This window comes from Macrobrachium nipponense, chromosome 16 (genome assembly GCF_015104395.2).
Source record: "Macrobrachium nipponense isolate FS-2020 chromosome 16, ASM1510439v2, whole genome shotgun sequence".
NCBI lineage: Eukaryota > Metazoa > Arthropoda > Malacostraca > Decapoda > Palaemonidae > Macrobrachium > Macrobrachium nipponense.
Window position 1 is genome coordinate 79,658,843 of NC_087209.1, and position 107,522 is coordinate 79,766,364.

The window sequence follows — 107,522 nt, forward strand, 5'->3', positions numbered from 1 at the left end:
AATAGATAAACTTCCTTTCAATGGAAATATGCACAAAATAACATGAAAATGGAATCCAAACCAGAACGGAAGGACCAGAATCAATTCAAGGGAATGGTCCCCCGCCGCACAACGATATAATAATGGTCAATATTGAATATAACTAATCATTCAAATCCAGTGAATAATTCAAGCTCAAAGGGAGCTTAAGACCAAAAAACATGTGAAAACTCTGCGGTATACCAATCATTCCACTAACGGACTGCCAGAAAGCCTAGGAATCTGTACAGTTTACAAAAAGGAGGTCAGGACACTTAACTAAAATCATGGACAATTAACCCCTTTACAGAGAAAGGAAAGTAAAATCCCTTTCGGGGTAATGAAGGTTCATCGCAATTTCCTGTCTACAGCAAAGTAGTAGTATTTTTCCAATGAAACAGAAGAAGAAATGGAGCAGTAAGGATCTGCCTATTGTAAAGGTGCCAAGAAATGGACAGACATGTACTCATTGATTCAGGTAGTACTGTAAATATAACTGATAAAATAACTTTAGGCATTGCAGAGTAATAAAGGGAATATGTAGTGGGGAAACAGATTATAGGTCTGGGGAATGTGAAACTAGAAATAGATATTTTGTTACACAAATTTATTGAAAGTTTTCTAGTTTTAGAAGACAAATTTTTTCCCACACAAGTATTGTTCTCATTTAATTTAATGTGGAGATGTGAATAATATTAGGAAGTAGTGAAGGAAAGACTCGCCTGAAACAGGATAATCAGAAGAAACGTATGTTTACGATTGATGAAGAAAAGTCTCGCACAAATCTGATCAAGTTGGCTGAGACAGTTTCGACAAATGAGACAGACGTATGGGAAGAGCAGATGAGTAACAAGAAAAAGCAAGATAAAATGGAAACAGATAAAAGAGGGGAATTCCCACAGTTAGAGAATAACGGATTGAGATGTGCACATACAGATGATACTCAGATATAAATAATTGTGACAATCAAAATACTGAATCTAATGAAAATCAAGGTGCCTATACCTATAGTAATGCAGTAATGAGTAGTGAAGTAAAGGGAAAGCATTAAATGAAGTATTGCTCTTAAATAAAATAAATAAATCAGATATAAACAGTATAACAGAAGTAACAGAAGAAACCACTGGAGATACAGAACTTTGCTATTTTCAGACATAAAAGAAGAAGAAGAAATATGTTGTGTTAGCACAGCTGATAATAAAGTACAATTTATACTTAATCGAGGAGTAACTTGTATCCAAAATGTTTAACAAAAATTGATTTGCAATCAAAGGAGGATGTAAAAAATAGATATTCTATTATTGAATGAAGAATTGCCAGACTTTGTCAGAATGGATAATTCACTAGTCCACATGAATGGTGATAACTGTGAAGTCTATGTCCAAAACTATTCAGATAACAGGACTAGCCAATAGTATATGTGAGCATTGACTTTTGCATAGAATTCCCTATCAACAATCATTTGCTAACAATAGAAGAAAAAGCATTTTCTCTATGAATGGCCAAAACTCTTAAATAAACCAGGAAGTGAATAAAACAGATTTTCCAGAAAATAGAAACAAGTTAATTCAGGTGCTAGAGAAATACAGAAAGGTAATAGCTTTAGAAAGAGATAAACTAGGAAGAACAAATGTTCTATAACAAAATTTCATTAGATGATGAAGCTAAGCCATTTTTTGTTATTCCTAATTACAGATTACCAATAAGCCAGAGGACCCTAGTTGACAATTTGATAGAGGAAATGAAAAGAGATGGAGTACTAATTCTTCTAAATCTCCATATAATTTCCATTGTTACTTGTTCCAAAGAAAGATGGCAGTTGGAGACTTGTAACAGATTATAGAAAGTTAAACTCGAACACAGTTCCAGATCGAATGCTGATGCTGGTAATTCAAGATATGTTAGCTCAATTAGGAGGGGCCAAACTATTTTCATGGAATAATAAAGTTTTAAATTTTCTTTGTACTGAAATCACATGCATTTTGAGCAGTCTTCCTAAATGATGTCAACAAAAATACAGTGGTACCTCGAGATACGAAATTAATCCGTTCCGAGGCGGCCTTCGAATAATGAGATTTTCGTATCTTGGAACACATTTTACATGTAAAATGGCTAATCCATTCAAGCCCTCCAAAAACACCCAATTAAATTTCATAATAAAGCTAAATTGACCTATAAACAATGAAATACTACAACAATTTGGACCATTCAATACCTAAATTAAGAATAAAAATCCAAAACCTGTAAATAAAGTGTATATTAGTGTAGTACAAGAAATATTATTACTGTAACGTAAAATGTGGAAGCTTACCTTCGAGTGAGGCTATCTCCGATAGTGGCGGCAGAGGAGGAGGAGGACAAACGGCAGATAACGTACGTACGTAAGTACACTTAACTTTACGAAAACATAAAAAATTTAAGGAAAACCATAAAACTAAAATTTACAAAACACCTTAACAAAACTGTAACACTTAACTTACAAAAATCTAGAAATTACGTAAAAAAAAAATTTTTCTTTTTTTTATTTTTTTAATTTTAACTTTTTTTTTTACTTTTACGTAGGGTTTTTTTTTTTTTTTTTTTTTTTTACAGAATTTCAACTTCATCACCGCTTTCAACGTTCTGTTTTCATCACTTGGTTCTTCCTTTTTGCTTTCAACTTTCTGTTTTTTATCACTTGTTCTTCCTTTTGCTTACTCCTGCTAATGCCGAAGGCCTCTTTAAAAAATAACGATCCAAGGAAGATTGCTTCTGCCTACTTTTCACAATGTTCCTGAAACGACTCAAGCAAACGTCATCGAACTGCGCAAGCATAACGACCTGTGTGAGCCTTTTCGGGGTGTCTTTTTTCGATAAACAATTGCACTTATGAAAGCCGCCTAGAATATCCTTCATTTCTGACCGTTGTCATAGGCTCCTCCTCCTCTTCCTCGCCGCTGCTAGAGAACTCCTCTTGAACGATGTTAAGTTGCATGGCCTCCAACTCCTTTAGGTCATCCGTCGTAAGCTCCTCTTGGTGCTCCTCGAGAAGGTCGTTGATGTCGTCCTCGTCGACGACCAGCCCCATGGACTTGCCGAGTGCAACGATCTCGTCAAGATCTGGTTCCAAAACAGTTTCGGGATCATCAACTGTTTCTGACTCTGCAGCACCAGCTTCACCAACGTCGAATCCCTCGAAGTCTCTGGCGGATACGGCATCAGGCCAGAGTTTCCTCCACGAGGAATTCAAGTTCGCCTCGAAACCCTCCTGCCAAGCTAGGTCAATGAGTCGGATGCAAATGACGATGTCGAAATGCTCCTTCCAAAATTGACGCAGGTGATTTGTGGTATCGGTGATGTCAAAACATCTCTTAAAAAGATGTTTCGTGTACAGCTTCTTAAAGTTCGCTATCACTTGCTGGTCCATGGGCTGGAGGAGAGGGGTGGTGTTGGGCGGAAGAAAAAGAATCTTAATGAAGGAATACTCCGCTAGGATATCTTCCTCGAGGCCAGGAGGGTGGGAGGGGCATTGTCCAACACCAGCAGACATTTCAGGGGAGGCGCTTCTCTTGCAAAAAACTCTTCACAGTCGGGCCGAAACACAGATTTACCCACTCGGTGAACAAAAGCCTTGTTACCCCAGGCTTTTGCATTAGCCCTCCACATCACTGGGAGCTTCTCCTTCAACACTTTGTGGGCCTTGAAGGCTCGAGGAGTCTCGGAGTGATACACCAGTAGGGGCTTCACCTTGCAATCCCCACTGGCGTTCGAACAAAGTGCGAGCGTAAGCCTGTCTTTCATAGGCTTATGCCCGGGTAGCTTCTTCTCTCCTCCGTGATGTATGTCCGACGAGGCAATTATTTTCAAAAAAAGGCCAGTCTCATCACAGTTGAAGACTTGCTGAGAACTGTAGCCTTCCTTGGTCATCATCCTGTCGAACGTCTTTTTAAAGGCTTCGGCCGCTTTCGTGTCCGAGCTGGCAGCCTCCCCATGACGCACCACCGAATGGATGCCCAGTCCGTTTACGAAATTTCTCGAACCAGCCATGCGAAGCCTTGAACTCTGGGGTTGGCGTTGAAGTCCCTTCCCCTCCAGTCGTCTTCCGCCTGTGCAATCAAATCGCCGAAAATAGCACTGGCCTTGTGAGCGATTGCTGTCTCCGTTACTGTATCGCCAGCGATTTCTTAGTCTTTTATCGAGATGAGGAGCAGCCGTTCCATCTCGTCGTGCACATGGCTCCTCTGTTGGACAAAATAGTGATGCCTTCGACGTGTAGTTGCTTTGATGGCATCCTTCTGTTTAAGGATGGTGCCTATTGTCGACGGATTACGGCCATATTCCTTTGCGATCACACTCAATCGCATACCAGCTTCGTACTTCTTTATGATCTCCATCTTTGTCTCCAAAGAGAGCATGCGCTTCTTTCCGCGAATTTCAACTTTCTTGGGACCCATGACTACGTTAATTTACGTAAAGTTACACAATATACAGTCTTCGCACAACACGATAATATGTACTGCAACGAAATCACTAACGAATTTACATTACTAAACGAAATCGTTGGAGCGATGAATGCCGATTGCGTACGGTAAAGTTTCGGGTGCGGAGTGGCCGAGTTAAGGGACGCCAACACGTACGTATAGAAGATGCATGATGGGAGGGATGCTGTCCAATCAGAGAGAAGGATCTCATGGCTTGGCTAGCATCAGGAACCAATGGGAGAGCAGGAGGATGGTGGCAAGTCTACTATAACTAAGTGGTGGCGTGCGGCGCGAGTTTCAAAATTGTTATCGGGCGAATCTCGGACTTTCAGAAACCTTTCGTATCTTGAAACTTTTCGTATGTAGAGCAGTAAAATTTTTTCTGCATTGGCTTTCGTAACTTGGAATTTTTCGTAAGGTTGAGCCTTTCGTATCTCGAGGTACTACTGTATGTAAATCTGAATATTTCCATACACAAATGCTATGCTCTAATATTTTGCGTAAGATTACATTATTTCATAAAGATCAACTTCCAATTGAAAGAAAGGACGAATTAGATATGTATGGGAGAAAACTTGTCTATGTGTTGGTAATGGCATGAAAATATTATTGGAACGTCGCTCTCAGCAATGGTTGGCTGATGTTTCATTGGTAGTGTAGACATGGCAGGCTTAGGTTTTGGGTCTTATGACCTTAGTAATAATATTACTCATGTACTGAGCAAGTGCTCTACCTTATACCTCCTGAGTAATTTGAGCCAGGTTAGGAAATGCTCTGGCCCACTGATCTCTTTCATTTTTAATCTTTTTAAGCCTTGCATGAGTTGGACAGCTAATGGCTGCCAGCCACTTATTTCTCCTTTCCTTGTCATTTTCACTGTGAAGACAATGCTAGGAAACTAGGCTTCCCTTTCCTTACCTATTCATGCTACAACAACACATGACTGAACCATCGCTTATAAATAAGGCACAGATTAACTTGAATGATCAATGTCCGTCTGATACAGTACAGAAGCAGAAATGGCTTTTTGCCCATCAGCAGTGTTATTGTTTGAAAAATGACATGTAGATGATGTCACGTTGATGACTCCAATACCCAATACCCCATATACTGAAATGCTTTTAACTGTCTTTTTTAAGATTTAACTGCTCAATTTAGATTTACTCATTTAAAAATATTAATATTAATATCAACAGCAAAATATCTATAAAATGTTTAATACAAATTAAACAAATCTTCAATAAAATTAAATAAATCTCTTACAAAATGTTTGACAACTAATAGATTACCCCCGGTACATGAGATAAAAGCAGTTTTCTCTCATTCCAGGTTAGCCTTGGACTGAGCATAATTGATGTACATTCTCTCTCTCAGGGTAACGTAAGATGTATTTGAAATATTACTATAAAATGTTTTGGATGATAAAGCATATTGTACTTATAATGTAGTTATGTATCTATTAAGCATATTCTAGGTTGGACCCTGGACTAAGCATAATAGGTGTGATTCTCTCTCTCTCTCTCTCCTCTCTCTCTCTCTCTCTCTCTCGTCTCTCTCTCTCTCTTCTTCTCTTCTCTCTCGTCTCTCTCTCTCTAAAGGTAACTGTTAGATATATTTGAAATTATATAAATGCTGTAAAGTTTTTTTGTGATAACGCATGTTGTACAATATTTAAAATAAAATAGTTATTAATTATTTTCATTTTATTTTTCAGTCTGCTTTTACTGAAAAATGAAAAATAATGAATATTCTAAATATTGTACAATATGCTCTATTATCAAAAATCTTTACAGCAAAATCATTTCAAATACATCATTCATTACCCTTAGAGAGAGAGAGAGAGAGAGAGAGAGAGAGAGAGAGAGAGAGAGAGAGAGAGAGAGAGAGAGAATCATACACCAATTATGCTCAGTATGGGGCCCAACCTGGAATGAGATTAATAAATACTACTAACTTTATAAGTATGCTGTAAGTAATTTTTTATTATCAGTCAGTATGTAGTCACAAAACACAATATGAAAAAATCAGTAATTAGTGAATAAATATGGTTTGCTCTACAAGAGAAAGAAAATTTTAGTGACCATACCAAACTTATGCGAATCCTCCTTGCCCGAGGGGTTCTGGAACCTAGCCTTGCATAAGTTTGAGGTACGTATTACTTTACTGTAGGGGCAAACAACACTACATACTAATGTAGTTCTGAAACGTGAAATGAATAAGAGGACTAAAGAGGTAAAAGAGGAAGGAGAGGGACAATGTGGTGGAAAAATAGGTTTTTAACGTAGGAAAATCTATTTCTGGGCGAGGAAAGCCGTGTCGCCCAGTGAAATATGTCTGCTTTAGCACTATTTCTAGTAAATTGCTATAATACCAGAGAACTGCTAAATTGGACATGCCACTTCTGCTACCTCATATTTCTTTTTTTTGTAAACCGAGCAAACATTTGCAATGCCTATATAATGCAGGCAAAAATGGAGATTTTACAGGGAGTGATCACAAAATACTAAGGGTAATGGCTACACAGCACTAGGAAAATCATATCACAAATGAAGAATTTGTTAAGAACTGTGGTGTTCAAAGGCTAGAAAATACACTGAAATCTTGAAAACTGAGAAAGCTTGGCCATGTGATGAGCAATTAGTAAAAAAGTGCACATTAAAAAGACAAAACGAAAAAGAAAAAATGCACATTAAAAGACAAAAAGATAATAATCAATAAAACCAATAAATAATAGAGAGAAGGATTGAAGAGTGTAGGGATTACTAATTTCTTGTCTAAACCCCACAAGGGAAAATTGTAATATAAATGACAAAGATTACAAAATTAGATAGCACAGTGGAAAAATGGGTAATGAAAAGTATGAAAAATGGAAAAACGTAAACAAGGGTCATGAGGGCCTACTTACAGTGTTTAATAAATGACACACAGTAACTACTATCCCCATACATGGTGAAAGCAGCAATCACTACCATTGGCACACACTAACAACAACTTCAATAAAAAACCTACCTTTCAATACAGCTTAACCCCTTCTTTACCGGTGGGTGAGCAGAATGTAAACATTGTGTTCACTGCCGAACTGAATCTCTCGGTAGTGACTCGAGTTTGGAGGGTGCCCATCGTAAAAATATTTGCCAAAAATACACTAATCAAGACAGGCTAATGAAATTATCAGGTATTATTAGCACTATAATAACGCATATTCTCTGTTAGTTTTTTATCATCCTACAGGGAAAAATAAATGATTTTATGAAAAAAATGTGAAACTCAGTGTCCCTTGTACAAGGGACACTGGTGGTCGATGAGAAAACTACGGTCTTGAATAGAAATTCGGTCTTACAGAATGTTGGTATATTGCACCTGGAACATGACATAAAGTATTATCAAAATAGAACAGTAAATAAGCACGTAATAACAAAAAAAAGAGCAAAAACTAAAGCGAAAGCCCCGCCAATAAATATGGAAATCGCAAATTTTATAGTATATCTTTCAAAAATTGGGCGATGTCATTTTCTAAATGTTCTAAGATTAGTTTCATCACAGAAAACAACTTTAGGGGCATTAGGGGTATCTAAACTAATTTTTCAAGTTTCTTGTCCTCAGAAAAAATCGCTTTTTTGCTTTTTCTCTGGTTTGGTTTTTTATATATAAAGTTACTATAAGGCTTTATTTCTACCTTCATTTATCTGGTGTTCATATCTTTTATTTGTAAAATGTAATAAGTGAATAAATAAATAAATACAGTAAATGATGATACAACTGGTTTTTTACTTGGTAGAAGTTATTACATGTTTACGCTTGTCTGGTTTTTGAGATTTTTTGTTGAGACGCAGTTCATCTGTCACCTACACACGACTATAAGCAGTAATAATATTTTTTCTGGTTTTTGTTCATCATACGTCTGGCATCGTGTCATACTGTTTATTTTGCTCCAAACTCTCAAACCGAAATTACAGAATGATTGGAAGTCCCTATCTGAGGAGTTTGGTGGTACTATGCGTACCACCTTTATGCACCCGGTGCGGTATAGTAGACTTCATGGTGGTACCCAGGTACCTCCAAACAAACTTTCGGTAATGAAGAGGTTAATACTGCCTCATGGACACCAACATTTAAAAGGAGAGTATAAAACACTGACCTAACCTACATTAGATCTATGCTTTTAATTCTGAATTAAAATAATGCCAAAAACTTCTTTCTACTGTAAGGGTGGATTAGAGCGGAACAGAATATATGGGGTCATTCAGCACTGAGAGGGAAATTGACAATAAAAAGGTTTGAAAGGTGTAACAGGAGGAAAACCTCAAAGCAGTTGCACAATGAAAGAACTGTTAGAGAGGGTGGAAAGTCTGATGAAAGAAAGAGGATATGAACGGAGGTACAGTAAAAGGAATGAAAGAGGTTGTGGCAAGGGGCTGAAGGGTCGCTGCAAAGATCCTTAAATAATGCCTAAACAGCACCAACCACCTGTGGGGATAAGGGTAAGAACATGAAAGCATTCACACTTACTTGATACAGTCTTTTTTATCATCACTCTTTGGTTTTACAAAAAAGTTTGTGTAGGCAGCATATGATAGAGTCAGCATGATATGTAAAAAGAGCACTAAGCCAAGCATCCTAAAAGACTGACTTGCTGCATTATCTCCTAGCCATTCACGAATCAGAACCTGAAACAAAATGGAAACAAATGCCTGTAGTAAAGAAAATAAACACAAAAAAACCACCAGTTTACTATCCATAAAATTATTCTAATGCTTACATTTACAGACAAATTTTCAAGAATCTTTATGCTCCATACATACAAAACCCCAAATGCTTAAACTGTACAACTATAATCAGAATGTAAAAATTGGCAAAAAGGGCTAATTGCATGTGGAAATTTCAAGTTCTACCCTACATTGGGTACCAAGCACAGGTCTACATGTATACATGATTGCTACCTATACATAGGCTGAAAGGATTGCACTCCCAGTAAAATACCCTCTTATAATTAGTTATTTCAGAAATGCAAACCACTGACTTATATCAAATAACCATAACTTTATTTTGGTATGGGGAACTGTATACAGATACATAACAATGATTTGGTTTACCAGATTTGACTACTCCTATCTGGATATGCCAGACAATTCTCAAAAATTCCAAATGCCCTTTTAACTGTAACAAAGTTTAATTTGGTTAGATATCTGCCTGTACCCTTATTAAATTGTAAATATTTATTGTAAGTGAAGTGCGTACTTGAAAAACTCCAATGGATATTCTGATTCTTCATTATACATGAACTTGAACATTCTAAAACTATTGCCATATTTATTGACTCCAATATTCTAATGCAGACAGACTTGGTTTGTTGATCTCTCAGCATCCCAAGTTCTATGAGATAGTTTTTTTATAAGGCTTAACACATCTCCAATTTTGGTCCTTAGTATGAATACCTGTACGTGCTTTCCAACTCACATGTATAACAAAGCTTAGATATAAAAAAAATATCCTATGATTTGCCTCTTGAGTGTGTGGGAATTTCTTTTTGATATGTTTGATATTGACTTTGATTCAAACTCCAATCTTTATAGAACATGGGTATTTCTATTTTTTTCAATCTTGATAGAACTTGGGTACTTCAATTTTCTTTTAATAGATCAACTATTGAAGTCCATATAATAACCCTAATGACTGTCTTGTTTAAAATGTAATGAGTGTGGCCTAAGTCAGAGGTACAAATTATGGCAAAGCAGTAAATTTCTTCCTTGAGACAATTATTTGTGGAATATATTCTCTGACTTGAAGGTGTCTGTGTTTCCTATGTGGACTTGGAATGGACAACTGCAAGATAAATTTTTCATTTTGTATATTGTTAGATGGCCTCTCCAAATCCATTTTAGTTTGTTTTACAGAATTGGCTGTCTTCAACTAGAATTGAATGTTATATGGATATAAATAATATACGTACTACTGTAATACACATAATGAGTCTACTTAAAATCCTCTCATGAGGACTGATTGCTTGTGATTCAAGCTAAGCTGCAGTCGAGTTCAGAATTTATGTATGCACTGCAGAAGTAGAGCATGGACCATTTTTTTTTTTATATTTTACACCAAGTTTTTCAAGAGATGATTCTGTAATTCCTGGCATTACCTGGGTCTTTACATGATTTTACTCTTGGTTTCATTGTATCACTGCATTCTTCCACTCTTTAGGGAGTGAAGCCAGTTATAAAACCATTTTAAGGATTTGTCTCAACGACAAAATTTTTAACCAAAGGAAAAAAAGTAAATTATAGTTCTTTCAAGGACACAAAAGAGGACGGCCCTAACTCCTAAAAGTGAACTTCCAACTAATTAATCTCTTATCGAAACTTAGAATTAATTCTCAACTTGAGACTGGCAATGGCATCGGGGTCAAGCCACAGGAGCTGAGCACAAGAGTGCGTGGAGGAAATAGGAGGATTTGATTGAGGAATAGGAGTCTGTCATAGGATAGGAGAAGAATCTCTACTCACAGAGGCCCTACTTTCTGTACAAGCAGCGCCTTCCTAAGCTATTCCTCTTAAGTTTATTAAGATGAGACTCAAGCATCTTCCATCTACTATCATCCAAATCCTTGTATTCAGAACTAGTAAACTCTAGTGCACATTGTAACAAAGCTTAGTGAATCTAGTCTTACAGCCCCTCACTACAACAGCAAAGAATGGAAACACTAGAATCTGTCATAGCTAAACTAAAAAGAAATGAAGCTAATAGTAAAGGTGAACCAAAAAAATATGACAAATTTTCTAAGACAATTTGTATCTTTCATAGATACAAACCTGGAGTCTTAACAATAGGATCATTTCTAGCGCCTAGCAGGATCTGGTTAAATCGCAGATGAAAGCAAGGAATCTTGTGAGATCTGGCAATGCGTGCGTATATCGATGAGAAAGTGGTCAAAGACCACGCACCCAGGCCACAGCATTCAGTCTTTCCCAACTCAGGATGTCTAAGGCAGACATAGGGACGGCTAGAGGTGGGCAGTATAACAGTAAGACCTCAGGTTTGTAGCTAAGAAAAATACCAATTGTCTTAGAAAATTTGTCATTTGTTCATACGCAAACAAACCTTTGGTCTTAACAATAGGATAGACTTATACTTAGAGGGAAGTGCAGACATCCTAAACTGGGTGGGGGCCTACCCACCAGTCCAGCTCCAGAAGAAATAACTTCCGGAGAGGGACTGAAGCCATGAGAAGCTTGATACATTGATATCCAACAACTACGCAGACACTGATGCGACGTACAATGATATGAGGGAGAATCATTGTATAGGGACCTAAAGAGAAACTATGACTGTCCAATAACAAACCAACACACCAGGGTTTGTTACCAGTCCCTACTCTCCCTTGCCAAGGAGCGGAGCATATGCTACCGAATAGAGCGTTGGTTATTTGCATACCAAGCGACCTAACTATCAGTATGACCACCTTACTCACCTGTATCAGACAGTCCCGCAAATAATGTGTCTATTCTCAACCCGCCGAAGGAAGAAGGAAAGGTACAAGAGAAAGAAAGAGACCAGCCAACTCACTCATTCTCTCAACCACACAATCATCTTAGGTAAGATACAAAAAAGTGCCCTGTTAAGGGCAATGATGAGTTACACAATCTGCTGGGCAGCCACCACAAGACCAGGGGAAAATATGTCCAAGAGCTTTGGGCAACATCCTTATGATAAAAAGAGGTGAATGTGGACTGGCGTAGCCAAGTACCAGCCCTCAGCACTCTATGTACAGCCAAGTTCTTTTTGAAAGCCAGAGAGGGCCAATACCCCTAATGTCATGAACTCTAGCCTGCACAGACATGGTGGCAGAATCATCAAGAGTCAAGTATGCCTGTCTGATGGCTTCCTGTATCCACAAAAAAAAAAAAAAAAAAAAAAAAAAAAAGATAGTATTTTTCTACTTCTTTCTTTGTACGTTCCATGCTAACAAAAAGCCTACGAAAGCCTAGTCTAAGGTGACTTGTCCTTTTAAGGACACAACAAAAGCTCTTGAGCATCACCGCCCACAAAGTCATTCAGTGATGGAATGGAAAAGGAGGTGAACCTATCATTGTGCACCGTGGGATCTGGGTCTTAGCCATGAATTCCGGGAAAAAATTCAAAAGACACTGACCCCCAAAACCCCTGGTGTGCTTCACATCATAGCTAAGACCGTGCAGCTCCCCCACTCTCTTCGAAGATGCCAAGGCCAGAAGAAACACCATTTGAGTGTCAGTCCCTGTCTGAGAACGACGCAAAGGCTCATATGGACCCTAAGTGAAACTTCTCAGGACCATGGAAACATCCCACGTTGGTGGCTTGAGCTACCTAAGAGAACTAGATTGCTCAAACCCTTTAACTAGCAAGGAAAGTTCCCAGGAAGAGATGGTCAATACCTAAGACGTAACACTAAAACTTATGGCTGCCCTGTAGCCATAAGACAAATATTTTCATCTCTGAGGAAAGTAAAAAAAGTCTGCTATGTGCTGCATAGAGGTTCCGAGTGGAAAAAACCCATTTACGACACCAATCACAGTAAATCGCCCATTTGCCTTAGTAAACTGCAGAGGTCAGCCTTCTGAGACTGCTGGACATGTGCCCTGCTGTTCTCTGCGAAAAGCCTCTCGCTCGGAGGAGATACTTGATAGCCTCCAACCGTGAAGAGACAGGGATTTCTACTGACTGGTGGAACCTTTTCTGCATGCGGCTAACACAGTGGAAATTTCCCTCGGAACCTCCGACAACAACAACAGCAGATTTGGAAACCATTCCGCCTGAGGCCACAGAGGGGCTACCAAAGTTATCCTGAGACTGCAAACTCATCGGGCTGTTCAGGACTTGACGGATCAAGCAAAACAGAGGGAAGGCAGTACCTCCAGGTTCTCCCAGGATGTTGGAACACTTCCCTCACTAACGCAAGAGGATCTAGAACCACCCGAATCAGAAGAATATCTCCAGTTTCCTGTAGAACCGGGTTGCAAAAAGGGTCTAGCATGGGGTCTCCCCCAAACCTGGAAAAGTTGTCTGCTACAACTGATGAAGGGACCACTCTGTGCCTAGGATCTGATCCTGATGACTGAGTTGTGTGCGAGCACATTCCACTTGTCTGGGATATACCTGGCTGAGAGCTCTATGAATTGCTGACACTACTGAAACTCGACAGTCAAGGAGTTGAAGTTGACGTGAAACCATGCCTCCCTGCTTGTTAACATAAGCGACCACCGTGGTGTTGTCCGACATGAGAATGACAGAATGACCCTCTTACTTTCTTCCAAAACACCTTTGGACCAGAAAGGCTGCCTTCAACTCCAAGACGTTGATATGCTGCTGTTTTTGTCCTCCAAACTCCAAACGCCTGAGGCAACGAGGTCGCCTAAGTGAGCCCCAACCTCTGAGGGAGTGTCTGAAAACAGAAGGAATTCCAGTTGTCCAACCACCAACGAAGGTCTCTCACTTCCAGAGACAGAGGAACCTTTAACAGGGGCGAGTCCCCCGCCGAAGACCAGAATTCCTTCAGCCTCCATTGTAGAGACAAAAGATGAAGATGCCCATGAGGGACCAGCTTCTCCAGAGAAAACAAAATTCCCAGAAGAACCTGCCGCTGATGAGCTGACTGATGCGGTTTTGACACGAAGTCATGCACCACCTTCTCGCAACTTCTCCAATCTCTGATCCGACAGGAAAACTCTTGAAACCGCCGTATCGATGACCATGCCCAGATAGAGAATCCTTTCATCGAGTACGATGTGACTTCTCTTGGTTGACCACGATGCCCAGTTCCAGACAAAACCGAAGCAGACGATCTCTGTTCTGCAGCAGCTTCTCCCTGGAACCCCTGCCAGGACCAACCAATTGTCGAGGTACCTCAGCAAACGGATCCCCTGAGCATGAGCCCAACTTGAGACGAGAGAGGAAGACCCTTGTGAACACTTGAGGGACTGTGGTCAGCCCAAACCCAAACAGACTTTGAACTGACAACCTTGTTTCCTAGAAAGAAGCGAAGGAACTTCCTGGATGTCCGATGAATAGGGGATCTGGATGTATGCGTCCCTCAAGTCTATCAACAGCATGAAGTTGCCTTCCCTCACAGCTGCCAACACTGAACGTGGGGTCTCCATCTTGAAACCTCGTTTTCCTGATGAAATGATTAAAGGTGGATAGGTCTATCACAGGCCTCCAACCACCCGATGCCTTGGGCACCAAGATGTGACTGTAAAACCCCAGAGACAGACGCACCACTTCCTTTATCGCATCCTTGTCCAGCCTCTTCTGCACATCTTCCGGAGAGCCAAGAACTTCGGAGAATCTGGAGGATACACCTTTCTGAGCAGAGGCTTGTCCAAGAGCGGGGTAGAGAAGTCGAATAGCAGTAGATACCTCACCCGAAGGACATCCACTACCCACTTCTCTGCCCCATAACTCCGCCACTTGGCCCACTGGCCCGCCAGGCACCCTCCCCACCCGTGGCACAGGAGAGGGAGACGCGCCTAACCTACCGACGACCCTTTTTACCTCTGTCCCTGGGGCCCCTTCTTGACGAATGGGGAGGCCCTGCTGAAACCGAACTCCTTGATGACCTTTGTGACTGCTGCTGGGCATGGGGAGGAGGAGGAGCTGGATGTCTCCAAGGATGAGACTCTGACTTAGACACAGCCTGGTGCGCTAACCTGTCCTTTGTGTCAGCCCAGCACTGGTCTATCACATCCTCCAGCTCGGTCCAAGGGAACAGAAATTGAGACTCCAAAAGATCCCATTCCTCAAAGCCAGCAAGGACTCAGGGTCAACTGATCTTTCCATCCTGGTGGATAAAGCCGCATCTCTTCTAATCTGGAGAAGGTTAGCCCATAAATTAACACTGAGGTGTGCAAGATACGAGAATGCCTTGCCTCCAGACTGCAACAAACTCAAGAGAGGAAGCACTCACCAACCCCTCTGGGGACCTGTCAGAGGCTATCTTGGCTATGACCGCCGACCAGAAGTCCAACAAAGAAACCATCTGCAACATGGAGGCTGCCATAGACTCAAAGCTCAGACATCCTGCGGAGACAAGGACAGAGCCACGAACCTCACCTGCTCCAAATTCAGCCCCGGCTTCAGACGAATGACGTCTGGGTTAAGATGATGCGACAACAAGTATGCAGAGTTTGTAGCATAGTACTTACTATGCCTCGTGAGAGGCAGGGGAAGCAACTTGGCAGAGCCCCTAGAGGGAAGCGATCCATCCCGATCTGAAACAGAGGCTTTTACCTTATGTAAGACCGACTGGACATGCCCTGACAAGGGAAGTAGAAACGATGACTTGAGATCTTGCGTAGCTCCCAGCAAGGTTTCCAAGCATGGAGGAGTGAAAGATGACCGAGCCTGAGTCCTACTCTCCAAATTGTTGAACCCACAAATGAAATCGACAACTTCTGTAAAGGAAGACAAAAACCCTTGTCTCCCTCCTCCTGCTCCAGCAATGGAGACTGATGAAGGATGTGCAGGCTTTTCTAAAGCGCTGTCCTTGCCAAGCGCCAACTCCTGCGACGAACCAACCACAACACTAGGAACATCACTACGCACTTTCCCAATAGATGACTCTCGATGGCCAGGCCACGTACGTGCATGAACGGGGCGGACCAACATACGTACATAGTGAAGTGTCATGAACACTCAAATAGAATGAAAATCCCTTGGAGTTGAACCCGGGTGAAGAACTAGGAGAAGGGTAGGCAATCACTCCTGCTGCACTAACTCCGCGCTCACAACCTTCGATCTCTTGACAGGCGCCTTGAGATCCTTACAGCGACAAATAGGCCCTGGAGAAGGAGAAGCGGAAGCATTTGCAACTTGTGCACAAACGTGGGAGGTTGCAACAGACTCACGACTTGATGGAGGGGACAAAGCAGCCACTGTAGATTGCACAGGGAAAGAAATACTAACACACTCAAGAAAAACCAAACCAACACTCGCAGGAACATGGGTGTGCTGCTCTTCACTCGCAGATGAAGAAAGGGCAAAGTCCTTAGCCTTCCAACGCTTGATACACCGATGCGGCAGAGATGGGGGAGGAGGAGAGGAAGACAGCACTGGTTCCTTACACAATCTCTTCGTAGGAGGCAGGGGCAACGCAACACGCTTGCTTCCAGTCCTCCCAGCCAACATGGCAGCAAACCTATCTTCTAAAACACAGTCCAATCTCTTAAGAACTGCCTGGCATAAAGCCTCAGATGGATCAGCAAGAGAAGGGATCGATGACATGGAAGGGAGATGCAGTGAACTGTATGGCAAGAGTGACGTCCAACGGCAGAAACGATGATGACACCGATGAGTCGACGGCAGCACACTGGAGGCAACTGGGAGTGACGTTGTCGATGGAAGTGACGTCATAAGCGACAATGATGTCACGGTTTCCCCTCGATCCGAATGGAAAGCAGACACCACTGGCAGAGGGATACAAAATGGCTGACCCCGTGACGCCACTAACAGGGCTGATGCCACGGCTTCCCTCTGACTTAAAGAAGCAGCAATCGTCACTGGCGGGGCAATACAATAGGCTGACCTTGGCTACCAATGAAGACGAGGCCAGGATGAGGAGGGAGGGCCTGGACAGTGTGAGGAGGGGGTGGCAGACATCCAAGAAGTGCGTCAGCAAACCCTCCAAGGAAGGTGAACCCTGTAGCCCAAGCGACCCCCACAGTGCCGCCATTTTGGACACCTCCAAATCTGAAATTAAAGAAACTGATGAAAAAGCCTCCTCCCTCTCGGGAATTAAATTAACTCCAGAGGAAGAGGGGACAACATTATATAATAAATCAGCCTGAGGTCCTCCCGATACTTCCGACAAATCGATGGAAGAAAGGAGGGGACAAAGGCACAATAATGGGGTGTGACAGTGGCAGGAGACAAAGCATCAGGAAGAGGAGAAGAAAATCCCTCCCACGAAGGAAGAGTAGAAACTCTACAATGCTCCCTCCTACTATAAAATAACTTCCACTGCTCTCTAGGCCATGCACGGCATTCCGTGCAGGGTTTCGTTATTGTACAAACCTTAGAACACCTACTACAAGTGATATGAGGACTGGTCTCTGAAGAAGCCAAAAAACGAGAACATGGGAAACCTGGAGTTCCTGGGAACACACGCTGACGAGGCTGATTAGGAGCAGAAGAGGCCATAATAAAAAGCACACACACTCTAAACACACGCGAAAACAGGCAATGAACCAGGTAAAGGCCAAGAGAGGTCAACCACAACTCTTGACCAGGTGGTTAGAAAAAGACTGAACGCTGCAGCAACAGTGTGTGGTCCTTGACCACTTCTCATCCGATATATGCATGCATTGCCAGATTTCACAAGATTCCTTGCTTTCATCTGCGATTTAACCGGATCCAGCTAGGCGCTAGAAATGATCCTATTGTTAAGACCGAAGCTTTGTTCACTTATTACAAAGAACAGCTTAAGTAAACTAAAATGAGTGAGTCACAACGACTTCAGGACAGAACAGCTGGCGAATCAGGAAAGCAAGTGCAGAGATTGACGTGTTGTTGATTGTGTGGCATAAAATAATGTCGCCGTAGGCTTCTGTCACTCCCACACTCCTGTTGATTTGTAACAGTTGCATTACAGCAAATTTTCAATTTAGGATGCCATGTAAGCATAATCCTTAGCTGAGCAATTACTTGGCAAGTTACTTACATAAAGTGATTTATGTATTTCTGTTTTAGTTTTAATTTCTAAAAAATGATATTGTATGATACAATTAAGTTTGTTCATACTTACCTGGCAGATATAATCAATAAGCTGTATTTTTCCGAATCCTGAAAAAGAAATTTAAACACTTTACGACACAACGCAGGCTGGGAAAGGGAGTCAGGTGGTTAGTAACCCATTCCTGACCGCTGGGAGGCGGGTATCAGGAATCATTCCCATTTTCTATTCATAATTTTATTTCCACTGTCTCCTGAGGGGAGGTGGGTGGGTACTTGATTATATATATCTGCCAGGTAAGTATGAACAAACTTAATTGTATCATTACAATATCATTTTGTTCATGAAACTTACCTGTCAGATATATATATAGCTGAATCCCACCTTTGGTGGTGGGGAGTAGAGAATAGAAGATTTTAGGAAACATATATATGCAGATAATTGATATCTTGATTCCTTACCTGTTAGCATAGCTGACTTCGTGGTTACTGCCGCGTAAGTCTGCTTGTGCTACTAGAGTTGCCGCAGGAAGAGACCTATAAAGCTGGTGCACTCCAGATGATACTGTCAACAGGGCGAGACCACGACGTGACTAGACCATTGACCATACAAACAATGAGGGCAACGAAGTAAAACCAAAACCACCTGGCGTAGCCTACCAAAAGTATCCCACATAGACTAAGCTAATGGAAGGGAGATCCGCCGCAGGCGGTCAACCCCACAACCATAACACAAGTTAAAATCTCCCCTAAACATTAAAGGATAGGATGAGCGCTACCTCCTGCCCCAAAACAGTGTCTGCAGCGACGTATGGTCCGAGCGAGTAACAATTTTCGTATGTTGCTTTCACCTTCCGCAGGTAGTGTGAACGAACACCGAATTGCTTCGCCAATAAGTGGCGCCCAAAATATCTTTGATTGCCATATTTTTGTGAAAAGCCACCGAAGTAGCAATAGCCTCAACTCGTGGGCTTTCACTTTCAGAAGCTCCATGTCACTTTCACTACACTTTTCATGGGCTTCCTTAACCGTACTTCTTAAGAAGAACGCCAGCGTGCATTCTTCGACATCGGAAGATCTGGTTTTTTCACAGAGCACCACAAGTTCTCTGAAGAACCTCTGCATGCTCTGGTTCTCTGCAAATAAAACTTGAGAGCCCTGACAGGACACAGGACTCTCTCAGCTTCAGGTCCTACTAGCTCCGACAACCCTTTGATCTCGAACGTCCTCGGCCAAGGGTTGGAAGGGTTCTCGTTCTTTGCTAAGAACGTAGGATTTAAGGAACAAACTGCACTATGATCCTTGAACCCAATATGCTTGCTTATGACTTGAATTTCGCTAACCCTCTTCGCCGTCGCCAGAGCGGTTAGGAAAATGTCTTTCTTAGTTAAGGATTCCTTAAGGCGAGGCTAAATGGAGCGGTTCAAATTGACTCGACATGAGAAACTTAAGTACCACGTCTAAGTTCCACGATGGTACTTTCGGTTGGAGAACTTTCACAGTCTCAAATGATCTAATGAGATCATGAATGTCTCTATCATTCGCTAAGTCGAGTCCTCTATGCCTGAAGACCACAGAAAGCACGCTTCTGTAGCCTTTAATCGTGGGAATGGCTAGTTTCGCTTCTTTCCTAAGGTGAAGAAGGAAATCTGCTATCTGGCTCACAGAGGTTGAGGTGGAGGAAATGCCCTTCCTTCTGCACCAACTTCTAAAGACAGCCCACTTTGATTGGTAAACTGCGATTGAGGAGGGCCTCCTTGCGGTGGCAATCGCCGTTGCCACAGGTCTTGAAAAAACCCTCGCTCTGCCAACTTCTTGATAGTCTGACGCAGTCAGACTCAGAGCGGGGAGGTTTTTGTGGTACTCTCGAAGTGGGGCTGTCTGAGTAGATCTTTCCTTAGGGGCAGAGTCCTTGGAAAGTCTACTAGGAAGGACATCACCTCCGTAACCAGTCGACCGCTGGCCAGAAGGGGGCGATGAGGGTCTTCTCGCTCCTTCTGATGCAGCGAACTTCCTCATTACTTCCCCGAGGATTTTGAATGGGGGTTTTTGGGGAAAAGCGTAAATGTCTAGTCCCGACCAATTCCACAGTAGGGCGTCTACTGCCACTGCTCCGGGTCCAGAACTGGGGAGCAATACAGCGGAAGTCTCTTCGTTCGGGAAGTTGCGAAAACGTCCACATGAGGACGTCCCCACAGCTTCCAAAGCGCCTGGCATACTTCCTGATGAAGGGCCATTCCGTCGGCAGAAGCTGTCCTTGCCGACTGAGAAGGTCCGCTCGCACGCTTTTCCACGCCTGACACAAATCTTGTCAGAATCGTGACGTTTGCGACTTCGCCCAAATCAGGATATTCTTCGCGATGGCGAACAGAGAAGGAGAGTGAGTTCCCCCCTGTTTCTCCTGAGGTATGCCAAGGCTGTGGTGTTGTCCGAGTTTATCTGAACCACTTTGTTGGAGACTTCCTCTTGGAAGAACCTTAGAGCAAGGTAAACCGCTGAAAAAGTTCTTTTAGATTGATGTGCCAGGACACCTGTTCCCCTCTCCAGGTGCCTGACACTTCTCTCCCTCCCAGTGTTGCTCCCCACCCAAACCCGTGGAGGACGCGTCGGAGAACAACACTAGGTCGGGGTTCCGAAGCTTGAGCGAAAGTCCTTCCGCAAGCTTCTTTGGATCCAACCACATTGAGGTGCTTTTTTCACTTCTTCCGTCAAAAACAAGACCTCTTCTAGATCCTGGTTTGCGTGACCAATTGCTTGAGAGGAAGAACTGAAGTGGTCGGAGGTGCAACCTTCCCAGAGAAACAAACTTCTCCAGTGAGGAAATGGTCCCCAGCAGACTCATCCATTCCCTCACCGAGCATGTTTCCTTCCCTAGAAAGGCTGACACTTTGGCTAGGCATTGAAGTTGTCGCCCCTGGGACGGAAAAGCCCGAAAAGCCACTGAGTCCATCTGAATCCCCAGATAGACTAAGGATTGAGAAGGAGTCAGATGCGACTTTTCGAGATTCACCAGAAGTCCCAGGGACCTCGCTAACGACAGAGTCGTGTGAAGGTCCTTCAGACACCGGTCTTGCGATGAGGCTCGAATAAGCCAGTCGTCTAGGTAGAGAGAGATCCTTATTTCCGCAAGATGGAGCCACCTCGCAACGTTCTTCATAAGAACGGTGAACACCATCGGCGCCGTGCTGAGACCGAAGCAGAGTGCCCTGAATTGGAAAACCTTCCCTTTCAGGACAAACCGCAGGTATTTTCCTTGATCGGGGATGGATGGGGACGTGAAAGTATGCGTCCTGAAGGTCTAAAGAGACCATCCAATCCCCCGGTCTTAAGGCTGCAAGCACGGATTGAGGTGTCCTCCATCTTGAACTTCTGCTTGGTAACGAAGCGATTTAGACTGCTGACATCCAGAACGGGGCGCCACCCCCCTGACTGCTTCGGCACTAGGAACAGACGGTTGTAAAACCCCGGAGAACTCCGGTCGAAGACCTGTTCCACCGCCTGCTTCTCGATCATTTGATCTAGTAGACGTGAAGCACTTTCTGCTTTTCTCCTGATACGAAGGAGACAAAATCCTTTGGTGTCGAAGACAGCGGGGGTAACATCAGGAAAGGAATTCTGTACCCCTTCTTGACGATGTCCAGAGACCAAGCGTCGGCACCTCTCTCTTCCCATGCTTTCGCGAAATGTGAAGTAAGTCTGGCTCCTACCTGTGGCTGAAGGACTTCCCTCTCACTTCTTGCTCTTGGAAGGAGCGGGAGTCTTGCCTCTGAAAGAGCCTCTTCCTCGAGGGGCTGGCTTCGAGGAAGAAGCAGATCGAAAGGGCTTCGATTTCTTCAAAGCAGAGGACCCAGAAGACGAAGTAGTAGTAGGCTTCCTAGAGGACTGTGCCAGAAGGTCTTGGGTTGCTTTCTCCTGGAGACTGGCAGCTATGTCCTTTACCATAGACTGGGTAAAAGAGATGTTCTGAGAAAGGAGCGAAAAGAAGATCCGCTTTTTGCGCTGGTGAGACCGACTTTGCAGTAAAATTGCAAAAAAAGTGCTCTCTTCTTAAGCAGTCCCGTGCTGAAATGAGCAGCCAATTCCTCAGAACCATCCCTGACGGCCTTGTCCATGCAAGACAATACACTGGACAGCTCCCCCAGACTGATGGAATCAGAACTCCTGGACCTGGCATCCAATACTCCTAGGCACCAGTCAAGAAAATTAAAGACCTCTAGTGTCCTGAAGAGGCCTTTAAGGTGAAAGTCTAACTCACTATGCGTCCAAGAGACCTTAGAGGAAGACAGAAAAGATCTTCTGGCAGCATCCACAATACTACCAAAGTCTCCTGAGCTGAGGCTGGAAGCTTAACCTCGACGTTTTCTCCCGTCTCATACCACATACCAGCTTTGCCACAAAGTCTTGAAGGTGGTAAAGCGAAAGAAGTCTTGCCTGAAGCTTTCTCTTTTCCATCCAATCATGGACCTTTCGAAAAGCTTGCTTCGTAGAAAGCGACTTCTTCATTTTCACAAAGCCCGAGATCTTAGTAGCTTTGGATGACGAAAACTGAGAGGGAGGAGTACGTGGAGCTTCAGGTTGGAAAGTGTCTGCAAAGACTGACTGTAGCAAACGAGTCAAAACCTTGTAGTCCGTCAAAACTGGAGCCAACTGCTGTTCTTCGTCCACTTCGATGAAAGCGTCACTAATTTCCTCTTCAGACACTGGAGAAGTCGGAGGAAGTAAAGAAGAGTCACGAGCTTTCTCAAAAGAGAAAGAGCGGCGAACAGGAAGAGTTCCCGCTTCCGCTTGCGGAGGTGGAAAACTGACGTCCGTAGGCGCGCGCTTGGCGTCCGAAGCCAATCTACTGGCGCCGACTGAAGCGCGCTCGACCGCAACAGGTGTACACCTGGCGTCCACCGGCGCGCGCTGAGCGTCCACTGGCGCGCGCCGAGCGTCCACTAAAACGCGCTGAGCGTCCACTGGCGCTCGCTTACCTTGCACCGAATCACGCTCGGCGTCCACTAAAGCGCGCTTGACTTTCACAGAAGCGCGCTCGGCATCTAAAGAAACGCGCTTCTTATCAACAAGTTTCGTAGCAGCGGAAACAACCGCTTCACGAGAGCGAGAAACGAATTTCTCGCCTCCTCTAGAAAGTTGCTGGGGAGCAGAACGAACTCCAGAGGGAGACTCAAACGGAGAGAGAGAGAGCGAGGAGAGGGAGAGGAGAACGCCTCGACCTCTTCACAGGATGATTGTCATCCTTCTTACGGCGACGTGGAACAGTCTCTCTCGAAGAAAAAACATCTCGAAGTTGCTGCTGAAGAGACTGGAGAATCTTGCTTGTAGGTGAAGCCTCCTTTTCTGGGGAGGGGCTGATCCTGTGAGCAGGCGAGTGGCGAGGGGACGCCTTCTTCCTACTCCCAGGAACCGTCACTTCACGCACCTTAGAGCGACTGCGGCGCTCGAAAGAAACATCTAGGAAAGACTCCGCCTCCGAATAATCCTTACGCTTCTTCTGCGGAGGAAAGCAGCAAATGCACTATAAGGCGACGAGCAAGTTCCGGAGAACAAATTGGACGTGAAGCGTCCCGAACGCGAGCCCGTCCCCTTTTCAGCGGACGTGATGCGGTATGAGAGCTCCACCCCTTGCGCGGGAGGAAGCTTCAGAAGAAGAAAAGCACTCCTTGAGAAGAAGTGCACGCGCACGCTCCTTGGCAGTCTGGGTAGGTTCGTCAGAAGCTGCCGAAGGCACGCCAGATCGGTGGGGGTTCCTCGTAACCCTCCTTCGACTTTCGACATGCTCTCTCCCCGTAATCTGGGAGTCAAGCAGAGGTCTAGGTCTAGAGGCGGAATGAGGCCGATCTGACGCACCCTCCACTACACAAGGGGCACTTTCTACTTGCACTTCTCTTCACTTTTGCTCTCCAGAGCTAACACTTTTGATTCTAAGTTACGAATCGATTCAAGAATTAGCGATAAAGTATTACCTTCTACCGACACTGTTTCAGGGGCCGGAGGCAACACTACAGGGGTAGGAGCATAATCTACAGAAGGAGGGTTAGCAGGAGAATCATTAAAATCTTGCCTACCTGAAACACTCCTGGAGGAAGACCTCCTTAACCTATCTCGCTCAAGTTTCTTAAGATAGGTTTCATACGCCTTCCATTCCGACTCTGTTAATCTTTAACACTCCTTACAACGACTTTCAAACGTACATTCATTCCCCCTGCAAACTTTACAAACAGAATGTGGGTCCACTGAAGCTTTCAGTAGCCTACCTCTACATTCGGACATAGAACAAAATCTAGCGCTAGCAGAACTAGACCCTGACATCTTGATCAAAGAAAAATCAATACCAAATTCAAATCAATCCAAAGTCAACGTGTGCCAAGCCACCGATCCAATTCAGATACCAAAGAAAAAACCAAAAGGGATATCTCAAGTAGCTAGTAAGTTTCCAATATCTGGACGGAGGTTGCTGCAAATACAGGTGTTTTCAGCACCGGCGACAGAAAAATTATGAATAGAAAATGGGAATGATTCCTGATACCCGCCTCCCAGCGGCGGGAATGGGTACTAACCACCTGACTCCCACTGCGTGTGTCGTAAGTGTTTAAATTTCTGTCGGATTCGGAAAAATACAGCTATATATATATCTGACAGGTAAGTTTCATGAACAAAGTGTTCATTAAGGAATTCACGCAAATAATATTTTCAGAGTGCCCACCTAGTGCGTTAGTACTGAAAAAAGAACAGTAGTGACAAGAAGGACAAGAGGAGGTTTACATTGTTCAGATACTGTAAAAGATACTTAAGGAGAATTGAATATGAAACTTTGTTTTCATGCTTTCACAATGAAATTCATTCATGCAAACTGAGTAAAAATAATCATACAGGTTGTCATAATACATACAATTAAAATAAAAAAATGCTCAACATACTCAACTGTACACACATAAGTTTCTATACTTACATATTTTTATTCCAGTCATCCTTTTGGAAATATGATAAAAATCCACTGCTAAAATAAAATATTGCCAAGTGAATTCTGTGCACTAATGTGAGGGAATACTGCAATGTTGGAATTTGCTGTAGAATGAATGTTTTCAGTTCTGGGCGTAAATAGGTTGAAAAGCAGCCTACTCTAACTGAGTTTTCAAATTTTTTCAGCCCTATTTGTAGAATTCTTGGTCCAAAACATTGAAGTATTACCATAACAGTCCGTTCCTAAGAAAAAAAAAAATACGAATAAAAATGATGAAGTCACTTATGTTGAAAAACATTACACACAGTACATAATAGCTTAGTAGTAATCCAAACAAAAAAATTTAAATAACTTTAGTTCCTCAAGTACTATCCATTTGTATTTACTCATGTCTTCATATCTGGTTAATAACACACAAAATGCTGAACAGTTTCTTCAACTAGCAAATTGACACTAACCCCATACTACTATGGGGAATCACAAATTCACCTAGTAAATTCTTTTTCTTAACAGTTACCTGTTGGAAGCACAAAGAACAGAGTGCCTTTCACAGCACACTCAAGGTACTATTAACTATGCCTTAGGTTGGCCTGGTGCATTACTTTCTTTCTTTTACTTTTATTTTCTCTCACTGGTCTTTTCTTCCTAGCTGTCCAACATCTTGAGTTTTATTTTGATCCAAGCTGGGAAAAGACTGCTCTGGTAAGGGCCAAGCCTTAAACCATTCATAGTCCAAAAATAAGCCAGAAGAAAAGAATTGCCATGTAGTATTGGCAAAGCCTACATACTTTAACTGGCAAAGCTTGTAGGCCCCTCACTTGGCTGTAGCTAAGGTTATACTGAAAAGTGTTTATGGAAACTTCGTTGAAAGGAACTTTCTTCACAGGTTTAAAGGATGGCAGCATAATGAAATTAAGAACTGCATACAGATTCTTAGGTGAGGTGAGTACCAGAAACCTGGGAAAATCCACCTTAACACCTTTCAAAGACATCTTGATGTCTTTGTCCTTGGACAAGCCTAAGAGCCAAAGCCAACAGGCTCTCTAGATTTAAAGGCTGCTACCAAGGACTTTTTATCATACTTAAGAAAAAGCAGAAACCTTATCATGCTGCTTATAGAGATATTGGTGCTGGAAAAACCCCTTACGTGCCACCAGGACCTACACACTGACCACTGGTGTTGGTAAAAAGGGATTTTGACGAAGGAAAAATCTATTTCTGGGGGAAGACCTGTGTCGCCCGGTGAAAAGGATCCTGCTGCTCACTTTTCTAGTATAAATAAGTTCTAAATATACCAGAGAAAAAAGCTACCATGGTATGCTGAGGTTACTACCCTCGCGCGAACACCCTAAGGGCGTCCGGTATAAAGTACAAGGCGAGTGGAAGCCACTATTCACAGGTCTTCTGCCAATTAGAGGTTTCCTTTCCAAAATCCCTCTCATGGGGAGAGAGCCGTCGCAGACACCCTGGCTTGGATTGGTGTTGGTAGTGCTGACAGTTAAAATTAACCCACATTTTGTAGGTAAAGCTGTGGGGATATACTTTGGGCTGGTCAGTGACCAGGGCTAATTCAAGTGTTCAGGGAGTGTATTGCAATACAGCCATCTAAAAAATTTTACTGACCTCCAAGTAGCAACCTCTACGAAGCCAAGTGGCATTGTCTCTGTAAAGGGTGTGGTGGAAGGTACATTGTTAAGCTCAACTTCACAATGCCCTTAATTACCAATGCCTACTCTTGTTATGTTGACATAAAGTTACATACTTGTAAGCCATTATAGGACCAACAAGAGCTCCTTTTCACCCAAGCTAAGCTGGCAAATGCCATTCCACAATACACTAGTGATAATGACTGACCATATACCTTTATTTGGCTATTAAACATGGAGCAATTTAACTCACAAGTACAGCATATTATATACTGTACCAGTGTATGGGTAGCCTAAGGGCTATTTTTGAGCTCAAAAATATCTAAATTTCTATTTACAATGGCTTGCAAAAGCACACAACTGTATTCAGTATCAAAACTGCTATACAGAAAAAAATAGGAAATAAATGACAGTTTTCATATTTCTATTCACTACTTACAAACTTAGAAGGTAATCGTCTTCTATTGCGGTCCACTTGAATAATGCCAGTATACTCCTCCCCCAAAGTTTGGCGCAAGCTTAATGTGGTGAGACTGTAATATGCCAGTTCACATACAGCATCTGAATATTGGTGAATGTTTAACCATGTTCTCGTCCCTGTGTGAAACAAAAGAAATGAAGTACTACTATAAATGAAAAATGTTCATATAAACCAAAACATTGCTTTAATAATCCCTTACTCTACTGGTTTTAAGAGGGAGTGAGCCATTCCTAAACTATAAACTACTTCATTGTTGACAGCTGAAACTCACTTTTACAAGCAAAATTCTGGTTTTAAGACCTATTCTGGATAAGTAAATTTTTTCCTTTTCTTCATGCCCAAAGTTTGAAATGAGAGATTAGTCAGGCACACGATGATGATGCATTCCTACTATAGACAAAATAATCTTATGGTAGGCACCTTCAAGAACAGCTCTCTGCCTTGACCACTTCCATGTCATTATAAAATCTAAAATCTGCTAGCTAAAGAGTACATCTTTATTTGCCAATCAAAACAAGGGAAATCCAAGGAAAAGTACAAACTTATATTTACAGATCATCAAAATTATCTTGCAAATCAAGTGTCCATACACCTAAATGATCTCACAGCAGCCAAGTCAATGGTGAATATTTAGGTGAGATGCAACATTAGTCAATATTCCCAATTTTTCATTTGACTAGAATCTTTGCAGATACGTAGTAATGTATTCATGGCACCCCTAGGGATTATACTTGTCTCCTGGGGGCTGCTGACTCACTTGTGGATATGAAATTAGCATGTATTTGTGGGATATACTATTCTGATCATCATGTGCCATGATCCATGGTCCTAGTTATGTTTTTGGCATTCACAGACTTTAAAGAGTCTGTTGTAGAATCCTTCTGATGAAGTGTCTTCTACCACTTCTAGGCTTGTTTCTTGAGGTCTGAAACCTCCTTTGACAGAGCTGAAAACTTTTCTGAGTTTTCTGAATAAACCTTCATGGTGATAGGTCAAGACATTAAAGGATGTTTTTCCCTGAAGGGGATTGAGTATCCTTCTCTGTGAACTGTCTTCACTTATGGTTCAACTGATCTTTCTTCCAATCTTTCCCAAAAGCGCAGGAGTCTTACGCCCACAGGTGTGCAGAGGACTGGATCCTCACTTGGCAGATGTCGTTCGAGTAGTAGACTTCTTGCCAGTTGGTCTAATGGAATGTGAGTTTGATCATGGTCAAGGTTGGGCTCTTCCTCTGCCGCCTTGAAAGGGCCATGGTAGGTGTACAACTAGGTTCCTTAGGCCATTTGGTTGACAGTGCAAAGAGACTGTGAAATGCTTTCTTCTAAAGCTCTGTAGCTACTCATTCTACAGTAGCCCACAGAAACAGACTGCTCTTATCCAAGGCAGCAAAAAGGATAGAAGATCTCTGAGAAGGTGTAACTCCCTTTGAAGTGAACAAACACCACAGCTTTCCCTTGTTGAGGATACCAGAAAAAAAAGTGCTGCTAATGCTTGTTGCTCTGTCTCGGATCACTTTATTGTTACAGAAAAGCACCCAAAGCCAGTCTAGCTTCAAACCTGTCTTGCAGTGAGGGACAATCTTCTATCTTCTTAGGGACTGCTCCAATGGACCAGGCTAAGAAACTGAATAATTAAAAAACATAAAAAATATCTTTAACAAAATGGTCCAACTCTATGGAAGAAAACCAAATCTTAGCTGAGTCGAAGGCCGATCTACTCGTCGGATCAATTAGAACTGAAAAGTCCCTTTGGGAGGAGGCAGAAACTCCCAAGAAAGGCAATTCTTTGGTTGCATAATAACCATACCTCCTCTTAGATGTGATGAGGTGAACAGAAAACTGCCTTGCCTAACTCTCGCTTCTTGGCTAGCCAAGAATCAATGGCAGGCAAAGCCTTCTTGTCAGGATTAGGAGAAGACAGTGCTGCAACAGAGAAATACAACAGAAAGCCAAAGAGAAAGTAATTCATAGGTGAGGCATAAGCCAACGAGGGTTGTTCTTGTTCAACTTCTGCAGCTGAAGAGACAGGAGAAAGAGCTGTGTCTGATTGAATTTGATATCTGATACTACAGGAGCAGGTGAAGGTTTCCTTAAAAGTTCCATAATATTATCTAAGCACTGATGAATCAGAATGATCACAAAATGCGAGATGCAATCTTGTCCTGTTAAAGGAGCTGGGTAAGTTACACAACTTGTTGAGCAGCTACCTTGGGTCCCAAGGAAAAAGTGTCTAAGGTCTTGTGGGCTATATTCCAAAGGTAGAAAGAGGAAAGAGGTGAAAGGTCTGGTTAGACAACACCCCCTCTTTCAGTACCTGAGGAATGCAAGGGAGGGATCAACACCCCTGACTTCGTGAGCTCTCGGACGAAAGGTACCAGTGTTACTCCTTCCTTCGGCAGAGTATGCTTTCCTGATTGCTTCACGAAGCCAGAAAGAAATAGTGTTCTCGGAGACTTCTTTCTTGGTCACCCAGGTGCTAACGAAGAGGCATCGACAATCAGGCTGGAAATGGCCAGCTCTATTCACATAGCGTCATAGCACTCCAACAGGACAAAGTAGCATCTTGTCGGGGTCATTACCACAAAAGTCCTCTAGGGAGGTGATTGTATAGGACTCTATCCTATTTGTAGATTCTGGAGTCACGGACTCACGTACTATTCGCTGATTTCTCTATGGACCTTATATTATACCCATCATTTGCGGGAATGTGCATATTTGCGGCATTTCTCTATGAGAAATATCCACAAAGTACTGAATTTTCATATCAATTTCATGATTAAACGTCTTTTTGTGATAAAACTATAAAAAACACAGGTATGACCATTTTTAGTGGATTTTTCTTGAGTTTGAACTAACAAAATACTACTACTATAGGCAGTTCTAAGCATTTTTAAGGGGGTTCTAAGTATTTGCAGATTCTAGCTGTGGTAGTATAAAAATGTTGGGTTTGTGTGAATGTGAATGTATGTTTGATTTTTCTTTCTTATTATTATTTTGTTAGTTGTTATGGTTGATTAGTTTATGCAATTTTTACACTGTAGTTTTAGGAATTGTTTTTCATCATTGTTTTTATGTTTATGTTGAGATATTGTTTAATAGTTTGTCTTCTTTTTTTTCATTCCAGTTAGGTAGATGGGAATGAGTAAAGCTGAGGTTCCCCTTCACCTGTACTCAACAGTGGAAGCTGGGAGACAGTTTTGCCAGTTGGTTGTGGCCCCTTTTCTTTCTGGGCCCAACGGCGAAGTGGTGGTATGTTAGCTAAGTTGATGGCCTACAGAGTTCATGGCTGCTGAGTTGGGGAAGACTTTGCTGATGCACAATTGGGAACTGGAGTTGAACCTCAAGCAACAACAGTACTTGAGCAAACAGACAGCGATGTTGAGGGAGGTCAACGATTCCAGGCTACACATCTATGAGTAGCTGGAAATATTGATTCAGGAACTAGAAAGAACAACCAGAGGCTCTCTGCAAAAGGAGCTGCTGACAAGAGGAAAATGAAAAAGTTTATACAGTATCATTGCAAAACATATTAGGATTAAGGAATTAAGTTTAGATTCTTAGTTGGTTGGGGTAATGTTAAGCTAGGCTTAGTTAGGTATTAGGGGATAAGATTAAATTAAGTTGCATGCTGTAAAATTATAGTGTTAATAAATTAGGTTAAAGAGAATCAGTTTTATTTAAGAATCCTTTCAAATCTGTTCCTATTAGTATTCTGCTCTGTTTGTGTAACTTGAAAAGCCCTCACATAGCTATGCACAGCATTTCTTATTTTGGACAAATTACTGGCCCATTTGCTGATCTCCCAGTAATTCTTCCATGAAGGCTTATTTACATTAATGCAAGAAACAAGGAATTGTTAAAGCTTTTTATTGTTCTAGTATTGAGATTGGCATGATTGAGCTGTTTATGTACAACTGTTCATGCATGTTTGATACGGTAACTGTTATGTAACTGGAAAGAATAAAGATATATCAAGGGGCTGACCTTAGGATACTGAATTGCTTGCTGTGCCAGTGGACCTTCCTTGCTGTCCTGCTACCAGATGCCATACATGAGTCATAAATAATACTTGAACTACTGGTAGATGGGAATGAGTTAGAGCTGAGGCTCCCCTTCACCTGTACTGAACTTTTCTGAGCCTAACAGCAAAGAGGTAGTACATATACTGGCTAGGCCGAGGGCCTTTAGATTATGTGGCTGTTTTCCCAAATTGCAAATCTGACCTGCAGTTGGTTGTATAGTTGGGGAAGACTGCTGGAGCAACTTTAGGAACAGGAGTCGAACCTCAAGCAACCCAGGAAAGGAAAAGTTTAGATTATTTGCAAGAACGGAGGCAATGGATAGGAAAGTGTGTGAAATGGCAAAGAAACTGGCTGAAGTGGCTAAGGGAAGTGAGGACGCAGAGGCAAAAAGCGCAAGGGAGAAAATCCCTTAAGAAGGGGAAGTTGTTAAGTAAGAGTAAGACAGTATGAGTGAGGTGCGTGGAAGTGATAGGGAAGATAATAATAAGAAAAAAAAAGGGGATATAAAGAAGAACACAAAAGGGGAGAGGTGTAAAGAAAGAAGAGTCAAGTTTCCAGATTTTGAGGGATAGTTTGGACTCAGAAGTTGAGGATGATAGGAAAAGTGAAAGTAGTAGTGTTGAAGGTTTGAGTGACGTACGGGAGACGGGCTAAAACGATGTTCTTGAGTTATCAGCTGGGATCCATTCTGGGAGGGGGGTGCCGATAAGTGAAAACTGCCATTAACAGAAACTTGGCAATTTATGGTGCCTCTGTTAGGTATGTTACGGCACCATAACTCTATTGATGGTGCTTTATGGCGCCAACAACTGGAACTTGGCCCGTTATGGAACCATAAATTACCAATTTTATGGTGCTAGACAAGCGCCATAAAACTGGATCACCGATAACTGAGTCCGCCGATAACCTGAGACTGCCCCCCTATTGGAAAGGGAAGAGATATATCATGAGTTTGAGAAGTACTGTAGACAAAAGTATGGTGAGATGATAGTGTGGATGAAGTGGCTGGAAGAGTTCTTGGATGGGTGGTTGAAGATTTGCTTTAAGAGTAGTATGTGTGAGGAAAAGTGAGAGTGATTGGGCAGGTGAAAAGAATGAAAGGGAGTGTGGTATACAAGAAGGATAATGGCAAAAATGAAGGCTGGAGAAGATAAGGCTTATATGCCCATAGGCTGGAGGAATTGGCCAGAAGAAAGTATGGGGAGGAAGGGATTGAGGAGAACAAACATCTTATCTCAGAAGTTCTTGGCCACCATCCCTCAGAAAATTAGGGTGATCCTCAATGAAAAGCAGAAGGATTGGAAACAGTTGTCAGGAAAGAGCTTGAGTTGGGAGGATGTTTTGGATATACTGGAGGACCTAAGAATAGATGAGAATGAATCCAAGGAGATGCATGTGGGTTCTGAGGTGGTGAATGGAAGGATGTACAAGGATGTTGTGGCAAGTGAGGGACTGCGTGTGATGAAAGCTTTGCTGGAGGAATGTAAGAGAGACTGGGTGAAAAGAGGCAGAAAGAATGTGCAAGTGAATGTGGGCAATAGCGGGAAAAGGAGCAGGAGCAGAAGCCAAGAGAGGTTTAGGAGTAGAAGTGTGGGTAGAGTGAATGGAAATGTGAACAGTAGTAATAAAATGTTTCAGGTGAAAAATACTAGGCATGTGAAGGCGGATTGCAGATGGGCTAATGACGAGTGTTTGGCTGTGGAAAAAGAGGATATGTGTTGGTTCAATGTCTGCAAGTGAAAGAGTTTAAATGTTTTGGCTGTGGCAAGATATGAAGGGGGTTTAATGTGGTGAGCCCTCTAGTATAGAAGGGATAGATGTATTACATGTGAGAGCAGGATTTTCAAGTGAGAATGTCTCTTTTGGGGAACGAGTAGATCATTGTTTGTGTGATTAAGTGGAATGTGGAGTGTTATCGAAAACCTTGATTGACACTAGTTGTAGTGGGAATGTGGTTTTCACAGATGCATATGAGAAAATAAAAGAAAACGTAGGTCAGAGCCAGGAATGTGCTGGATATGTAACAGGGGTTGGGGGATTAGATGTGAAGATGTCTGCAAGGTTTTTTGAGTCGGTTGCAGTTGCAGGAATAAGGCTGGAGGAAGAAAATTTTACGTTGTGGGCAGAGTGAATGAGAAATATGATTTGTTGCTGGGATATGCATTTTTGAAGAAAAACAGGGTAAAGGTGTACCCAGAGCAGGACATGGTAGAAATACGAACGGGGAAAGAAACGAGTGTGAAGTTGTATGTGGAGGAAGATGGAAAAGTAAGTTTGAAGATGGTTTTTGGAGGAGAGGTGTATGCAATGGAAGACTTTCAATTACCAAGAGATTTGGGGAGTGTGTGGAGTGTGAAAGTAGGCTGGAGAGCCAATATTGGAGTCAACACAGAGAGTCTGGGTGAAATTTTCATGTTGGATGGTAGCTCTGCGTGTTACGAGATAAGGCGGGTTGCACGTGTTCAATGGAATTATAGATGTGGTGTGGTGATTTGAAAAAGAAGAGGCGGAGAGGCATACTACATCTGGGTGATAGGTTGGGAAGCTTGAGAAGTGTAGTCGATTTGAGTAATGGTAAGGATGTTAAAGGGTATGATGTGATGGCTGAAGGAGAAAGGTCAGAAGAGTGGAGTAAAGAAAAGCTCATGGAAAAGGTGAGATTGAATGGGAAGTTGAGCGAGAAAAAGAAAGAGGTGTATGAGTCCATGACGAGACTTTTTATGGGGGGAGAGACCACCTTCTCCTTCAGCATGGAAGTCTCAAAAATTGAAAGTGAGAAGCAGCAGACGACAATAATGATAATGACGATGACACCTTACAAGCTCTCCTCTTCTTTAGCTTCTTCTTCGTCAACTTCTTCAGGATAGCGGTAGGGTCCCCCATCCGAGGGGCAATTGGAGCTGCAGACACACGAGCACCAGTCACAGGAGTGGCAGCAGGGATATCAGCGAAAGTATGGTCAGGAACAGGGGCAGCAGCTGCAGGCACAGGCACAGGAACCAAAGGAGCACCAGCACCTGGAGGGAGATCCAAGTGGGACCCACACCTGAAGAAGCAAGAGTTAGGTTAGATAAAGGAGACTCTCCTCGCTCTGAGAAGGAAGGATCCTCTTTGGAGCAAGAAGAGGCCCCTGGGTACAACACATCGCCAGCTGCCGCCCCCACCCACCATCTTCTTCGGCCAACGAAGGAGCGGAAGGAGAGATTCCCCCGAAGGGAAAACAGTAAGTTGCGGAAGGTAGGATGGAAAAGCATTAGCCACCAAAGGAGTCGTTGGGGGCAGGTAACCCTTAAACGAAGCCCTGGAAGCCTTCCCCAGAGATCGTTTCCTCCCCTCGTGCCTCTCCCGCTGCTCAGACGACCACAAAACACATAGTACATCACAAGGCAGTTCTCTCGTGCACTCATGCCCCTGGCATTTAGCACAAACGGTGTGAGGGTTGATGTCAATAAGGGAACAAGAACTCCCACATTTTTTCCCTCCTACTCCAGGACATGTGCAATGGGAGGAGGACTTTTTGGGCTTATGCAAGTCTTGGGTTTGCATGATGAAATCACAGTAACACAAGTAGGCACCATTCAACAACAATAATGACAGAAAGATCTCACCGGGAAGGTGAAAAAACATCCAACAGCAGTTAGGCAGAAACCCAAGAGAGCAGGAACAAACTGCATTTTCCTTGAGAAAAATCCATGCTCTCTTATTGGTTGCTTGTACATAGCTCACTAACACATGTGGCCATGGCCAAGGTTACTAGGAAAAAGGTTTTCTTGGTAAGCTTTCTCAAAGAGGCAGTCTGAAGTGGTACGTAGGAGCCATTTCAAAATGACGTCCAAATTCCAGGGGACAGAGTTAGATTTCTTTTGCTTAACAGTGTCAAATGACTTGAGGAAATTCTTTAGGACTTTAGGTCCTGATTAGAGGCCATATCTAGACCTCTGTGCTTAAAGATGGAGCTGAGCATTGATCTGTATCCCTTAATGGTGGATGTTGCAAGTTTCCTGGAGTTCCTCAGATAGAGTAGAAAGTTGGCTATTCTACTTATGTCTCAGAAGATGAGATGTTATGGTGGCTACACCATCTTCTGAAAAATGATATTGTTAGTATACAATAAAGTTTTGTACATACTTACCTGGCAGATATATACTTAGCTTAGGTCTCTGACGTCACGACAGAAAATTCAAAACTCGCGGCACACGCTACCGGTAGGTCAGGTGATCTACCTTACCCGCCGCTGGGAGGCGGGTGTAAGAACCAGTCCCCCTTTCTTGTCAGGTTATTTTCTTCCACCTGTCTCCTGAGGGGAGGCTGGGCGGGCCATCAATCGTATATATCTGCCAGGTAAGTATGTACAAAACTTTATTGTATACTAACAATATCATTTTTGTACATGAACTTCCCTGCCAGATATATACTTAGCTGATTGACACCCTTGGTGGAGGGAAAGAGACACATACTTACTTAGAAAGTGGGGACAACACATGTTAAAGGAATACATAATATAAACCTCTGGTTCTTACCTGATTTAGCAGAAGACTTGATAGTTACTGTCTATTAGTCTGCGTTGCCTAAAGAGTCTCAGCGAGGGCGTGACCTATGGCTGAAGAACTCTTTGTCTACCAATGGGAACTGAGTCCACTTACTTGGCAGAATCCAAGCAGGATCTGGTCAATGGGGATCAACCCGCTTACATGCCAGAGCCTATCACTACCAATTGCAAGGAGCCTCAAGCACAACCGATCACCTAAACCAAATACTAACATTAGTATACGAAAGAAGGAGCTGCCTCCTGCAACCTCCTTCGTACAACCAAAAAACTCAAACTTAAAACTAACAGGGAAAAAGGATTAAAAAGGATGTGTTTCAGCTCCCTGCCCCAGCACTGAATCCGCCGACTACGTAAGGGCCTAGCCCAAAACACTTATCATACGTAATCGCTACGTCCCTTAGGTAGTGATTAGAGAAGACTGATTCACACCTCCAAAAAGTGGCCTTCATAAGGTTTTGAATTGACAAATTCTTCTTGAAAGCAAAGACGTCGCGATGGCCCGTACTTCGTGTCGCCTTGACTTTCAGAAGGTTAAACTGTTGCTGATTGCAAGAAGTGTGTGCTTCTCTAATAATATTCCTGATAAAGAATGAGAGTGCATTTTAGATAAGGGCCTACTGGGGTCCCTTACAGAGCACCAGAGATTGCTCTCATTAGCGGCAAGTCTTTTCTTCCTCTGAAGATAATATTTCAGGCTTCTCACCGGGCAAAGAGATCTCTCCTCTTCTGTCCCAACTAAGGAGGATAAGCTTTTGATTTCGAAGCTCCTGGGCCACGGCGAAGAAGGGTTTTCATTCTTGGCTAGGAAAGCCGGAAGAAAAGAGCAAACCGCGGAGCCTCCTTGGAAACCTACCTCACCTTCTAGAGCCTGCAGCTCGCTGACCCTCTTCGCTGACGCTAACGCACAGAGAAAAAGAGTCTTCATCGAAAGGTCTCTGAACGAAGCAGCATGGGGAGGTTCGAACCTTGAGGACCTCAGGAAGAACAGCACGACATCAAGATTCCAGCTAGGCACTAAGGAGGAGGTTCTTTTAACCGTTTCAAACGATCTGATTAAATCATGGAGGTCCTTGTCCTCAGATATGTTTAATCCTCTATGACGAAAAACTGAGGAAAGCATGCTCCTGTATCCCTTGATGGTGGAGACAACCAACCCGCATTTTTCCCTCAGGAAGATAAGGAAATCTGCAATCTGAGTCACAGAGGTACTGGAGGAGGAAACTTTATGAGTCCTGCACCAGCGTCGAAAAACATCCCACTTCGACTGGTAGACTCTAGATGTGGAAGGTCTACGTGCATTGGCAATAGCCCTTGCAGACTTTGCCGAAAAGCCCTTAGCTCTGACGAGACTCTTGATAGTCTGAATCCAGTCAGACTGAGAGCGGGGAGGTTTTTGTGAAACCTGTCGAAGTGGGGCTGTTTTGAGCAGATCGACTCTTAGAGGTAGGGATCTTGGGACATCCACCAGCCATTCCAGTACCTCTGTGAACCAGTCGTGGGCGGGCCAGAACGGAGCTATCAACGTCATCCTTGTTCCCTCTGACGCTGCGAATTTCCTTAACGTTTCCCCTATAATCTTGAAAGGCGGGAACGCGTAAAAGATCCAGATTCCTCCAATCCATCAGGAATGCATCTATTGCCACTGCTCTTGGGTCTGCAATAGCAGAGTATAGATCTATCCTGCGCATTCCTGGAGGTCGCAAATAGATCGAGATGGGGCCTGCCCCACGTCCTCCACAGCTCCTGGCATACGTCCGCGTGCAGAGTCCACTCTGAGGGAAGGACTTGATTCCTTCTGCTTAGCAGATCCGCTCTGACATTTCTTTCTCCCTGTACGAACCTGGTGAGAAGCCTTATGTTCCTTTCCTCTGACCACAAGAGGAGCGATCTCGCTGTCTCGTACAGGGAGAAAGAGTGAGTCCCCCCCTGTTTCCGAATGTAAGCCAGGGCTGTAGTGTTGTCGGAGTTGATCTGAACATATTTCCCTTTTACGAGGGGTTCGAAGGTCTTGAGAGCTAACCAAATCGCTGTTAGCTCCTTCTTGTTGATGTGCCAGGACACCTGATCCCCCATCCAGGTGCCTGACACTTCTCTCGACCCGAGAGTAGCTCCCCAACCTTGTCCGAAGCGTCTGCATACAACACTAGGTTGGGTTCCGAACCTGCAAGGAAAGGCCTTCCTTGAACAATAGAGGGTCTAGCCACCAACGTAGATCCTCCTTTATCTCTTGCGAAATCTTGAACGCAAAGTCCAGACCTTGAGATTTCCGATCCCAGTTCCTCGTCAGGAAGAACTGTAGGGGTCTGAGGTGCAACCTTCCTAGAGAAACGAATTGCTCCAGCGAGGAGAGTGTCCCCAACAGACTCATCCACTCCCTCGCTGTGCATACATCTTTCTCTAGAAAGATTGCTACCTTCTCCAAACCTCGGGTTATCCTCTCTGGGGACGGATACGCCCGAAAAACCTGAGAAGCCATCAGAATCCCCAGATAGATGCGCTCTTGACTGGGGATTAGCTGTGACTTCTCGAAATTCACTAGCAAACCCAGAGAAGCTGCTAGATCCAACGTCACTCGTAAGTCCTCCAGACATTTCTCCTTGGATTTGGCCCTGATAAGCCAATCGTCCAAGTAGAGGGAAATCCTCACTCCCTCGAGATGAAGCCACTGGGCAACGTTCTTCATCAGTCCTGTGAATATTTGGGGGGCCGTGGAAAGGCCGAAGCATAGGGCCCTGAACTGAAAAACGTTCCCTCCCCACATGAATCTGAGATATTTGCGAGAAGAAGGATGGATCGGCACATGGAAGTAAGCGTCCTGAAGGTCCAGCGACACCATCCAGTCCCCGGGACGAAGAGCTGCTAAGACTGATGACGTCGTCTCCATAGCGAACTTCCTCTTCCTCACAAAGACATTCAGGGCGCTTACGTCCAGAACCGGTCTCCATCCTCCTGAGTTCTTGGGAACTAGGAACAGACGGTTGTAGAACCCCGCTGAAAGAGGGTCCTGAACCATCTCTATTGCCTCTTTCTCTAACATCAGCTCTACCGCTAGAGCGAGGGCTTGATTCATTAGTGGGTCTTTGTATTTGGCCACCAGTGCCCTTGGAGTGGTGGTCAAGGGTGGTCTCGAAATAAAGGGAATGAGGTATCCCTCTTGATGATCGCGAGGGACCAGTTGTCCGCCCCCTTTCGTGCCCAGACATCTGCCAAAGTTCAGAAGTCTGGCACCCACAGTTGTCTGGAGGACACCCGAACTATTTCTTGGCCCTAATAGACCGGGAGAAGGTCCTTCCTCTTCTAGGTGGTCTCGAACCTCTGGAGGAAGAAGAGCGAGACGAAGGTCCTCTCGAAAGGGTTCTTGCCTACTTTGAGCCTCTTTCTTCGTCTTCTGCTGAAACGAAGGTTTCGGAATTCTAGCCGAGCGAGCTAGCATATCCTGCGTCGCTTTTGCTGATAACGAGCTGGAGATATCGTTAATAGTCTTCTTGGGGAAGAGTTGCGGGGAAAGCTGTGAATACAGCAAGGAAACTCTCTGTGCGTGAGAAACCGCCTTGGTAAGAAAAGAGCAGAAAACGGCCCTCTTCTTTACCACTCCTGCACCAAAAAGTGAAGCAATTTCCCCGGAACCGTCTCTCACTGCCTTGTCCATGCAAGACAGAACTGCGTGGAGGTCTTCAGGCGAAAGAGTGTCTTGCTCTTGAGTCCTCTTAGCCAACACTCCCAGGGTCCAGTCAAGAAAGTTAAAAACTTCTAAGACTCGGAACATTCCCTTCAGAAGGTGATCCAACTCGCTCATACCCCACGTCGTCTTCGCAGAATTCAGCGCCGAGCGACGTGCGGAATCGACCAACGAAGAGAAGTCCGAGTCTGCAGAAGAGGGGAGAGTTAGACCCAAGGGCTCTCCTGACTCGTACCAGAACATCTTACCCGTCAGCTTGGACGGGGGAAAAGAAAAAACTGTCTTGCCCTTCTCTTCTTTTGAAAGCAACCAGTCGTCAAAGTTCTTCATAGCCTTCTTCATAGACACTGTAGGCTTCATCTTAACGACTGAAGACTTCTTAGCCATATTGGTCGTTGAAAATAAGGACGGAGGAGACGGAGGAGCAACGGCCGAAAGAGACTCCCAAAATCTTGCAAGAGGAGGTCTGTAAGTCTCTTATACGAAGAAACCGAAGCATCCTTGGGCAAATCTTCCTCCGAATCAGCAACAAATTCTTCCGAAGAATGACGTCTAGAAGCTCTACTGCCCGAGGAGAGCTAATCCTTGGAGAGCGCCTGTTCGGAGAGCGCCTACTAGGCGAGCGCCTACTGGAAGAAAAACCACCGGGAGAGCGCTTACACGGGGAGCGCTACCAGGAGAGTGCCTACTTTGAGAGCGCCTCCCAGGAGAGAGCCTACTAGGAGAGCGCCTAGTTGGAGAGCGCCCCTACTTAGGAGAGCGAGCCTACTTTGATGAGCGACCTCCCAGGAGAAGAGCCTACTTGGTTGAGCGCCTGCTAGGAGAGCGCCTACTTTGGGGAGCGCCTACTAGGAGAGCGCCTACAAGTGGAGGCCCGACTGTTCGGAAACAGATTCTAACTCCACAGAAGAGCGTCTGGGATAAGGGAGAGCGCCTATCAGGCTCTCTGCGCCTGCTAGGCTCTTGGCGCCTGCCATCCTCAATACGCCTGCCAGGCTCTTGACGCCTGCCACGGGGAGGAGAAAACATCCACAGATGAATCCCTGTCAGAAGCGCGGCGCTTACAAGGCTCTGAGCGCCTATCCAATCGGGAGTGATCTAACGGAGGAGGAGAAAACTTCCGTTGCCGCCTACCAGGCTCTTGGCGCCTACTAGGCTCTTACCTGGCGCTACTAGGCTCTTGATGCCTACTAGGCTCCGAGCGTCCGTCAAAAGGAGAGTGGCCACCAGGCGAAGAACTCTTCCTTCGCTCCTGACGAAAACGAGGCTCTTGACGTCTGTCAAGCTCTTGACGCCTACTGAAGAGGAGCGGAAATCCTGAGGAGAGAGCCTGTCTGGCTCCTTACGCCTTACATGCTCACAACTCTTGCTGGGAAGGAGGAGAGCCTACTCGGAGAAAGATCCCGAGCTCCAGCCTGCACTTCTGACCTCCTATTAACAGGCTCAAAAGCTCTTCTAGCCAAAGGAGATTTAGCCGAAGGAACGTTCTTAGACTTCTTCACCGGAAGTGAGGCGTCCTTCCGACGATGAGAAGTCCCGGCAATAGACTCCGCTAAAGCCGCAATCTGCGCCTGCAGACCCGCCAGGATACGCGCAGGAGATCTCTTAAACTCCTCTACAGGGGACGAAGTCCGAGATCGAACAGGAGAAGCTGTAACGGACGAAATCTTGGTTCTCTTGCGTTCCACTTCTGGCTCTTCCGCGAAGGATTCGGGCTGGAAGGAAGGGCGCAAGGATCCTTCCAGGGCCTCTTGAGAGGGCGAGACGACTCCGATGCGCTCCATCCATCTACGCTGAGGAGAAGGCGACGAAGATGACGAGAAGCACTGGCGCAATAACTCCTTCTTGGTTCGATCCAAGGCAGCCTGGGAACGAGCAACAGGAACTGCCGAGGGGACGCCTGACCGGTGGGGGTTCTCCCTAACCTTCCTGCGGCTTTCGACTTTCCTCCTCCACTGGGTCTGGGAGTCTGGAAGAAGGTCTAAAATACTAGGCCTGGAAGCGTTAGTGAGCCGGTCAGACGCACCCTCCACTGCACTAGGGCACTGCACTGATCACTTGCACTATCATCACTCTTACCTTGTCGAGAGCGAGCGAGGCTCTCCTTACCTCCTGATCGAGGCTCTCCCAGAAGCAACTTCCGAAAAACGAATCTTCGGGTTCAAAGCTGGGCGCAGGGGCTGAAACTGGAGAAGGAACTACTTCTACTACAGGATTCTCAGCGTCAACTTCACTCACCCTCGATCTACTAGAACTCTTTGAAGAAGCCTTGCGCACCCTATCCTTCTCTAACTTTCTCACATAAGAAGAGAGAGCCTTCCAACCATCCTCATCCAAATTCTCACACTCTTTGCAAGGGTTAATAAAAGAGCATTCATTCCCTCTACACGACTCACAATCGAGTGAGGATCTAATGCAGCTTTAGGAGCCTAACTTTACATTCCTTCTCTGAACAAACCCTAAATAAACTAGGTTTCTTAACTTCAGAATCATCCATGATTATAGATATGTAAGAGAAATCCAAAAGAAAAATCCAAAAAACAGTCCAAAAAGCGTATGCCAAGCCAACAAACAAAGGGTACTTCACCAAATCCAAATCGTCGGCAACGAGAACGAATTTTAACTATCGTAAGGACTGAACAACAGGTGTTGTCCAGCCGGCGACAGAAAATAATCTGACAAGAAAGGGGGACTGGTTTTCTTACACCCGCCTCCCAGCGGCGGGTAAGGTAGATCACCTGACCTACCGGTAGTGTGTGCCGCGAGTTTTGAATTTTCTGTCGTGACGTCAGAGACCTAAGCTAAGTATATATCTGGCAGGGAAGTTCATGTACAAAAACATCTGTTTGAGCTGATAGTTCACTACAAGGTTGCTGCATCCAGCAATAGCTTCTGCAGCCGATTTTGAAAAACCCTTCGCCCTGACAAGGTGCTTGACAGTCTGAAGCCTTTCAAGGTTAGAGTGGACAACCCTTGGTGGAAAATGGAGCAGAGGGGCCTGTTTGAGCAGTGATGGTTTTTGTTGCAGGAGCCTCAGGAAGCCCACCAACAGGTTTAGGAGGTCTGGGAACCATTCTTTCCATGGCCAAAATGGTGCCACTAGGGTCATGGAAACATCTTGATGATAAGTCAACTTATTGATTGCCTTCCTGATCATACCGAAGGCAGGGAAGGCATATATAATTCCAGACCTGTCCAATCCAGAAGCATAGCATCTGTTGACCATGCGAGAGGATCCGGGACACTGGAGCAGAAGAGAGGATGACGGTGATTCCTCGAAGACGCAAGTGGATCTAGTTATATGTACCCCACAGCCTCCATAGATCCTTGCAGACTAGAGGGTCCAGTGTCCATACGGTTGGCAGGACCTGACTGAGGCAACTCAGTCCATCTGCCAAGACATTTAGTCTCATGTGAATGTAACTAGATGTAAGTGATACCTGGTTCAATCCTGGCCACAGAAGGAGCTTTCTCGCAGTCTTGTAAAGAGAGAATGAGTGGGTGCCTCCCTGTTTCTGAATGTAAGAAAGAGCTGTTGTATTGTCTGTGTGGACAACAACTGTCTTGCTGCGAAAGAGGGCCAAGAAGGTCTGTAGCTCCAGATGAAAGGCCTTCAATTCCTTTACATTGATGTGGGTATTCCTTAGCTCTTCTGACCCTATCCCTGACACTTCTTGTTTCCCTGGTAGAGCTATCCAACCCAGATCTGAGGTGTTTGTTTGTATGGTGTTTTTATGTTGCATGGAATCAGTGGTTATTCAGCAACAGGACCAACGGCTTTACATGACTTCCGAACCACATCGAGAGTGAACTTCTATCATCAGAAATACACATCTCTCACTCCTCAATGGAATGGCTGAGAATCGAACTCGCGACCACTGAGGTGGACGCCACATCATACCAACCACGCCACTGAGGCGCTGATCTGAGGTGTTGGAGTAAAGGCTAGGAGGTCATGGTAGAAGGAATTTCTCTTCCTGAAGTTTTGTTTTGCAAAACCACCAACGTAGCTCCTGTTTGATCTCTTCCATAATCACAAAGACAAAGGATTCCGATTGGGACTCCTTGCTCCAGTTTGTCTTTAGAAAAAATTGCAGTGGTCTCATGTGCAATCTGCCCAACTTCAAGAATTGTTTCACAGAGGCCAGGGTTCCTAACAGACTCATCCACTGTATGACTGAGCAAAACTGAAGAGATGAAGTTTTCATAATAAAACTAATACTGTAATACTTACCTGAACACCTGAATTAACCCTGGTCACTGACCAGCCTGAACTATATCCCCATAAATTTACTCACAAAGTGGGTAGTTAACTGTCAGCGCTACCAACGCTGCATATAAAATCTTGTCAAATGAGTTACTTGAGGTAACATTGGCAACACTGCTGCAAATACCAGCTGCCAGAGGCCTACATCCCCAACTGAGTCACTCACTCTCAAAATAGAGGTGGGATCAATCCAATACAGCCTGACCTGTCAACATGTATGGAGGGGAAAAGTCAAACCTCCCATGTGGCTATATAGCCACTCAAGTCTGCAGGAGAAGTTGTTTGCGCAGGACCTTCGAGTTCTCTATTGCTCACTGACGCAGATGGCTGTGCAGAAGGTGAAGATATTCCAACATGACCATAGGGATCTGCCTAACCTCAAAGACCTGAAATAAAATATATACACTTGATATGAACCCTGACCAACAGAGACTCTTAGGTTCATTTAGACTACCATTGGCTACCTAAACCACTAACAGCCTAACGATACAAAGCTAATTATAAAATTGAGTTAGCCACAACAAAAGGACCCAGCAAGTAACCCTCCTCTGAAGAAAACTGAATATCCATAAGGTAGATAGAACGTCGTGAAAACCGACACCAACTTCCAAGTAGCCGCCTCCAAAATCACTGACACCAAAAAATACCTCAAGAAAGGCGAAGAAGTAGCCATCCCCCCGCTAATATGCACCCTTGGACTCGAAAAAAAAACTGGAAGGCTCCAAAAGCGATGAAGAACCATCTGACGCTCGAATTATAACCTCTCGCAATAAGAAATCAATTGCATTTGCAATAGAACGAGCATGGACATCTAGGGTAAAAACAAAAAAGGTTCTCGGACAAGGTAAAAGTTTCTCAGTACATGAGATTTAAACTTCAAGAGCTCGAACTGGACACAGCAGCATTTCAGATGCTCCTCCTACAAAATCATCAGACGATGAAACTTAAAACAATCTAGAAAAAGGATACACTTCAGACTCAGACCTCGTAACCATTCTGACAAGTAAGAAATGATATTGTTAAGATACAATAAAGTTTTGTACATACTTACCTGGCAGATATATACTTAGCTATAGACTCCGTCGTCCCCGACAGAAATTCGAATTTCGCGGCACACGCTGCAGGTAGGTCAGGTGATCTACCGCCCCTGCCGCTGGGTGGCAGGAATAGGAACGATTACCGTTCTAGAACCAGATTTTCTCTTCCACCTGTCTCCTGAGGGGAGGTTGGGTGGGCCATCAATCGTATATATCTGCCAGGTAAGTATGTACAAAATTCTTTATTGTATCTTAACAATATCATTTTTTTGTACATGGAACTTACCCAGCAGATATATACTTAGCTGATTGACACCCTTGGTGGTGGTGGGAAAGAGGACAACTATTTACGAATAGACAGGTAAAACAACATACGTTGTAGGTAATAAAATAATAAAACCTTGGTTCCTACTTGATCAGGCGGAAGACTCCCATGGCTAATGCCTAGGAATCTGCTTCGCCTCAAGAGCCTCAGCGAGGATGTGACCTATGGCTAAGAGTTCTTGTGGGTCTGTCGATGGGGTCTTATCCATTTACTCGACAGAGCCTCTTACATGACAATATGCCTATGTCTAGTGGCATAATTAAGGAGCACAACACCGATCCCGATCACCTGGATCCTAACACGAGGGTTAGTGCTTAAGTTGAAAAGAGTTATCTACAAACTCCTTTCAAACAACCCAAAGAAAAAACACGACGTTAAATAAAATTTAACTCACTAGTTAAGGATCAGTATCTGCTCCCTATCCCAGCAATGTATCCGCAGACACGTATCAACCAAGAGAGAAGGATCCCTCGAAGGTTATCTTGACATCGTTCGGATAATGGGTGAAAGTCAACCCCCAACAGAGTTGGCATTATGTTCCTTTCCCGGTTAATTGGTGGGGTTACTAGCTAATATGTCCTTATGACATATTGTTAGGGAAAGAACAAGAATTCGGAAAAGCTCGCACTTCATGCCCTTTTAATTCTCAGCTGTTTGAAGGAATCATCAATGCACTTATCAAGTGCTTAGGAGATCACAATGTCTCAAAGAAGGCCAGGGCGTTCTTTGATATAGATCTCTTCATGGGTGAAGCCTGGAGCCTGGCTAGCGCTTCGTGCCTGGCAGGCGCCTAGAGCCTGTCTAGCGCCTCGCGCCTGGCTGGAGCCTTGCGCCTGTATGGCGCCTAGAGCCTGGCTGGAGCCTCGCGCCTAGATGGCGCCTTGCGCCTGGCTGGTGCCTGATTGGCTCTCCTTCCTGGCTAGCGCCTCGCGCCTGGCTGAGCATTGCGTCTGCTGCGGTGCCTTGCGCCTGGAAGGCACCTGGAGCCTGGCAGAAGACTTCATGATTACTGTCTATGAGTCTGCATGCCTCAAGAGTTTCAGCGAGGTAGGGACCTATGACTGACAAAACCCTTCTGGATCATGTCAATGGGGGCTAGCCCTGCTTACACGACAGAGCCTTCTTCGGATATCGTGCCAATGGGGGCTGACCCACTTACATGGCAGAGCCTTACCTGTATCATATCAATGGGGGGGGACTACAGCCCTCTTACATGACAGAGCTTTAGGTTTCTCTTTACTGGAAGGAGCCTTGCGTCTGGATGGATCCTCAATCCTGACTGGAGCCTAGCCTTGAAGGAGCCTGGCACCTGGCGGCTCCTAGAGCCTGGCTGGCTCCTAGAGCCTGGTTGGCTCCTAGAGCCTGGCTGGCTCCTAGAGCCTGGCTGGCTCCTAGAGCCTGGCTGGCTCCTAGAGCCTGGTTGGCTCCTAGAGCCTGGCTGGCTCCTAGAGCCTGGCTGGCTCCTAGAGCCTGGCTGGCTCCTAGAGCCTGTTGGCTCCTAGAGCCTGGCTGGCTCCTAGAGCCTGGCTGGCTCCTAGAGCCTGGCTGGCTCCTAGAGCCTGGCTGGCGCCTCGCGCCTGGCTTGGCTCCTCCACTTGCTGGAGCTTCAGCTTGGAAGAGTCTCTAGGCTGTTTCTGGCAATGTCCCACATCGGACACTCTTATATCTGTCCGATTTGTTCGCCTCTGGTGCATTTGCGCCAGGTTGGAGGCCCGCTCCTTCTCAGTATCCAACCATGACAGGAGTTGCCTTGGAACTGTCCGCCTCTGGCGTTTTTCGCCTGTATTGGCATTTGGCGCTTGGCTGGCGCTACATTGTCCGAGAGTCCTAAACAACCACATAGTTTATCAGGAGACTGGAGAAGGGTGGAAGAAATTCTTCCCCTTTGAGCTTTTGGCCCCTGGCAAGGGGAGGTGATTTAGTCAGCTACACCCAGTAGACGACAGTATATCTAACAATACGAGAGAGAAGAGTCTTCCTCCGAGGAGGATCCTTCGTGAACACTTCTTTTGCTAACGAGATCTCTTCTTACATGTTGATGAGGTTCCTCGTTGCAGAATCTTCCCTATCCTTGCCCGAAGGAAGGGAAGGAGTCTGGAAGTCGAAGGAGGACTCGAGTCTGAAATTGGGCGGAACCCTGATTTCTAGCTCTTATTGTATCCTTCTGAATACCTTCTGGGAAGCATTTTGAGCCCTCATCGCACCCGAAGACTCTGTAGGCAAAAAAAAAACACGTTTTTTTTTTAAAAAGAAAAAAAAAAACCATCTCTTCTTCTGTAGATGAAAATGTAAGTACCCTGCCTGGGCAACTAAACTTCTATCTGAAAGCGTTGCGTCAGGAATAGAGGGATTTATTTCTTTTGCCAGACATACATGCTGGCAAAACCAAAAAAAAAAAAGAAAACAACCCATTGCCGAGTTCTCCATTGAATCTGATGCGAGATTCCAATGCACAAAAAAATTCACTTGTCCTCTTGGTCGTTTAGGGCTAAGAGAAACAAAGAATTCCTTCATAAACTTCCTCAAAGAAGTTTGATGAGGAGCAGTTCCATTTTGTCGGAACACGGAATCTGTGGCCACAAAAAAAAATCCCATTCGAAGTAAACATGATATCCTACTCTTGTCGTATTGCGGTATCGTATAAGATCCGAAGATCTTAATCCTCTGTTATCTCTAATTTCCCTTTGTAGAGAGAGAGTATGGCCTTTTACTGCGTTCTTTGATAGCAGATATATACATAGGTGATTCTTCTGAAAGTGAAGAAAAAACCTCGCTATGTGGTTCACAGAGGTATCGGAAGAGGACAGTTTCCTCATTCCATCTAGCACGATCTGCAGCAATTCTATGTCTTAGCCATGACTATTGTCATTTACCTTGAAAAAACCTCTCATTCATGTCCACTTCTGGTCAGTCTGCACGCGGACAGACTCAGAGTGGAGAGGTTTTATAGGTCTATTTATAATAGATTCTGATAGAATATCCAGATACTCTTGGAAAAGCCTTACGAAACATGCTGTGAGAAGAACGTGACTTCTGTGAATCCAACCTCTCTAAGGCCAAAATGAGGCATACATCCTCTCTTCCTTTGACGCCCAGTTATCTAATATCTGTTAAGAATTTATAACTAGGGGAAAAAAGGCTAAAGTTTATTCCCCTTCTTTAAATTTAAAGATGTCTTATATTGCTACCTCTCTTGGTTCGAGGAAAAAGAAGCAGTCTAAAGGAAGCCTGTTTCGTCTTCTACCTTACAAAGAGATCTATGAAGAAGACTTTCCGCAGGTTCTCACAACTCTTTTCAATAAGTGTTAGACATACGTTAACAGTATTATCTTCGATCGAGAAGGTTCTCACGGACATGCAAAATCTTGCATCGAACCTCTTAAGGATTGTTACGTTCCGTGTCTGTTCCCAAATAGGTTCTCTTTTGTTAACGCGAACAGGGGCGAAAAAAGGGATTTTGACGTAGGAAAAATCTATTTTCTGGGCGAGGAAGCCGTGTCGCCCAGTGAAATATGTCTGCTTTAGCACTATTTCTAGTAAAATATTGCTATAATACCAGAGAACTGCTAAATTGGACATGTCAGAAGCCTCTGACTCGCTCACCTATATAAAAGGTGTCGGTATAAAACTGGGGCGAGTGTTAAACACTACCACAGCAACCCCTCCAATTAGCCTTTACCTCATCAAAAGGACCCTAAATACGGGGAGCCGACCCATAGGTCACACCTAGCTACCCCGTTGAAGGCGGCTGTGACGTCATACTTATCGATAGCAATGAAGCTTGGTGCACTGCAAGGGGAGGGGAAAAAACCAGGGGGGGATTTCACTGGGCGACACGGCTTCCTCGCCCAGAAATAGATTTTTCCTACGTCAAAATCCCTTTTCTGGGCTCAGCCGTGTCGCTCCCGTGAAATTGTACCAGAGAAACACCAAGCTACATCACTCTGAAATGAAACAGAATATTAAATTGTATAAACTAACACCATAGACCAAGTGAAATAGCAAAGAGATTTGCTGCGATAGGTAGGATGTTAATAAAACTGGCATAATGGAAATATTCATATGACACAAGGACAATACTATATTGATGTTGACAAGGAGACACTGACCTCCCTACAGCTATTGCCTGATATTTAAGATCCTCCAAGGACTTAAGGTAAAGCTTTGTTTGGAAACCCAGTGCGACTGCCGACCAGTATATTTCTTCAGACTTCATCAAAGTCATATATTTGAGAGAAATTTACAGAAGTTGTTATAGCCCGAATAGCACGCGCTTTGGGAAAGGACCCTGGGCTGACTTCCTTGGTAAAATACAAAAACTGCTGCGTAATGCCCTTTAGGGATATGGTACCACCACCGCCCCACAAGAAAAGGGGGGGGGGGGGGGGGCCTTCGGAAAAGGTAGATGTGCTAGATAAATAGTCCTTAGGGGTTTTAACAGTACATAAAGAATGGATGTTGCGGAAGCGGAACAACCTTCCAAGGGGATCGCCTTACCAAAGGGTTCTCATTCTTAGCCATAAAATAATTATTTGGTGAAAGCAACACGTAACCCGAGGGAAGGAATTCTATATGCCCTTGGCCACTAGATAAAGATGACATCTCCGATGTCTGGCACCTGAAGCCAGACTTAATAAAAACAGTGCCTTACGCAAAAGGGGTTTGGCAATCACATTTGAAGTTGTCTGTTTTAGAGTCTAACCTGAGACCATCGTTAAGAAACCATGACCCTGACGACGGCCTTTTTGAATGGGCCGCAGGCGTGCACACCTTGGGATTGAGGTGAAATAAGACTCAGTTAGATTTATACCAAACCCGAGAAGAAAATCTCTTTTTTCGGAGCTGACTTAGTGGTTGTTATTGTGGCAACTGCCAAGCTTGTTCGAATAAAGGCCTGAAGAATGTTATAGTCACGTTCATTGTCATTACTTTGACATTGATTTCCTGAGAAATGTAGGCAATTGTTTAATGCTGAATCATACTGGCAAAGTGTAGATTCTCTTTGTCTGACTCCAAGAACAGAATGTTTCTGTGGAAAATCAATGTCCCCTACCCTCCTACCTGCAAAACTTCTTTCATGAAATCCATAAAGATAGGGTTTTGTGAAGACCTGAGGAATCGAACACAGTCACCGTTTGAACTTGTTGCGTCAGCCTCAAGCCCGGGGGAGGGTGAGGATGAAGACCTAGTTCTAGGAGAAGGAGAAACCAGTTGTTCTTGGGCCAGTAAGGAGCTATGAGAGCCACCTGACCTTTGAAGGATTTCAACTTGTGCAACACCTTCCAGGAGAGGGTTCACTGGAGGAATAAATAAACCTCCCTCCACTGGTTCCAATCTATACTCAGGGCGTCCCGTAGCGTATGCTAGAGGGTCCATACTTTGGGCTACGTAAACAAGGCAGCTTGTGGTTTGCCCCTGTAGCGAACATATCTACTTTCAGACCCGGTACTCTCCTACAAACCCTCTCGAAGGGTTCCTGGTCCAGTGACCCATTCTGGCTCCAGGGGGGACTGACCGGGACAATGCGTCTGCTACTATATTGTGGACTCCTGCCAGATGGGTAGCCCGATAGATGCCAGGTGTTCTTGTCAGTTAGAGAAAAAATTGCTATCACCCTGTGGTTCACATGACTTGACTTGGACCACCTCTGTTTCATACCATGTATCACTACTGCACTGTCGAGAGCCAATCTGATATGAGTCTCCTCCGGAGGACGGAGCTTCTTTAAGGTCAGAAACACTGCCATAGCTTCAGGATGTTGATTTGAAGCTTTTGGAACTGAGGTGACCAAGTTCCCTGAACCTTTGTCGTGCTGTGAATAACCTCCCCAACCTGATAGTGATGCGACTGTATGCATCAGTAGGGACGGGGGAGGGAACTGCAACTGTAACTCTTTGGCTATTGCCCATGGACGTAGACGTTCCTTGGGAATCAGAGGTACCTGGCCGAACTTGTCACGACACTTGGCATTGGCCTTGAACGTCAAACTCGATTGATGTCCTTGAGCTTGACTTTCAACAGAACGTCTGTGACTGACGCAAATTGGAGCGAGCTAGGACGTCTCCTGATTCCTTCTCGAAGCCTTTTTGCATTTTAAGAATTGGCTTGTTACCTTGGCATCCCCTTCCCTGATGGAATGGAAAGGTTGTGTGAATCCAAGCCCCAATGGAAACACCTAGCCACTGGAACTTGGATTCTGGGGGGCCAATCGGGACTTGTCCTGTTGATCTTGAACCCTATATATTCCAGGAAGATATGACCCCGTCCATGGCTTTCCTAAACTTGTCTTGACCATCTCCCAGATTAGCCAGTCGTTTAGGTACGCCACTACCAATAAAACCTGAGACCTTAGCTCCTGCACCACTACCTCCGCCAGTTCCGTGAAAACCCTTGGGGCTATATTCATTCCACCCAAAGGGCATCACCTTGAAGGAATAAGCTTCTTTTACTAGTTTGAAGCCAGGAATGGATGGGAGTGCTGAGCCGTCGGGACATGATAATAGGCGTCTGTAAGACCTATAGAGGTGGTGACGCCCCCCACGGGAAGTAAGGCCCTTACCTGAGAGATGGTCAGCCTTTAGAACTTGTCGCAAGGGAATGTACAAGTTTAAACGGGACAAGTCTAAGATCACCCTCCTTTGGTCGGTCCCTTTCTTGGGACACTGAATAGACGACTTTGAAATTTTAAGTTCTTTGTCCTGGAGACTGCTCCCTTCTGGAGAAGGTCCCTGGGTAATCCATCACCCCTTGGTTGGATGCTGATAGATAGATACTATGTTTTCGCCCAGCTGCTGAACTCCCAACGATGTTAAAAGAGATACAGCCTGCCTCCTATTTGAGGACTTCATTGAGATGATGAGGGTCGGGTTCCTTTCTGACCATACACCTCTAGCTCGCCCTTGGGCTCCGGTTCCTCCACTCTGACGAAAGGGGGAACCTGTTGGCTAGCCGACGGCGAAAGGGAGACAAATTGAGGCTGTTGCCGAGGCTGAGTCTTAGAAGATGAAGGTTGGGGAACTTGCCTGAATTAGTACAGCTTATAGCACAGGGTGCTGTTTGCGGAACTTGGAAAGGTTGGTACCTTCTTTGACTTTTCCTAGTCCTAAAACTGGAGGAAGAAGACTCTTAATATCCTTTGTGAAAGGGATGCCCCAACGCAATCTGATGCTTGATTAAAATGTGATGCCTCATTCTGAACCTCGTTTACTGCCGAAGCTGAAGAGATCTGCACCCTAGATTGAGGAAGCCAGAAGCTGTTGGGTTCGTGCCTGATCGTAGTCCCCATGCCTCAGATAGAACATGCTTCTTGCCATTTCTCTAGTAACCGCAAAGCCGTACGAGGCACATTGCATGCTTAAAAGTAACTACTCCGCAATGACCTTATACAGCGGTTCATGAGCATACTCCAGAACCGCCGTCTCCGTCATCACTAGAGAGTTAAGAGACCTTGCAAGACGTGTCCTAGCATCAAATCCGGCTTGGATCAGTGCGTCTGACAGAGGCGCTCACTAAACAAGTTGATTGCACAGTTTGGCTTAAGCTTGCCTGCCGAGAATGTAGCCAGCAAACTTCCACAAACTCTCTCTACCTTGGGGGTAGCAAATGATGTGGAATCTGTCTCGCTAAGCTGGGGTGGGGCTCTTCCCGAGTCACTGCCTGAAGGTAAATCCTGCTACCTTTGATGTAAAAGGTAAGGAGTTCCCGTCATGTTGTTACCTTAGTATTTGAGCAGATCCACTTCTAGGCTCCATATCTATACTTGATGAGCCTGATTGCTAGAAAGGATAACAGTCCTTGGAGACCTTGTCCTTTCTAATCGAAGCTGCCTCCATAAGCCTAACATAAGCTATAAATGGTGGCCATAACCTTTCGGGAAATAACTAGAAATCCTCGAGTCTATGTGTACCACAACCTTCTACAGTCAACATCCCGCTGACAAACGGAGCGAAGTTAAGTTCACTACCCTCCAAAAATCACCAGGGTGGAACGGAGGGAACGTGGACCCGTCAGGCATGCTCTGACCTTGCACCAAATTACTAGGAGGTGCCGGAACTGCCGACTCCTGTCTGAGACCTGCAATCAGGGGAGTCCTGTGCACGTAAACATTTAAAAAACACCCTTTCAAACCTTGCTGCGACTGAACTGACTAAGCTAGCAAGACTACTGGCCTGATTTAAAATATTCGTGTTGAACAGGTCTTTGCCGACTAAAGGGGAACCTTCCAGCGCTCCCTACGGTACCTTATGAGGTATCCGACCTCTAGACGTTTGCAGGAGTGGGAACTTGAGGGGCAATGGGAAGAGTTCTCTCCTTGAGGCCTTGGATCTCATCCTAGGTTAATATGTGTATGAACCTCTGGAACCTGCCCAGGCCTTGGCTTTGTGTCTGATTGGCTTTTAAGCAAGGTTTTACCCGAAGGTTTTCTCTTTAATCTAGGAATCACAGAGAAGGAATGCGACCTGGAGGGGGCAAACCTCCTGTGAAACCCATGAAGGAATTTTGGAGTAAAGGGAGAGGAAGAATCAGAGTCACTCGAGGAAAGACCCCGGTGACCAACTAGGCTAGCCTCATTAACACTGTTACCTGTAACCATATCTAGTGTAATGGGCAAATCCTCACTAGTTCAAGTGAGACTTCTTCCAAACCAAGGTCTGGCAATTCTGCCTCTTGCTGTTCCATAACTGAATCTTGAATTTATTTTGATAATTGGTGCTGCGACTTTTGGGTCAACGTATCCGGCAGCTTTCCCGGCTGGGGAGGCTGCCATATCTTGAGGTAGCATAAAAAGGCTTAGCTACCCCTACTTTCTGTCCAAAACCCCTCCAACCCAGACCTTGAGGGTGGAGAGTGCAGCATGCTTAACAGACTGCTCTGTCTGTAATGCAAGGAATGTGTCAATTTCGAGTAAAATCTTTGAACATTATGCTTACATATGTGATTAATTAATGTAATTTAATTTACAGAAATTTTAATTATTTATTTATTTATATAGTAATTTTATTGATTATTATTTAGTTATTTATTTTATTTGTTTAATTGTTTATTTAGTTATCTATTTTTTATTTATTATATTATTATTTATTTATGTATTTATTATTATTTTTTATTTTATTTATTATTATTATTTTTTTATTTATTTCATTTTTTTTTTTTAACACTAATCCAAGTAGTGTAATATTAATTCCATCACAATATGTAGAACAAGCAGTGCGGTAACTTATCGAACAGGTAACCTGTTGTACAAGTCGTAGCAGGCAAAGCCGTTTACGTGATGCCAGACTACGGAACCGGTAAGCAATACTGCGCACGAGTGGGGCATGGTTCCGGCAAACATCATGGTTGCACAGATCCTGTAGATCGGCAACCAGACACTGAGTGGCCTGTAAGTGCAATAATATATGAGAACAATTGCACAAACTTATAGGATTATTATGATAATAATGTCATATGCCGGAGCATGCCGAACTGAAATAATATATATATAAAAAATATATATGTATATATATATTCATATATTTAGTCCCGGGGACTATAATAATTAAACCACCCGGAGCTGTATGACCCGGAGTGGGGGGTACACGAAGTAACCCGGACGGCCACATGAACTCGCAAGTTCCGTGGCAAAAGAAAGGAAAATAATATATATATAAAAATATATATAGTATATATATATTCATATATTTTACGTCCCGGGGTACTATAATAATTAAAACCACCCGGAGCTGTATGACCCGGCCGTGGGTGGGGGGTACCACGATCAGCTAACCCGGGAACGGCCACATGAACTCGCAAGTTCCGTGGCAAAAAAGAAAAGAAAATAAAAGGGAGAAATAAAAATAACAAATATAATATCTCCGCCTACGGAAGAGAAACTTCCGTAAACATAGCCCTCAACGATTACCGGATGAGGCTACCGAATCTAAATCCGCCTTATGCGGAGAGGGAATGTTTTAGGCGGATGGATGTAAGCTCCGGAAGCTGAAAGAAGCAGAGCGCAACAACTCCACGGAAGCCGAGGCTTGAATACGCAAAGCAATCAACAACTCCGGAGGCGGTCGGCTGAGAAGCGACACCCACCAACCTAAGGTCCCTGGAGACCCTCATACACCCCCCCCTCTGCTGATGGGAACGGCTGTCAGCGACAACCGAGGCGAGAGGAGCACCCAACTACTGGGGTCCCCACGTGAGGGGGAGGGAAGGAGGGCTGATGGGGTGACGATCACATGATCAGCGTATCCTCGCAAATAAAAGATTACGAGGAAAAACGCAGGCATAGCCTATGTAGGCTAACCGACCTAACATCCAAAATATACATAGACAAAATAAAATCAATTACTTAAAGCTAAAAGAAAATCATGCTTTAACACGGGGGAAATGAAAATAAACTGTCGTAAAATATAAAACCGCAATGAAGGCCACTTGATAACAGTGGGCGCAAAAGGGGAAAAACTACTTGCTTACTGACAAAGACGATAAGAAACGGCAAGCTGACGAAAAGAAAAAAGGGAAAATTCTTGAATGAAATAGGACGGTGATAAACGGCGAAGCACGAAACAAAGAAACGTGCTCGAAAGAAGACCCCGTGAAAAACGTGAAAATAAAGGGATTTTGACGAAGGAAAATCTATTTCTGGGTGATTGGCTCGTGTCGCCCTATGAAAGGATCCTTAATATCATTCTTTCTAGGTAAAATTAATCTAAAATTACCAGAGAAAAACAAAATTAAGAAAATGTCAGTAAAACTGACTCGCTCACTCTTAAAAAGAAGTGTCGGTATGACAATAGGGGCGAGTGTGGAACACTACCACGAGACAATCACCAATTAGAACTCCCAATCAGAATCCCCCTAAGAGAGAGCTGATACCAACGGCGATGCAGCCTCTACTACTACTACTAGAGGACGCCACGGACAGCAGCGCCCCTAGCGGACATCCTTAATCTAAAACCACCTAAAACATCTTGTCCTGCAAGGGGGGGAACAATCATAAAGGGGGGGTTTCATAGGGCGACACGAGCCAATCACCCAGAAATAGATTTTTCCTTCGTCAAAATCCCTTTTCTGGGCTCAGCTCGTGTCGGCCTATGAAAGAGTACCAGAGAAACAGACAAGATGGGAAAAAAGGAAGCAATGAAAAGCAGTGTAAAATGATGGATATAATAATAAGTAAATCAATTACAGCATACAAACTAAGCACTAAACTAACTTATACTAAACAGTAAAACAATGGAATGTTAGTAACCTTAAAGTACTTAAATGGTAATTACAGTAAATTACAGTGATGCATGTAATACAAACAAAAGGGGATTTACTTAACATAATTACAAAATATACAAACTCATTGTGTCCTACCCTAGCATAAAAATAAGGGTAGGTACACTGAAGTCCATCATTAATACCAGTATAACAAAATATATACAAAACACATTGTGTCCTACCCTAGCATAAAAAATAAGGGTAGGTACACTGAAGTACTTTATCAGTACAAGAGTGGATGTCCCTAGCAAAAAAATAAGGGACAATCCACTATATGAATCAACGGCTAAGGCTATGATATTCGAGTAGCCTGGCGATAAGGTAGGTATGTTGGATGATGTAGGTAGAAAGGAGACCTGGATCTATACTACAACTACTAAACAGTATCGGGGAAACAATGTTTCCCGCTGCTACTGCTGAAAACTTTAAAGATTCCAAGGACTTTAGATAATGCCGTTTAAAGACTGTCGGGATTTCCATCCAGTATACTTTTTAAGATCCTCAAAGTTCATATGTTGGAAAATAATTAATTGAGGTGGCTACTCCCCTGATATCATGTGCTTTTGGGAATGACTCAGGGTTGGCTTGTTTAATGAAGTAAAGGATTTGTTGTCTAATACCTTTTACTGACAAAGTACCACCATTCTCTCTCATGAAGAGAGCACCTGAGGATCTTGAAGAAGTACGAGATAGAAAGGCTCTAAGAGTTTGATACTGGGCAGAGAGAAGGATCCTGTGGAAGTGGGATAACCTTCCAAGGAGCCCACCTTGCAAGAGGATCCTCATTTTTGGCTAAAAAAGCTACGATCCGGAGCAAGTAGAACTTCTCCTGATGGGAGGAATTCCACATGGACCCAAATCCCTGGATAGAGCCGACAGTTCTGAGATTCTAGCTCCTGAGGCTAGGCTTAATAAGGAAATAATGTCTTCTCAGGAGCATTAAAATGTACAAGAACTGAGTTGTCAGTATCCGAAGCTAGTTTGAGGACATCATTTAAGAACCAGGTGAAACTGTAGTAGGCCTCTGAGAAGGTCTAAGTCTAGCACAGGGGCTTTGGGATAGATGAATAAGATAAAATCAGTCAGATCTATCTGAAAACCTACTTGAAAGATTTTCTTCAAGCCGACTTATGAGTGGGTAATAGTGCTAGCTGCAAACCTTTTTCAAACAAGGATCTGAAAAAAGGATATAGCCAGATTAACTGTCATGGTTGTAGTGTTCGATTCTCTTCAAGAAAGATGCTAATTTTTTTAACAGCTGAGTCATATTGTCTAATGGTTGACTCTCTCTTATCTGATTCAGAAGAGAATATTTTTTTTTTTTTTTTTTTTTTTTTTTTTCTGGTATCAATATCAGCATTCTTTATTAGCCGCAAACTTCATGAAGTCCTAAAAGTTAGGGTCTGGAGAATTCCTGAGGAAGCGAAACACAGTCCTCATTTGTACTGATTGTGATAGCTTGGGATTGGGGATCCGTTGAGGCCGGAGACCCAATTCCAGAAGAAGAGGATACCAGTTGCTCTTGGGCCAGTCCGGTGCAATCAGAGCTACTGTCCCTTTGAAGGACCTTAGTTTGCTTAGGACCTTCAAGAGAAGATTCACCAGGAGGAAAAACATAAATTCTCCTCCACTGATTCCAATCCAACGACAGGGCGTCCGTGGCATAAGCCAGAGGGTCCAGGTTGGGGGCCACATAGCAAGGGAGCTTGTGGTTCGCTTGTGAGGCGAAGAGATCCACTTGGAGACCTGGGACTCTCAGGCATACCCACTGGAATGACCCGTCGTTCTAGAGACCACTCTGATTCCAGAGGAACTGACCGGGACAGGGCGTCTGCTATCACATCCTTACTCCTGCCAGGTGAGTGGCAGACAGATGCCATCTGTGTTTGTTTGCCAATGTAAAGATGGCTTAATCATGACATGATTCACATGCTTGGATTTGGACCCTCCTCTGTTGATGCAATGAAACTACCACTGCCCTGATCGTAAAACTAGCCTTAGATGAGACTTCTTCGGGGGTAAGCAGTCTCTTCAGAGTAGAAATACTGCCATTGCTTCCAACACGTTTATGTGGAGCTGGCGAAATTGAACTGACCAAGTCCTGAACCTGTTTGAACTGAGAGTATCCCCCCCACCGGACAGGGATGCATCCGTGTGAATGGTTAACATTGGAAGGGGATATTGAAGGGGTACTTTCTTGGCTAAGTTCTTTACTTTTGACCAAGGCCGTAGTTGATTGCGGAGGATCTGTGGGACTACTGACAACTTGTCTCGATATTTGGAGTTTGCTTTTGACCGCCAAATTCGTTTTATATCTTTCAGCCTTGCCTTCAGAAGGATATCTGTTACCGAAGCAAACTGAAGGGATCCTAGGATTCTCTCCTGGTTTCTCCTTGACGTTTGTTTGCACTTGAGAAATTGCCTGACAGATTTTGCTATTTCCTTCCGTTTGGCCACTGGAATTGACAGATTGTGGGAAGCCAAATCCCATTGGATTCCTAGCCACTGAAAACGAGATTCCGGAGTAAGTCTGGATTTCGTTTTGTTTATCTGGAACCCTAGATGTTCCAGAAAGTGAACTACCTTTTTGGTGCCTCTGAGACATTCCTCGACTGTTGGTGCCCAGATCAACCAATCGTCGAGGTATGCTGCTACCATGATTCCCTGAGCTCCAATTGTTGTACAACCACTTCTGCTATTTTTGTGAATACCCTGGGGCTACATTCAGACCGAAGGCATCACTTTGAATGAGAATGTTTGATTTCCTAGCCTGAATCCTAGGAATGGGCGAAGTGTCTGGCTATAGGGATATGATAGTATGCGTCTGTAAGATCGATGGAGATGTGACGGCTCCACGCGGAAGTAAGGTCCTTACTTGCGAGAGGGTAAGCATCTTGAACTTGTCGCAACGAATGAAAGAGTTTAGCTTTGACAAGTCTAAGATTACCTTCTTTTTGTTGAGCCTTTCTTTGGCACGCTGAATAAGCGACCTTGAAATTTTAGATGCTTGACTCTCGCAATAGCTCCTTTCTAAGGAGTTCTTCCGCGTAATCTGTCAATTCCTCTGACGGTATCTGTGGAATGATTTGATTGGAGGAGGATCTTTGATCCAACTCCAGCCCAATCCTTTGGACACTATGCTCTGTGCCCAATTGCTGAACCCCCACCTGTGGCGGAAGAGGAACAGCCTCCTCCTACCTGGGGAGCCTCATTGTTGATGGGCGGGTTGGCCACCACGCCCTCCTCTAAACTGCCTGCTCCTTGTGGCCCTTCCTGCGCACGCTGACGAAAGTAACCTCTCGCCTACCTCTCGGCTGTTTGTAGCCTTGAGCCTCATATGAAGGGTTGAAGGCCGGCGAGATAGCGTAGGAGGTGGATGGCTGAGATTGAGGGGACAATAGGAGGATAGGCTGGTTCTGCTTTGAACTAGCAGGTTGTCCTTGTTGGGTAACCGGGACCGCCTGCACAAATTGCTGTTGTTGCTGGTGTTTCTGATACGGCTGGAACTCTTACCAGCCTTCTTCTGTTTCTTACCAGCAGTGGGAACGGAATCTTGTTTCCTCTTTGAGGAAATACCCCACCTAGCTCTAAGGCTCTGGTTGAGCCTAGCAGCTTCGTGGTGAACCTCGTTGACAGCGGACTCTGGGAAGAGATCCGCTCCCACATGCTAGAGGCCAAGAGTCTATTCGGCTCATGCCGAATAGTACATTCTTGTAGAACATGCTTCCGGCAGTTCCTCCTAGCCTGGAAGAAGTCAAAAGCGTCCGATAGAACCGTCTGGAACTGGAGATTTTCGCCAAAATCTTGAACAGCGGTTCCGTAGCATAAGAGAGGGCAGCCATTTCCGTAATTATGAGGGAATTGAGAGACCTACCAAACCTGGTTCGTGCATCAAATTCTGCCTGGATTAGGGAATCCGGCAGCCTTGGTAGCTTCTCGCCGAACTGGTCCATGGCGCAGTCCGGTTTGAGCTTGCCAAGCGTGAACGTAGCTGGCAAGTTCTCCCACAATTCTCCGAAAGCCGGGAAGAGCGGAGAAGTAGACTCCGCCTCCCTCAACTGTGGGATGGGCTCATCCTTGAGGACTGCCTTGAAGGGACTTCTCCACCAATTTTGTGGCAAACGGAAGAGAAACCTCCTCTTCCGTCGCGAAAATCGTGAAGGGACTCTTGTAGGCCTGGAGTTTGGTGTTCGACACCTCCCAGTCCTCAAGGCAGTGAACCCATTCCCGCTGAGCATGATCCCTACTGTATAGGACGACTCTCTAGAGATCTTGTCTTCCCTAGGTTAGAGCCGCCACGGTCAGCCTAGCATAACCCATGAAAGGCTGCGTCAGACCTGGATGGGTAAAACTCGAAGTCCTCAATCCTTCGAGTTCCACACTCCGGGATGGAGATCATCCCATCCTTGAAAGGGGCGTAGGCAGCTACTCTCCATGGGTTCTCCATGGAGAAAGCTGGCAGAGAGTCATATGGCGGGAGTTGGAGAATCCCCGTGCTTGGCGTGGGGAGACTGGAAGAGGAACCTGGGATAGCCCAGCTACCCGGTCCTCATTCTCTCTAACCCTGTTAGAGAGGTCTTGAATGGATTGGCCTCCTGATTGAGACAGAGTGCTCGACAACTGTGCGAACATCTGCTCGAATCTTGTCCCCAGGGCGGAGACTTGCGAGCCAACCAGCTCGCCCCACCTGTTGCATCACCACTGCTGAGAAAGCAGAGGGATCAAAGGTGCTAGGCCCTGCTCCTCCTACCGGCTAACCGGAGTGGAAGCGGTGGGAGGCGGGAGAAGGCACTGGCTCGGCGGGAGCGCGAGCCTTCTCCTTAGAAGCCTTTGCTTCTAGAGCTCTTCGAGTGAGAAGAGCTCGGCTTTTGCTTTCACCGCATCGGCGTAGGAAGACGACATCTTCCTAGCCGAAGAAGACGAAGACGACTTCTTCGAAGTTGTCTTGGCCAGAGTCTTCGGTTCTCTCTGTCCCTTCACCTTTGGGGGTACAGAGAGAGCGGGAGAGCGGTAGGGACCTCAGATCCCACAAAGCCTTGAAATGAAGCACTGGAAGAAGGGACAGGAGAAGATCCAGGGGCACCCAAGGAAAGACCTTGGGCGCCCGACATACCTACCTCAACCAACAAACCTCTCCCCCCCTACCGCCATGGGCTCGACGTTAAGGTCCAGGGGCTGGAGCAACGTCCGGGACCGACTCCTGGAGGCTACGACCCAAAGGATTGCTGGAGGTCTTGCTGGCTGGAGGCTATCAGAGGGGCAGCGGACAAGGGGTCAACGTAACCGGTCGACTTGCCCGCCGGGAAGATCTGGGTGGCCAGCTTTCTATCCAAAATGTAGGGCTGGCCTTTGGCGGCGTTCTTGCCGAAGCCGCCCACCCACGCTTTCAGGGTGGCGAGGGCGACTTCCCTCACACCAGTAGCCTGAAAGAAAAGCGAGATTAACTTCCAGTGGCGGAACGGGGTTAACAAACTTATGACTAAGAGTTGTTAGTAAATGATAAGGAAAGCCTATCACGACTTACCCCATCTCCCAGCTGACCGACCAGGTCGTAGCAGATGGCGCAGGCTTCGGGGTGCCAGACGATCATCTCATTGTATGATGTGGCACACGGGGCGTGAGACCTGCACTCATCATGGCCGCAGGGGGTCGTACAACGTCGCGTTGCACGCTGGGACCTGACAGTTGGTAGCCCTGTAAGTGGAAAGATACATGAGTACCAGGTAAACACTTACAGTCTAACAAATGCTCCGCTGGTGCCGGAGCGATAAAGTTAGATTAAACCAGAGCCCCGCCAAAATACGTGTGGTAACTAGGTTGGTTGTGCCCCCTAGCTAGAGCTCCGCTGATGGCGGAGACACAAAAGGGAACCAACCAGGAGTGGTTGTAAGTGGAAACCACGACGGAAAATGGCGGGGATGGTAGATAAAAATAAACATATTACACAATTCATTGTAAAATTAGGGTATATCCTTAAAATAATAATAATATAAACAAACCTCCCTCCGCCCGTCTACTAGAAGAGTGCGCGGGTAAGAAGCAAGCTCCCTTCCGGTAGCGGGGGAGAGATGAAAGGATATAGTAGGCAAGCAACCGACCACTAGTGGTGCCCACCCGCCCGCTAGCGGAGCCAGTAATCTATAACCAAAGGTGCCCCGGCTGCGACGGAAGGCTCCTTTCGTATAGCGAGAGAGGTGGCTGAGCAACTGGGGAGGGGGGGAGGAAGGACTCGGTGAAACACGGCGGGAGCGAGAGAGGGGGGAGGGAAGGCCTACTCCTCCCCGCCTCACCGACTACCCGCACGGAGACCCGGTACCTCATGAGTGGTCGCCCTATACCCCCCGCTGGGAGAACCCCATGGCCGCCTCAGAGTAGGAGTGAGAGAAGGCAACTGAGGTTGTCATGACAACCAAGGGGTCCCCCAGCCCCTCCCTATACCAGGTAGGGAGGGCAGGGGCAGGGTAAGGTGCGATGGAACACGTGACCGCAAGTGGCCTAGGCCGCGAGCAACCCAACGTGAGAGGGCCACGTGAACCAGGCTGTACCAAAACAAGGAACACGCACCTAGGCTAGCCTAACACCCTAAATATAATCAAAATATACATCGAAAAGATGGAAAAAGACACTTTTAGTAAAAGAGAAAGGAGCCCAGGAGGAGGCAAAACTGTTCCAAGAAACAGAAGCCTACTCGGAGCCAGCGATAGCCGATGAAGAGCAAGAGCCGGGATGCTGGGCCGGAATAATAATAGTAGCCTAAATACCAAAACTAAGAGAAATGGTAGGAGGGCTGAAACTAGCTAAAGCTCGATGTAAAAACAATGAACGTAATATAGTAAGCCCATAAGTATAAGAAGTCCCAGTATGGAGGACCGGGAATTCTTACGAGGCAGCATGGCGCCGCCACGAGACAACCCGGGGAACCGTATATGACCTATTAAGAGGAAAATACTGGTACCCGGAAGATAAAACGAGGTAAAAATATTACTTATGAGTTACTTAACTTAGCCGTGGCAATTGCAGAGCGTTCCATGTTGAAAAAAGAGAGATAATCCAGAGATAGCACAGCACAAGGGAAATTGCGTCTTGACGCTAGCGCTAAAAAATTAAGGATGTCCGCTAGGGGCGCTGCTGTCCGTGGCGTCCTCTAGTAGTAGTAGTAGAGGCTGCATCGCCCGTTGGTATCAGCTCTCTCTTAGGGGGATTCTGATTGGGAGTTCTAATTGGTGATTGTCTCGTGGTAGTGTTCCACACTCGCCCCTATTGTCATACCGACACTTCTTTTTTAAGAGTGAGCGAGTCAGTTTTACTGACATTTTCTTAATTTTGTTTTTTCTCTGGTAATTTTAGATTAATTTTACCTAGAAAGAATGATATTAAGGATCCTTTCATAGGCCGACACGAGCTGACCCAGAAATGAAAATAACAAAACATAAATGGAAATCGGATCGACTAAAAACTGCCACCCAAGAATAAATAAATAAATATATACATACATATATATATATACATATATATATATACATATATACATACATACATGTACTGAAATATCACATGTTACAAGCAGAGAGGAAGACTACTCGAAGTCGGTACAATTCAAGCGTAAATCGGTACCAATTCAAGGGTAAGCCGTAAAGGCGACTTGCCGCCCTCCCCCCTATTTAAAAGTGACGCCTAATAAAATCCTAGATAAAGGCAAAACGATAGGCAAATTCACTCCCTAAATGAGGGTGCGGCGGAACCAGACTTAACTTGGGTGAAGAGGTAGATGACGATCCGTAACCAGAATAAAAATAAAAGAACAAAAATAGTAATAATTCGAAACGTGTGCAACGGAATGGCTATCGAAAAGTATGACGTCACAGCCGCCTTCAACGGGGTAGCTAAGTGTGCCTATGGGTCGGCTCCCCGTATTTAGGGTCTTTTGATGAGGAAAAGGCTAATTGGAGGGGTTGCTGTGGTAGTGTTTACACTCGCCCCAGTTTTATACCGACACCATTTATATAGGTGAGCGAGGTCAGAGGCTTCTGACATGTCCAATTTAGCAGTTCTCTGGTATTATAGCATATTTTACTAGAAATAGTGCTAAAGCAGACATATTTCACGGAGCGACACGGCTGAGCCCAGAAAAGAGATTCTCGATGCTCTTTGCGATATGAGAGAGTCGTGGAATTGGCCTAAGTGATTAAAATAAATCATTTCTTTATCATTCCTTGTAAGCGACCCCTTTTCGATTAAATGGGTAACGAAATCAGGAACGAATCTTGCCGTTACCGAGCCTGCTGTCCGAGAGGCTACTGGACTCTTAGGTTAATAACTCGCTAAAACGAGAAAATATCTTGGATGGTGCTTCTGGCGCGGCAGGCGCTTCTGGCGCAATTTGCACCAGGCTGGCGCTTCTTCTAGTTCTTTTTAGGTTATGTGCCATAACATCTATGCCTTTATGGTACCCGACATCCTTCACATGTTAATTCCGTTCTTAGTGGAAAAAACTTTTATATACGTAGTATAGTCCATTCAGGGAAACAACTTCTGCCACTAAGAGAATGTTTCCCATCCGACTCGCCAACTTCTCTTGAGCAATATCCGAATTTAAAAAGGTTGTGTGCGTTTCTCGAAAGGATGAGAGAATTATATATATCGCGCGCTGCCGTATTAGAATCCTTTATAATAATGTCACTTGTGTGGTAAAACAGCATTAATCTAGGAAACCTTTGTAGGATACTAGGAATTCTGTAGTTAACCTCGGTATGTGCATAAGACTTGACCATACCGTAGTCTTAAAGTGAATTCTCTACTACATTCATCTTCTCACTAAGCATGTCTCCTAATAAGCCATGCTTTTCGTAAGCATGAGAGCATTATACAATATAGAGTTCCGCTGCGTTAGAATCTTTTAAAAATGTGTTACCTACGGTAAACAGCATTGAAATGTAATATCTTTCTTATTGAAAGCTTCTTAGCAAAAGGCAGACAATATTTTATTTATGTTTGCTTACTATCCCCTCAATCCGAGGCTAAAAACCACGATTGTAGGGGAGAGAGACGGTTATTCATTCCATCCCGCAGGAGAGAGACATGTTACCGACCACTCATGACCGACACCTACATGATACTGCGTTGGTGTCTAAGCGATAGCAGTCTCGTTAGCCGACTGGCCTTACTCTTCCAGATTTGCCAGCTACTCCATTTAATAAGGAATCTTATAAAATTATATCGAACTTCAGGAAGTTCTTATAATGCATATCTAAGCGAAACAAGACTTCGATAAATCTAGAAGCTAAGTAGGTGTTGTCTTAACATCCCTTTAAGCGTAGTCCTTCCTAGGAAATTCCTGGAAGGATACTGGTAACTGAGTTGCTCAGCAAAGAAGTAACTACGGTATGTGCTTATGAGTTTGCCCGTATCGTATTCTCACACAGCAGATACTCTACTACCTTCTTTCCCCTGCCGAGGCAGTTAGAGAAAGGATATTCTGGTGCCTGGATCCTTGCCACCTAGCGCCTGGAATGTTCCGCGCGCCTGGAATGTTCCGCACGCTAGAAAGGAGACTCGCTCCTGGAACGTTCCGCTTGCGTGGAAGGTCCCGTGCGCCCTGACAGTTCTGAGCGCCTACTAGACCCCTTTAGAAAGAGCCTCTTGCCCGGAAACGTTCAATGGAAGGATCGTTCTGATTGCCACTCTACTGTAAGGCTCCTTGCTCTATGCCGTCTGTTTTTCTGGCGCAATTTGCGCCAGGCTGGCGCTTCGTCTCTTTGAAGGCGCCTTGCGCCAAGAAAAATTTTCTAGAACGCGGCTCGCGTTTGGTTGTAGGAACGCGGCTCGCGCTAGTCTGTTAGCTGGAACGCGCCTCGCTGCTGGCTATAGGAACGTAGCTCACGCTAGCTTGCTGGAACGCGGCTTCCTGGCAGCGGCTGGCCTCATGTTCTCTTAGTTTTTCAGAGAACGCGCTAGATCATCGCTCCAAACATACATCTTCGTCTTTTCGGATGTAAGATGAAGAGACGCACTTTTTTAAGGATGCCTTATCAATGGCTATCCTTGGCAGTCTGGGACGTTCTACAGAACCTGCCGAGGGGACGCCTGACCGGTGGGGGTTCTCCCTAACCTTCCTGCGGCTGTCGACTTTCCTCCTCCACTGGGTCTGGGAGTTTTGGAAGAGGTCTAGGCTGGAAGCGCTACGGAGCCGATTCAGACGCACCCTCCACTGCACTGGGAACACTATATTCACTTCTTACCTTTTAGAGCTCGCCTTTTGAGCTCCATCCATTTATCTTCAAATTTGCACATATGAATTTGTAGATTCTGTGGAGTAAGAAGGTGATGAGGATGCAACAACTACTAGAATTGTCAATACTCTAACTGCTCGTAGTACGAGAGCTCTTAAAGCTTCTAAAGGAAGCGTATCTAGTTACGTATATTGCTTTCTGACTTCCTAAAGTAGGAAGTTAGATCTTATATTTCCTTCATCAAGTTCTAAACACTTATACACGTATTAGTGAAAAAAAAAATATCAATATTTCCCTTATTGCAAAATATAAGTGTCTACCGAAAAATTCGGTAGTTTCACGTAATATATTTTTTCGAAATTTCGAAGCCAAATTCATTAAAACGTTAATAAAAGCGTATGCCAAAACCAAAGACCCAGTACTTCCCTGCAAAAGAGCAGCCCAGGAAGGTCGATGGCGATGAAAAAACGAAATCAAGTCAGGAGGTAGCAACAACGTATGTTGACACTACCAGCGACAGAGAAAATCTGGTTCTAGAACGGTAAAATCGTTCCTATTCCTGCCACCCAGCGGCAGGGGCGGTAGATCACCTGACCCTACCTGCAGCGTGTGCCGCGAAATTCGAATTTTCTGTCGGGACGACGGAGTCTATAGCTAAGTATATATCTGTCTGGGTAAGTTCCCATGTACAAAAGAAAAATATCCTGCACCGAAAAAGATATCGTCCTTGTCACTGTCTGAATCTCACCAATTCTACTTGCTGTAGCCAGAGCAACTAAAATAACACCTCCTTGGTTAGCTCTCTTAAGAGTAATGACTCCAAAGGCTCAAAAGATGAAGCACTCAAGTCTCAAAACAGCCGCTAAATCCCACCAGGGGCCCCGAAGCAGAAAACTAGATGTTCTGTTCTAAAGATCTTAATAGATCTTGCAAAATTCTACTGGTCACAAGCTCTAGTAGGTGAAACCTAAATGCGCTACTGAGCGTCTACTACCTATACCCAGCAATCGTAGAAGACGATAAGTTCTTTCTTCGTTAAAAACAAAACGAAATCTGTCACTTTCGCAACTAATGGACGTGAAATGCTATGCCCTCTTTCCGGCACCGACTACGGTACATAGCCAACCTAGTCCGGTATATTTTTGTTTCCTAGTTGATCTTCTCAGACAGAAAGACAGTTGGCGAGCCACTGCCTTAGAGAGTCCTGAATGATGAGCTGATCGCTGGACAGTCCCCAGGCAGCCAGCTTCAGCATGTGGGGTTCCGATGGAAGAAATGGAAATTAGTCTGTCTGAGAAGATCTTTCCTCTCTGGAACAAATACTGGAACTTTCATCAACCCCGGCTGAACCACCGCCACACCAGGCCGGGTATCCGGAGCTGAAGTCACGTTGATTAAGGGAGGGGGAGGAAGTACTCCCGGACAACCTGGAATCAAAGCGGAACCCACATTGAATATCTTTAGACAGAGGAACAGAAAAGGGATTTTGACGTAGGAAAAATCTATTTCTGGGCAAGGAAGCCGTGTCGCCCAGTGAAATGTGTCCTCTTTAGCACTATTTCTAGTAAAACTGATATTGTTATGATACAATAAAGTTTGTTCATACTTACTTGCAGATATATATATTAGCTGTATTTTCTGAAGTCCGACAGAATTTAAAAAACTTCCGACACACGCAGTGGTCGGCCAGGTGTTAGTACCCATTCCTGCGCTGGGGAGGCAGGTATCTGGAACCATTCCCATTTTCTATCATAATTTTTATTTCCACTGTCCAATGAGGGGAGGTGGGGGGGTACTTGATATATATATCTGCCCAGGTAAGAAAAAAATGAACAAACTTTATTGTATCATAACATATCATTTTGTTCATGAAACTTACCTGTCAGATATATATAGCTGAATCCCACCGTTGGAGGTGGGAAGGGACAGAATAGAAGGATTTTGGGAAAACAAATGCATGCAGATGATTTACATCTTGGTTCCACCTGTTAGCATAGCTGACTTCGGTGATTACTGTCACCAAAGTCTGCTTCTGCTTTACTAGAGTTGCCAGCGAGGTAGAGACCTATAAAGCTGTGCACTCCAGATGATCTGTCAACGGGGCGTGACCACATGACTAGACCATATGACCTACCATGAGGGCTAAGAAGTAAAATAAATATATATATTATAAAATATATATATCACCACCTGACCAACCTAGCCAAAGTTAAGGTGTGTTAACTAAGGCTTAAGAGTTAAGAAGTCGCCATTGTCGGCGACTCAACAACTAAATTAAGAGCTCTTCCTAACCATTTTCTACAGGATAGGATGAGTGGTACTTCTTGCCCCCAAGATTGTGTCTGCAGACACGTATGGCCCTAGCGAGCAGCAGATCTCATATGCCATCTTCACATCTCGCAGGGAGTGTGAAGTGAACACAGAGTTGCTTCGCTAAAACATGGTACTCAGGATGTTGCTGAGTGCCATGCTCTGTTGAAATGCTTCCGAGGCCACGCCCTCACCTCGTGAGCATTCAGATAAAAAGATTTCAAATCTTTGTGCAAACACAATGAAGGAGCATTTTTGAAAGAACTCCTTACACTAAAGCCAGGGTGTTCTTCGATATGGGCAAGTCTGGTCTTTTTCGGAAAACTCTGCAGATTGCCCGAATGACTTCGACTTTCTTGAGTTTTATGTAGATAAAACTTGAGAGACCTGACAGGGCAACAGGACTCTCTCTGGCTCCTGCCCACCACTAACTTGTGCCATCCTTGCTTCCAAGCTCCTGGCCAAGGACAAAACGGGTTTAGCCATTCATTATTAGGCCACAACGAAAGGCTTAGAGAGCACACCGCCTTGTGTTCCTAAAGCCAAACTTGTGACGATGGCTTAAAATCTCACTAACCCTCTTTGTCGTATCTAGGGTGGTTAGAAGAAGGCCTTCCTGATCACATGCAAGAAGTTAACAGGTAGGAGAGGTTCGAATGCTTTGACATCAAGACTTCAGACTACGTCTAAGTTCCATATTGAAGCTTCGATCTGACATGCACAGTCAGTCCGTCTGTACTAAAGTCAGGTGACCGACCAGTTTGACCAGTCATACGAATCAAGGACAGCAAGGCTGTACCCTGAAGACCATAAGGCACTATTCTTCGCTGAAGGATGAGTGTCTGGACTGCCTGGGCGATTCAATCTAAGCAAACCTTGGGGGGTGTATCAACGCAACCCAACGTCGTCAGCGAATCAACCCTGACTCGAGCTTCTGGTGCCAGGGAGAAAGGAGCAAGGAGCAAAAAGGCGATTCAGTCCCGAAGGAAGAATGCCTGACAGTCCAACCTGGTCTCATGTTACACGATCATCGGGGGTGTATAAACGCAACCGACTTCGTCAACAAGAAACTCAGGGCTACTATATGTCGCCTGATCTCGCACGAGTGTCTGACTCCGAGAAAACAGGTGAGACAAAAAGTAGATGGTGAGCGAGTTTCGAGATTCCACAGAACTCAAAGATCGTGAAGGGCTTTGTTGTTTGGACAGACGCAAATCTCTGAGCCCAAAGGCCGTCAACACATATTTGCGTATTCTTTAATAGTTGTGACTGCCAGCTTATTCCATTCTTCAGACGGAAATGGAAGACGGTAATCTTATTCCTGTCAACATCTCGATAGTCTGAACGTTGTCAGGCTTAGAGCGGAGAGGTTATAGGTACCTTTCGAGTTAGAGTAGACCGACTCTCTCGGAAAAGGTCCTTGGAAAGTGAACTAGGAAGGATGTGACCTCTGGTGAATCCAGGATCCTGAAGGCCAACATGGGGCGATCAGCGTCATTGTCGCTCCCTGTGACGTCATAAATCCTCTTATTAACATTTCCTAAGCGATTGAAAAAAAAGGGGAAAAGAGACTAAACATCCATCCCAGTTTAATATCATAGGATGGCGTTTAATGGTACCGATCCCGGATCGAGAAAAAGGGAGCAGAGAAAAGAAGAAGCCTCTTCATCCTCAACATATCAAAGAGAAGAATGAAAGGGCGTCCCTAAAGTCTCCACAAACTCTCAACTTACTTCTAAAGAAAGATTCCACTCGGAAGTCAAAAGTTGCTGCCGTCGATAGAGACATTCGTACGGACTTTTGCAATCCTGTAATGAACCTCTAGAGGATCGTTACATTCTACGCCTGTTGTTATAATAGGCTCTTTCTCGTAAACTCGAGCAGGTGATGAGAGAAGATACTTCTTTAAGATAGGAGAGAGCTGTGGAATATCAGAGTTGATCTGGACCCACTGGTTCCAAAAACTTGTTTCGAGGACTGGAGGGACGACCGAATTGCCATTTACTTCTTTCAGATTAAGATCCAGGACATCTGAAACCCTATCCAGATGTCCGGCACCTTCTTTCTATCATGACGCACTGAGAGATGTTCAGAATCATTCCTAGATCTTGAATAATATTTCAGTTTCCCGGTAGGAAAAAACTGGTGGTCTGAATTGCAGTCTATTCGGGGAAACAAACTTCTTCAGGAAGGAAATGGTCCCCAGCAAGCTCATCCATTCCCTCCCGAGTATGCTTACTTCCTAATAAGGCTGCGCTTTGCCTAAGCAGGAGAGCATATAAAAGTGCAATGTTAGCGGTAGACTCGTAGTTCTATACCGTGCGGTAACGAGCACCGAAAGGATTAAGAGATAACTCTGTTGAACAATAGTAAGGCAAAAACGAATGCAAAGTTTATTCATTCACGTAAGAAATCCCCTCAATCTTAGGCTAAAGTCCGTGATTGTAGGACAGAGATAGAGTTAGTCAGTCAATCCCGCAGGAGAGACGTAACCGCCAGCACAGAGATACGGTTAGTCAGTCAATCCCGCAGGAGAGAGAGACGTAACCTACCGCGCATGACAGCGCACGATCTGTTACTGGCTCGGTTGGACTGGACAGCAGCAGCCAGCAGCTTACGAACGTCGTCTCTTAACTTTATGTCTGGGTTGCCAGCTACCCTATTCTACGAAGAAATAGGTCCGTTATTTTTTGAGCAGAAAGAGACTCTCAAGCTGGTATATCTAAGCGAAACGAAAAACGCTAAATATATAGATGCGTTTGTGTCGTCAGAACACTACCATACAACGGTTAAAAACGATAAATCGGAAAACTCCTGGAAGGCTGCAGGGAGTAACGATTAAATGTCCTTAAAATAATAGACAATAGACCTCTCGGTTGCCATCCGAAGAGGTAACTACAGCAAGCGTATATGACTTGAACCAACCAGTAGTAAAATAACGCAAGGCAAAATATTTTATTATATCACAATAAAGTTTGTTCATACTTACCTGGCAGACATATATATAGCTGAATTCGGAAATACAGCTACATACATATCTGACAGGCAAGTTCATGAACAAAACTTAGAGAATCGAAGCAGACAGCTCAAGCTTCTTATGTTATTGGACATAAGCGTTCATTGACGTAGTCTACAAGTCTATTTCTTGTACGAGTCTGCGAATGACGAATGAGAGCTCTTCCGAATCTTGTCCATAAGCAGCTTATTCGCTTATGCAATATCAAGTTAATGAGATGTTTGTCAATGAGAACTACCATTTACGGGACAAAGAGATATTTTGTCAATGAGGGGATACCCACTTACTTGACAAAACGATAGTATATTGTCAATGGGGAAAGTCACTGAATTGACAAAACGTAATCCAGGAAGTCGAGCATTCTATTTTTTCCGATTCCCGTCTCAAACGAGGAAGGGGCAAGAATCCTGTTAAGAGACAGGGCTTACGGCAGGTAGAACGACGATGTTCAATTCGGCAGCGTAGTCCCGACTAGAAACTAACAAAATCTATCATCTGAAAAACCCTTTCAGATGGGCTAAAAAGCTTGCAAAATTATCCTGGGAAGAGGAAGAAACTCTCCAACCAGCTTCCTCTCCCGTATCAACAACTAATGCCTGCTAAAGCTTAAAATTTATTGGCAGTATGGCAAAGGAAGAATCCTGTCTTGCGCTTTCCTGAAGAGCGTCCTTTTGATGAGTGCCTTTGCAAGAATCCTACTGAACGTCGCCGAGAGTCCTGACGTGCAGGACGTCGAGCCTTACATAACCCGTAACTGCCTTATCGCAAAGTCTTGACTGGCGGGAGAGAAAATGAGATCTTCCCTTGAGCTTCCTTAACTCCATCCACCTTTGCGAAAAGCAATATAATATTGACAGAGACTCTTGAATTCACGAAACCCGAGGTCTTGCTGGTTTCGAAGACGAAGTTGTCTGTTCACTTTAAGCTTCCCCGACGGAAGCACTGCTTACTTCACATTCTTGAGGCTCAAATCTTAAACCAAGAGCTTGAAGAGTTCAACAGAAACGTTCAGCCAGGAGACAAACCTGGCGTGCGCTGGCGCGCGCTCGGCGTCCATTGGCGAGGACGCTCGGCGTCCTGGCGCGCGCTCGGCGTCCATTGGCGAGGACGCTCGGCGTCCTGGCGCGCGCTCGGCGTCCACTGGCGCGCGCCTGGCGTCCATCCGAGCGTCCCGTTCAAGCCGAGCGTCAAAAGAAGCGTGCAGAAAAGCGTCACGCTCCTGACAGGCGTCAAAACAAGCGAGAAAACTGCCTTCTTATTCATATTTCTCGGTGGAAAGACGTACACGTGATCAGGCGACGTTCGCCTCTTACTTCTCACTGAAACGCATAACGAGAGAGAGAGGGGAAGTAAAGCGTCCTCTTCTATAAAGCTTCTATTTAGAGGGCGCGAGTCCTTCCGAGAGCTCCAACCCCTGCACGGGGAGGACGCCTCGGAGGACGAGAAGCAATTCTTCGAGATTCGTGCACGTGCACGATCTTCCGCAGCCTGGGAAGCGTCAAAACAGGTCCTACCGAAGGGACGCCAGATCGATGTGGGTTCCCGTAACCCTCCTTCGGCTTTCGACATGCCCTCTCCCTGGTCCTGGAGTCCGACAGAGGTCCAGGCTAGAGGCGTTATGGGGGCGGATCTGACGTTCCCTTCTGACGAGAGAGAGGACGTGAAGCGTCCTCTTCTCTAAAGCTTCTTAGAGGGCGCGAGTCCTTCCGAGAGCTCCAACCCTTGCGCGGGGAGGACGCCTCGGAGGACGAGAAGCAATCCTTCAGGATTCGTGCACGTGCACGAACTTTGGCAGTCTGGGGATTTTCATCAGAAACTGCCGAAGGCACGCCAGATCGGTGGGGGTTCCTCGTAACCCTCCTTCGGCTTTCGACATGCCCTCTCCCTGTGGTCCTGGGAGTCCGACAGAGGTCTAGACCTAGAGGCGTTATAAGGCCGATCTGACGCACCCTCCACTACACAAGGGGCACTGTCACTGCACTTAGCCACTTCACTATTGCTCTCTAAAGCAAGCACTTTCGATTCTAAGTTACGAATCGAAAGAGTATAAGAGAAAGGGCAATAACCTCTACAGACACTGTTTTTAGGGCCCGAAGGCAACATTACAGGGTTAGGAGTAACAATAACAGAAGTAGCAATCTTCGCAACAATGAAGGAGAGCGATCACCTCTCGCAGACATATTCATAACCCGTAGCCATACTATAGGGTTAGGCAAAATAAGTCTACAGGAAGGTTAGCAGGTTCACTACCCTGACTTTTGTTTACTGATTAATTGCGTACATACGAATCATACTTTTCCTTACGGAATTAGACATGTTTACTGATTAATTGCGTACATACGAATCATACGTCTTCCTTACGGAATAGACAAGTCTCACACTCCTTACATGACAAATCTCAACAAAGAAAGCAAGACCCATACCCCTCGTGCATACCAAGTGCGGATCTACCGAAGCTTTCGGTAGCCACACCCTATCTTTGCAGACAACCCCCTCTGAAACTAGCCTAACTAGAGTCAGATATCTTATGCAAAAATGAATCAAATTCAAATCAATTTAAGATAGCGTATGCCTAGCCACAAATCCAAGTAAATAAATCAAAAGACAATTAGGATACTTAGCGGCAATGAAGATTCCAAAATCCTAAGACGGAGGTACTGAAAACAGGTGTTTTCAGCACCGCGACAGAAAATTATGAATAGAAAATGGAATGGTTCCTGATACCCGCCTCCCAGCGGCGGGAATGGGTACTAACCACCTGGCCGACCACTGCGTGTGTCGGAAGTTTTTTAAATTCTGTCGGACTTCAGAAATACAGCTATATATATCTGACAGTTTCATGATGAACAAATATTGCTATAATACCAGAGAACTGCTAAACTGGACATGTCAGAAGTCTCTGACTCGCTCACCTAAATAGAAGGTGTCGGTATAAAACTGGGGCGAGTGTTAAACACTACCACAGCAACCCCTCCAATTAGCCTTTTCCTGAAGGAAAGTTGAGAATGAAGTAGAAGACTGAGAGAAAATGGAAGAAGCCACACTCGGAGTAACCACCAGAGTCCTACTGCTGACAATGGACATACCAACAGGTACCGTACTCAAGGTGCATCTAAGGACAAGCTACGAGCTGTGGAACCATGGGAAACGAAGAAGGAAAAATGACCAGCTACAGGCAGTCCCCGCCTGTAAGTCAGAAAGTCATCAACAATCCTAAGAAAACCTTACTTTTAATGCTTTGGTGTATTAAAAACTATGTAAACTGCATTTTTATTGTATTTTTCATAAAAAAACCTTCAAAATTGATTATTTTGCATTTCTGGAGTCATATTTCTTCTACCAGATCGGTGTCGTAAACCTAGAAATAATTTATGATGAATATAATTGAAAAAGTGTCGCAGCCTCGGAACGTCGTAAGCAGAACCCGTCGTAAGCCGGGACTACCTGTACTCTAGTGAAAGGAGAGGCAGAGGACACAATCAGTATACTGATACACTCAATGTCTAAACCCAGTAAAGGATGATACACAGAGTTGCGGAGCCTGTGAAACCTCTAGCCAGAAGCCTGAGAAACTACAGAATCCGTGGAAGGTGCTAAAGAAGACAGCCCTGTCAAAAGTACACCTTCCCTCAACACCGAAGAGAGAGGGAACTGCCAAAGCCCCAACATTGCAAGATTGAACCAACTGAAAATTCTTTACTCTTCTCAGTTAATGGCAAAGGCACAGAAGATCCAAAGCGACCTCTGAAGAATGACCCGATAAAGAAGATTGTGTAAAGACATGAGAAGAAGGTTTAGAAAAACTCAGAAGCAGCAGAAAAGGCCATAGTTTTTAGAGAAAGAAAATTCTTCAAGACATGATTGTGAATATTGGAAAACCCAAAATTGAAACATTGCCTAACTGGTAATCTATAACCCTGCAACAAATCCAACAGATCTACGTTATATTGAACTAAATTGAATGAGTTGAATATAAATTTAGGCCAAAGGCCAAGCACTGGTACCTATGAGGTCATTCAGCGCTGAAATGGAAATTGTGCAGTAAAAGGTTTGAAAGGTGTAACAGGAGGAAAAACTTGCAGTTGCACTATGAATCAGAGTTAGCAGATGGTGGAAAATAAGATGAAGAGAGAATATAAAAGAAGGTACAGTAAAAGGAATAAAAATGGTTGCAGCAAGGGCCGAAGGTACGTTGCAAAGAACCTTAAGTAATGCCTATAGTGCACTGCATGAGGTCCACTGATGGCACTAACCCCCCACGGGGGACACAAATTGAAAACCTGATTACCAGAATTACCACCACTGCAAGATGAACCAAACTTATCCACAGAAGGAAAAGGAACCTTCGAAGAGGAAGGAGCACTAGCCAACACTTCCGAACCCGACAAACCCGAAAGCACATCTGAACGACCAACCAGAGACTTAGAAACTTTCTGTTGCAAGGAACACGAAGCAGGAAATAAAACCAAAGATGTATCCAAAGACGAAAGCATCACACTAAAAACCACAACAGAACCCGAACCCGAAGAAACCTGCACCTTCAAATTCTCTTCCTGAACACTACCTAACTTATCCCTACTCATCTGGGTCTTCCCTAACTCTACATCGACTTACACCTTGAGAGGAAAGGGGAGAATCTGCTGCCAACACTGCCTGCTCCACGCCAGGGGGGGCCTGGTAGAACCTACCTTCAAGGCTTGCAGTTCTCCATGCCCCAGGCACCCATTAGGGCTGGTTCTGGAACAGGCAGGGGGTCTGAAAAAAAGGGATTTTGACGAAGGAAAAATCTACTTCTGGGCAAGGACCTGTGTCGCCCAGTGAATGTCCCTTTAGCACACATTTCTAAGGTATCAACTATACTACTACTATACCACAATCTCTATTCTTAGTTAAATCATTCATCAGGCTAGAAAATACACGTAGGCTAGACATACTAGATGATAACATGTCCTCTAACTTCTTGAATAACCCTAACTCTAATACTTCCATGTCTACTAATTGTACCCCTACCGCTGTACCTGATCTGCGGTTACTCTCGAGGCTAAGGACTTTTCTGTGTTTCATATAATTCTCCATTTGATCTACCGACCAAGACATACACCCGTCACATCTCTGACTGATATTGCACTGAACGTTCCTACATAAAATACATACAGAATGTCGATCGTGTGTGAGGGTACTCATCCTACACTTGCAGGATGTGCAGAACCGATGAGAGCCAACATCTCCAGCAATAGAAGGCTCGATCGTTGAAGCTGTAGACGAAACAGAAGCAGAGGCATTAGCAGACGATGATGTTTTATTTCCTAACTCACCCATAGGGAGTCCAAAGTACTGATCCAAAGTCAAAATCGGGAAAGAAATTCCAAAATCCAGTCAATAAAGCATAGATCCAGGAGAAAAGGCCAAAGTCATAATCTGATATCCAATTTTCAAAAACTCTTTAAATGGGGGTCAGGCTATATGACCAAAAGTTCGCCTGATGTGGGACAAATCCACACAGCACGGTGAACAAATTGAGGATGTAGGCCTCTGGCGGCCGGTATTTGCAGCAGCATTTGACAAGATTTTACCTGCAGAGTTAACTACCTACTTTGTGGGTAAATTTATGGGGAAATAGTTCGGGCTGGTCAGTGACCAGGGCTGATTCAGGTGTTCAGGGAGTGTATTGCATATAAAATTTCTGGACTGTCTGAAGGCAAGAGGCAACTCTTTGGGGAGATAGATACCCAAAAAGCTTGAGTCTAGAATCCTTCCTAAATAGAGAATCTTCTGTGTAGGAGTCATCTGAGATCTCTTGTCATTGATTAAAATCCCCAATTTCCTTGTAAGATGAAGCATTATTTCCAATTCCACATATTTTTCCTTAGACAGAGATCGGCGAAGTCAGTCATCTAAGTAGAGGCATAAGTTTTTTAAACTTCTTCTTTAGAACGAAGTTATTGAGGGCACTCACATTCAGTACCAGAAGACTTGGGATCAAAGAATCGGTTGTAAAACCCTTCAGAATGGTATTCTGACAATCTTCACTGCTCTCTTGCAAAGAAGGGATCCTATCTCTAAAGAGAGAGAGCCGTAAACAATGGGTGACTTGGATAAAGGTGGCCTTTCTTTGAAAGGAATGGAGTAACCTTTTCTAAGTACCTCAATTACCCAGTTCTGCACCCCTATGGCTCCATTCCTCCAAAAGAGACTCAGTCAGCCCCCTATACTAATGACAGAGTGTGAGAATCATAGCAAGACTTAGATATCTTGTCTTACACCCCTGAGAGCAAAACCTAACATCCAAGTGCTAGAGTCACACATATCACCAATATACAAAGCTAACTGTAGCTGATGAAAACAAAGCTTTTAAACCACAACGAAATTCAAGTATACTTCACCAAACTGAAGTAAAAACCATAAAAAAAAAAAAAAAAAAAAAAAAAAAGATGAAGTAGACTGCAATGAAAACATCAATGTTGGTCAGGAGCCAGCAGCAAATGATTGAAGCTCTCTACTTAGTTCTACCTCCTATTACTTGGGAAGTGGACGAGGCTGGTTACCTACATTTAAACAGTTAATTAGCACTACCATGAAGTTTGAACTTTTAGAAATATATAGCAATGTAATTACTACTACATGTACGTACTTGGTAAATTTCTTATACAAAAATGATATTGTTATTTTACAATAAAGTTTTGTACATACTTACCTGGCAGATATATACTTAGCTTACGTCTCTGAACGTCACGACAGAATTCAAAACTCGCGGCAAACGCGACAGTAGGTCAGGTGATCTACCCCACCCGCCGCTGGGTGGGCAGGTGTATGAACCAATCCCCCTTTTCAGTCATATTTTCTCTTCCACCTGTCTCCTGATGGGGAGGCTGGGAGGGCCATCAATCGTATATATCTGCCAGGTAAGTATGTACAAAACTTTATTGTAAAATACAATATCATTTTTGTACATGAACTTTCCTGCAGATATATACTTAGCTGATTGACACCTTGGTGGAGGGAAAGAGACAGAGCTAACAAGGAAAAAGGGGAAAGGGAAAACAACATCTGTTGTAGGATACTAACAAAACCTTGGTTCTTACCTGATAAGGCTGAAGACTTCATAGGTACTGTCTATTAGTCTGCAAAGCGAAGAGCTACAAGCGAGGGCGTGACCTACAGCTGAAAGACTCTTTGGGTCTACCGAAGGGATTTGATATCCCTTACTCAGTAGAATCCAAGTCGGATCATGTCAATGGGGATTCGCCCTCTTAAATGACAGAGCCTGACCACTACCAATGCAGGGAGCTCTAGCACAAACAGATCACCTAACCATTCTAATGTTAGCAATACGAATAGAAAGAGATGCCTACCCGCATCCTCTTCAAACAACCATAAAAACACAATACAACAATAAGGGGAAAATTTTTTACAAAGGATATGCTTCAGCTCCCTGCCCCAGCACCGAATCCGCCGATACGTATGGGCCTAACGCGAAGCACTTTATCGTAAGTAATCTTGACGTCTCTAAGGTAGTGGTTCGCGAATACTGAATTGCATCTCCGAATGTTGCTTTCATCAGATTCTGGAGTGACATATTCTTGTTGAAAGCCAAGGACGTAGCAATGGCTCTTACCTCGTGAGCCTTGACTTTCAAAAGCTTTAACTGATCCTCACCGCAGCCAATGTGCTTCCTTCACGAGGCTTCTAATAAAGAAGGACAAAGCATTTTTAGACAATGGTCTACTGGGATCCTTTACAGAGCACCAAAGTCTGTCCTTAATGCCCTTAAGAGACTTCTTCCGCTGGAGGTAGTATCTTAAATCCTCACAGGGCAAAGAGTTCTTTCTGGCTCTTCCCCTACCAGGGAGCTAAGCCTGGAACCTCAAAACTCCTTGGCCAAGGATTTTGAGGGGTTCTCGTTCTTAGCTAGAAAAGAAGGAAGGAAGGAACAAATCACGGAATTTCCTTTGAAACCTACCCTTCCTTCTAGAGCATGAAGCTCGCTAACTCTCTTGGCAGATGCTAAAGCCAAAAGAAAAGAAACAGAGCCTTCTTCGTAAGATCCTTGAAAGAAGATGACTGGGGTGGTTCAAACTTCGAGGACCTCAGGAAACGAAGAACCACATCCAGATTCCAGCTCGGAATTTCAGTCGAGGGTTTCTTGCAAGTTTCGAAAAATCTTAGCAGATCATGTAGATCTTTGTTGCTGGAGATATCTAGGTTCCTGTGCCTAAACACAGCTGTTAACATGCTCTGATATCCTTTGATGGTTGAAACTGCAAGACGCATTTTTCCCTGAGAAAAAACCAGGAAATCTGCGATTTGGGTCACAGAGGTACTGGAAGAGGAAAGCTTCTGGTTTCTGCACCAACAAGCGAAAGACGTCCCACTACGACTGGTAGACACTAAGGGTAGAGGGCCTTCTAGCTGAGGGCGATAGCCTTCGCTGCCTTAGCTGAAAACCCCTTCGCTCTGACAAGACTTTTGACAGTCGAAAGCCAGTCAGATTGAGAGCAGGGAGGTTTTTGTGATACCTTTGTCGAAGTGGGGTTGTCTGAGCAGATCTACTCTTTGTGGAAGAGCTCTTGGAAAGTCCACCAGCCATTCCAGTACTTCTGTGAACCAATCTTGGGCCGGCCAGAATGGAGCTACCAGCGTCATTCTCGTCGCTTCCGAGGCCGCAAACTTCTGAGTGTTTGACTCAGAATCTTAAATGGAGGAAAGGCATAGACGTCCAGACCTTTCCAGTCTAGAAGGAAAGCATCCACTAACACTGCTCCTGGGTCTGAGATCGGGGAGCAGTAGAGGTCTATCCTTTTGTTCTTTGCGTCGCAAATAGTCGATATGAGGTCTGCCCCATAACCTCCACAGGTCTTGGCAAAACTTCTGAGTGCAGAGTCCACTCCGAGGGGAGCACTTGATTCCTCCTGCTCAGGAGATCGGCCCTGACATTCCTTTCTCCCTGTACGAACCTGGTGAGGAGAACGATCTTCCTTGCCTGAGACCACAACAGCAAGTCCTTTGCTGTTTCGTACAGGGAGAAGGAGTGTGTCCCCCCCCTGCTTTCTTATGTAAGCCAAGGCTGTGGTGTTGTCCGAGTTGACCTGAACTTATAGCATTTCGGACGTGGGGCTCGAAGGCTTTTACGCCAACCACACTGCCATCAACTCTTTGTTGTTGATGTGCCAGGACACCTGTTCCCCCTCCCAGGTGCCTGACACTTCTCTTGACCCTAGGGTTGCACCCCAACCCGTCTCCGACGCGTCGGAAAACAATACTTGGTTTGGGTTTGGCATGTACAGAGACAGACCTTCTGCAAATCGGAGAGGGTCTGCCCACCACAGAAGGTCCTTCTTGATTCCTTTTGATATCATGAAGGAGAATTCCAGATCTAGAGAGAGAGACCCCTCCATTTCCGGTAAAGGAAGAATTGGAGAGGTCTGAGATGCAACCTTCCTAGAGAAACGAATTGCTCTAGCGAGGAGAGTTGTCCCCAACAGACTCATCCACTCCCTCGCTGTGCATGCATCTTTTCTCTAGGAAAGGTCGTTAGTTTACTCGGCAACGAGCAATCCTCTCCTGGTGACGGATATGCCCGAAAATCTGGAGAAACATCCGAATCCCCAGATATATCAGCTCTTGACTGGGGGATTAATTGCGACTTCTGGAAGTTCACCAGAAGCCCAACGAACTTGCTAAAGTAAGTGTCTTTTGTAGGTCCTCCAGACATCGTTCTTGTGAGCTTGCTCTGATCAGCCAATCGTCTAGATAGAGAGACAGCCTCACTCCCTCCAAATGTAGCCACTGCGCTACATTCTTCATTAAACCCGTGTGAAAACTTGAGGGCTGTCAAAAGGCCAAAGCACAAGGCCCCGAATTGGAAGATCTTCCCTCCCATCATGAATCTCAGAAACTTCCGTGAAGAAGGATGGATAGGCACATGGAAGTAAGCGTCCTGAAGATCTAGGGACACCATCCAGTCCCCCTGACGAAGAGCCACCACACTGAAGAAGTTGTCTCCATGGTGAACTTCCTTTTTTTTCTACGAAGACATTCAGGGCGCTTACATCCAGAACCGGTCCTCCATCCTCCTGAGCTCTTGGGAACTAGGAACAGTCTGTTGTAAAAACCCCGAGAATGAGGATCTTTCACTAGTTCTATCGCCTCCTTCTCCAGCATAAGATCTACTGCTAGAGAGAGGGCTTGATTCATGATGGGGTCCTTTGTACTTGGCTACCAACTCCCTTGGAGTCGTCGTCAACAGAGGTCTTGATAAGAAGGGAATGAGGTAGCCTTTGCGTACAATCGAGAGTGACCAGTTGTCCGCCCCTTTCTGGGCCCGACGTCGGCAAACTTCAGTAGTCTGGCACCCGCTGATGTCTGGAGAACTTGAATACTACTTCTTCCCTCTGATGGATCTAGAGAAGGTCTTCCCTCGTTTAGCGGGTCTAGATCCTCTAGAGGAAGAAGCTCTGGCAGGTAGGGACTCCTCGAAAGGGCTCCTGCCTAACTGGAGTCTCTCTCTTGGTTTTAGCCTGGAAAGAAGTGTGAGGCTTCCTGGTAGACTGGGCTAGCATGCCTGTGTAGCCTTAGCTGAAAGGGCACAAGAAACATCCTGAATGATCTTTTTAGGGAAGAGTTGAGGAGAGAACTGAGAATACAGGAGAGAGGCTCTCTGAGCATGAGATACTGATTTCGTCAGGAACGAACAGTAAACAGATCTTTTCTTGATTACTCCCGCTCTGAAAAGGGAAGCTACTTCACTTGATCCATCTCTCACTGCCTTATCCATACACGTGAGAACACTGATAAGATCCTCAGGTGAAATGGAATCCGGGGTCTGCGTCTTCTTGGCCAAAACGCCCAAAGACCAGTCTAGGAAGTTAAATACCTCCAGGACTCGGAACATTCCCTTCAACAGGTGGTCAAGCTCATTCATCCCCCATGTCGTCTTAGCAGACATGAGGGCAGAGCGTCGAGAGGGAATCCACCAGTGAAGAGAAGTCCGAGTCTGCCGAGGAGGGAAGAACAAGGCCCAAGGGTTCTCCGATTCATACCGAATCCTAGCTTTCCAGTTAGCTTAGAAGGAGGGAAAGAGAACACCGTCTTCCCTTTCTCTTCCTTCGAAAGAAGCCACTCACCAAAACCTCTAAGCGCCTTCTTCATAGAGATTGCAGGCTTCATCCTGACACAGGATGAAACCTTCGAAGCTTTCGAGGTCGAAAATAACGATAGAGGTCGAGGGCGAGGGCGGGGCGACAGGAGAAAGGGCGTCTCCGAATTCCTGAAGCAACAGGTCCGTCAAAAACGCTTGTATGAGGAAACGGAGGAATCTTTAGGAATTTCTTCTTCCGAGGGATCCTGTTCTTCTTCCGCCGAAGATCCTTCACGATCCTTACGATGATAGGCTGTCTTGTCCTCAGCCGAGAGTCCATCCTTGGAAGAACGTCTGGAAGAACTCGTGACATCCAACCGGGGAAGTCATAACTTCCGTTGAGATTCTGCCTGAAAACTCCTTCTTGTCAGGATGAGGGCGTACTCTAGGCTCTTGGCACCTAACGAACGCAGGGCAAAAATCTGGCGAAGAGCGCCTACTAGGCGAAATGCGTCTATCAGGCTCCTGGCGCCTGTCTAAAGGAGAGCGGCTGCCTGGCGAAGAGCGCCTGCCATGCGGGAAGCGCTTATCAGGCTCTTGGCGCCTGCTGCGAGGAGAGTGAATCTCTGGGCGACGAGCGCCTACCAGGAGAGAAGCGTCTGACAGATTCCCGGCGCCTAACTCGAGAGAGCGAAAATCGGTAGAAGATCGCCTTGTAGGAGAAGGAGCGCCTGTACTACCGAAGGGCGCGTCTGGTCACAGGGAGAGCGGTAAGCCTGAAGGAAAGGGGAAAAAGGCGGCTACCATGAGAAAAAAAAACGCTACCAGGCTCCTGGCGTCTGCCAGCGGGAGAGATCCTGTCTCGAGACGAGCGCCTGTCGGGAGAGGCTCGTACGGGAAGCATGCCTCTCGTCTGACGGAGAAACGATGTCCGCAGGAGAGCGCCTGTCCGTTGAAGAGCGCCTCGTACTACGATCCAATCCTGGAGAGAGGGCGGTTACTGACGAATAGCGGAAAACCTGGAGAAGAGCGCCTGGACTTCTTTACCAGGAGCGAGACACGTCCTTCCTATGACGAGAAGTCACAATCAAAGAGTCAGCCAGAGCCGTAATCTGCGCCTGCAGACTAGCCAAAACACGTGTAGGAGATTTCACAAAGTCCTTCATGGGAGAGCAGCTCGATCCTTACTAGGAGAGCGAAACTCCAAAGAAATCCTCGGTTTCTTCACATCCAATCCAAGATCTTCCGAAAAACTTCAGGGCTGGAGGGAGAGCGGAAGAAGCCTGCCAGGCTCTCTTCGACGGCCGAGAAGCTTCCGAGGAGCTCCAACCACGCTTGGGCGAAGGAGAAGGCGAAGACGAGAAGCATTGCCGTAAGACTTCTCTCTTGGCGCGATCCAAGGTAGCCTGGGAGCGAACATCAGGCGCTACCGAGGGGACGCCTGACCGTGGGGATTCTCCCTAACCTTCCTGCGGCTTTCGACTTTCCTCCTCCACTGGGTCTGGGAGTCTGGAAGAGGGTCTAGGCCTAGAAGCATTAGGGAGCCGATCAGACGCACCCTCCACTGCACTGGGATCACTGCACAAATCACTATCACTCTTACCTTCTAGCACTTTAATTTTCAACTCCATGCTGCGAATAGTGGCTCTCATAGTGTCCACCTCCAAAGGCGTATCTTCGGTTTGATGCAGGGAGCAGGGGCTGAAACTGGTAAAGGCACTACGTCCACAACAGGTTATCAACTTCAAACTCGCTAGCGCGAGACCTACTAGAACTCCTAGATGAAGCTTTCCTAACCTTGTCCTTCTCAAGCTTTCTTACATAAGAAGAAAGCGCTTCCATTCTTCTTCATTCAATTTTCCACATTCATTACAAGGGTTAATAAATGAGCAGTCATTCCCCCTACACCTCATGCATACTGGTGAGGGTCTACCGCAGCTTTCGGTAGCCCTCACCTTACAATCGCTAACAGAACAAACTCTGAACAATAGTTGATTTCTTAATCTCTAAATCAGACATAATGAAATTCCAAGAATAATCAAAAGAATAATCAAAAACCGGCTCCACAAATCGCAAATGCCAAGCCAAGGAGCAGGTACTTCACCAAAATCCGATGAAACAATCCAAGGCGAAAACCGAGTAATAATCCCAAATCGAGAGGTATCGACAACAGATGTAGTCGACACCGGCGACAGAAATATATGACTGAAAAGGGGGATTGGTTCATACACCTGCCACCCAGCGGCGGGTGGGGTAGATCACCTGACCTACCTGTCGCGTTTGCCGCGAGTTTTGAATTCTGTCGTGACGTCAGAGACGTAAGCTAAGTATATATCTGGCAGGAAAGTTCATGTACAAAATGTCTTGGTTTTTTTGAGGCAAGAGTTTTACACAATTTGGAAAATATTCCTATTCTATTCCTCCTTTCTGATCATTATACCATTTGTAAAGCAAAAGATCTACTACTGCACAGACACTGTACGAAAAATATAACAAAAAAATTCCAAAAACTCTAGCTGTGGTATTTAGCTAAAGCTTACATACCCAAAGATCTTTGCACTATCTCAGCAATACTTGACTTCAAATGACTGAGGAAGCTCTCATCTTTTTGCACAGATCTAAGAATTTCTGCTGCTCCTGCTTGATGAAATGGCATCTGAAGAAAAAAAAAAAAATCCCCATTTCACAAAAATGTCAAGACATTTTTCTGGTGGTTAGGTATTCCACAAAGTTCAAGCTAAGATGCAATTCATTACTACCCTAAAATAATTCATCTTGTAAGTTAATTGATTCATATTTTTATTTAATTATTTACTATTTATAAATATGACATTTCATAATAAAATAAGATTTTATGTATACTTAACAAGTAGTTTACATAATAGTTTTCTTTATGTTGGCCGCTGGAATGTTTGAAATTTGCTGAAGAGCTAGTTTGTTTTGGCTAGGTGATACCCCTTGCCCAATACTGGGGGAGAGAGGAACCAACTCAGCACGAAAATCCGTTGTTTATGCCCTTCTATCCATGAGAGGGGAGGAGGTAGGGCTCTGATTATGTAACTACTTGGTAAGTATACATAAAATCTTATTCTATTATAAAAATGTCATTTTTATGTATGCAGCTTACCAAGTATATGCCAATTATTCGTATAAAATTTGTCTATTCGCTTTATCTTTACTGAAAAATATTCACAAATTACTCTATTTTAATCTAATTTTCATGACTAAATGCATTTTGTGATAAAAATATTAAAAAACTCAGGTATAAGCATTTTTAGAGGATTTTTTTGTTTTGTTTAACTTTCAAAATGATATTGTTAAACTACAATAAACGTTTTGTACATACTTACCTGGCAGATATATACTAGGCTTATTAAAAGTCTATCAGTCTCCGACGTTTCCCGACAGAATTTCAAATCTCGCGGCACACGCGACAGGTATGTCAGGTGGTCTACCTTACCCGCCGCTGGGTGGCGGATGTACGAACCACTCCCGTAAGCTTGTCAGATTTTTCTCTTCCACCTGTCTCCTGAGGGGAGGCTGGGTGGGCCATTAATCGTATATATCTGCCAGGTAAGTATGTACAAAACTTTATTGTAGTTTAACAATATCATTTTTGTACATGAACTTCCCTGACAGATATATACTTAGCTGATTGGCACCCTTGGGGAGGGTAAGAGACAGCTCAATAATACAGGTAAGACGGGAAACAACTAATGTTGTAGGATATAAAAACCTTGGTTCTCACCTTTTCAGGATGAAGACTTCATAGATACTATCTCTGAGTCTGCATTGCCTGGAGAGCTACAGCTAGGACGTGACCTGATGCTGAAAGACTCTCGATCTACCACTGGGATAATGATCCCCTATTGTGGTAGAATCCAAGTCGGATGCTGTTAGAGGGACCTTGTCCGCTTACCTAAACAGATCCTTACCACTACCTCTGCAAGGAGCCAAAACCCACCAGACCACCTAACCAAAATACAAAGGGTTAATATTACGACAAAAAGAGGTGCCTCCTGCAACCTCTTTCAGACAACCAAAAACAACAATATAAAATATAGGGTAACATATAAAAAATTTACACAGGATAAGTTTCAGCTCCCTGCCCCAGCACCGAATCCGCCGATACGAAAGGACCCAAGGCGAAGCATTTATCATATGTGATTTTTACATCACGTAGTAGTGGTTTGCGAAAACCGATTGGCATCGTCCAAAAAGTCGCCTCCATCAAGTTCCGCACAGACATATTTTTTCTGAATGCAAGCGAAGTTGCGATGGCTCTCACCTCGTGAGCTTTCACTTTCAGTAGTCTAAAATGATCTTCCTTACAGGCAACATGTGCCTCTGTAATAAGGCTTCTCAGAAAAAAGGCAAAGAGCATTCTTCGCATGGGCCGAGTGGGGTCCTTTACGGAGCACCAAAGCACATCTTGATTAGCCTTAAGTTGTTCCTTCCTCTTAAGGAAATACTTCATAATTCTCATAGGGCAAAGAGTTCTTTCAGGCTCTTCCCCTACTAGAAAAGATAAACTACGAACTTCAAAGCTCCTGGGCCAAGGGCGTGATGGGTTTTCATTCTTGCCAGGAAACTTGGAAGAAATGAACACACCATAGAATCTTCCTTAAACCCTACATTGCCCTCAATAGCTTGGAGCTCACTCACTCTCTTAGCTGTAGCTAGGGCCAAAAGGGAAGATAGCCTTCTTCGTCAAATCCTTGAAAGAGGCTAAGCCAGGAGGTTCGAATCTAGACGATCCAAGGAATTGTAGGACTACGTCTAGATTCCAGTTCGGTACTACATGAGGACGCTTAATGGTTTCAAATGATCTAATAAGATCATGCAGGTCCTTATCATCGGATATATTTAAGCCTCTATGCCGAAATACCGCCGCCAACATACTGCGGTATCCCTTAATAGTTGACACAACCAGATGACATTCTTCTTTGAGGAAAATAAGGAAATCCGCAATTTGGGTCACAGAGGTACTGGAAGAGGAAATGTTCTTCCTCTTGCACCAACGTCTGAAGACATCCCACTTTGACTGGTATACACGCAAGGTGGAAGGTCTCCTCGCTCTTGCGATTGCTTTAGCAGCTGTTGCTGAAAAGCCTTTCGCTCTGACCAAACTTTGGACAGTCTGAAACCACGTCAGACTGAGAGCGAGGAGATTTTTGTGGTACCTGTCGAAGTGGGGTTGTCTGAGTAGATCGCTCCTTAGCGGGAGCGATCTTGGAAGGTCCACCAACCATTCCATACCTCTGTGAACCATTCTTGGGCCGGCCCAAAAAGGGAGCGATTAAGGTCATTCTCGTTGAATCGGACTCTACGAACTTCTTTGATGGTTAGCCCCAGGATCTTGAAGGGGGGAAACGCGGTAGACGTCGAGTCCGTTCCAGTCTAGAAGAAGAGCATCTATTGCTACTGCCTCTGGATCTGATATCGGAGAGCAGTAAGGATCCAGCCTCTTGTTCTTGACGTGGCAAAGAGGTCTATGTGGTGCCTGCCCATAACTTCCACAGGCTCTGGCATACATCCTAGATGAAGGTCCACTTGTTGGAATGGGAAGGACCTGATCTTTTCCTGCTGAGGCAGATCTGCTCTTACATTCCTTTCTCCCTGCACGAACCTGGTGGAGAAGCTTGATTCCTCTTTCTTCTGCCCACAGAAGAAGGTCTCTTGCTGTCTCGTACAGGGAGAAGGAATGCGTCCCCCCCGTGTTTCCTGATGTATGCCAGAGCTGTAGTGTTGTCCGCGTTGACCTGCACTACCGATCTTCTGACTTTGGGCTCGAAAGCCTTCAGAGCCAACCACACAGCCATCAACTCCTTTTCTGTTGATGTGCCAGGCTACCTGGTCCCCCCCCCACCAGGTATACCTGACACTTCGCTGGTTCCCAGAGTTGCACACCCCACCCCATGTCCGACGCGTCGGAGAACAACACCAGGTTGGGGGTCTGTGATTGAAGAGACAGTCCCCCTTCGCAAAGAGGTGGGATCTGTCCACATACAGATGTTTCTTGATGTCCTGGGATAACGACAGGGAGAACGTCAAATCCTGAGAACGACGACTCCCAATTCCGATGAAGAAAGAATTGGAGTGGTCTCAGGTGCAACCTTCCTAGGGAAACGAATTGCTCCAGAGAGGAGAGCGTCCCCAGCAGACTCATCCACTCCCTCACTGTGCATACTTCTTTCCCTAAGAAGGTTGTTACTCTCTCGAATCCTCGGGCTATCCTTTCCTGCGAGGGAAAAGCCCGAAAACTCAGAGAGTTCATCTGTTATCCCGAGATACACACACTCTTGCTCGGGAATTAGTGATGACTTCTTGAAATTGACGAGAAGTCCCAAAGCCTTCGTCAATTCTAAAGTTACTTGTAAGTCCTTCAAACAACGATCTTCGAATTGGCCCTTATTAGCCAATCGTCGAGGTACATGGATATCCTCACCCCTTTCAAATGAAGCCATTGAGCCACATTCCTCAAAATCCCCCGTGAACACTTGAGGGGCCGTCGAGAGGCCGAAACACAGAGCCCTTGAACTGAAAATTTTCCCCCCCATCATGAATCTGAGAAACTTCCTCGAGGAAGGATGGATCGGTACGTGGAAGTAAGCGTCCTGTAAATCCAAGGAAACCATCCAGTCCCCGGACGAAGTGCTGCCAGCACGATGAAGGCGTTTCCATCGTGAACTTCTTCTTTTCTACGAAAGAAGTTCAGGGCGCTTACATCCAACACCGGTCTCCATCCCCCTGAGGACTTCGGAACTAGGAAAAGGCGGTTGTAGAAGCCCGATGAATGATGGTCTGTCACTAGTTCGATAGCCCCCTTCTCCAGCATCTGATCTACTGCTAGATGGAGAGCTTGAATTCCTGATGGGGTCTCTGTACCTGGCCGTTCAGTTCCCTTGGGATGGCCGTCAAGGGAGGTCTTTCGACGAAAGGGATGAGGTAACCTCTCCTCAAAATAGAAAGGGTCCAAGGATCCGCCCCTTTTTGGGCCCAGACTTCTGCAAACTCTAAGAGTCTGGCGCCCACCGTTGATTGAAGGACTTGCCAAGTTATTTGGGGGCCTTAACAGACTTGGCGAAAGTCTTACCCCTTCTTGAAGGTCTACGACTCTAAACGTAGAGTTTCTTGATGAAGATGCCCCTCGAAAGGGTTTCTCGAACACTTGCCTTTTCCTTCTTAGCCTTGGTAGGGAAGGAAGGGCGAGGTTTTCTTGCCGACTGTGCCAAAAGGTCCTGGGTGGCTTTGGCCGAAAGTGACCTCGAAATGTCCTGCACTCGATGTTTCGGGAACAACTGAGTAGACAGAGGGGCAAACAGCAAAGAAGACCTCTGAGCATGGGAGACCGACTTCGTTAAGAAGGAACAATAAACCGACCTCTTCTTCACGATCCCGGCCCCATAAAGGGAGGCGATTTCACTCGCTCCGTCTCTTACCGACTTGTCCATACAAGACAAACACACATAAGATCTTCTGGCGAAATTGACTCTGGCACTTCAATTTTCTTGGCTAGGACTCCCAACGACCAATCAAGGAAGTTAAATACTTCTAGCACTCTAAACATACCTTTGAGCAAATGATCCAATTCATTCATTGCCCAAGTCGTCTTAGCAGAGTTAAGGGCAGTTCTCCTTGTCGAATCTACCAGTGCCGAAAAATCCGAATCAGCCGAAGACGGAAGACCCAATCCTAAGGGCTCTCCCTGTTTCGTACCAAAACCAGCGCGTCCTGATAACTTCGAAGGAGGAAAAGCGAACATCGTTTTCCCCGCTTCTTCTTTGGAAGCCATCCAGGAACCAAAACTCCCTCAGTGCCTTCTTCATAGAAAGATTGGCTTCATCCTCACACAAGAAGAACTCTTCGCTGTCTTCGCCGTTGAAAAAGTGAGTGAGGAGAAGGAGGAGCCGTAGGCGTAAGGGAATCCCCAAAACTTGTAAAAGTAGCTCTGTAAGCTTCTTGTAAGAAGAGACAGCAGCAGAAGTGTTCGGTTCCTCATCCGAACCTTCTAGGACGTCTTCTCGAGGCGAGCGCGGAAGATCCTTATGTGACGAAGGGATCCTAGCAGGAGTTGAGCGAGAGGTTGGAGAACGCCCTCTCTTAGAAGAGTTCACATCCACTGGAGAACGATGAGAAGATCTGGGAAGTCTACGATGAGACTCCCTCTTCGAGGTATACGGAATCTCAGCCGAAGGAGAGGTAGGGCTCCTACTCCGAGAATCCTCGGAAACATCCACCAGGGCGCTTACGAGGAGGCGAGCGCCTACTATACTCTATGCGCCTATCCTGAGGCGAGCGGCTGCCAGGGGAGAGCGCCTATCGAGAGCAGAGCGCTTGCGCGGCTCTCCATACCTGTCCAGTTGCGTACGATCAACGGAAGTCCGACTGGAAGGCGAAATGCGCCTACTAGGAGAAGGCTGCTTGGCGAGACTCTTGACGTCTAACAAGAGGGTAACATTCAGGAGAAGGGCGCTTCAAAAACTAACGAGCGCCTACTTGGAGAAGGGCGCTTCCGGGATTCCTGGCGCCTACCAAGAGACAAACGGTCAGGAGAAGTGCGCCTAGAAGCGGGAGAGCGCCTACACGGAGAAGGGCGCTTGAAAGACTCTTGTTGTCTGCCCCTAGGAGAATAATCAGGAGTATGACGCCTTAAAAGAGACGAGCGCCTACTAGGAGATCTATGTGCAGTAGGCTCTTGGCGCCTACCTTGCGGGGAGCGGCTAAACAGTAGGCCGTCTATCATGCACACGACTCCTACCAGACTCTAGATGCCTGTCAGGAGAGAAGTCACGATCCGACACTCGAGGAGAGTGACATCTGGAAGAAGAACGCCTACTTGTATAAGGGCAGCCTTCTAGAATCTTGAGGCTGCTGAGGAGAAGTTTCACGCGAGGGAGTTGAAGAAATCGCGTGATGAGCAGGTGCAGTGCGCTTACCGGAAGCGGGAATCCAATCTGGAGAAAAAACTTCTTTCTCCATAGAGCGTCCTACCGATGTTTGGCGTCTTGAAATCGAAAGAGAGCCAGGCGAGCGAGGGCGCTCACGGCGAGCGAGGGCGCTCACGAATCGAGCGAGGGCGCTCACGCGAGCCCCCACCTTCATACGAAACCTCCCCATATGAAGGAGAACGATCCTCTGAAGAGCGGTGCCTAGATCTCTTGATCGGAAGAGAAACGTCCTTCTTCCTACGTGATCTAACTGCTAGAGAGTCTGCTAGCGCCGTGATCTGAGCTTGAAGTCCCGCGAGTACTCTCGTAGGAGAATCTTCTTGTTCTTCCTCGGAAGCAGGCGCCGGAGGCGCGGAGCGCGAGAAGAAGAACGATCACAGGATTTCTTGGGTTTCTTCGCCTCCACCGACGATTCTTCCGGGAAAACCTCCGGACTAGAAGCCAAAGGACTGCAGGGAGCCTTCCAAGCCCTCTTCAACGGGCGCGACGCATCCGGGGGAGTTCCAACCTCTCTTCGGAGAGGGAGACGAGAAGAGGAGGGAAGCATTGGCGTAGGAGCTCCTTCTTGTAGCGATCCGAGGCAGCCTGGGAGCGTACTTCAGGATCTGCCGAGGGACGCCTGACCGGTGGGGGCTCTCCTAGCCCTCCTGCGGCTTTCGACTTTCCTACTCCACTGGAACTGGGAGTCTGGAAGAGGTCTAGGCCTAGAGGCACTAAGGAGCCGGTCAGACGCACCCTCCACAACACTGGGGACACTGCACTGATCACTAACACTCTCCTTACCTTCCAACTGACGAATCTTCTGATCCATAGAAAGATTCTTGGCTTTCAGAGCTGCCGCCTCCGAAGGCGAATCTTCGGCTTCGGTGCGGGGAGAGCCGGGGCTGCCACTTGGGAGAAGGTTCTAATTCTACGTTAGTCCTATTCGGATCCACATCCAACTCACTCATTCTAGATCTGCTAGAACTTCTAGAGGAAGCCTTACGCACTCTATCACGTTCCAACTTCCTAACATAAGAAGAGAGAGCCTTATATTCTTCTTCATTCAAATCCTTACATTCATTACAAGGGTTAGCAAAAAGCACATTCATTCCCCCTGCATTTCATGCAAACCGTGTGGGGGTCTACCGAAGCTTTCGCAACCTCACCTTACATCCTTTATTCACGCAAACCCTAAACAAAAAAACCGAAGTTTTAACTACCGATTCTATATCAGACATCGTTTAAAGAAAATCAAACTCAAAATCAAACCGGTCCACAATCAGCGTATGCCAAGCCAAACAAAGCGAATACGTCACCAAAAGAAGTCCAAATTAACTCCAGGCAAGCGAGAAGTCGAAAAACTATCGAGAGGAAACCGACAACAGTTGTTTATCGTTCCCGCGACAGAGAAAAATCTGACAAGCTTACGGGAGTGGTTCGTACATCCGCCACCCAGCGGCGGGTAAGGTAGACCACCTGACCTACCTGTCGCGTGTGCCGCGAGATTTGAAATTCTGTCGGGAACGTCGGAGACTATAGCTAAGTATATATCTGTCAGGGAAGTTCATGTACAAAAATAGTTAGTTCCAAGCATTTTTAGGAGTGTTTTAAGTATTTGCGGATTTTACCTAGTTGTGTGTGTGTGGGGGGGGGGGGGGTCTAGTACCCATCCCCCGCAAATATGGGGGATTATACTTTAGTTACGAAAATTATATGAAAATACAGTAATTTGTGAATATTTCTCAGTGAAAAATACCATGAACAGGCGAATTTTCCGCAAATAATGGGTATATACTATCCATAGATAACTCTTTGAATAGGCGATTCCGCAAAACGTAAGTCCATGAATAGCAGGGGTCGATTGTACTTCTGAATGATTTTTTTAATACCAGTTCTCAAAATTATATTTTTTCTGCTTTGTTCCTAAGTCTCTTTATTCTGCTTGATATGAAAAGCATACCAAAAACTATCACAAATTCACTGTTACTAAATAAGATATTTACTGATGAATGTTGTTACCGTCTTGAACTTTTCCTTAGTTCTTTGTTGTTTCAACAATCACAATGTGAGATGCCTCATCAGACTTCCTGTCCCAGTGCATTGCAGACAGGGATGGGTAGCACATATGGGATGTCTATTGTCATTTTCATCCGACAATCTTGGTACGTGGACAATACTAAAACCCGATTGATTTCGTTCAGTTTCACCAATTAAGTGGGATTTTGCAATTTGGGCACTTTGAGAAATCCGGATTCAGTTCTTAACCGTGGTTCCTTTCATGCAGGTGTGTAACTTGTGCCATGGATTATTTTGTCTTATTTGAATTTATTTTAGTATGTTATCAACATTACTGACATTAGGTTTGATAATGAATTAGTAGTAATTTAAAAATAGTATTGGGATAAAAATGAGTAATTAAAGAAGCTACTACGATTATTAGGTAAGGGGACATGCATGAGTGAAATACAAAGATGTATTCTAACAACCCCATGATACTTCTACCCATTCTGATTAAGGCAATGTTTACTGAATGCTTTTAGCTTATAGTAATATCACACACTAAATAAGCCCCTGGTGACCTGGGTAATGTTAGTTGGGGAGGATGGGCTCCATGGCAGGGGTGGGAACCAAAGGCCTTTGCCAGTTAGGGATCCAGTCCTAGGTTACATGTAGTTGAGTTAGGTTACATCCCTGTTATTTCAATTTATAATGTCCTAGGTTAGTTTAAGTGGGGTATCTGGGGAGTCAAGTCCCTCCAGCCAGCTAAGGACTCAGTACCCAAGTTAGATTAGGTTAAATGCAACTTTGCATTTTACTTATTTTATGTTTGCTTCCCCCACCCACTAAAGATTCCCAGTTTCCCAAAGTAGTGCCCCATAATTGTGGGATGTAAGGGGCAGGGGTACAGTATCTCCAAAACTAACAGTTATCATAGATAGTTGGCATTTCAGAGGAAATATGACCTAACCATACCTGGGATGTGGTGCACTACCTGGCCAGGTGGGGCTGAGAGGGCCTTCACTCTGGAACCAAGTAAGGTGTAGGTTAACCATTCCATCTGCATACTGCTAGCCTAAGCTAATCAACTAATAGAATGTGACACACCTGCTTTTACCTTGGAAACTGATATTGCCTACAATTTTAGTGTTTTTGATGAAGAAATAGTTATCTGTTGTCGCCCAACTGTCATTTACCTCGTATCTCTAACCAACATTGAAGGATATTTGGAAATATGACAATTTGTCGAAAATTGCATTTTTCCTAACTATACAAACCTGAGGTCCTTTAACAATAGGAATGTAACTAGCGGCAGCTGGGACGGTCGTAAGCTTCGAACAAGGGGAGACGGTAGTTAACTGCTTGTCCGATCGTGCGCGCGGCCCGCGCGCCCGAGAGGTGAAGAATCACTTTTGCTTTAGGCCCATGCAAAAGTTGCAGAGTGAGGGGTGGCATGAGGGGGGTACTATATGTAAAGGACCTCAGGTTTGTATAGTTAGGAAAATGCAATTTTCGACAAATTGTCATTTGTTCCGATACGTAATACAAACCCTCGGTCCTTTAACAATAGGAAGACTCACTTCTTGGTGGGAGGAATCTGAGTCTTTTTGGTGAACAGACTGGTGTTCGTCCAACCCTGGAGTGCCTCCCTGGTCGTAAGAGCAAGGGAGGGATCCAAACTCTGTCCGATTGATCGGGGTGTGCACCGCAGGATCAATGGTCAGACCTCTGGGCCAACGTACTAAGAGAGAGGCAAGCGTATCTCTTCGTACCAGCAAGCAAGAACTTGTTCCTGTTTGCAAGAGACAATCATAAAATGATGGGTTTGTCTCAAATTGGCATCCACTTCCTCCCCCTTGTTGGAGGAAGGATGGTGGATATTTATTTTCTCCTATCCCTACTGAAAGGGAGAGGATGGTGCTCTATTGAGTAGCTCACCCTGCATCTCGTCCTTACCAGCAGGGTGACGACCGTGTTCCTCTACCCAGAGGTAGAGGGAAGAAAAGATGGGAAGAGGAGCCAGTCACACTCTCATTCCTCATCCATTCTTACGGTCACACCAGGACTCGATGCTGTTCAGCCTGCGAGGGTCTGGGTTAACTACACAACGTGTTGAGCAACCACCACGGTTCCCGGAAGGAAAAAGATCCAAGGAACTGTGGGCAATATCCCCTCCCGAAGGTAGAAGGAGGTGCATGCGGTCCGGTTGGACCAGGCGCCTGCCTTCATTACCTGCGCCACGGAGAAGTTCTTGCGGAACGCGAGAGAATGATGAAGAGGCGTCCACACTCTCCTGGGTGTCGAGTTTCTTCAGACAGCTCCGTCGCGCCTTCACAGGACAAAGCAGCATAGCCTTCGTATCGGAGGCGGTGAAGTCCATTAGGGAGGGTATTGTGAAGGACTCGAACCAATCGTCAGTTACCGAAGGGTTCTGAGTCTTCGCTACGAAGATCGGTACGAAATCGATCGTCACAAATCCCCATCCCTTTGTGCTTGACTTCTCAAGAGAAGTCATGCAGTTACTAAGACGAAAAGAAGGGGATAGTCGTATGACCTATCCTCTTCTCGACTTTGGTTAGGTACAGTACTCATACTGACAAGCTATTAAGACGAAGTAATGATTGCTCTGGAACAACCGAACTAAGTCCACAGCATAGTTCGTAACTGACTCGGGCGCTCTGACGCTGCGACGACTGGGACTGGTTCGGAATCAGTAGAGCAGTTGTCCAAGCATCCGGGTAGTCACGTGACCTTCGCCCTTTAAAGAAGTTATGCTGAGAGACCAAACAAATAAAATATTTGTTAGTCACCGATGCCGGACGGCGCGCGATGATTCTCTTATGCATAAGCTCAAAAGGCGAAAGTCAATTGCCTTCAAAGACCGAGGTCCCTGATGGCAAGAAAATCTCATGTACGTTGAATCTCAGCTTAAGGAGAAACAACACTATGTGACGTTGAAGACGAAGGTAGGCAATGAATGCAACCTACGTCTTCCAGCTGAATCGAGAGAAGGAATCTCAAGATTCTAAACCTGTGCTTACAATGACTGAAAACGCTAACCGCCATTTCATTGCTGTCGGTGTGCAGTGAAAGCGCGTTCTTCAGTAATGAAACACAGGGGAGAGCCGCCTGAAGAACTGCTTTCTCATGGGCTAAAACGTTTGGAAGTAGAGCTGGCAGGTGTGGGAGTAGCGATGTCTTTCAATACATCTGCTAATCCGGGGTGAACAATGAACAATTGCACACCTCCGAATACAAGATATTTGAGGACAAACTCAGATTCCGCAAAAATCATTCGCATTATCGAGATACGATGCAGCAAGAGACTATTACAGAATTCTGTTACCGTGCGGTAAACAGAAAGATGAAGAGTCGAATCTGTTTAAAATTCTCGCAATACGAAGACGATGAATACTAGCTTCACAGCAGTAGATGGTCATTTCATGTATGCGAGAATCCCCATTAATCAGAGACTTAAGTCCGTGATTGTTGGGCAGAGATACGGTTGGTATTCAATCAAAGCAGGTGAGAAAGACATAACCAACCGTCCTCTCAAAGCGGCAGCTGGTACTGAAATGCCTCGGGCAATTCAATACGCAGTAGCTGTCGCTGACTCGTCATCCTGAGTTGCCAAGTAATCCTTTCCACGAAGGAATGCGTTCGGCTAGAATCACCGAGCATAAAAAGATATGCTCGAGCAATTATATTTATGCGAAACGAATTTCGGTAAATATAAAAGCTTAAATGGTGTTGTTGTGACAACACCATAAGTATATAAAATTGAAAACTGGAAACTCCTGGGAGGTTGCAGGCAACCGAGTTGCAGTTCAATTAGAATACTTTTCGTCTAAGTCGCAATCCGTAGAATAACCAGGATATGCGCCTACCCCTCGGACCATTCAACTGCTTAGCAGAATCATGTCGCGAGGTTAATATACGTAGTATATTTGTAGGATTCTGAACAACGATCTCCATCCTAAATTCTTTCCTTCAAGAAAACAAAATAAGGATTGGAGATCGACCACCTTCGGTCTCTATCAAAGAGAGTGAAGAAGTCTTCCTCGAAGGAAAGCTTCAATGGTGAACAGAATACTAAGACGATAGTTCAAGCCAAACTGGATATTCCCGTCCGTTCTTCTCTATTCCAGGTTGGTCGCCTACTGTGAGATAGTCTTCTTTCAGCAGCAGTCTTCTTCCTAATGCTAGAAATTCCAGGAATTCGAGCATAGGCGAGGTTCCCGATTATCGTGTAACATATCGGGGATTCTCGTCTCGCTCACTTTGGACCGTGGTCTCGCCTAAGTGTTTGGAGATCGTAAGAAACTCTAACACTCTGAATGCGCTAGAATTCAGTAGAATTCTAAGCAGTCTGCGAAACCCCCACCCCGAATTCATCAAACGATATCGGTGGTGGTCCTCTCGATCCCGTAGAAATCGAGAATGGGGCAGGATCCCTCCTCAACGACCGGGGCTTTACGTCAGGTAGGACCCGAAGGTCCCCCCGGTAGCGCAGTCCCCAACGTGGAGTCCTACAGAGAAATCTCTGTAGGATCCCTCCCCTTTCCCTCGTAGCCGTAAGGAGAGAGGGTGGGGAATGGGGGAGGAATTGGATACTCGCTCGCCTTCCCAGTGGAACTAGCAGTTGGAGAAGAGTAGGAGCAGCCATCGCCTTGCGGCGATGGCCTCTCAGAGTATGGGAAAACGTATCGTCAGGAGAAACGTTTTCCCGAGGAGGGTTACGAACTCTCACTGTAGGTAAGGGTCTGCCGCCACTGTGAACGTCGTCTGGGTGGGGCTGATCGACACCTGAACAGGAGAGAGCCGATACCGTCCTCCGACTCATTCCAGTCCTCGTCGAGGTCGAAACCTCTCAGGAGGACCGAAGGAGTATTTAAATACGGTGTCCGAAGACACGTAGAAAACGCCGCTGTCGCAGTAGAGGAGGTGGAAGTAGCTTTGATCGACCGGCAGAACTGAGAGAGCCTTCTTGTCCGGAGACGAGAGAGCTCTGGTTCAAGACAGAATCGGCAAGCTCCGATCGCGGCAAACCCACCGTCGGTTTTGGGTTCCCTCTCGGGCCCCAAAACGACTCGAGCAGAGACATGGGCTCTGCTGGTGGGAGCGGAGATCCTTCCCCCAGGTCGTTGTGCTGACGAATCAGTGCAATAACCTGGCAAAGTTACTCTGAATCTCGGAAGTTACAGCGTCTTGAGAGTAGGACCATCCAGTCCCTCCAACAAGAGCAGCTCCCAAGACCCTCCTCCTTCAGAAGAAGGACCAGCAACAGATCGCTGACGGTTGCCTCCAATCACTTGCGCGTACGTCCTGGCTGGTCCTAAGACCATACCTGGCACGTGCGGCGTCGTGACGGGATCGTGAGCGGCGCATCTCTCACGATCACTCCTATATACCTCGCTCTTCCTGGCGTATGCCGAGGAAGTTGAAGGTATCGGAGAGACAGAACTGACGCTACCCCTCCCCCCCCCTGACGGTCGCTCCAATCACTTGCGCGTACGTCCTGGTTGGTCCTAAGACCATACGTGGCACGTGCGGCGTCGTGACGGGATCGTGAGCGGCGCACCTCTCACGATCACTCCTAGCTACCTCGCTCTTCCCGGTGTAGCCCGAGGAAGTTGAAGGTAGTGGAGAGACAGACCTGACGCTCCCCCCCCCACGCTCGCTGGCAGGACCAGCGTACGTGGGGGGCTGCAGCCGATCACCAACCCGCGGTGGGGATCGATCTGCAGGCCTGGCCGTGCCGCTAAACCTGTGGCGAGCGGCTCGACTGAGCACGTCGACCCCGGTCCCGTGCGTCAGACGAGCTGCTGCTGGTCATCGTATCCGCCCGGTCCCTGTGGGAGCGGCGGTCAGGTGACCTGCAGAGCTCACTTTCGCGGTGAGACCGGTGAGCGTCCTCGCGGCACGTCAAACCGCTGGTACCAGCCGAGGCTGGTACCGTCGGTCGAGGGGACCTGGGGGGACCTCTTCCCAGCCTCAACCCGTGGCCGGTCAGAGACCGTCACGTCCACCCGAGGTACCGGCTGGTCGCTGCGAGAGCGGCCGCTGGCCTGGCGAGAGTCACCTGAGCGGCTCTCGACAGTCTTCTGCTCCGTGCCTCGGTCATGACGCTGAGCGAACTCAGGCGTCTTAACTTTGGCTGCACGGTCACCCGAAGGAGATCGTACACTCGGAACTTCTCGCGGACGAGAAACCGAGGCCGGTACCTGGCTTAGCAGCAGAGCTGCCAAGACCAGGCAGGGTGTACCAGCGGTAGCCAGCACACCCTTGGTCCCCGTCTTCTTCTTCTCTCAGAAGGGGAGACGGGCCCCGTTCCCGAAGGAACAGGAGGACCAGCAGAACACCCCCCCGTCACACAGGAGTGTGACGAGCCCTTCGAAGTTCCCGAAGGAGTCTTCTTAGGGGGAAAACCCGGTTACCAGCTGGTCGCTGCGAGAGCGGCCGCTGGCCTGGCGAGAGTCACCTGAGCGGTTCTCGCCAGCCTTCTGCTCCGTGCCGTGGTCTTGGCGCCGAGCGAACTCTGGCGCCGAAACTTTGGCTGCACGGTCCTCCCGAGGGAGAGCGTACACTCGGGATCTCCCCGCAGAAGAGAGACCGAGCCGGAACCTGGCGTAGCGGCATCGCCGCTAGCACCAGGCGAGGAAGTACCAGAGCTAACCGATACTCCTCTGGTCCCCGTCTATCTCTTCCTTACGGAAGGGGAGGCGGGCTCCGCTCCCGAAGGAGCAGGAGGACCAGCAGAAGGACCCCCCGTCCCACCGAGGTGGGACGGGCCCTTAGAAGTTCCCGAAGGAGACTTCTTAGGGGGGAGAGGCAGCCTTCTTCTTCTTCTTCGGCTTATGGGCCTTAGAAGTCGAAGGGGAAGAGGCAGCAGCAGACGAAGACGACACCTTCCTCTTCTTCGTCAGCTCACGCAGGACAGTCGTCAGGTCCTCCATCCAGGCCGGAGTCGGGCCTATTGCCGAAGCAACACGGCCCGACTGCACCTGTCCGAAGGACCTGGGACTGGGGAGACACACCATGGGCAGGACCAGCATGGACAGGCGCAGGAACCAGGAGCGACAGGAACAGCAACCAGCTCAGGAGCGGCAGGAACAGCGGCAAGCGGTAAACACAGAAGGGACAGCCAAGCAGTAGCGGGAACCACATCAGCGACAGGTACGGGCAGGCCCAGCCATCGCCTCGTAGAATCATCGGCAGCCAGCGGGAAGCTGGTACTGGCGGCCGGTCCAGGGGCAGCTGCTGGAACAGCGGAAGTCTGGGGCAGGCAACACGAAGAAAACACAGGCGGCGGCGGCATACCCCTCCTCGGTACGGCGGCGACGGCCCTAGAAGCGGCAGACGGCGTCACCGACACAGCATGGGGAGTGTAGACCAGCGGGGGGAAAAGCAGCATAAGCGGCCGTGAAGGTTGTAGTGGAGACCGCTCCAAGGTCACCGCCCCACCCCGACCTCGCTAGACGCTGCAGCAGATCGTGGATGCTAGGCACGCCCTGCAGCCGCAGTGGCCCATACCTGTCCAAGGTCGTCTCCCACGGATGTAGCACCTGCGGTAGCACAGACAGATTAGTAAGAGGGGTTCCCTCACGCACAGGGGGGAGACATGCCCCACCCCGAACGGAAAGGAAGACCCCAAATACAAAATACGAGGAAGCTGAGCGGGGGGGCAGGAAAGAAGACGAAGAATCGGATACCAAGGGAGTCGCGGGAGAGCTTTCCGACGACTTCCTGGCAGACCTTCGCTTCCCCTACCCCGCACAGCAGTGAAAAAGTAATATGAAAATGAAACAGAATACTGCACTTGCGATTCACTTCATAGAACTTAAAGGGGAAAGATCAATTCCCGGGTAAGAGCGGAACTTGATCCATAATAATATGATGCTATCATAATTATAAATGAAAATGAACAATACTGCACTTGCGATTTCACTTTCACAGCAATAAATCGTAAGGATTAATTCCCAGGGTAAGAGCGGAAATTGATCCAAATTAAATTTGATGCAATTAATAAATGAAATGAAAAGAAAACTGCATTGCGAATCCACTTTCATTGCATTCTATTCATACAAAAATAAGAGGCTCGTGCCGAGCGCAATCAAGCTCTCGGCAACGAACGCACAGGGCAAAAATATAATGAAAAAGAGTACTTACATCTTCAATTACACACTTTCGCCCAAAATACATGACTCGGCGCGAGTGCGCCCGCCCTCGGCACCGAGGCATAATTAAATTCAATTTCATGAAAAGAGCAGAAATCGCCGCCTCTACGGCGATAGCTCCATGTTGATTCATAATTAAGTAATGAAAATGAAAATGATATTGTTATGTTACAATAAAGTTTCATACATACTTACCTGGCAGATATATACATAGCTAAGACTCCGTCGTCCCCGACAGAAATTCAAATTTCGCGCCACTCGCTACAGGTAGGTCAGGTGATCTACCTGCCTGCCCTGGGCGGCAGGACTAGGAACCATTCCCGTTTTCTACTCATATATTTTCTCTTCCACCTGTCTCCTTGCGGGGAGGCTGGGTGGGCCTAATCGTATATATCTGCCAGGTAAGTATGTATGAAACTTTATTGTATTATAACAATATCATTTTCATACAATCAACTTACCTGTCAGATATATACATAGCTGATTGGCACCCTTCGGTGGAGGGTAAGAGACAGCTACTACTGGAATAGACAGGTAACAACATCTGTTGTAGGTATAAAATAAAACCTTGGTTCCTACCTGATAGGTGGTAGACTTCGTGGATGTTTATCCCGTAGTCTGCATCACCTCAAGAAACTTTAGCGAGATATGTGATCTATGGCCAGAATTCTTGTGGGTCTGCCGAAGGGGTCTTATCCACTTACTCGGCAGAGCCTGAAAGGACTTTGTCAATGGGTGCTGATCCACTTATATGACAATACACCTTATTAAGGAGCACAACAAACCAATCCCGACCACCTGATCCTAACCACCATGTTAGTATTAAAAATTGCTCCGAGTTATCCCCAACTCTTCGCAACAAACCGTAACTCAAACCAAAATGCACACGCACACAATAATTCAAAAAAAAAATTTTTTTTATCTATACAAGATATCACAAGAGTTCCTTACTGAACGGAAGTGACTGGACGCTTGTGCGACAACTGCACTTGTTCAGCAGAAAGTCTAGAACATATCTATTAGACTTAAGTAGTAAAAAAAATGTTATTGTTATAATACAATTAAGTTTGTTCATACTTACCTGGCAGATATATATATAGCTGTATTTTCTGAGTCCGACAGAATTTAAAAATTCGCGGCACACGCAGTGGGCGGCCAGGTGGTAGTACCCATTCCGCCGTGGGAGGCGGATATCAGGAACTATTCCCATTTTCTATTCATATTTTATCAGTGCCACTGTCTCCTGAGGGGAGGTGGGTGTGGGCACTTTAATTATATATATCTGCCAGGTAAGTATGAACAAACTTAATTGTATTATAACAATAACATTTTGTTCATGAAACTTACCTGACAGATATATATATAGCTGAATCCCACCTTCGGATGGTGGGAAGAGACAGAATAGGATTTTTTGGGAAACTAAATTAAGTAGATGATATACATCTTGGTTCCTCACCTGTTAGCATAGCCGACTTCGTGATTACTGTCACCAAAGTCTGCTTCTGCGTTACTAGAGTTGCCAGCGAGGTGAGAGACCTGTAATGCTGGTGCGCTCTAGATGATCTGTCAACGGGGGCGTGACCACAATGTGACTAGACCATATGACCATACTTCTGAGGGCACCGAAGCTAAAACCACCACCTGACCTAACCTATCAAAGTTAGTTCCATAACTTCTAGGCTAAAGAAAAGGAACGCGCCTCAAGCGACTAACCTTCAAAGTTAAAAGCACACCTATCCCTTTTCTATAGGATAGGATTCGTGTTGCTTCCTGCCCCCAACAATAATATATCTACGGAAATGTATGGTCCTAGCGACTTACAGATCTCAAATGTCGTCTTCACATCCCGTCGGGAGTGTGAAGCGAACACAGAGTTGCTTCGCTAAAGCGTGGGGCACTCAGGATGTTATTACCGAGTGTCATGCTCTGTTGAAATGCTTCCGAGGCCGCGCCCTCACCTCTGAGCATTCATATTAAGAAAAAATCTCAAATCTTTATGCAAACATAATGAATGAGACCTCTTAAAAAGAACTCCTTGGCTATAATGCCAGGGTGTTCTTGGACATGAACCAGTCTGGTCTTTTACGGAACACCGCAGATTGTCGGGAGTGTGAAGCGAACACAGAGTTGCTTCGCTAAAGCGTGGCACTCAGGATGTTACTGAGTGTCATGTTCTGTTGAAATGCTTCCGAGGCCGCCGCCCTCACCTCTTGAGCATTCATATTAAGAAAAAAATCTCAAATCTTTATGCCAACATAATGAATGAGACCTCTTAAAAGAACTCCTTGGCTATAATGCCAGGGTGTTCTTGGACCATGAACCAGTCTGGTCTTTTTACGGAGCACCGCAGATTGTCCGTTGACCTTGACTTTCTATAGTTTTATCAAGATTAAAACTTGAGAGACCCTACAGGGCACAGGACTCTAATGCCCTTTGCCCAATAATTTGTGCCATACCCTTGTCTCCAAGCCTTCGGGTCAAGGGTTAGACAGGTTTTCGTTCTTATCAAGAACGGAAGGAGGCTTAGAGGACAGACCGCATTATGTCCTTTAAAGCCAAAACCTCTGATGATGGCTAAAACCTCACTAACCCTCTTTGCCGCTGCTAGAGCGGTTAGAATATTAGCCTTTCTGGTCACGTGTATTAAGTTCGCAGAAAGGATAGGTTCGAAATGCTTTTGGCATCAGAAACTCAGACTACGTCTAAGTTCCATGCCGGAACCTTTGATCCAGAGAATTTCAAGATCTCCACAGACCTCAAAGATCGTGAAGCTTTGTTGTTTGACAGAACCGAATCTCTGAGCCTAAAGGCCGTCAACACATATTTGCATATTCTACAATAGTTAGGACTTCTAGCTTATCTCATACTTCAGACGGAAAGATAGAACCATAAGGAAATTCACAGAGGTCGAGTTGGAGGAATAGTCATTTCCCTTCACTTACTCCAGAAACGGCCCTCCCTCCGATTGAACACTGAAAATAGGCAGCACTGCTTTGCCTTGGCCAAGAGACTGCCATCTCTTGAAGATCTTATCGCTATGTACCGTTGAAGACGAAGGTAGGTATTGAATGCAACCTACGTCTTCACAGACGAATCGAGAGAAGGATTCTCAAGATTCTGAACCTGTGCTTACAAATGACTGAAAACGCTAACCGCTATTTCATTGCTGTCGGTGAGAAGTCGTAGTTGCAATGAAAGCGGGGCGTTCTTCAGTAATGAAAACACAGGGAAAGCCGCCTGAAGAACTGCTTCTCATGGGCTGAACATTTGGAAGTAGAGCTGTCAGGTCGGAGAGTAGGCGATGTCTTTATGACATATCTGTTAATTCGGGATGAACAATGAACATTGTACACCTACGAATATGAGATATTTTAAAGACAAACTCAGATGTCTGCAAAATCATTCGCATTATCAGTGCGATGCAGCGGGAGACTTGTACAGACTTCTGTTACCGTGCGGTAAACAGTAAAATGACAATTTGTCGAAAATTGCATTTTTCCTAAACTATACAAACCTGAGGTCCTTTAACAATAGGAAGTAGCTAGCGGCAGCTGGAACGGTCGTAAGCTTCGAACAAGGGAGAGAGAACGGTAGTTAACTGCTTGTCCGACAGTCGCGCGCCGCGCGACTGGGAGGTAAACAAATCACTTTTGCTTTTGGCCCATGCAAAATACGCAGAGTGAGGGGTGGCATGAGGAGGGACTATATGTAAAGGACCTCAGGTTTGTATAGTTAGGAAAATGCAATTTTCGACAAATTGTCATTTGTTCGATACGTAATACAAACCATCGGTCCTTTAACAATAGGAAGACTCACTTCTTGTGGGAGGAATCTGAGTCTTTTGATGAACAGACTGGTGTTCGTCCATCCTGGAATGCCTCCCTGGTCGTAAGAGCGAGGGAGGGATCCAAGCCTCTGTCCGATTGATCGGGGTGTGCACCGCAGGATCAATGGTCAGACCTCTGGGCGAGTACTAAGAGAGAGGCAAGCGTATCTCTTCGTACCAGCAAGCAAGAACTTGTTCCTGTTTGCAAGAGGCAACATAAAGTATGGGTTGTCTCAAGCTGGCATCCACTTCCTCCCCCTTGTTGGAGGAAGTGGTGGATATACGCTCCTATCCCTAGTGAAAGGGATAGGATGGGGCTCTGTTGAGTAGCTCACCTGCATCCTGTCCTTATCCAGCAGGGTGACGACCGTGTCCCTAACACAGGTAGAGGGGAAGAAAAAGATGGGAAGAGGAGCCAGTCACACTCTCATTCACTCATCCATTCTTATGGTCACACCAGGACTCGATGCTGTTCAGCCTGCGAGGGTCTGGTTCGCTACACAACGTGTTGAGCAGCCACCACGGGTCCCAAGGAAAACAAGATCAAGGACCTGTGGGCAATATCCCGAAGGTAGAAGGAAGGGCATGTGGTCTGGTTGACCAGACCCCTGCCTTCAGTACCTGCGCCACGGAGAAGTTCTTGCGGACAAGGCAGCAGCTCTCCTTCGCATCGAAGGCGGTGAAGTCCATTAGGGAGGGGATTGTGAACGACTCGAATCAATCGTCAGGGACCGAAGGGTTCTGAGTCTTTGCTACGAAGTTCGGTACGAAATCGAGCGTCACGGATCCCCATCCCCTGGATGCTTGACTTCGCAGGAGAAGTCATGCAGTTCCTCAGAGGAAAAGAAGGAAATAGTCGCATGACCTATCCCTCTTCTCTACTTCTTGGTGATGTCCAGTACCCATACTGGTCTGTCCGTTTGCCACGAAGTCTCTCGCATCCTCCTATCCCCATGCAGAGAAGTTCTCGGTAGTGGATAGGACACCGACACTCCATGGTGGGTGTCAATGGTATGGGTACTGTGACAAGCTATTAAAACGAAGTAATGATTGCTCTGTAACAACCGAAACTAAGTCAACAGCGTAGTTCGTAACTGACTCGGACGCTCTGACAGCTGCCGACTGACTGCGTTCGGTAGGAGGCAAGTTGTCAAAGCATCCGAGTAAGTCACGTGACCTTCGCCTTAAAGGGTTATGCCGAGAGACCAAACAAAAATAATGTATTTGTTTGTCACCAATGCCGGACAGCGAGGTGATGATTCTCTTAAGGCATGTGCCCAACAGGCGAAAGTCAATTGCCTTCTAGAGACCGAGGTCCCTGAAGGTAAAACATCCTCATGGTTGTTGAATCTCAGCTAAGGAGAAACAACACTATGTACCGTTGAAGACGAAGGTAGATATTGAATGCAACCTACGTCTTCACAGATGATCGAGAGAAGGATTCTCAAGATTCATAACCTGTGCTTAAAAATGACTGAAAACGCTAACCGCTATTTCATTGCTGTCCGGTGAGAAGTCGTAGTTGCAATGAAAGCGGGGCGTTCTTCAGTAATGAAAA

General features: G+C 45.6%; 1 protein-coding gene and 1 long non-coding RNA gene across 2 annotated transcripts in view; both read right to left on the reverse strand.

Annotated features, from left to right (window-relative positions):
- LOC135195843 (uncharacterized) overlaps positions 1-9,145 on the reverse strand; it is a 126,744-nt gene extending 117,599 nt beyond the window's left edge. The window contains exon 1 of the long non-coding RNA XR_010310250.1: positions 8,988-9,145. This is a non-coding gene — a long non-coding RNA (uncharacterized LOC135195843). The remainder of the gene's footprint in view (positions 1-8,987) is intronic.
- A 15,951-nt stretch (positions 9,146-25,096) lies between these two features.
- On the reverse strand, positions 25,097-85,717 carry LOC135195379 (peroxisome biogenesis factor 10-like). Its single transcript, XM_064221639.1, is given in 4 exon segments — positions 25,097-25,171; positions 25,173-25,382; positions 27,226-27,383; positions 85,575-85,717. Coding segments are annotated over 4 exon segments (555 nt in total). The 5' UTR covers positions 85,687-85,717.
- Positions 85,718-107,522: the final 21,805 nt, after the last annotated feature.